General features: G+C 39.9%; 1 protein-coding gene, 2 long non-coding RNA genes and 1 other non-coding gene across 9 annotated transcripts; 2 read left to right on the top strand and 2 right to left on the bottom strand.

The window, feature by feature from the left end:
- Positions 1 to 7,941: 7,941 nt before the first annotated feature.
- LOC140615884 (uncharacterized) lies at positions 7,942 to 10,987 on the bottom strand. Its single transcript, XR_012016396.1, has 2 exons — positions 10,177 to 10,987; positions 7,942 to 9,793 (listed from the first exon to the last, which is right to left on the bottom strand). It is a non-coding gene; the product is annotated as an uncharacterized lncRNA (long non-coding RNA).
- Positions 10,988 to 11,404: 417 nt separating this feature from the next.
- On the top strand, positions 11,405 to 49,674 carry MFAP3L (microfibril associated protein 3 like). Of its 5 annotated transcripts, none has more exons than XM_072795944.1 (3): positions 11,405 to 11,537; positions 31,888 to 32,312; positions 43,936 to 49,674. In XM_072795944.1, the coding sequence occupies exons 2-3, from the start codon at positions 32,018 to 32,020 to the stop codon at positions 44,865 to 44,867; spliced, it is 1,227 nt and encodes a 408-aa protein (XP_072652045.1). In that variant the 5' UTR covers positions 11,405 to 11,537; positions 31,888 to 32,017; the 3' UTR covers positions 44,868 to 49,674. The 5 variants fall into 5 exon arrangements, with proteins under 5 accessions (XP_072652045.1, XP_072652048.1, XP_072652044.1 ...); XM_072795943.1 differs by lacking the exon at positions 11,405 to 11,537 and adding an exon at positions 31,078 to 31,239; XM_072795947.1 differs by lacking the exon at positions 31,888 to 32,312 and having other exon boundaries at positions 11,517 to 11,537.
- Positions 49,675 to 73,820: 24,146 nt separating this feature from the next.
- LOC140616671 (U6 spliceosomal RNA) lies at positions 73,821 to 73,928 on the top strand. Its single transcript, XR_012017077.1, has one exon. It is a non-coding gene; the product is annotated as a U6 spliceosomal RNA (small nuclear RNA).
- Positions 73,929 to 79,473: 5,545 nt separating this feature from the next.
- Positions 79,474 to 142,012, bottom strand: LOC140615883 (uncharacterized). Of its 2 annotated transcripts, none has more exons than XR_012016395.1 (3): positions 141,710 to 142,012; positions 119,809 to 119,906; positions 79,474 to 82,995 (listed from the first exon to the last, which is right to left on the bottom strand). It is a non-coding gene; the product is annotated as an uncharacterized lncRNA (long non-coding RNA). The 2 variants fall into 2 exon arrangements; XR_012016394.1 differs by having other exon boundaries at positions 141,735 to 142,012.
- Between the last annotated feature and the right edge of the window lie 2,167 nt (positions 142,013 to 144,179).

The following is a 144,179-nucleotide window of genomic DNA, read 5'->3' as shown; positions in this document are numbered from 1 at the left end:
TGGCCAGAAGACGCCAGCAGGAAAGGTGGCATGTAGGACTCAGTATGTGGAGGCCCAGCCCCCATCGAATACCAGGCCTTTTGGAAAGGGGTTCATTATATTCCACTCTGGGTTGGAAATATTAAGCATAATTAAATGCGAAGAGCACAAAGATTCATGGAGCTCATGAAATCCACGCTCTCCATCATTCAGTTTTTATCAACAAGATGGCGAGTGTCAGTGTTCTTGTAACCTTCTTAAAACATTGGACACTCCTCCAAAAACCAGAACAAGGTGAAATCAAATTCCAAACATAAATGATATCTTGGTTTTTCCAGCACGCTGCAGTATGTTGTTGATCTGAGACCGGTAATCAACCAAACAGGCCTTCATCAAACAGCTCAAACTGGATCAAAACCTCTCTGTGCAACCCCATCCAGCATGGCTACAGCATGGAGCCCCAGCAACTCTCAAATAATTTGACTGAATCAAAGAACCAAAGTTTTCTTTCACACCACAAAACCGCTATTTATAGGACAAAAGGCAATGGAACCTCTGACGTCAACATCCAATCCCTGTAAGATACAGAATATACAAATCTTTGTTATGTTTAACCCTCATGGTATTTGCATTTCTTAGACATTACAGTTACAGAGATTTAATATTAAGCCAGAATGCAGACATTCCTGTGGGCAAGCAGGGGCTTTTGCATGTCTCTCCCTAGGCTCCATTCACCTGGGAATTTGATTGGTAGCTTCAAAACAGATGGATATGATGCCCAGATGTTTACATAGAGACTTCTCTTTCATCCCTCTCTTTGGAAGTACATTATATACTCAAACAGGTATGTTAAATTTTATGGTTGAAGGAAGGAACTTTCTAGATTGAGTTTTACTATATACTGATTTTAGAACCTAACTCTACATGAGAAGACACCTCCCCAAATACCAACTTTTTTCTAACCAAATAATCATTCTTTTTTTTTAAGGCAAACAACTATTCAAAATGAAGTCATTGCCTATTTTCCATATACCTCTTCTCTTAATATAGACTACTTTATTTGAAGACTATATAAATCACTATTAATCTCCTATGTTATTCAACAGACATTTAGCAAATACCTACTATGTGTCAGATAATACCCTGGATGCAGGGTCTGCAAGAACATGAGACATGGCCTCTATCCTTGGAAGTTTTAACTAGTTTGGGTGGCTAGGTAATGCATGTTAAATGTAGCTTGCACAATAAAACAGTTTTAATATTGTACTAGATAAAAATAAAATCACCACATTTGACGTTTAGGAAAATTCTTTAGACTGATTAAAAATATAAAATTCATTGTATTTTTATTGTTGCTGATATTTATTCTTGCTATAAGCCTGTCACTGAAAATTCATTCATCATGCTTAATGGTTTTATTAATCTTCCACTATAAATAACTCATGGGATAAGAGTCACTTTCCAATTTGCTTTATAGCTGACAAAAAAAAAAGGCAGCCTAGTTCTTTTGTAAATGAACTGTCACTATAAATTATGCAATGTTCCTGCACTGTAGACAAATCTGGCATACATTTATTTTATAATAAATTAAAATATATGCATTAGACTTGATTTCCCCTCTTATTGCAATATTAGTTTCACTGATCCAAAATATTACACCTAATTCATTCTAAAACTCATGAATTATATGGCTAATTTATTGTGATGACATTAAGAGCCAGTCATACTGAAACTCATAAAACATTACTCAATTTACCACATCATCACAGGTGTGCTGGCGAGCCACAGTCACCTTAATATTTAATGTTTAGGACGATACGCTTGACAGTTAATGCAAAGGATAAAAAAATTATCTCACTCTAAAACAATGTGCATTTACAGATATTAAAGATCATTATTAAAGATCATTATTCCATTAAAAAGTTGCATTCAGTTGATAGGTAGATATATGATATGAAGGGAAGATATATATACATAACCTCTTCTTAAATCCCCATTTCTATCACTCCATGGCCCCACCTCTAGACCTTCAAAGAAACTCACAGCTCTAACCACAACTCCAGATAGAGCTGTGGCTCTGAGTCCTACTGGTATTTGAGGAGCTCTGAGGAAATCCCCAGGAGTGATCCCTGGGATGCTAGATACCTTTACTAGGACTGGGTCAGGTGTAACAGTGCCTTAGCACTAAAAACTACCAGGTCATCAGCCCATGCTTGGTGAAGTGGAGATGATCAGAGCACAGGGAATCATTTCGGCCCTAACACCAGGCTTCCATCTGGTGCCACCACAAGGGATTGGGAGATGGGGGCAGGGGTAGTTAAGGGCAGTGGCAAAAGACTACTAACTACATTCTTTCATCACCCTCAACCCTGATGACAGAAGACAGGAGCCAAGAAAGAGCTGGAGCATAGCAGGGACCTACCACACTCCCCATCCAAGCTAAACCTGAGCACCTGTAAGCCTGTTTTGGACCTTGTATTTGGACTTCAGCCTCTTGGCCCCTAAGCACTGCTGAAGAGTGGTCCACTTCTTTTTTTTTTTTTTTAAGATTTTATTTATTTATTCATGAGAGACAAAGAGAAAGAGAGACACAGGCAGAGGAAGAAGCAGGTTCCCCGCAGGGAGCCCAATGCAGGACTCAATCCCAGAACTCCAGGATCACACCTGAACCAGAGGCAGATGCCCACCCACCATGCCACCGAAGTCACCTTGAGAGGCCCTTTCCTAAAGAAGTGAGACCCTGGAGGAGGCAGGTGTATGGGGAGCAGGGTTGGGGGAGATTTAGGGGAAGCTGGGGAAGTTAAACAAGGGAAGCCTAGGAAAGGATCTGATAAAACAGCAGCCTCTCTGAAGCTGCCTGTTAATACTACTTTCTTACTGTAGTTTCTTAACAATTTAAATGCATTCATAAGTAGGTCTCACAAACTAAACACTGGCATCAAAGAGCCAGTGATCCTTGAATTTTGTGACTTATATGTTCCTGACTTGCCTATCATATCACATTTTAAATATTTTAGGTTCAAGAACAACTACTATTTAAAGGAAACCTATGCCAGAGCCAGAATCTTATAAGAAATAAATTGATCTACCCATTTAAGCATGTGGTCTTTGGGAATGGTCCTGGAAGTCAGGCGACAGGAATGGGGTTGGAGAACTATAGCCTGGCTTGTATCCGAGAGGTCTCTCAGATTCTTCCCATAATGTCTTCGGTTCCCCATTTCCCCATTAGTTTTCTCATGAGCCTTCTCTTGATATTATAAAAGGAAGGCAAATAACACCCTCAAGAAAAATAGTGTGAGGGTAAATACAAACAAAAATAAGAGACAGAGACAGATATCCAGATTAAGACCTTTATAAGCAAACCACCCTAGTTCCAAAAAGAGTATCCAGTGACTTTAAAATACTGAACTTTAATCTATAAAATGAGCATAAGGCAGGGTGAGGGAGTGTGATTTTCCTCTGTATGCCTGTTTTGGTGCTCTTTTGTAATACTACCACCTTCAGAAATCCCTTTGGTTCTCCTGCTTTCCTGGTACCCTTAGGAATTGGGGCTCAGTGCCAAATGAATTATAGGCTGGTAAAGGCTAAGGGATGACAGGTAGTTCTGCTCTGAGTGAACTCATTACCTACTGTGTCTCTTATGGGCAATAAGCAATAGTGGACTTTTAATGTAATTAAATGTAATATTCACGTAACAGTAGAAGATTCCTAAAGATGGGCTGGATACTCCCCTTTCAAGCTTGATCCATTTTCAATAATTAGTCCTACAGGCCAAATCACACAGACAGAATTATAAATCACTGAAATCAATCACATCAAGACAGACATGCAGAGTGCTTTTATACTCCACTCTGTTCTCTCCCTGTCATTACTAGCCAATGCCATTATACTTATTAATGATTCTTAGCTGTACCTCTGAGCCACCTCACCCTGCATTCTAGCCTTGTGAGTACCAAATTGTAATTTCAGCTCACTTAAAGGAAATTGGCCCATTTAGTTCATAAATATAATCACAGAATTCCTCACGTTTTAGGGTTGGTTAATTTCAAAATGAAGCCATCTTTAAAATTCCTACAAAAGCAAAAAGAAGACTTGTTGAAATTATTAGCAGAAATGCTATTACATATAATTAATAGCCGAAATTACAAGAGAGAACCCATAAACCACGATGCTGAAAAATGGCCACTAACTATTCCTCAGAAACCTTCTTCAAAATGTTTCATGCTTTTGACCCTACACTCACCCACAATTTATTAGCAGCTTTGCCTTTGTGCCAGTTGACCCAAATCGGGGAGAAACATGCTGGTAACAGATCTGAAACACTTCATCAGAAAGAAAAGCAGAATCCGAGTCATGCAGACTGAGCCCAAAGTCTGAATGACATTTCAGTCCAGCCAAGCGACTCATGGTATTTGTATTTTAAGATGCCTGCCTCTAAGACATTCCAGTGTGTAGTTCTAACACCAATACCCAGCATGTAATTCAACAAATTTATTGGCATCTATTGTATGCCAGAAACTATACTAGATTAGATTGAAATACTAAAGATAAGCTGGGAAGCTTACACAAGCCTGAAAAGCAAGTATGGTTCAAATGGAGAGACCTATTCCCTTAGCCAGATGACCATAGGTTTTGTTTTTTTAAGATTTTATTTATTTATTTATTTATAAATAATAATATTTATATTGTAAATATTTATTTACAGAGAGGCAGAGCCACAGGCAGAGGAAGAAGCAGGCTCCATGCAGGAAGCCTGATGCAGGACTCGATCCCAAGACTCTGGGATCACTCCGAGCCAAAGGCAGACACTCAACCGCTGAGCCACCCAGGCATCCCCAACCAGTTATATCATAACCCCACATGTCCCTAAGTGAAAATAACGATCTGTAAACACACTGAACCATGGTGGAGAATGAACTAAACACTATGGTTCCCGTAATTACATGCAGAAATTGTATTTATTATTTGGGAGAGGGAGCGCAGGGATCACACTGAAGGCTATAGGACATTGCCCTGTGTCTTTCGTGATGGGAAAGAACAGAGTTTCAATCTGTTAGAAAACTTCATTCCTAGGGTTGGCTCAAACCACCACTGTAAGATCAAGAGTACATTTCATTACCCTCTCAGCCCTCTCAATCCTCTCGAATTGTCAGTAGTGACAATTCAGTTGTTGGTGTCCAAAGCATTCACGTTCCCCACTATGAAGCCTCTCGAGGAAGCACCTGGACTTTGGACCACAGCTTTAGGGAAACCTGGCTTAGCAGAGGGGAAGGCCCCAGAAAGGAAACCAGATATCCATATAATGAGGGCCTTCTTAGCCTTCCAGTGTCCTTCAAATCCTACCAAGTGAAAACCAGTTCTTTCTACCTACTGCGGTACCAGCATCTTACTCTCGCCATTCTTTTTTTTTTTTTTTTTTTAAGATTTTATTTATTTATTCATGAGAGACACACACAGAGAGAGGCAGAGACACAGGCAGAGGGAGAAGCAGGCTCCATGCAGGAAGCCTGATGTGGAACTCATCCGGAGACTCCAGGATCATGCTTTGAGCCAAAGGCAGATGCTTAACCGCTGAGCCACCCAGGCATCCCCTATTCTCTCCATTCTTATGCTTCTAGAAGTTCCCTAAGCTCCCCAAAGAGCTTGTACTCCCCTATCACCTGCCTCATCCTCTGCCCTTTGCCCCACCACACCCTGGGGCTTCTTCCTGGCTTCTGCCCTCACAGAAGTCCCTGTGTCTACACAGAGACATTTGGTGGCACATTTCACAAGATAAAAAGAAAAAAATGTAGAATTTCCTTCCCTTCCATCTCAACTCTAGTATATTCACTACTCAAAAGAGAGAGGCACAAAAATCACCAGCTCAGAAGCAGACAATTCAACTTTCTGAGTTTATTTTGGATTTCTCGTTGTACAGATTTAGCCGGTTACTCCAGCTGAGGTCACAGTGATGCTGAGGATGTTCACCTGGGCTTGAGAGCCCCACGGGCCTGAGCAGCATTTTGAAGTTGGTACTGTGACCTCCCTGTCAAGTGTCAGGGACAAAGGATTGTACTTGTGGGGCTCCTGGAGAATATGCTGCCTTCCTTCAGATGTTTGCTTTCCCACTTGTTGCACAGTGATTTGTTTGGATATTTGGGTCACCCAACACTGACCTCCTCCCCCACTATGGTGGGAAGCTGGATGTTGGGCCTTCCCTCCTTCCCAGGGAAATCATAAACTAAAACAAAATTTTAAGCCATGTGCAAAACATACCTTTCCTAGAATCTAAGAGAGAAGCACCTGTGAGGTCAAGTTTTTACAAAGGGGTCCCTCTAGGACTCACCCCATCTGCCCGCCTGGCCTCTCCAGGGCTCTTTTCGCACCTCTTACCAAGGGGGTCCCCTCTTCTAACCTTCCTGCGCAAATGTCCATCTACCATTCAGAAAGCCCCTACACACAGGAAACGAATCCGAGATTCATCCTTTAACCTGCCAGTAATTCCTCCCACAGGTGAATCACTGTGTGCACGGAGGCCCTGGCCAGTGGGAGGCTTGGCTGCAAAGGTCATTAATGTTCCAGACTGGCAAAGGGTCCAGGAGGGCAGGGCTTTGGTGCCGCCTCACAGGGAGTCTAGGAAGGGCATGACCCCTGAAGCTGAAGCTTCTGCCCCACGTGAGCTGCAGGCACGCCATCTGTTCTCTTGATTGCTGCCGCTGGCTAACAGGTTGGACCACACACACACACACACACACACACACACACATACACACACCCCTCCAAAGGACCGACGCAAGGGCTCAGCCTAAACCCTTAATGAGGAAGGGAATATTTTTCTAGTACTGATTCATACTTCTCAAGATGCTTCCCTCTCCTTGGCCAGCAAATCACAAGATTGTGGAGAGATGTATTTTTCTTTCATTCCTCCTTCATGCCCCTTCCTAATTGTGCCCTTTCAGACTTGCAGGAACAAGGAAAAAGCCTAATGCAGAGTCATAGACCTCTTACTGTCCTCTTCCAGGAAGAGGGTAAGGTCAGAACTTCCACTGCCCTCCTCACCTTTTGTCAAAGGAGGCTGAACTGGGGATTAAGGTGCTGGTGAATAACAAGTGGATCAACACGGTCACTGAGTAAGATCCCTGGGTGCTTCAGCACAGAGAAAAACAAGAAGCTACCTTACTATGTGCTCTTCCATTTTCTTCAGACTATAAAATAAGTCAAGGCTATTTAAAAAACACAAAGGATGACACTTTTTGAAACAGACAGATACCCTTTCCACTCATATATATCTGTCTGCCCAAGAAAACCAGTATCTGGGCTACTTGAAGTTCTAGACTAACAGTTACTATTTTTCCTTTTATTCATATGACATAGAACTACATTTCTCAAATATGGTGTGTGAAATCCCTTGAGGACTTGTTAAAATTGCTGCCCCAGAGACCATTCTTTCCCTGAGGTCTGGAATGTGTTCCTCATCTGCTGGGGGGGTTTCTAAAGCAGGTGGTCAGTCCCCTCCACAGGAAGCTCTAGGTGCTCTGGGCAGACAATGGGAGCTGGTAAAACTGTAAAAATTATGTTCATTCCTAAAGGGTTAATCTGCTTTCCAGAGGTGCCAAACTTTCAACAGAAAAAAATAAACAAAATCTATTCTAAGGATTAAATATATAATTAGAGGATTTTAACAGCCCCATGGAAGAAAACACAGTGATAGAGAACAATGGAATTTGTGGATTAATTAGCAATACAATGCTGAGCTTTGTGCAGTTTCAGACTGATAATACATCTGGCTCACAACACACTTCCTGGATTTCTGAAACCAAAGAAAATGCATTGGGTTTAAGGTCAAATCTGAGATTTTGCTTATATTCCTCAAAAAGGCATAACCATTCAGCAGGTTGTATGTGATGCGACTGTTCTGATATTTTTTCTTTGCATTCTATTTACAATACTCAGGAAGGATTTTAAAAATTAATGAGCTTTAAATATTGTATGGGTACAAATGTCAATCATTCATTTATTAGGTAAAATGTTACTGAATACAAAGATACAAAGATATCAAGACAAGCCCTTGCTATCACATTGCATACAATGTAGTGGAGGAGTTAAAAAAAAAAAAAAAGCCAAGGTTAGGTGTCAAAATGAAGACAAAGTACAAGGTATACAGTTGAAATATTCAGGAGGAGGTCATCTTGAGGAAGTCACGGGGACCCAGCCTGAACTGGACCCTGAGGCTTAACAGTTGCCAAGGGGTGAACAAGAGGAAAGAGGAACAGAAAAACTAAAGGAACATGGAGGCATGAATATGCATAGCAAGTAGTACAGATTGGCTAGGAAATGGGACACCAGCAGACACCGGCTGGAGACTAATCTGGAGAGGGAGACAGGGGCCAGTCTATGCTTCAAAGTTGGACTTTATCCTGAAGGCACTAAGAACCCATACTCTAAGGGCTCAGCAAAGACACCAAAATATAATTTGCTTAAAAAGAAAAGTCTGAGGAGGCATGGAGATTGGATTGGAGGAAATACAGAGGGAGAAGACTCATTTGGAAGAGATGATGGGCCTGAGAAGGCAGTGCAGGTGGACGGTCCATTTGCAGAGACGTCTCAGGGCAGGGTGGACAGTACCAGTGACCAGCTGGATGACAAAGGAAAGGCAGATGGGTGGATCGAGGATAGCATCCGCATTTGTGGTGTGCAGAACTGAGAAGGTGGGAGTACCAGTAACCATGTTAGGACATGTAAGTAGAAGAGCAGCTATAGCACATGAATTCTGTTTGTGACATATTGGGCTCCAGTTTCCTGAGGGTCACAGTCATTAAGATACTTGGTAGATTACATATAAGAGTCTGAACTCAGGGAGATTTGGAGAGGAGTATAATATCTGGGGCAAATAAAATATTCAAAAATATTAATAATCAGTAGAGACAAATGGTCAGGCATAGACATGGGCCAATCAGAATAGGTGCCTGATGGACCAGAAAGAATTGCAGCAATTAACAGCTTTCACAGCCTCATGTGCACACATCAACTGAACACCACCTTGCTAGTGACAGTCATCGGATGGGAAGAGCAGAAGGGAAAGCAGAAGGGAAGGTGCCACAGGACAGAACACTTACAATAGGATGGTGCAAAGGAAATGAACCTGGAGAACAAAGATGAGAAGGAACCATCAGAAAGACAAGAAAACTAAGAAAAACTGGGGACCAGGAAGCTTCAGATGGGAAGGAAAGGCGGTATGAACTATTAAAGAAATGTCTTACCCATCTTTTCCTCAGCCAGAAATTTGCAGTGTAGATGTCTATAGGGATCAAGAGCAGTGCTCAGGAAGTACCAAGAGCAATGGGGTCTCAAAGCCAAGGGATGAGGGTGACCCAACACAAGTCAGAGCCTAGGGGGAACACAAGCTCTTCCCAGGGGTGACCTTCCACTAAAGATGGTGTCTCCAATCATGCTGAAGCTGAACCCGGGCTGGATGAGAGGGAGAGGTCGAAATGAAGCCAACTCTTAGTGAGGGTATCTCCCACTCTCATACCAAACGTCACTGGGCAGCTGACCCATCTGTCTAGTTTCTTCCTCCTCAGGCAGAATACGGACATCTATCTACTGACCTGCCTGGGCTCAGTGCAAGGCTCTCTCTGGGTTCTTGGGTCTATTCACCTCAAGCCTGTAAAATCTCTTTCCTGTAATCTTTCTCCAATTCAGTCTTCTCTTCTGTGACAGAGCGTTAAAAGCAAGTTTCCCCCACCTGCCTCAAGCCTGTTTAAGATAGCACGAGAGCATTCTGCTGATCCTCTGAGAATCTGAAGAGAGGTGGACAGGAGTCGCAGTGAATGGTCTGAAAGAAGGAAAAAAAGAAAGGTACGTAGTACCGTGGAATTATTTGAAACTGAGCACAAACATTTAATCTTTGATAAAGAGAGTTAACATTTAGGGTTCTAGTGCAAATGTAAAGAATACTTGAAAAAAGATGTAGGTTTCTCGAAAGAAAGACGGGCTGAGAAGTTCTTAGAGCTAATATGTGTTATTATTGGAGATGCCGTAAAGCCAATGTTAAAATAGTTCCAATTTCAAAATTTTAGGAAAAAATCCGGCTTTTTGGGTCCCTCGCAAGCCAGACCCCATGCCCTCGCCTCCCCTACCAGGGCCTGGGTCGAAGCGACCTGTGCACGTGTGGAAGCTACAGCACCTCCAGGGCCCTGCCTCCACCTGCCTCCTGACCTTCAGTGTCGTGACGGGAGCGCAGCTCCATCCACCTCGGGCAACGACAGGCGGCCGCGTGCGGCATCCCGGCCCCGTCCGGAGCATGCTCAGTCCAGTCCTGACCCACTTTGCAGGTCCCAGCTCGGGGCGGGGGGTCGGAGGTGCTACTTTGCTTGGTTTGCCAAGGACGGGGAGAAGGAGGGGAGAGGCTGGGAGCGGCTCAGAGACGCCTCGCTCCTGGTGAGCCGGCCCTGGCCCGGCGGCGGAACAGGCCCAGCGGGCACCGGAGCCGCCGGGATCGGCAGGTGTTGAGAGTCCACCCTTCCGGGTTTTCCCAGCAACCAACGGAGAAGGGGGCGGTCCTGGAGTAAAAGGGTCGGTCTGGGCGGGGCCACGGGGCGGCCCGAAAGGAGGGGGGAGGAGCCCGGTCCCGGCCCCAAATAGTGTCTCGCAAGTCTTAAAAATAAAAACTAAATAAATGAATAAATAAAAGGTGGGGGGCGGGGGGATGGGGGCGCTGCTTGCATCGTAGGATCGCGCTGCCGAAGTTCTGCAGCTGTTTTTAAATAATAATTTTAGAATAATATATCTTATTATAAAAGCTCCATATCGTCCACTAGAGAACACTTAGAAACTGTAAATAATCAAACCAGAAGAAAATTAAAAATCCCTGGAACCCCACCGCTGAGAAGGCAGCAGAGAAGGTCCTGCCGCGTCCTCCTCCACCTGCTCCTGCGCGGCTCCCGCACGGACAGCGGAGCCCCGGGAAGGCCTCCAGGTGGCCTCGGCGCCGGGGGGAGTCCGCCCCGGGGTGCGACCCTGGGGCACCTGTTCCCGGGCCTCCCTGCGCCTCGGGCGCCGCGGCACCCCGGGAGGGCGCTGGGGCCCCGGGAGCCCCGCCCCCGCCCCCGCCCCGCAGCGTCAGAGCCGGTGCCCCGGGCTCCCGCGGCAGCCGCGTGCGCGAGCGGGGGCGGGACCCAGAGCCCCGGAGCCCGCGCCCGCTGGAGGCGGACCCCGCACCCGCAGCCCGCCCGCCCCGCCCCGCCCCGCCCCTCCCCGTGGCTGCCGCGAAAACCCGGCGGCGACACCCCGGCGGCGACACCCCGGCCGCCCCGCGCCCCCGGCCGCCCGGCCCCCCCCGCGCCCCCTCCGCGCCCCCGCGGGCCGCACTGGGCATGCTCGGCACCGGCCGCTCCGGCTGCCGCAGGTGCAAGCCCCGCAGCGCCCGCCCCCGCCCGCGGAGCTCCCCGGCGCCGGCGGAGGCGACTCGCCCGCGGTAGGAGCTGCCGGGTCGGGCGCGGGGCGGAGCGGCGGCATCCGCACGGGCGGGCCATGGCGAGGGGCGCTCGGCGGCCCCCGGAGCGGCGCGGCGGCGTCAGGTGAGCTGGGGCGCGGAGGCGGCGCGGAGGGGGCCGGGGGCGCGGGGGCCCGGGCGGGGGCGCGGGGGGCGGCGGGGGTGGAACCCGCGCGCGGAGGGCGGCCGGGTGGCTGCGGCCGCTGGGGCCCAGGAACTTTCGGGCGGTGCTGGATGGAGGCTCCGCCAGGTCCCAGTACGGGGGTCCCGGGGGTCCTGCGGGCTGCGGACAGGCTTGTGCCATCATCTTCTACGGCCGAGACCGCGGTGTAGACAGGATGCTGCCGAGTAGCCTCCCAAGCCGCCGGGGCGCCGGGGAACGCCGAGCGGCGGCGGGGGCCTTCGGGGGAAGCCAGGTGGCTCGGATCAGCGTGCCTCAGTTTCCCCGGGGCGGGGGTGGGGGGGTGGGGTCTACCGTCCCGTGGCCCAGAGGCCCTGAGTTCGGATGCTGCGTGCGGAGCCTAAAGAGTGCAGCGTCCTGGTGCTGCAGGCGTGCGGGAGGCTGTGGGTGCAGCAAGCCGCCGCCTCGCGACGGGAGCTCGCGGAGTTTGTCGCATTTGACTCCATAGCAAGTTGACATCGAATTGCTTCATGGCGTGGAATGGGGAAAACGTGCTTCATCGACTTAAAAAAAAAAAAAAAAAAGTAATTGCAAAGCCGATTTATTTTAAGCTCGACTATTAACTTGCCTTCGCCTCCAAAAAACTTGAGTTTGCAACTTGCAAGATTTATAAAGCAAGCTAGCAAAAAAAAAAAAAAAGGAAGAAGAAGAAGAATGTAGGTTCATTATCTGCTCACACTGTAGAAAATAATCTATTATGGTTGAATTGTCATTGTTTTTAGGGAAACTTGCTAGCAGAAAAGTTTGGTTACTGTAGCAATCTTTATTTTGTGTTAGCTTATATGAAGAACTTGGAAATCTAGCATTGGAGAAGCTCAGTGTTTTTTGTAAAGGTTTCTCACTTCTGCTTCTAGATGAAACACATTTGTTTCAGTTGCTACTATGCTGAACATAGTAAAATTGTTCAGGATGAAATACAAGATGGAAGAGGATTTATATTCAAGAGAGAGAACATTAGAACGATGTAGTTCCTAGTGGTATTTTACTTTTACAGAAAAATGCAATTTGTAGATCCTACTGGGGTTTCTGCTCTTGGTTCTTCCTAAACATTTAGTACCATTACCACTCTTAGGATTGTTGGATTTAATGGGAGCGAGGTAAACAGTCCTTGTTCTAGTAGGAACCGGTTCTACCCCTAAGGCTATATCCTCAAGCCTGTTTCCCTAAGTACAACTTAGTAGGTTCAGTTGTTTTATTTATTAAGCTTATTACAAAACTTCTTGTTTGCATTCTTGACAGACCTTAATAGACTTTGGAGATGTGTTGACTTTTCAATGGTTTGTGAATAGCCTTTAATGTTTGTTCTGGCCTGAGATGGTTCCAGCTCTAATTCCAGATACTCAGTGATTTCCCCAGTGGGCTTTATGCTTGCCTGCACATAACCAAGATTTAAGAACAGGAACGCTTGAAATGTCCAGACAACAATAGCAACAGCATGATTAGTGTTTCTACAAATTGGGCCTGAAGTCTTCCATGTTAGCCAAAGGGTTTGGTTGGTGGTGTTCATTGTTCTTAAATGTACTTCTAAGTACATTCATAGAAAAATTTAGAAGTTTGAGAAAAATCCATGTAAATATTTGAGAAATTGCACTTCCCTTTTCTTTAAAAAGGTGTCAAGTTTAAAGTCTGCCTCCAGGTACTGCATACCTGTGCAACTTATCCTGTGTAGCAGGTCTTGGTTCTCAGGCTGCATTCCCAAGTGGCAGGCAGTAATGTCTCCCTTTAGCTTTGGCTTCTTCTTAACCTAAAGGAAGCAGCAAGGCCTAGGAATATGTGCATATAGGTTTAGTAAAGGCCAGTAGGTCCCCTTCTGGATCTAAAAAAAAACCTCATTTTTTTTCAAGGTTAGGAAAAGCGGTGAAAAAAAATTTTTTTTAAGATTTTATTTTTATTTTATTTTATTTATTCATGAGAGACACACAGAGAGAGGCGGAGACATAGGCAGAGGCTCCTCCTGCGGGGAGCCCCATGTAGGACTCTATCCCAGTACCCCAGGATCATGATCTGCGCTAAAGGCAGATGCTCAACCACTGAGCCACCCAGGTGTCTCAAAGCAGTGAAATTTAACAAAGGCATGTTTAAACACTGCTTGCTGCCTCAGGAATTCCACAAGAAAATGGCATCTTCTAAACTAAAATGACCCAAACTGACAGGATTTAAGTTGAAGAGGGGTTTCATCATTGCTAATTAAGAAAAAATAGCAAAGTAGACTGTATTCAAATTAGGAAACAGGTGATCATTTCTTTTTTGCACTTGTTGCGTTCTTTCAACTCAACTGCTAGGCATGTAATTTTTCATTTCATTTCCTTGTTATCCAATTTCTAAACTGTATGTTATTGGCAGTGACATTAGATATTCATAGCAAACCACTGGCCTTTAAAAATAGATCTTCCTGGATTCATGTGGCCATTATGTATTTAACGTGTCATTTGGCTTGCAATTTAAATAGTTGAGTAGTAGAGGCTATTTAATTTTGTTTAATTTCGAACCTTTTGTTCTTCTTCTTCTTTTTTTTTTTTTTTAATGACAACTTCCCAGGTACTAAAATACTAAATACATAGTGTGGCAAAGTCGCTTTTAACCTCCAACGTAGTATAGTCTGATTTGTTAGCTGAGTGTCATGTTTTGGGATTCAGAAATCATTCCAATAACATCACTTGCTAACCTCACCAAGCCTTGGGGGTGCAGCTTTCCAGGGGGATACTTAAAACTGACATTTTGTGATCAATGGCAACTCACATTAAAGTTAGAAATATCCTTAAAAAAGAAAAGAAATATCCTTAGATGTAAATGGTTTAAGTTTGCTATAATGCCTCCCTGGAATGGTTGAAGGATTAAGGGGTTTGGTTAATAATGTGATAAGACCCAGTGAAGAGCTGTTGGAACTAGTATCTAAACTGCACTCAAAACAGAAGCCCTATGAATTTATTGTCTTGCCTTGGCCTTCACATGAGGTCTTCACTCATTAAAATGTCATATTCGTTTTTCTTCCCCACAGTCTTTAATAGTTAGGCCTCAAGGGTTGCAGAAATGAATAAGACTTAGTGACTCAGAATCTACTTGTCCATACTTGAGGACAAATAAACTATAGTGCAAGGTAAGTGCTCCAGGAGAGGCATTTGCATATGGGACTAAGGAGACAAGAGAAATGAGCTCCTTGGGTTGGAGGAGGGGGGAGCATGAAAATAGTGACATGTCCATAGGATCTTAAGGAATGATCCAGGAATTTGGGTAGAAGTCTTCCAAGCAGAGAAGTGAACTTTCCAGGCAGAAGGAACACCATTGTGGTAGTTAGAAGAATAGCCCTCCCCCAAAGATGTCCACTCTGGGACATTGCCAGTGTGATTAAGTTGAAGATTTTGAGACGGAGAGATTATCTGGAATATTCAGTGGGTCCAGTGTAATCACTGGAGTCTGTGTGGGTCAAGAGGAAAGCAGAAGTCCATGTTAGAGTGAAGCCATGTGAAAAAGATTCGACTGGCCATTGCTGGCTTTGAAGATGGAGGGGGGCCACAAATCAAGAATGTGGATAGGCTCTAGAAGCTGATAAAGCAAGGAAGCAGATGCTGTTCTAGAGCTTCCAGAAGGAACACAGCACTGCCAACTCTCCAATTAGCCTAGTAAGATCCATTTTGAACTTTTAACCCACAGAACCGAAAGACAATACATTTGTATGTTTAAGCCACTAAGTTTATGACTTAGTGTCATAGAAAGGAGTGATAGAAAACTAGTACAACTGTTATGCAAAGAAGGACTTGGTATGATGGAATAATGAGCAGAGGCAAGAGAAAGGGTATGAAACTGTCCTTTCATTGTGATGAACTTGATGCCATGCAAAGGAGTTTGGAGTTTATCCTGTTATAGATAAATGATGGGAAACCAGCTAAGCATTTTTAAACAGGAACATGGAATGAACAGACTGCTGCTAGATTTATCTTCCTAAAAAAAGCAGTGTATGGCTAAACCCCAAGTTTCATACAGCTGTTTGACAAAGGGTGTCCAGCCAGAGGTGGTTAGTGACAGAAATCTGGAACCCTCATGGTATATAATTCAATTCTGAATTGATCTGAAATGGCATTCACATATATCTGTGAAATGAATAGCTTAAGAAGCTCTTATTCACAATTTGTGATAGAAGAAGGGCATAAACAATAAAGCAGAAGGGCTAAGTCACATTTTGACTACTTTGTTTCTGCCCATTGTCATCTTAGCAGACAAGCTGCTCTGCTGGCTGTATCCCATGCAGTCATGAACAGAGAGCCATGAAAGCTCAAATCTAATGCAGTTAACTTGAGATGATGTAATGTCACCTGGGCCAGCTCTGACCAGTTGCTCGTAGCTTGTGGGGTGTTGTGGGCTTGTGCAGACTCAGCTGGGAAATGGCCGAAATCAATTAGCAATGTTTGCCATAGGGCCCCGTATTTGCCAGGGTATGGATGACAGCTAGAATACTAGATGACCTAACTTCTGTGTTAAAATTTAAGAAATTCCGTCATTCTTTCCAAACATATTTATTCACTCTCTCTTAAATATAGGGCTTAATTTCTGTCCTATAAAAACTTATAGTGTGGTCAAGTTGACATCTCTGTGTCTGGAAAACCTAACCTAAAGAAATCTATTTTAGTGTTATGAGAGTGGCTCTGCATTGAAACTATACTATATGTCAGAAAAACTTGGTAAGAGAAAAATACACCTTTCAGACAACATGGTAAAGGAAGACCTGAACTGGCAAAATCTGAAATTGGAAACAATAAGACTTGACTAAGAATCATTTTAATAAAAACTAAACTGTCTATGTTGTATACCTCCTGTTTGTATAACTTTATAAGATTTTCCCCAAAATGTCCTTATAAAATGATGGAATAATTATTGTTTACCACTGTAAAGGACTAGCTTGGTGCAAACCATTCCCCTTTCTTGAATATCCTCTGCCTTGGTCTGCCAAGATACTGCCCCTAGTTCTCCCTATGCTTTTTTTTTTTTTTTTTTATGGTCTTTCCCTGAGGGTTTGTCACTCTTTTCTCTGAGTTCTAACCTTGGTCTTCTCATCTTGTGGTCTAGTTTGTTCTTTCTGGATGATTTCTTTTTCCTCATGACTGTGTCACTAGCCCACATGCCAATGTCTCTGAATCTGTATCTTCTGATAAGTGTCTCTCACCCATTCATTAATAAATTCACCAATCCATTTGACAAATATTAATGACCTGAGAGCTTAATGGTGGTGAAAAGTAATTGCAGGGGAAATATGAAGGTATGGGTAAAAATCAGAAAAAGAGTGTCTGGGGCTACCTAGGAGAGTCCTAGAGGGCTTTTGAACCAAGACTTGAAAGCCAAGTAGGCGTTTGCCAGACATGCAAGGTTATGAAAGGCAGCATGGCCAGCTGGAGGCACAGAAGTGTTGTGGGGAACACGGGGAAGTCAGGAAAGAAGAGGGACAAGAGAAGTTCCAGAGATGAGGTGAGAAAGGTGAGTAGGAGTCAGATCATGTCATGTATGTCCTACCAAGGACTTTAGTTTTATACTACTGGCAAAGACATAGAATATGTTTTAAGTCAGATCTTTTAGAGTCAACTGATTTTGGCAACAGTGTGGCTTATGGATTGGAGGCAGGCAAGAAGTAGAGGCAGGTCAGTGAGGAAGGGGTCTAGTAGAGTGGTGCCAAGTCAGAGATGATGAGTACATAAAGCTGGACAGACCGGGGATGTGGTGGCCATGTGGGCAGGGAAGGAGAGAAGGCATCCGAAGCAACTCCCATGCAATCAGATTGTCTGTCAGATACTGTAGAATGTGGAAGGCATACTCTCTCAAGGCTTCTGCTGAGCACAAGACTTTGCAGGACCTGAGATGCTGACTTCCACTGCACGTCCTTCATGAGAGGGACCTAGAGCAGCAGAGAAGTAGGAAAGCCCAAACTCGGAGCTGTGTGTGGAGGAGAAAATCAGAATTTCTTTGGGCATGCATTCTGTAAGAGAGGCATCAAAGAAAGAAGGAAGGAATTGATTCCCTAATGGTTTTTCAGCTTCTGGGCAGAAGTATTTGGGGATGGAGTGAGGCTGAAACGATATTGCTAACAGGGTAGACTTCCCTAATTCTGGATTATAAGGTAATTTAGAGGTTGGGCTGAAATTGGCTCTTTGTAATCTGTGAAAAGAGGAAGTTTGCTGAACAGGTATTCAAATATAATTCAAAATCTTTCCTTTCAATGAGGATTTGAGTTGGCTGATGGTGCCAGAAGTGTGAAGGGAAGGCTTTGCTCCTTAAGGAAATAAATGAGTTGGAGTAAAGTGCTCCAGAATTACTCATTGACAGGTCCCACCCAGTTTAGGATTGGAGGGCCCTGGCTGAGGCTAATTCACTTCATTTTCATTGGCTTATTAGAGCAGTACCTCTCCTAGACAAGATAGGATGCATCTGTCCCGGCGTCTGTACTTTTCTGTACCCTCTTGGAACTAGCAAGAGCTCTATACTATTTGTGAAAGTGGGAACTATTCCAAATTGACTAGTTAATTCCTTTCTTCCCCATGGCCAAGCTCCCCTGTAAGGAAGTAAGGAGATGTGTAGGGATCGGGTTTTCTTAAAGATGCAAAACCCACTTTCCCTGGTCCTCAGCATGGGGAGGTATTTGAGTAAAGACTGCATTAGTATTTGGCCCTAAGCTTCACCCAGGACTTTCTTCTAGGTCATTAGACTCCAGGATGGCCAGGGGATGGTTTAAACATCTAGTAACTGTTTAAGCTTTCTTGCTTCTCAGCTGCTGGTGTTAACTTCGCTTTGTAAATTTCTGCTTCGATTCCGGAAGCCAGGCGCTGGGCTGCGCTGCCCTCACTAATCATGCCTGTGCTTCTACTCTTGGCTCTCCCCACCCACCTTTGTGCTATTCCTGCTGTCGGTCCCAAATTGGAGGGAAGGTTTTTTTCCTTCAGAGCTAGGACAACCCTAGATTACTTGGTCTCTTGAATGAGCCTTGCTCTTGTTAGACTTCCCAAAGGTAACTTGGTTTTCTCCATCTTAAAACATTTTTGAGGAACTTGAAATTAGTTTCTAGAAAACATTTGAGTATTATCAATACCTCGCTTCACTGAGGGCAGAGCATTTCTCCCCGTCTGTTTCCTTCTCACCTTCCTACAGCATCTCATCCCTACCTCCATGTCATGGCTGTCTCCCCTTCTTTCACTGGTGTGTTAGTTTTTATTTCCTAAGTAATGGATCATTCGTCCCAGAATCCTCTCTATCATTTCTCCTAAGCAGCCCTTATTAAATAGAATTTCTGAAGGAGTACCCTAATATCCCAGAGTTCTTGAGATGATGATGCCCATCTCATCCATTGTATGAGACTTGCAAAAACATACTATAACATAGATTTTTATTTTTAATTGGCATGCTGTGTTTATTTCCATCCCTACTTGTCTAAACTAAGCCATTACTCCTGCTGAGAAAACTATCCTGTCTCCTGTATTCATCCTTCAGGATTTGACCAACCCCAGGGAACATTCTATGACCTTTCCAGCTGGCCTTCCTCTGAATTTCTGCGGTATTTTCCTTGTTTAGTGCTTAATTACATATTGCTTTGTATGCAGTTATCACCAAGATTCTAAGCACCATTAGGGTAAAGAACTGGTCTTAAAAATGTTTTTAAGCCCATAGCAATTGGTAGTAAACTGATAATAGTGGCCTCATAAATACTTTTGAGTTCAGCTTAACTGATATAACTGGCTCCTGATTTTTTATCACTTAGCTGCATCTGACTGCACAGGTGAGAAATCACTGAGAACATCTGGCAAGTGTACTCAGAGCCCTTTCCCATCAAAGCTGAGGGAATAGCAAAGCTTCCTTCCAAATTCTGTGTAGTAACCACTGAATCCATATTTTCAACTTTTTTCTGTTTTTGTTTTTTAGTTAAAGTAATTTTCTGTATTGTCGCATTGAAAAACACTTAATTTGGGGGCAAGATTGATCTTAGGATATGCACTAAAGTCAAGTTAGAAGATTATCTGGATTTAAATCTTTTGAAAGATATCGATTTTATGTCCAAAATTTTAAAATATTTTTTTAAATGATAGCCATGTTTTGAAATAATTTTAAATGACAATTATGACAGAGCAGACATTTAGACAATTTGGCCAAGCTGTGGTTTTCACTTGGTGATAACTGCATAGGGAGTGAGAGAAGACGAGGTTCTGTGAGGAGCTTCTGCTCTCAGGTTGACACCTTGGCCTCTGCTGCTTCCACTGTCAGTGTGGACAGAAAGAACCATACAGGCCTGCTTGTGGCCAAGGGTAGTATGAGACTCAAATGGGATACCATCTGTGGGAGTGTTTTATAAACCATAAGTGCTAGGTGAGCATAAGGGACATTGTTACTGAGTTCTTAATAACAAATCGAATAGAGTTTGAATTACAGGATCTCTTCTGATCCGTTTTTCACTGAGATCCAGTTCTTAGTGTCTATGAAAAACGGCATATGTGATTCAGAGAAATATTCATTATGCAATTCTGCTTTGTGATAATAAGCTGGTAAAGGAGGAAGGAGGAAAGGCTTTTGTAACTACCCTTTTCAGTTATTGAGCATATTTTTTCAAATAGATGAAATTTTACTCCACTGAAAGAAGAAACCCTCAGTAATCCAGTTCCTACACTGGGAATTTGAATGGTCTTAGTCAAACAAGCAGAGAGATAAGGAGTAAGGGACGGTTTCAACATTTGATGTATAAATTAAGTAGGCAGTTGCTTTTCATCTCAACAATAAAAAGAATGTATGTTTCAGGCATAGAGAATAGTCCCCAGATTCATTACTCATGTCAGACAGCAGACCCCAGTCCTTTGATAGACCCACTTCCCTAAGCCTCTGCTCCCAGGCTGTGTTAGGAGCAGCTCCACCTCTCAGAGCTCTCTATAAGGAAGAATGTGTTTCTGAAGACTGACTTTTCAAGAAATCTTGGTTCATATTTCAAAGTTAGTTTCGTGGTAAAGAATAGACCTAGTTACCCAGGATTTCTAAGAAATGGGTAGAATTTGCAGGATATGTAGGGCAAATGTAGATGCCGAATAAGTTAGTAATATATCTAAATGAGAGGGCATAGAACTAGTATAAATTCACTCAGCAGATATCTAAGCCCTCACAATGAGCAAAGCATATATCTAGACACAAGGATACTACAGGAACAGTGTCAACCACAGAAGTCCATCTATCCAGTAGCTCACATCTTAGTAAGAACAGGGTAGTTAATGGGATGAAGAAAAAGGCAAGGTAGAGGTGACAAGAAGTGATAGAGGGTGGATAGCACTATTTTTGTAAAATGACTGGATAACCAGAGACAGCCTCACTAATGAGGTGACATTTGAGAAAGGAAATGTAGGGAGTGAGTCTTGCAGGCATCCCAGGGACTTATTTCAGACAGAAGGAATAGTAAGTACAAGGGCTCCATATACTTGGCACATTCCAGGATTAGCAGGGCCCAATGTGGCTGGCAGGGAGCAAGAGGGGGTTAGAGGTCAGAAATGAAGATTGCAAGACTGCTAGGGGCCAACCACTGTAGTGTCCACAGGAAGGCCTTCTCTGGCTTTTTTACCCTTGAACCAAGGACCTCTGGAAATGTACATTGTGATAATTTTAAAGTGTTTGTGTTTTATTTTCATTTTTTTGAAGCTTTCTCATGCATAAATTGTTACTAGTCATTAAAAAGGGGGGAACGCATGGTTCCTAGGATAGTCAATAAATATTTGAGCACCCACCACGTTTTGTCACAGTGGAATTTCATAAAAATTATACCCCCAAATGGTAAGAGCAGACACAAGAACTCTCTGTAGTGAATTACCAAGTGAAATGAAGATTTCAAGGCTGCAGATAGGAACTGTAGTATGCCTCGATCAGCCTCTCAGTGGTACAGCGCCACAGGAATATGAGCTGATTCACCTCAGGAATGTGGTGAGGGTGTCTGGAAGGTCTAAAGGCCTTGGGAGCTTGAGTAAGTTTTCTTTTTCATTATATCGCTTAAGATGTGAGAAACACTCAAGAAGTTGCTTTCCCTATGGAGAACAAGGTACCATGTGCCATATGATGCCCAAAGCTGGTTCCTGGGCTATCACCAAGTCACGAATGGCTGAAGGGCAGTCACAGTTCTCTGTCCTGACTGGATTTCCTGCAATGGGATCTTCATTGTACACAAAAAAACTCCCTGCTCTTTCCCTCTTCTTCTCCACTCACCATTCCATCCCTTGGCCAGCCCCAGTCACACTCCCACTGATCCTGGTCATAGAATGTAGGTCAGAAGAGACCTACCAGCTGGGTGTGCAGCTAAGAAGGATCAGCTGACTCCCAGAAGTCATCTACTGGTAAATGGCAAAACTGAGGAAAGGGTTTGTGGGTTTTAATACTAAAATGATAAACTAGTGCCCTCTTCACAGATCACCCCCACACTCCTGTTCTCGACTTTAACCCTAGGGCATGCCGTATTTCTTATCCTAGGAACCTGATTTCAACCCTTTGCTGTATTATTATCTGATTCCTCTGGCTGCAGAGAGTCCAGTAGCAAATTCCTCTTCGCATTGGCCATCACTTGAAATACTGGATGTATTCCTATTAGACATTACTCTGTGTCTTGGTTGGGTACTATTAATGCTGTCCTTCATACTCAAAATAAGTGAAATAGCTTTATCACAGGCTGTCCAAGCACAAAATATTCAACCACCCTTACATCACGTCAATGGAAAACTGCCCACAAATGCATTGCATCTGGCCAGTTGGGAAGCTGTGTACAATCAAATGGGGAAACTGAGAAAGGCACTTTCACTACAAAGGCCTTAAGAGTTTGCAAAGTATACCGGAATCCACAAGAAAATGTATCTGTTGGCAGTTGCCTTGGGCCGTATATCATATTTAGGAAAGCGTGTTAAGAATATTGCTTCTGATTTATAGAGCAGTATACTCTGCAGGCTGCACAGTGGACATGTATCTGCCTCCACTCTCCAGGCAGAGTGTTGGCCAGCCCGGGTTTGCAGGCAGGCAGCTAGGGGTCAGCACCTCAATAAAACATCTCCCTGATCCCATGGGATCCTCTGGCCATTTTTCCAGGCCAGAGAAGAGTTCTTACTCATTGATGTGTCTAGGCTTCCAGATGCCTGTCAGCCCCTGCCTGACTTCACTCTGGGTATAGGGGCTTATATACTGAACACATCAAGAACTGAGGAAATGGGGCTTGAGATGAAATGAAGATGAGAAATGAAAGTTGGCAGAAGTAGTGCTATAGATTAGCAGGTAATACAAATTAATTGTATTAGAAAGAGAATGTGAATCTCCCTATGCACATACTCCAAGAGAGTAGGGAAAATATTTTGAAAGGACACATTTTTAAAAGGGAGGAGATACTGGAAAAAACATCTTGTGATAGGGACAGGAAGAGAAAGGCATAAACAGAGGTGCTTCTGAACCAGCTTTAGGTTTTACAGGTGTAGAGAATCCAATAAATGATGATGTCAGAGATTCAAGAAAAATGCCAAGACAGCACCTTAACCCTTTCAATCTGCATTGTAATGTGTTTTGGGTATTGAATTGGTAACATAAAGGCACCATCCACCAGTGCATCTATCCTATTTGTATTCATTTTCCAGGTTTGCTTTGTTTCCTGGACTATCAGATTCTGGAGGAAATATCTCTCTCATCAGTTAAGGATTTGCATTAATTGGGCCTAAAACTATTTTAGCCTATTCATTTAAAATGAGAATTTGAAGAAGCTGAATACACACCGAAGAATCAGTAAACTCTTCCAAAAGGTGTATCTATGATAAGAAGATCCCTCAGTGTATGTTTCAGCTACTGGGACAACTCACAAGTTCCCTTATGGAACCTAGAGGTTGTAATGTAATTCAAGCCCAATCTGGGTGTAAGCTTTTCATCCTGGTTCTAAGCCACTAAATTGTGTGGTACTGGGTAATTGCTCATCTTCTCTAATATTCTAGTTATGTGAACAAATATGTATAATAAACCTGTTTTTATCTTGCCTAATGATAATTGTAGAGGAAAACCTTTACTATAATTCTTTTTCTCTTCCTCCTTTTTTACACATTATATTTGGGAGCTTTATTTATTTTTTAAAGATTTTATTTATTTATATCAGTCTTACTTTTAATCAGAAAAACATTCCATGTGGGAAAATTGTGATGAAGATCCAAGCATAGTTTCTTAATATTGTGCACCTACAGTATTACAGTATTACAAAGATGGCATCTCTGGGCCTGAGTTCATTTTCAGGCTTTATAAACAGTGATTTGAAACAGATCCATTTGTCGAAAAAATAACAAAGCATAAAATTTTGTAGAGGCCTTAACATTACTGCAGTTGAAGTAAGATTGAGACCTTTTGTTCTGGCTCCTTCTAAATTGTTTGGGGAGCTTAAAGAGCTCATCTGGTGGCTATTCACAGCAGTTCAACAAGTCAGGGTATATATTTTGTTCTACCCATTAAGTAGCTATAAATTATCCCAATACCATGCAGTTAATAGACAAAGGGTGTGCCAAGAATGCCATGAGGGCTCTTAGTCTCTTTTTCCTTCTAGGGGCTGACTACTTTCATAAGACAGCCCTACTTCTTCCCATGATATGCTCCCATATAGCTCTCAGTTTGTGACAGTTCATAAATTTAAGTGTCTCTGCTGCTGCTCGTCCTCACAAACCTTCCATCAGCCAGGACTTTCAGAGCAAGGAAAGAATGAAGCCAGGAGAGGTGAGTGGAACAGGCAGGAGCCACCATGGGCTCTGCTCAGCCCCATGGGCAGCAGACAGGCCTTCATCCAAGTGTAGCAGCAGCTGGGCAGTGCAGCCCCAGGGAGTTGTTGGTTGAAATTCCTGGCTCATGTGTTCATATGTATTCCACGCACAGTGCCAGCATTTGTCCTTAGGCCCTGCTGCTGCAGAAGTCTGGACTTACTTCTACCAGTTATAGAGTCAGGCACTCATTAAATCCTGTACGTTCTAATTCCTGTACCTCAGTTGGACCTGCCCACGTCTTTGCTTCCCTGTTGCTTTTAGTTCATGCCCCTGTTCTTTCCTTCTTGGATATTGTAGGAAGCTTCTAGCTGCCTCTACATCATCAGCCTCACACTCTGAGAAAGGTCATCGTTCTGCACACAGAACTGGCCATGTCACTTCCGCCTTCCAAAACCTGTGAGTGCACGCCATCCTTGGTATGATGTACCATTCCCTTCACTATTGGGACCAGCCTACCTTTCCTGCCTTCCTCCTCCTCCTTCCTTCTACATACTTCAAAGTGGTGCCTAATCATACACAGCTAACTGTGCCTGGGTTCCCTCCAATCAGCATTTTCTTAAATATGCTCTTCCTCCTTTTGGGTCAGTTCCAGTCCCTTGCTCTATTTGGTAAAATCCTTTATAACTAAAGGGCCACTTCTTATAGAAGTTTCTTCTCAACCCTTCAAGACCACTTGGGTGTCCTCTCCTGTACCCCTAGTGGATCTTTGACCTTTTTCTGATGGGTCAGTTGTCACATTGTCTTCAGTTGTTGCTTTGCTTTTCTCACTCCTCCTACTAGGTTTGTGGGTGACGTGGTTAAGGACTGTGTCCTACTCCTCACCCCTGGCAGTGTGGCCAGAAACATTTCTCTGTTTACTATGTATTGATTCGGGTTGAACTGACCTATCTGTGTGCTTCTAAAAGTGACCTAAAAACAGTATTCTGTCCTTCTTTGATGTGATGATCACATTTGCCATCCAAGTGAGGAATTATCTTTGTGTTACTAGAAGCATCAAGAATCTCTACATGGATAGATTCTGGAGTATTTATAAGGAAGAAACAAAGACAGTATGGATCTTTCTGCAATATGATTGGACATTGAGATTATACTTATTATACTTAGCACTTAAATTACTTGATTCTGGAATATTCTCGTTCTACACGTTCTTGGGGGATATTCAGACACTACCTTACCTACCTAAAAACCCAATGTATGTTGATCTTAAAAGAAGTCATGGGAGTCCAAAATGGGACCATAACTTAAAATGGCCTCAGTTGCCTCCCAGTTTTAAAAAGGTAGTGTTTATGATGTAATGAGTATTTTAGTGTCTCTTGTCATTTCCCATGAAGTTGGGATTTTTTTTCTCCTTGCTGCATGAAGAGAAAGCTATCCAAGAATATGTTCTAAACTAAAAGGCAGCCCTTGTGTCTGTGGCATCATTTATGCACAAATGAAAATAGTGGTGACTCTCAGTAGATGTTGTGACAAAATCTAGTTATATAACTATAAAATTACTCATCATAGTTGATGGGGAAATGCCAGCTTGAGCTGTGCCAAGAAAAAACAACAATGTATATTCATTTAGTTCAAAACACCCTTAAACAAGGGGCCCTTTCCTCCCAAATCCCAAAATACACGGTCAATAGTCATGTTTTATTATGGGTGAAGAAACAAAAATAAAGTAAGATCCAACAAAGCTTCTTACTACTTGTTTTTAAGATAAAGTACAATCATTGGGAAATAGGGAAGAAGCTGGGTAAAGAAAGGACGTTTGGTGTCTGCTAAATATTTTCTCTTTTATTTATAGAAAATACTCTATGAAAGTTTTCCCAAGGGCCATGAGCAAACACATGAAGCTTAACAATTTGTCCATTGTAGCTTTTGTTAAACCCTGGTTTTGGAATCTATGGCCTTTGTTCTTGTATTTTGAAGGACTGCCTTTTAAACTGCTGGATTATGGTACTCCTGGTTTAGTCTTTGGTAGCTAAAATGTCTTTCACAATGTTACAATGTTATTAACTGAACTTTTCACAGTGCTGTCTGTCATATCCAACAAGCTTCGCAAAGTACATTTGTAGAATATTTCCCCAGTACCCAAAATGACATGATGCCTCTATGTTTTTCTGGCAATACACTGTGAATTTACTGTAGTTGCCACTGGATCCCACGTAAGTGAGGCTTCGTACAGCCAGTGCATGAGCATGACTTTGGGTACTCACTATTAAGGAAACTCTACAGAACTATATGCCAGAATTTCTGCCATCAAGGAGCTCTCCTTGTAATTGAGAAGTTTCCTCAACACAAAGCTAAGAAAAAAAAAAAAAAAGCAAAATCATATGCCAGAGAGGAGTGTCACAAGTTTGGTACAAGCTACAGGTGCACTGGGAGATTACAAGGATCGGGCTGGCTGTGAGCTGTGAGCTTTGGGGCTGTAGGAAGGGGAAGGTAGAATTGGGATTGGATGTGGGATAGGCAGTCAATAAACATCTCCTCCAAGTGTCAGCAGACCAGCCAGTGCTTCTTCTACATACCCACCCTGAAGCTCATTGCACCTAGAGAACACATACTGAAATTAGCTGTATCTCTCTCCCTAGTACATTATAAGTGGACATAGCCTGTGGCTTATTGAGCTCTGTAGCCTTCTCACACACCCCAACCTGTCCCAGACCCTTAGCAGTGTGGCCAGCACATAATCAGTACTTAAAAAAAAAAAAAAAAAAAAAACTGAAAGAGCATGGTATGAGATTTGGTGAATTCCTACTAAAAACTTGTAATTCATTAGTGTTGATTAATTAAATGCTTTATTTTCAAAAAGAAATGTTCAGGGATCCGAGTGGGTCAGCGGTTGAGCAACTGCCTTCGGGCCAGGGCGTGATCCTGGAGTTCCAGGATCAAGTCCCACATCAGGCTCCCTGCATGGAGCCTGCTTCTTCCTCTGCCTAAGTCTCTGCCTCTCTCCTTCTGTGTCTCTCATGAATAAATAAATAAATAATATTTTTTAAAATGTTCACAGAGAGTTTTTGAGTAAAAATGCATTGATACAAACAACCTACAAATTACACATTATGATTTCTGTACTTTGATAACTTTTCAAAATGTGAAAGGACGGGAGTATGATGGAGGAGGGAGGAATGAATTTGCTAACTGAAATGCCTGCATTAGAATCAAAATCTCTGCCTCTGTACCTGTGAAAGTCTCTAAGGGAACTAGTTAAAGTTCTGTAACAGTTGCTGTGTTTCTAGTGCAAGGTACCTACTGACATTATTACAATAGAACAGCAGTGTTCCATTCTCTTTAGTCTTGCTAGCACAAGGTGTTTTAAAGTTGAAAACCAACAGCCTTTGTTTGAAAACAGTTCTAGAGTTCTGCATTTTAAAACTCAGTTTGATCTTCCATTGATTGCATTCTTCCTAGTTGTGAAAAAAAAAAAGTTATATTTACTACATATATGTATTAGAACCTACCTTGAACTTTGTCTCGACTGTCATTCTCCCCAAACTATTTAGTCAGGCATCTCCTCTGGTGTAGACATCAGGGAGTCAGAGAAGAGTGACTCCAGATTCTGTCCTGAGGATGCTCAGTGCAGTGTCTCTGCCCAAAGGGGCCTTGTGTGTTTTCAAACTCGAGTCCCCGAGAAAGGACCCAGTACTGAAAATCCCTTGTGATTACTTCTGGTGGCGGGAAGGCAGTTAATATTGTCTTAAGTAAAAACAAAAACAAGGTATGTCTTTTGAATGCTTTGGTAAAAATCAATTTGAGAGGCCTGATTTCAGCAAAGGATGCCTTATACATAGTTGATAATTCTTGTTTTCAAGCTGAACGTTATAGAAGTGCTTTATGTACATTTGATCATGAATCCTTATAATTATCTTGTACTTCCTGAGTTCTTGGCCAAAAACACACAGCCAGTAAGGGTGGTCAGATCCCAGATCCTGGCCCAGTCCACCTACAACTCGAGGCCATGCTCTTAAACAACCATTCTGTATTGAATAGGTCAGTTTTACAACTTCCCTATTAAAAGGAAACCACAAGTTAGCCAAGTAAAGAAAACATTTACAAAGTCATAACAGGGTATGTGTCATGCTGTTGCAGCCTATGCTATCTCCCTTAGACCACGATTCCTGCTGGTGGAAAAATGTGTTGGCCTTCCTGGGGCAGGAAGGCGCTCAAGTCCACGGGGGAGTAATGGAAGCCTGCAGCACCAAGAAAACTCTTTGTCCTTTCCACTGAAAAAGTATATGGTCTGAAGCTAATATATCACCTCTAATTTATTTACCTCTTCAGTTTCATTGTCTACAGAACTGGAATAATTATTTCTGCCTTTGGAGAGAGAATCGTTTGTTCAGTAACTTATTGTCAGGGCCAACTTCACACACTGCAGGTGCCAAGATGAATGAGGCAGACAGAATGGTTAGTGTGGTCCTGGCACAGGATAGACATAAACATAAGTGCAACAGAATAGAGTTCAGAAGTAAACTCAATTGATTTTGACAAAAAGGCAAGGTAATCCACTGGTACTGAAACAACTGGATTATCCATATGGGGGAAAAAGGAGTCTCAATCCTTACCTCACGCCGTATATCTACACACAAAAAAAAATACTGGAGTGGATCAGTGTAAAAATGGGGCCCAAGGCAACTTTTGGTGATGATGGAAACATTCCATATTTTGTTTATTGTGGTAGTTACATAATATATAAATTGTCAATACCCACTAAAATGTATACCTAAAATAGGCACATTTTATTGTTTGTAACTTATACTGCAATAAAGTTGGTTTTAAAAAAGAAATCATATCCCATCACCCCTTTGTTTAAAATTTTCCAGTGAACATTAGGTGGAATCCAAAGTCCTAGGTGATCTGGACCTGTGTACTCCTGTGACCCATCTTACAGTGCTCCATTTGCTTTTGTAATTCTTCTTGGAATGCTCTTCTCTCAGATCTAGATGTGGCTGATTCCCAAAGAGACTCCAGCTTAGGGGCCACCTCCTTAGTGAAGTTCCCACCTCCTCAGGGAAGTCCTCCCTGATTGCCTAACTCACCACTTGAGTACATGTGTCACTAGCTGAAATTCTTATTTACATGGTATTTATTGTCTGTTTTCCTCCATGACAATGTAATATCCACATAACAAGGAAGATCTGTCTTGTCCACTCTTCTGTCTCTAGGCCCTACAATAATGTCTGCCTAGTAGTTGATGTCCAGTAATTATTTAAAAAAATTAATATAAAGTAATGAGTAAGGAATTCAGATTCTATTATGTAGATAGTGCAGAAACACTGAAGGTTGCTAAATACAGAAACGGCATCATAGAATTTGTATTGCAGAATGGTTATAGGGATTGGATTGGGAACTGGGGTAAAATTGAAGGCAGGCAGATTATACAGGAGGCTACCACACCATTCCTGGTAAGGAAAAGTAAGGAGGGTAAACTGAGGTTCAGTCAGAGGACACAAGGGCTGGAACAATCCAAGCAACATTTAAGAGGTGGAATCAGCAACCTATAGTTCTGAGGGGACGAGGGTCATAGTGGAATTGAGGATTATATCTGTGCATACCTGAGTTAATGGTGGTGTCCTGAACTGAAATAAGGGATGCAGGAAATGTAGCACAGTTAGCAGATGAGTTTGGCTTGGGAATATTAATTCTGAGGTACTTGCAAAGCATCCTGCTAAAGTGGTTTGGTGGACAGTTGGACAGTGCGTAATACCAGTCAGCAATTCAGGAAAGAGGACCGAGGACATGGATTTGAGAGTCATTAGGCTGTAGGTGGTAAATAAAGGCATGGGAGTGGCACTTTGGTAAGAGCTGAGGGTAAAAAGAGAAAAGGCCCAATGATGAAACTCTAGGGGTCAAGTACCTCTTAAGGACTGGGAAGAAGAAGAGGAACCAGTGAAGAATGATGAGAGCAGTTAGGAGGAGCAGAGTGTGGAAGCCACGGAAGAACTTTTCTCACAAGTTAAGAGCAGCAGCTGTTGCCAGAGATCTGGCAAGAGAAACACTGAAAACTTGGCAACTCTGAGGGACCGGTGGCTTGAGCAAGAACTGTATCTGTGAAGAGCAGGCAAAATACAGAATGTAGTCTTCTGAGGAGGGAGTGGTGGGGTGGGGGAGAGAGTTAGGATGAGATGCAGGGGATTCTTACCAAAAGGTGGGAAAGCGCGAATTCATGGCAGCCTGCCCTCGGATGAGAAAGCTATCTTTTGAGAAAGATAAGGATGCCACTGGGCTAAGGTGCTTGATTCAAAAGCTTAAGGATCTTGGGGAAAGGAGGATGCTGAACTGACTCAGCATGGATACACAGATTGCCATATGTCACCGAGGGCCTGGCTGGGGTTGGAGATGGTTCCTTTAGATATAGTTGTAGGGTTCTCTCCAGTAGGTGCTCAGCCTTCTGGGCACAAGAGCCAGGATGACAAGTGATCAGCTTGATCACAGGTGTATACTGGAGAGTAGTTGTGGCAGAAAGAGAAGGGCGTTGTGGTCTACATGACTGGGTCTAGACTGAGACAGAAGTGGAGCGTGCAGGTCGGGTGGCAGAGAGGGGGAGGTAGAGATAGAGACTGAGGGAAATAGAAGGCCTAGAAAGTCCAGCGAGAGCAGAGTAAGAGATCTCGAAGAATGGTGGGGTGCAGTTAAAGATGGTAGAACTTCAGAATTACATGGAACTTGGGAATTTAGAATTCCGAGAGATGAGAGGTCCAGGGTGTGGCTGCGTGATTGGTGGATGAAATGGAGGATAGAGATGTAGGTGACAGTTAGATCTTTGGATATAAGAGGCACAGCCACCATAATGTCACCCCATTCACACTGATGTCCCCCTGCCTCCGAGAGTCAGATGGAGACGGAAACAAGAGAATTCCGTAAGTGATCCCAAGTTGGTAGATAACAGTTACGGGGAACAGAGAGAGCTAGATGGTACAAAGCTCAAAGGAGCATGGGCAGTTGCTTCAAAGCAGGGAAGGCATATCTAGAAGCCATAAAGGGAGCAAGGAGAATGCCAGACTGATGTTGGTGGAGCCCTTCCAAATGCTGGTGGCACCCAAGCCATGACCACTGAAGTAAACTGGAAGGAAAGAGGTTAGGAAGGATCCAGGTCAACAGGTCATCTGCAATAGCAACAGGTGATGGGATAGAAGGAGACCTTATAATGCTAACTGAAAGAAGCCTGAATTGGTTTTGGAACTCTCTGAAGTCATGTGATACAAATTTCACATACAAAATATAGATTTGGGTGTTGGTGGTATAGTGGTGAGCATAGCTGCCTTCCAAAATATAGATTTGTTCCTACTAAGAGAGCTCTATGTTTCAGTAGCAAAAATGATAAAATTATATTGTTACGATTTCTGCGAAAAATATAATTTAACATTCAGAACATCTTCTGACTTGTGTGTTTAAAACTTATGAAGGTGTGTATTTTAGCTGGGTTTCTAACGTTTTATAAACAATACTGTTAAAGTAATAAGTGCTAATATTTATGTGTGTGGGTTTTGTTTGTTTTTTTTTAACAGGTTCTTAATCAAGAACCAACTCTATGGATCCAGGACAGGTTTGTCCCATGGTCTGCTCTGAAAGCGTGTTGTCCGATAGAAGATTTCATTGGCAAACCATCTCTGTTGCCTTATAGAGCAAGCAAAGAAGATGGATCGATTGAAGAACCATCTGCCTGTGTGCTTTCTACCTACTGTGCCCTTTGTAGTCCTAGTATCCACTCTAGCCACTGCTAAGACTGTGACTAATAGCACTTTAAATGGCAGTGACGTGGTCTTGGGCTCTGTGCCCGTAATCATTGCCAGAACCGACCATATCATAGTCAAGGAAGGGAACAGTGCCTTGATTAATTGTAGTGTTTATGGCATCCCCGATCCACAATTCAAGTGGTATAATTCCGTTGGCAAGCTGCTGAAAGAAGATGAGGAGAAGGAGAGAGGAGGAGGTAGGCTTTTAAGTTGTGTCAAATGTCATAAAATAGAAACCCAGACTCTGGAACCCGTGCTGAGAATGTTAGTTGTTTTTATGCAAGTCATTTGAAGATCTCATTCTGTCGTCTTTTCTAAGGCAAGAGAGAAATATATATCCTTAAGGATCCAAAGCAATAATTAATTCATAGTTTTCACTCTTCGACTCAGAAGACAAAGGGCAAACATAAAAGTCTCTTAAAAGGCCTCTTGAAATTTTGTAATATAATGCATACAAAATGTTACAGGGATGAATATAAAATGGATCTTCCATTAGTATACGTTCCATTTATAAGGGAGTTTTATTTTGTTTCATGGAGCTGGCTCCAGGAAACAATCTAGCAGTTGTTTATGGTTAAATGTCAGCTTAATTCATTGACCATGGATTTAAGGACCACACTTCTTAAAGGAAGTCTCTCTGCAAGGTTGTCAGCCACCGGCTAGACATTGTTCCATGTGCTCCTGAAGACCTAGCTGAAGTTTCTAGATTGTCCTGTTACAGCTGAGGCCAAGAGGGAGGGAAGATTCAATAGCAAAAATAACATGTGGCAGTAGGGGAATGTTTGGTTTTTAATGAGTGCATTTCTGGCCAAAAAATGTGAATCACCTACCCAAGCCCCAAGCTCACTTCAGGGAAGTCTCCAACCAGAGAGAAGATTGGTTGGTCATTGTGAATCAACACATTTCTTTTTTCTGATGTGAGAGGTACTCGTCTTAAAAGCCAAGCCTAAACCTAACTGACCTAAAGGAGTTACAGTGCTTTCTGAAGCATTTACTGTGCGAAGTTAAGGAGCTGGGGGTGGGGGAGTAGAAAGACTGTTGTTCTAAAGTAGCAGCTTGTGAGGTTCTGTCACTTTTCATTCAGATCCTACTTCCTGTCCCACAGCCCTTCGACCAATGAATAAACCCCAGAGACTTTCTACTCCTAGAAAACCTACATTTTTAGCCTCTTTCCCTCATTTCATCTTTTTTAACCCTGAAAAAGAGTAAAGGCTAATGCCTTATGTCTTGTCCAAGAGCTGAGCAAGTGGAGTTTTCTTGCAATTACATGCTTCTGGCTCACAGCTGTGTTCCTCATAGTTAAGGCCGCTGGCAGTCCAGCTGCCTGGGATGTGGGGTTCCTTGTAGTGCTCTTATTACATTATTTTTGGTTAACCATTCAAGGTTGTGCAATATGGCAAAGCCTCTTCCCTTCAATGAAAATACTGTAGGGATCCCTGGGTGGCGCAGCGGTTTGGCGCCTGCCTTTGGCCCAGGGCGCGATCCTGGAGACCCGGGATCGAATCCCACGTCGGGCTCCCGGTGCATGGAGCCTGCTTCTCCCTCTGCCTGTGTCTCTGCCTCTCTCTCTCTCTCTCTCTCTCTTTGTGTGACTATCATTAAAAAAAAAAAAAAAATACTGTAAATTATGTATCCTATGTGTGCCTGTCAGTTTAACCTAGGAGAGTGGAACTCTTTCCCGACCAAGTACGAGTACGGGGCCATAGAATGTTTAATTGGAAGGGACTTAGAGACAACATCATCCAGATCCCTCTCTTACCCACGTTTTCTCCGAGGTCCTACTGCTAAGTGGCAGTGACTAGAACCTTCACTACTGGCAGTAAGATGGGGCCACTACCACCCCTAGCCCACAGTTGGTTTCCATTCCTCCCGCTCCTTCCTCCCAGACTACAAGTCTAAAGGAAGTGATATCACACTTGTGAAGGGGGCGGTAACCATGGTAACATAGACTCTCAAGTGCCTGTGCTTCATCAGATCTTTCTGTAGCCTGGGCCACTGCAAGGAATAACAAGGTACCTGAAGTCAGGGGAGCATGGACTCCAGACCTGAACCTACCTTTCACACAGACAGTGAAGCCCAGGTCATGCCCAATATGGAGGAGCTGGGGCTGGGGCACTGAACTAGAATTCTAGAGAGGAGGAGGACTGTGGGAGCCACACGGAGCAGGGGCCTGCATGTCAGGCACAACATTTTAAGTGCAGTCCTGAAGTCCCACCTTTTTGCTTCAAAGAGATCACGCATCGCCTCCTTTGAAATGGTCCTTATAACTGTTAACTCAGTCTGGCAAGTACAGCCTGCACCTTGCCATCTCTGTCTGTGTCCTTGGAGGCTGGACTAGATGGAAGCCCCATGGCTCAATTTCCTTTTGTTCTGCGGGTGCTTGGGTGGCCCTAACGTAGCAGCCTATCCCAGGACTCTGGAACCAGGAGTGGCCACTGAGAGCCTTTGGCGCAGACAACTGCTCCATCAGAACCCAGCGCTTGCATCATGTGTGCTGCCAGCAGTCTTGCTAAGTCAGTTAGCTGTTTTTAAATCTCATAAGGAAGATGCACTGCAAATTTTTAAAAAGAACTCATGATACTGGTACTTGATGTTCTATCTCAGCTTTTGTGTTATGATGCATAATAATAGTAATCTCAGAACATACATAACACAGGGTAATACACAAAACACTGTGCCTAACAACCTAGCAAGACATAAGAAGTAGCAGAAATGAGACTCCTGGTCATGAAATAGAATTTTAGTTCTCACATGGCCTATTAGAGGACGCATAAGTCTTTAACTCTTCCTTTCTGATGGGAAAAAAAATGCCCATATTAAAACCATAGACAAAACTTTCAGTTTTTAGGTTGACAGCCTAGAAGTTTAAATGGAGCCATGTTTCATTTATAACTCAGCAAAGAGGTAATTGAATACAGTGTGAGAAATGGTGCTAATACCCCAGAAACATTACCTAGATACAGAAGGCTACTGTTACAACCAAACTAACAACATCAATGTAATTTTCATTCACAATGCCTACCATTGATTAAGCCCCCGGACCAAGTTGCAGATATTATTTCTAATTCTTACCATAAGCATGATGGGTAGATATTACTAGTCGTCATATATACAGATGAGGGACCAGGTGAATAGAGAGTATATTGTACAACCAGTGTGGCCCAGTTAGTGTTTACCCTCCCTCTGTAGTCAGATCAGCATCTGCTCATCCTTTAGGTCTTCTAGGTGAAGAATGTTGAAGAGCATCTAACCCAGACTAAGCAAATGAGAGAAGCCTTCCTGGATGGAAAATGCATGATGACCACCCACATCCCAGTCACAGTGTTAGGTTGTGTACTGCCGTGTGTATACATGGCACATACAGACACACACACCTTATCAGAATCGTCTGTTCACTTTCTCCAGGAGCACAATACTGTTTACTGTGTGATTAACATGGAAAGGAACAATTTCATTGCTTGCTTATGCTGAAAAAGTGAGATCGCTATTATTCATTCCAGTACTGGCAGTCCTAGAAAGAATGGGGCTATTTCCTGTCTCGGACAGGAGCAGCAGCTGCTTTGCTTTGCTTTGCTTCCCTGGTGCTTGTTACTTCAAGTCCACAGGATCAGGAGAGGCTAACGCATAATCTATTTCTGGAGGAGGGTTTTTTTTTTGGCAGGGAGGGGGGTAGTTCACCAAAGGATGTGTTTGGGGTGGTCCATCAACCACATTACAGAAATAACTCAGAATTCGAGTAACATGCATAACCACAAATGGCCACAAACTGCATTGTTTTCAATATTTCTTTTGCGAGAGGTGAGTAGAAATATATAGTTGTCAGAAAGTATTCTGAAAAAAGTACCAGTTATTTCAGGTATGAATTAGCCAGTGTATTTTTGCCATGCCTTCTTGCTCTGACTTTAAGCCATTCAAATGCACATTAGCACCTTTATCAGATGATAAATAACAAGAATTTCAAGAAAGTCAACTGGCACAGGCCTTGGTAAACATGTCTGTCTTGTGAGCAATTACATTTGCAATTCTTCAAGTTTAGATTTGGGACTTTTCTGTGGGTTTGTTCTCCATACTGTTGCAGCATTTTTTCACCAAAAATGATTATGAATGGTCTTTCAAAGTAAACACGCACAGAGTAAACTGGACCGCACAAAGTTCACAATTATCACAACTGCTACTGAAGCTTCGTGGGGTTCATGGTTGTAAATTTTGCATTTTCTTCACATCACTGCATTGTTTTTACCTCCAGTTTTCAAATTTTTTGAATAGACGATGAAATGCTTATTAAGTACTTCTGCAAGGGACAACACACTGTGCCAGCCCAGTTCTCAGACCATAGCTTATGACCTCTCCACTTACTGCCTGCATGAGAAGGTCAGTTCCCACATTCAATGTAAATTATCCTTTGCCTCTAAGATCAGCATTGTGGGGCATTCAGAAGAACCACACAAGAGTCTTTTCTTTGCGTAAGTGCGTCAACTTCCCTGAGCCACAGTTTTCATGTCTGTAAAATAGAGACAATCCTTTTTCGCTAGCATGTGGGACTGAGAGTCTTGAATACACCACTGTGTATGAGATGTTTTGGATAGTTACCTGGAACATACCAAGCTGTCCATAAATGGCAGCTGCTGTTACTGTTACTGGTAATACTGTCCTGTGTCATCACAGTCACAGATTCCAAGTGCTTAAATCCCTATGTCAGAATCCAGTGTGTTTTGAAAAGACAGGAAGTAAGTTTCAGGGTAATTTCTTATTCTCTAGCTCAGTTTCTCAACCTTAAAAGCTTTTAATTGATATAAGAGCTTTTATATCCCTTAAAATTTATTTGAAATTTCAAGACCATGTTGTTCCTGCTCTGACAGCAGGTTTGGAAGCCTCTCCTGCATCAGAGGTTTGCCCCTGCCCCAACATTGCTCTTGGGTACAAAGGGCAACTGATATCCAATATGCTTCTATCTCTGAAAAGGCACTATATGTGGCAATTACTAAGCATAGCTAGCATACACAAGATAAACTTTATATTTGTGTAACTCAGTAGATCTCAGTGGGTCGGTCTGTTTTCCACCAGAGGCCATTTGGCTAAGTCTGGAGATATTTTTCAGTTGTCATAACTTAGGGGAGGAGGGAAAGGCAGGGGGGAATTGTGCTACTGGCATCTGGTGGGCAGAAGGAAGAAATGCTGCTAAGCACCCTATAATGCACAGGATAGACCCCCTACAAAGAATTATTCTGCATAAAATGTCAGGGGTGTCAAAGTTGGGAAACCCTGATCTAACTCAAAGAAGCATTCTTCAGCTAACCAAAGAATCATTCTAAAGTAGATCTTCAGGTCAGTTGTTTGAACCTTCTGTATTTCCCCATAAACGTGGTTTAATTTAATTTATTTTGGTTCACTGAGCCATATCAAGAGCCAAGCTGATAACTACCCACCATTGATTGTTTTTCTTTAATGAGGTGTGCTCCATTTGGGATATGAGTTCAGAGTGCTCTAGTCTTAGCTGTGAAAAGACCCTTCCAGATCCATCTCAGATAAAGATGACAGCTGAGATTCCCCAGATGGAAGTTATTTATATGAACCCAGCGTAGGGTGCTCTTGTCTTGGAAAACCACCTGTAGCTATTCTCAGAAAAGACCATTGCTAGCCTCTGTGGAATTACATGCTTGGCACTTTTTTAAAAATTAGGATCATCTGATCAAATTAGCTAGAGGGTCAGATGTTTCCTTTGCCAGGAAATGAAAAGACAGTAGCTTCTTTTCGGATATTATTTATACCGTTAAGGAGAGTGTAACTGGAGGCTCTGAACAGCATAGCCCTCCACCCCCACCTTCCTGCACCAAAAGCTGAGCTAAGCCCGTATTATCCCAGGCTACCTTTGCTCCACATGATGTAGGAAATAGCTTATTAGAGCTGCCCTAGTACACTCTGAAGAGGTCTCTTGGGAGGACTGGGGCAGAAGGCTGGCGGGGGGTAAGGGAGGGCACAAGAGCACTTGCAGCCTGCAATGTTATGACCAGAGTCTTTGCAGTAGCTTTAAGGAGCTGTCATCTACTGCAGAAGCCCTGGAACAGGTGCAGCTATGCAGTGCTAAATTTGTTTTCAATTATGTTTTGTAAAAAAGGCATGGATCCTTTCTCTTCAGTGGTCTATATTTCACATATTGGAAAAGGAGTGCCATGTTTATAGACACCTACACACACGGGCATTTTTTTCCTATTTAAAAGAATGTCAATTCAATGTGATACTCCTTCAAGTGAACCTCATCCTCCCATTTATGTTTGCATAAACTCTAATTGGAACTCTTACCGCATAAAAATGTTTAAACTTGGTTTCAAGAAAGTAGCCTACTTATTTTGGCCAGTTGAACCCTCCTCCTAAAAGGCATGGGTATGTAAGGCTCAAGAACCTACGTATCTAAATGGGATTGTGAACAGACTTTTAATCTTTTCATACTACTAATTGGAGAGATAGACAAGCCATATATCAGCTTGTTTGCACATTCACAGAAAGATATCTCCAAAGAAAAAGAAATCCTTATCGCCTAATAAGTAATTGAGGGGAAATTCTAAGAACTTAGTATTTGGGCATTAATTGTTAATGTCAAATGCTCCATGATCTTCAGGAAAAGCTGGAGAAATTTAGGGTTGTAGTGGACATGATGTTTGAAGGAAGCTGTAATTACAGTATCTTTTAAGTTGTGCTCTCACTTGTTTTATGGTCCTTTAGGCCCAGGAGGTATCAATGCTGCTCATTTCTCCACAGCAATAATTTGGTTAGAAGTTGTTTGCATGAGCTATAGCTCTGATCTGGTGCCATTCAGTGGCTAGACTCTGAGCCACAGTAATCCTGCAGGTTGACTATAGCCATGTGATGCCGTTGATCTGCTTCTTTCATTACTGGATGATCTACCTAACTGACACCGTCCTACTGACCAGACATTGTGCTTTCTGGAGTGACTTCCCCCTGTGTGTGTGTGTGTGTGTGTGTACCCCCCAGTGAGCACCATGGTACCAGGTCACCCACCCTTCTGTCTTGGGCCTGAGGTTACGGCTTCTCCCAAGAATGTTGACAGGAGAGGAAAGCTCTGGAACTATATCCCTGGAAGAAAAACTATCATGAAAAGGAGAATTTTTTTTGTTACATTCATTGTTGATTTTCTTACATTCATTAATATTTTTCCAGGCAATTTTGGCTTATCTGATTTGAAGAATATCAAGAAATCTAAAAGTGGGTCACAGATTACATTCAGTTTGAATTTTGACAGATGCCTCCATATCAACCTCCCAAAGGTTTTACCAGGCCCACTCCCACCTGCAGTGTGTGAGCATCCTTTCTCCATTCTCTCAGCAATGTCATGTCTAATCGGTGCCTTCCCACTTTTTCTGGCACTCTGAAAAGCGTAAAAAATTATGTTTTTCAAAATTAATCTCTTTGAATTCCATCAGTTTTCCTTTATAGTTTCTGGGATTCTTGAAATGCTTAAAAAGGCCCTCCTATCCACAGTTTATAAAAATGCTTTTATATCCTCTATTAGTTTTATACTTTTAATTTACACTTAGATCTTCAGAATACTTGGAATTTATTTTTACCTATCATATAAGATAGGAGTGTAACTTTATTTTCTTTTTCTTTTTCTTTCCCTGCTTTGAAATGTCTTCCTTATTTTTAAAATTCCCATGCCTACTGGCATCTGCTTCTGGTCTTTCTGATTGTCTTCACTGGTTTAATCAGAGGGAGGAGAAGGCTTTCTCAGGGAATACGATGAGATGTGAGGTGGGGTCTAAACTGGACTAAGAATGTGTGAGGTAAGGGCTTGGAGTGGGGAGGGAGGAGAGCTTTCCAGGCTGAGGAAACATGTGGCAAGGCCCTGTGGCAGCTCTAAGAAATGAAATAAGGCCAGCTTGTCAAGGGAAAAGTAGTCCTGCAGGATGAGAGCTTATCGTTCTCCCACAGGATAAATATGAAGCTCTTGAACATTCTGGCCCTGCATTCCTTCAGCCCCGTTTCTACCCTAGCCCTTCTTGGTGTTATACATGGTTTGTCAGCTGGAGCAGCACAGCTTCCCTCTTTTGCTCATACACTCCCGGCATCCCCTTCCTGCCTGCACCACCCAGCCTGCCCTCATCCTGGCCTAGTACCCCACGCCTCTCTAAGAAGCTGGTGCTCCACCCCACTGCCCTGGGCCAGCACACTTGCCAAGTGATCCACAGTTGTTTGTAGCAGTCTGTGTCCCTCCTTGGGCTGGATGGTTTTCTCAGTTGGGGATCTTGTCTTACTCGCCTTTGTATTTGCATAGTCTAGAGTGGAACTTGGTGCAAATGCAATTTGCTCAATAATATTTGTTGACTAAATGCGTGAACAAAATTTAAAAAGATCACTGCCCTTCTAAAAATGTCAAGTTTTTTTGTGTGTGTGCAGCATAATATACACAGCAGCACAGCTACGAAATAACATCTGTTAGCTTTTTCTTTGCAAAGGAGAGATTGTCACCACACTACTTCTGTTCACACATGGGAGATTTTTCACGTGCCTGGAGTTTCTTGGGGAGACTGTGACAGATTCCTGAGCAAACTCTGGTCTCCAGTAGCGTAGACTCTAGCAGCCCTTCTACCACGTGTGGCAGTACTTTAGCATGAAGCCTTCGGGTGAGGGTCACCAGGACCACAGTGGGACCAGAGGAAGTGGGGGAAGGGGTTTCCCAGGGGAGAGCTATGCTCTGAGCAAGACACAGGATATGAATGAACGAATCACCATCAGGGGTGTTGGAGAAACATTTTACACGTCATCTTTGGTAATATATTCAGAAAGTCATGGTTAAACATCCGCCTCTTTCTTTCCTCCAAAGTCATTGCATGTAGAACTGACTTGGCATCAGCTGCTGACATTTTAGGGTTTTATTTGTGCTGAAGTGATGCAGCTTAATGAAAATTCAACACATAACTTTGACATTCCCACTCAATTAACATGGCCCTGTATACCCACTATATGTATAGCACTGATGGCTTCCAGTGACAGGCATTGTGGGTTATATTTGTTTCTTTAACTAAAGTTAAAGTCAAAGGACCCTTCCAGAATGAGTCTCTAGGCAAGGATTTATAGCCTGAGGTGAATGGCAATGTGCAGCATAGAAAATTTTCTCAAGATGATCCCAGCTGCTAGGTTACATATGGAGATTCTTTGTGAGACTGGGCCCAAAGATGTGGGAGGACCCTCCCAGTGCAATTTGTGCCATCTTCCTTATTTTCAGGGCTGCAAATGGTAATAGAACATGCAGAAATCTTTATTTTTCACTAATCAAAAGTCAAACTGAGATTGAGAGGAAATTATACAGAGTCTTAGTATGTGTGTGTGTGTGTGTGTGTGTGTATTGGCTACCAAAGACTTGCTTTGTGACCCATGACAATTAAAATACAAGTATCACTGAAATTATTCAGTATGAGGAAAAAGCTGTTTGTAGTACCATCGGATGCCTGCCTTAATAGTTTGCTGTTCTTTTCTGCTTTTCTCCTCCTATACCCAGGTTAAGACTACTTTGGAGGTAATTCCTCCTTAACAGGGTGGCCATGGGTTGTTAGGAGGTGACAATTTGACCCTAATTATTCCCCATACCTCATCCTCTCCCATCCTATTCTCTATTATATTTTCTTTTTAAGATTTTCTTTATTTGAGAGAGACAGAGCACAAGCAGGGTGAAGAGCAGAGGGAGCCGCAGACTCCCCGCTGAGCAGGGATTTCCCCCATGTGAGACTTGATCCTGGAACGCCAGGATCACAACCTGAGCCAAAGGCAGACACTTAACTGCCTGAGCCACCAGGTGTCCCTACCTATTTTATTTTCCAACAAAAGAAGAAAGGTAAATTTGAGAAACTACTACAAGTATAGTCTGTAAGTCTTTGGAACCAGATACCTTCCATTTCCATAATCTTCCAATCAACTAGATTTTTTTTCCTGTGCCTATTGGTGTCCACTTTTATGAAACATGTAAATTTTAAGAAAATGAATGGATAATTTCCCTTGCCTCAGATTATTTCCATACTTGGATTGATCTGCAGCTGAAATATCTAAATCCATGTTCAGGGAACAAAAGGGGTAGAAGGCTTGCCCCTGCGCAATCTGAACAAGAGATGTCACAGACTGGGTACTTAGGTTTGTCTGTTAAGAAACATTCACAAGAAACTGAAAATTCACTGGATTTTCCAAACCAGTGTTTTCTACTCCTAGGCAGAATACACTGGCTGACTTGTTAGAAAAGGGTTACTCTGGGACACCAGGAACCACTCTTCACAGATGTTCTTTGAGAAAGCAAAGTAATAGGATGGCATCTACAAGAGGCATCCTGCCAGATCCAGCGTGGCTAGCAAGTAGGAGGAACTGTAGGTCCTTGGAAGATACCTCATTACTTCATGTAGCTTTCTTAAGAAGGTTCCTTGGAGCAGAAGATGCTGGAAAAAAAGAAGGCCTTTTGTTGCCTCATTCCATAGTTCCTTGAGATAGTAGTCATTTAGGTGCTCACAAGTTTAAAAAAAAAAAAAAGTGGGGAGGAGACACATTGCTTGTTGCTTTGGGGAAATATCAGACTTTAAATAGAATGAAAAGTCACTGCCAGAAGGGGAAGAAACAAGAAAAAAATACAAGTCAATAATAGATACTTAAAAGGAAAACTAAATGTTACATTGCCCCATCTCTTAGGAAGGTTCGGTAGTTGGCTTAGGGAACTGGAGTGCTTTTATGGAGAGATATCTGCCTGCCTGCTCCTCAGAACTCCCAAGAGGCCTGATCTGGACCCCTGCTTTCCCTGTAGGACAATGTAGGGTGGTAGTAGGATTTCAGAAAGGCTCAGACACAAGACCTGGAAGCCAAATGTTTTACCATGTTTCCCAGGGGTCTTCTGACCTGTGAGTATACAGACAGACTAAGAATCAATCCCAACTAAAGAGCTTCTCCTGATTTACAACCTCATTGCCAGAGCAACACTAGATCCTTTCCAGGCCAGGGAGGGAAATAAGAATTGCACTTATCAACAAGCATTCTCTATTATGTGAAGCTTCCTTTCAACTTGATGGGTCTATAATTTATTTGCAAGGCTAAAGCAAATTGATGGTAATTCATACCCAGCCTCTTAATGTTCACATTGTTAGCTTGTAACTTTTAAGTACTATAAACAGTTCATTATAAGTTCTCAAAATTAATGACATCTAATGTTTTAATTAACTGAGGTTATACAGAGATAACTCCAACCTCAGATAGGAGAAACCCAGGTAAACAATTATAATTTAACTGCCTTACTCCAGATTTTACATTGATCCTGAAATACTTTCTATTCTGAGAAGCATTAATCTCCCCAGTGAACATGTATTCAACAGAGTCATGCTCCCAGGCAGGTTAGAAAACCAGACACTATGTTTATGTAATTCTTTAATAAGAACACAATATTTTCCAGATAGTTTATTTTTCCTATTTTTCACAAGGCTGCAGAATTATGTAGTATGGTTTATGGCTTTAAGAGTGTAGCCTTTTTAGCTTGAGTTCATCTTTTTGCTCTACTACTTCCAAACTAGTGACCTTGGGAAGGTGGTCTAATCCAACTGTGCCTTAGTTTCTTCATCCTGTAAAACAGAGCTGATATCAGTACCTACCTTGCAGAGTTGTTGTGACGATCAAATAAGTTAGTATGTGTCACTGTCTGGCACACAGTAAATATTCATTGTCATTATCCTTGGTGGTAGTAGTAGCAGTAATAGATGTTTTTAGTAACGTGAGATTTTGTAGACACTTTGATGGGAGCTGTATGTTCTTGGTTGAATTCTCCACTCTTCCTTCCAACAGGAAAATGGCAGATGCACGACAGTGGCCTCCTGAACATCACCAAGGTGTCTTTTTCAGACCGAGGTAAATATACATGTGTTGCTTCTAACGTCCATGGCACTGTGAACAACACGGTGACCCTGAGAGTCATCTTTACCTCTGGAGACATGGGCGTCTACTACATGGTCGTCTGCCTTGTGGCCTTCACCGTTGTCATGATCCTCAATATCACCCGCCTGTGCATGATGAGCAGCCACCTGAAGAAGACTGAGAAAGCCATCAATGAATTCTTTAGGACAGAAGGTGCAGAAAAGCTGCAGAAGGCATTTGAGATTGCCAAGCGGATCCCCATCATCACCTCAGCCAAAACTCTAGAGCTTGCCAAAGTCACCCAGTTCAAAACCATGGAGTTTGCCCGCTATATTGAAGAGCTTGCCAGGAGTGTGCCTCTGCCTCCACTCATCATGAACTGTAGGACTATCATGGAGGAAATCATGGAAGTAGTTGGACTTGAGGAGCAGGGGCAGAATTTTGTGCGGCATACTCCAGAAGGCCAGGAGGCTTCCGACAGGGATGAGGTTTACACGATCCCAAACTCCCTGAAAAGAAGTGACTCACCCACTGCAGACTCGGATGCCTCATCACTGCATGAGCAGCCCCAGCAAATTGCCATCAAGGTGTCTGTTCACCCACAGTCCAAAAAAGATCACATGGGTGACCAGGAAGCTGTACAATTTGAGGTCAAAGATGAAGAGGAGACAGAACCGTCTGCTGAACATTCCCCAGAAACTGCAGAACCTTCTACAGATATAACATCCACAGAGCTAACATCTGAAGAGCCAACACCTGTTGAGGTACTAGATAGAGTTCTGCCACCAGCTCACCTGGAAACTCCAGAGCCAGCAGTGGCACATGACAGAAACACCTGCATTATTTATGAAAGCCATGTCTAATATCAACTATGAAAAGCTATGCATATCACGAAAATCAGGGGCTGCTCCTTGTAGTGCAGATGTAGTTCGCACTTGCCGCTAAGCCTTACCAGGAGACTCTGATCCCTTAGGTAGGAGTGATGCCATTTTCAAAGGGGAAACACCTGAGTGCAGTTTATTATAAGCCTGGAATTTCCCCAGTAGGAAAGGATGTGAGAAACATCAGAGTGCAGAACTGATAATACTGGGCAGAAGGTGTCTGTCCACGTGATACGAATTTTAGAGGCTCTTCTCTGCCAAACATCTTAATGGGTGATGCCCTTTCGGCAAAGAGAATATTACCGTAAGATATTCTGAGCTCAAGAGCCCTCCCTGTCCAATGCACACTGCATTGCAAAAAAAAAAAAAAAAAAAGAAAGAAAAAACAACAACAACAACAACAACTATAGGTCTGCTACAATAGCAAATGCACGTACATGGGTTTGTTGCACTTTCTTCTCAGTTTTTATTCCTGTCACTGTTCCTTTATAATGTAGTAGTTGTTGTTATGAACTAATTGCTCTTCGGTTTAGTCCTTATAGCCACTTTGTCCTTATTTCCCCCTAGAATGTGTACCTCAGAGGCTTTGGTATCAGTCACCAGTACTGGGGCTCATATCCACAAGTCAGTTGTAACGTTCCAGAGTACTTACTAGGCTCGTTATTTTTGTCACTTCTCAGGCTTATGTTCATACATCACTTTTTTTTGTTTGTTTCCAATGAAGCTGCTATTGTGAAACTGAGAAAACCTTTGCCCAGAAATAGCACTTTAATAGCCAAATAAAAATGTGTTTACCTGTCCAATTCTGAGAGGCTTTTGATGAGCCCAACTGAAGTATGGAGGGAGACTGTAAAAGGTTGAATATACCGATATTACCCATAAAAACCGCTCTTTTTATGTTTAAGTAACATCATCCTACAAACAAACTGATTCTTTATGTGGAAAATGTATTGCTTCTGAAGACAGAGGCATTTGATGAATCCCTGTAGGTTGTAGAATATTGGCTTCCCAGAAGGGCTTTGCAGAGCCATATGCCATTGGGTGATTCAAACACTGGATTTGGGTCAGCAAAATAAAGATCTGTGAAGCCGTATAACCAGGTCCACTGTTGTGAACTACAAAGCTAACCATTGGTCTTGAAGGGGAGACCGAGGGGTTAGAAAAATGGCATAGGGAACTGTGTCATCAAGTTTCATGCCAGATTGTGGAATCATCTTTTAGCCTCACAGGAAAGCAGTTAGATGTGAGGCTGAATGATGTTTTGGAAAGAAGACAGAAGTCAGTCTATGCAAAGCCCAACATGTTACCCAACTGTGCCAATGACCAAGGCCTGGCTTTGGGCAGGTCTGGGTGTCGGTTTCCTTATTTGTCAGAGGAGACAGACTAGATGGACTCTGAGCACCATCTAAAGAGTCTGACTCTCTCACAGAGCCAAACTGATATCATCATGCTTTCTCTCTGTCCAGTTACTTAACAGATTTTCACTTTTCTCTCTGGATTCAGCTCACATTTTCTTATGCTGCATTACTTATTCAAAGAGGATCAATTTCAAATAATCCTAGCATTTTAAGCAAGTTGTGGATCTTCTTTCCCAAAACATTATTAAGACCACTTCTATAATTGAAATTTAATTTAATGGTGAGAATTAGTGGTATTTCATTTTCACTTAGAAGCAGGGGGGAGTAAACTTAAAGTGGTTGTAAGGGTCGTGGCTATATCAGGTGTTGGGGTCAGGACATTGGAGGTTACATCTTTTTCATCTGCATGATATGGGGGTTGTACTTGAAGAGTCACAAGATCCCACCAACTCAGACATTTACTGCTTTATGGAAAGTTTATAATCTCCCAAGATGGCCCCACTGCAAGAGACAACATTGGAAGCAAAAATGGATACAGGAGATTGGTTGCTTTTGCTGTCCAAATTTTACCACAAATGTATCTGGCTCTGCAGCCTGAAAGCAGTGGGTTTGCCTTTAAGGGTGGCGTGATAGGCCTCTTTATTCATAGATAACTAGTGTGAGAGGCAATCTAACAAGACATGGAGTTTGGTCAGACATCACTTGGCCAGAATGAACTGCTGGCATCTAGTTAGAAGTGTCTCAGGTGGTTACATAAAGCAAGTAGTAGTATGGCAGTCAGGAGAAACCATGACTTCTATCTGGGCTCTCTGGACAAGGATTTTAGGTATTCAGGTTGCAGAAGAGTTTTATCTCCACTTCTCAGAATATAAACATTTTCCACTCACTATGGAGATCAGCAAATTCCTAGTATGGATCTATATGCCCAAAACAATAACAGAGATTTAAGCTCATTTTACGATATTGTGCGAACTTTTCCCCGTTCTGTTCAATTCTCATTCCACCCAAACCCATGTGCATATTTCTGCATGGAAATTACAGAAGAAGGCATCAGTTCCATCTAGACATTGATTAGGGATTTAAAAAATGTAAAGTCAGATTTTTTTACGAAGCAGGAGCAGAAATGTGTGACCAAAGAATGTTCCAGATTGGTTTTAGCTTCTTAAGACTGGGGAGATTATTATATAGGTTTTCCAAACTTTTCCCCTCTAAGGCATCAAAAAGCTCTTGATATAATAATAGCCAACCTAAAAGGAGGTCAGCTTACAATGGAGATTTCTCCTTCCAGAAATTCTGCGCTCTTCCTATCAATCTTACAGCTTCTTTATGAAATAAGAAAGGCTCTCCTTCTAGAATATAAAATGCAGAAGACCTCGTGACTTTCAGCTGATTTTTCAAAATAAACTCTTCAGCTTCATAGAAATTCATAAAAGTATGGCTGTATGTGTGTGTGCTTGTGTGCACGAATGCACATCAGGCTCCTTTGGGCAGTTTAAAAGCTTAACACTAAATCCCAAGCCATGTCCTGTGGGTCTTATGTAGTCATTCTCAATATCAGTTTCTGGTTTCTGAGTCATATCTACAGCAACTTTTTTTTCTTGAAATTCTGAAAATGATTCAGATATGTGTGCATATTCAATTCACTTAGATGACCTGTAAACTTGGACGGTATTTATTCTAAATGGAAAAAAAAATTTTATACTGAAAATCTATGTAATTTATAATGGTTTTGTTTTATATATTATATTTTCATATCTTTAGGGCACATCTACTGTTATCATCTTTTTGTATATCATACTTTGCAAAAAGAAATACTAATACTTGACTAAAATCTCTAGGAACCAAACATGACCTATAATGGATAGAATTTGCTTTAAAAATATCTGAATGTTCTCACCCGTTCCAAGCATTATTGTGCCATTATATCTGGAATGATTTGTCTCAGATGCTTATGAGCATTCCTCTTTTCAAAAGTAAGGCGAAAAGGCCTGATATCCCACACAACGGATTCTGGAATCTCCTTCCTTCATCTTTTTTATTGTTTGGTTCATTTTTAACTGCAGAAGTCTATGTTAAGTGTCCCTTTGAAGGGCAAAGGTGAGATCAGAAAGCAGTTTGATGAAAAGAGCTATGGCTGAATTGAGCTATGGCTATGTAAATTATTTAACAGACTGATGATATGTTTCAAGTCTAATGCTTAGATTATTTATTGGTGATCTAGGACCTGCTCCGCTCTTCAGCACATGAAGAAAATGTAAGGCACAAAGAGTATTTGCATGTTGTGAGCAGGCACCCTTTCCGTGTAGTGCAGCCAAAACAGATCAGCTTAGCTATTATAGAAACACTCATCCCGGCCACTGGAGACACAGTTTTAGAAAGGCAAATCAGACACCTTTTATTCACAGATTGAAATACAGTGTTGGATCAGTGCTAAACGTCTTTTAATGGCAGCCCCCCATGGTTCTGCAAACAGGGGATTTCCTCTCAGTGTTTTAGGTGGAAAGAAAATGGAGCGTTTAACTTATCTTTCAGATACTCTATTTTGTACTCAGTGCAGTTCCATTACTATTCTGTACCCTTCTTCACAGATCCTTTTGGCATTCCCTTAAAATTGTAATCCCTGTTTCTACCCCTGCTTTTTAAACTCATTTATGGTACTCTTTAAACCTACCAAACCTCATTGTATATTCGCACACATATTTTGAGCACCTGATATCTTCAAGACACTAGTCATTTTTACATTCACCTATTCATTTAAAAATCTCTCAGCAGATAACAAAGGTCATTTTCCTAATGACTTTTTTTTAGAGTTTCTACAGTGATTAATCAGGTTTGGATTAAACAAATCAATGGTGTGGGGGGAAATCAAAACAGAATTGCTTAATATGTTTTCCAAAGGACTGAGTGTGTGTCTGTTATACAAGAAAGTATCATCTGAGGGTGATAATGATCTTTGAGATTTTTTTAGAGATACCATTTTTAAGGGGGCTAATCCTTAGAATACCACAATCAGAAGTGAAGCTCTTAAAGAATGTAAAAATAGAAAACAAATAGTTCTAAGAATATTCTGGCATAAAATCAGTTTATTTAACCAGTAACAGAAGCCTTCTAATGTATCTGTCGGACACCATAGAGCTGCTTACAGTGAGTTAGGGTCAAAGAAGATGCTTGCTTGCACTTATGTTTGGCTTGCTATCTCTCTAGTTTTGAATGTCCTTTGTTAAAATTGGAAAATAAGATGAAAAACGTTATCCGGGCAGAAATGTCAAATTGTTTATTTTGTGAACTACAATTGTTCACTTTTTAAAAATACGTTAAAGATATATACAAATGACTTTTAAGTTGATGTTACAGTAGCAAAACAGAAAACCACGTGCTCCATCCTGTATTTTGATTGTTGCTTTAATAAAGGATTTGCGCAGGTGTGTGGATTATGTGTCCTGTCCCTCCTAAAGGGCACATAACTGTGGCCTGATTTACTCCTTCCAATGGTAGGACACCTGTCACTGATTCTTTTCCCTACCTTTTGCATCCACGACATATCTTGGGAGAAAAGGAAAAAAGAAATAATTTGTATATAAAACTACAATATCTATCGAAATTCAGTAACCTTAACTTCATCCTAACACACCTTATAGCAATGTATTTTTATCTATATCAAGAAATCATTTTTAACATGTAACATCAAGCATTCTGTAGAGAATCCAAAAAGATCAGGAAACTCCCATGCTCAACATGTTTCCACAGAAGGTATGAGTAATAGATCTGCCCAGACACCGCCTAGACAACCAAACCCAGGCCAAATCTAGGAACATGCTAAGTAGTAGGTTCCTTTGGCAATCAGTAAGCTTCTAACGCTAAATCTCTCTCAAGATGAGATGTGGGACATGTGAGCAAAATAAGAAAGGGGACTACCAAATGGGAAAGCAAGATATAAAAGGCAGAAAGTAATTTCCTGTAGACTAAAGTGGCACACAAAATAACAGTTATCCAATAAACTATACATATAACTAGCCATTCCCAAGTTCTCCCAAGCAAACCCCCCAAAAAACAAACAAAAAACAGTCTAAGAGAATTATGCTGGCATTAATGGAAAAATTAACAATTGTGTCATCAAGAAAGAGAAAACAGGAAAGTTTTGTGCTAACCAGGTTATTTTGACTGGCACATATTTACAGACCCAGAACAAAGAGCTGCTCAAATTTTTTTGCAAGTTTTGGAATGTCATCAACCTTAATTAAAGGAGCTATGTAAGGATTAATATGAATCTGAGTGATTTTCAAATAAGCATATAGTCACTGAGTTGGAAAGTAAATGTGAAGTTATCTGATGTACATATATTTTTTTATAGTGTGCCTACAAGTAGCTATTCAGCTCTCCTTGAAAATCTCTGGTAAATAGGGAGTTCATTACCTCATGCAGTAGCATTTTCCACTGCAGCTGGGGTTTCAGTGCCGGTTAAAGTGGTACCACACTTGTCCTTGAGCTTCCTGGAGCTGAAAGTGTGAATGAGTCCTGCCACAATCAAATTGCCTAACACAAAACTAAAGTTACAAATGTATTTGCATAAAAGGATTACAAAAATTGGGGGTGCTCCTGATGCAACTACATTAACACGCTATGGGGTAGACACCCTTTTGAGTGAACGGTTTCTGCCAATGAGTGGTAGAGGCAGAAGTCAGGTGAATGGGGTGCTCCCCCTCACAGCTCCTGACATGTCCTAAGGCTACAAGTTCACTAAACAAAAGGATGGTTCAGCAGCCAGAAAAAAAAGTGAATCAAACAACAGATTCATTGCCTCAGTATGTTAGTATACTTTTGAAGGACTATCAGAACAGACTACTGACAGAAGTATACCTATGTGTTAGGTGGCATATTGAGGTATTTTTAAATAGCAACTGAATTAGAGCTAGCCCCAATTGCATGTATGCTATTAGGTAAAATGAAGATACCAAGAGTAAAATAACTCTGCTAAAATAGTAAATAACAAGCTAAAAACATGAATGAAGATTGATATAACAGTATGAATTTTTCAAAAAACACTTCTTACTACCGGTGGAGTAGGTTTCCTTATACTTATTCATGTTCTAAAGTTCATTATGGAATAGGAGTCCCAGTGAATTATGTAGAAAAATCGCCACACATAGGACCCTAACATTAGGGGACCTTGTGTTCAGTGCCAATGCTGTCCAGCATCTATTTCCTGAAATTCCTCGTGCTTCAAATGAAGCTGCTATGTATTGAGACCCCTGAAGTGATCGGTGCCTCTGGTTTTAAGTCTGACTATCTTATCTGGGGGTGCTACACACTTCTTCCAACCAGGCAAATGGTGAGGTGAACAAAGTTGTCCCCGAACTGTAAGATTCCTAACTCTAACCATCAAGGGAAAAAATAACAAGCATGTGTAAAGAAAGAGGTAAAACTCTCTTCGCTGTACAGAGTGCCTCCACAGTACCTCAGCTGGTCTGCCGAAAGACCGAGTTACTATGCCTGAAGTAAAATGCTTCATTACAGAATAGAGTCTACGAAAAAAATTCATCTACCATGTAGTAGACACTTTATCAGTTTAACATAAAAGAGGTAAATGTTAATGCTGGTTATGTTTGAAATTCTTTTAAAGCTGAAACATTACAAAACTTATGACTTGGCATCTTTTTAGAAGTGTCTTCACCTAAAAAAATTGGAAAAGTGTTAAGATCTTAGAAATTGCAGATGATTTAAACACATTCTATTCGTATGGGGGAAAATGACAACTGATGTAGAGCATCTGTGATCATTAAATGTTTTAATGTGCAGAATATAACGTTCCTAATTTTTTGGTCATCACATTAATTACTGTGATTAATGAGATTTCTGAAACCCTGCCAGGTTGTGAATAAAAATTTAACCCCCCAATTAAAAACATATAAGTACTATTCTTGTAACATTTAACTGTTTTATGTTACCTTCTCTCATTCCACAATGAATTTTAGGTGATTGAGTTTAACATATTGTACTTTCTTTGAGTCCTTTGAAATTGCAAATTGCTGTGTTTCATACAAGCTCACTAACTCTCAGTAACAGGACTATTTTATTAGTCAAACATTTTCCTCCTAATCATTCTGAGTCAATAAGAAATTTACAGTATGATTAAAAAAGCAGAACAGCTGGATGATCTATAAATGCTTCTCTTTATCTAAAGCTAAAAATGGAAGGCCTTCTGCTATACCACAAAAATAAGACATTATTAAGCTATGCTTACAAACAGACTGAACGTTTGTGTCCACCCAAAATTCCTAAATTGAAATCCTAATCCCCAATGTGATGGTGTATGGAGGTGGAGCATTTGGAAGGGGATTAAGGTCATGGAGGATGAAGCCTTCATGAATTGAATTAGTGCCCTTATAAAAAAGACACCACACAGCTTCCTCACCTCTTCAGCCATGTGAGGACACAGCAAAAGAATTCAACTGTCTATGAACTAGGAAGGTTCATGCCCTGATCTTGGACCTCCAGCATCCAGGACATTAAAAGAAAAGTCTTTGTTGTTTAAGCCACCCAGTCTATGGTATTTATGTTGTAGCAGCCCAAACGGACTAAGGATAAATAGTGTAAAACAATGTAGGAACATATAAAACATGCCACTTAGTTCCTCCAAGTCCTCACATACAGATTTGGATTGCCTATTCAAACATTTTCCTTATAGTGTTTCTTTCAACATTTACTTATAAAAATCAATACATATATAGAATTACGAAGCTTCAGATTATTTTTCTTCATTAAACATGTGCATTCACCAGGATAGGAAAATTACAATACAGTCATGACTGTGATGTCTAAAGAGGATGGCTATGCCTTATGACACCAAATTTAGATTCAAGAATTATCGAAACACAAAATTGTCTCCAATTGGTAGCAAAAACGTATTATGTACCCACTATGGCAAGCTAAACCTTGACTACCGTTTGTGACATGTGTGTTTGCTTGTATGTTGCATGCGTAAATTTTATCTTCCTAAATACTGTGAGCCCAGAATATTAAACGCATTTTAATTAGACTTTATTTTGAGATAATTGTAGATTCACTTAGAGTTGTAGGAAATGATATAGAGAGATCCTAGGGCCCCTCAATGGTAACATTTCACAAAACTGTAGTACACATCACAATCAGGGTATCAACATTTAAATAATTCCCAGTGTTACTCAAATTTTCCCAGGTTCACATGTATTCATTTGCATGTGTGTAATTTCTGGATCTGCCACCGCAGCCAAGACATAAGACAGTTCCATCACCATGAGGAGCCCTTATGTTGCTCTCTTACAACCACAACTACCCCATCCCAACACAGAACACATTTATTTTAAATCAGTAAACAATTTGATAACCAAAATGTGTCTGGAACCAATCATAAGTGTATTTTTCCATAAAAATACATTCAAATTTATCAGTTTCTTGATAACTGGTTTCCTGTCCCCTTTGAAGGACTTACACAGTGAAGACAAAGAGGAGGTTTCTGAAACACAAAGGAAGGATAGCCATATATTTGAAATTCTAGAAAACTCTTGAGAAGTTGGGAATTTGAAGTAGCAATAGGTCACAGCGTGTTGGTGGGGGAACTCTTGGACATCTCATAGGCACCCTAACTATTCTTGTAGCCAAAAGACACTGAACATAGAACATAGGCATGATTTCTACATGTCTTGGTAAGTTTCAAGGGAAGACAAGGTAGGGGCTCCTGGGTGACTCAGAGGTTGAGCACCTGCCTTTGGCTCAGATCATGATTCCGGGGTCCTGGGATTGAGTCCTGAATCAGGCTCCCTACAGGAAGCCTGCTTCTCTCTCTGCCTATGTCTCTGCCTCTCTGTGTCTCTCATGAATAAATAAATAAAATCTTAAAAAGAGAGAGAGAGAGAAGAAAAAGTAGTTCCTCCAGTATCTAAAATGTCTAGTCTCACCAACACTCCAGATTTCCTAAAACTAAGGGTAGTAGGTAGAAAATAATGAGTAAAGATTCAAATGACCTCTATGATACTGGTGGTCTTGTTAACCTTGTATTCTTCTCTCTTGGATAAGACAGGACTTGGAATCTAAATGCCCAGCACCTAGGCCATAATGAGAAATTGATTCTGATGTTAGATTAAGCATCAAGGGCCTTAGTAAAACCCTAGCAAGACCAGTTACCATCTTAAGTACTGAAATCAAGACAACTGGCCACAGTGTTGAAGGGAAAGATCCTCTGCCCACCCAACTCAAGGGAACATGCTGGAGGCAGATTCTTACGCTGGGTCACTTGAGTCTTGAAAGGTCCTCACGCAGAACCACTGAAAAAGCAGCATGAAAACTTCGTCCCTTCAGAGTAACATGTTTCTCTTATTACACAAATACCCTAGGCTTATAATCACTTCTAGCCTTTGTCATGAATACAGAGTAGGAATTGATTTAATCCCATGACTCTACCTAACCACTAGTTAAGAGGAGTTTCCCAAGAGAAGCATGAGAAAACTAAAAATAACTTCTATTTGACACTGTACCCCAGGACCAACCATGTCCAGTAAATTTTTTTAATATGGCAAATACATATGCATCAGCTTATACAAATCAGTCATTAAAATCATAAAAAATTATACTCATCTAATGTCTAGTAAAAAAAAAAAAAAAAAAAGCCCCTTCAGTTTTAATCCTTGTTCTCTCTTCAATGACATGAACCTCAGTGCTTAAAGCATTTTTGTTCTAGGCTAATCAGTAGGGTCCTGTTATTAAAAAAAAAAAAAAAGTTATTAAGTCATTTCTAAATTATTCTCAGTGATAGTGGAGGGCAAACTTTCAGCTGAGTAGCAACATGAAAGCATCTTTCAAATACTTGTTTATTTTGAATGTGATACATTAATTTAGGATGCTTTATTTCAATCAATTTCAAGAATGTTCTTTACAATTGCCAGATCAGTAACATTACTACTCTGTATTTTCCACTCAAACCCCAGGATTAGACACAGAATCTGCATACCATACTTTAACCATAATGTTCAATTTTATCCTGTTCTACCTAAATTTTACTCTGTTTTCTCTGCACATGCTTGATTTCACAGTCTTACAAAATTGTTTCTAGTTGTTTATCAACAGTGGGATATAACATTTCCTTTCTTTCTTTTTTCATAGCATTTAGATAAAGCAGTGTAAATCCTAATGAATTTTCTCTGGTCTCCTCTGTAACAATACATACCCTTCCTCCATCTTACAAGTTAGCTTAATAGATGATCCTGTGTTCTAAAAAAAACAAAAAAGAATTTTTCCTAAGCCCATACTAGATTCTTCAGGCTGAGCTCTATACAAACAGGAATCACACCCATATTGCCATATTGCCACAATGCTTCCTACAGAACCTTAAGGATTACTGGTCTTTAGGAAATGTTAACCAAATAAAAACTCATATGTCTTCTAGCTAATTAGGATTTATTAGGTTTGGATTAAATGTCTTCATTATAGGGCCCAGTGAAGGGTAAAAATTCATTTTGAAGAATCTCTTTGAACCTAAAACCATGCTTGTACAGACTCCCCTGTTTTTGGGATGGTTTTTCTGGGTAAATTTTCTTTTTGTGTGAACAGAATATAGCTGTAAATTTCTTCCCATGTTCTCTTCTTTCATGCTTTAACTTAATACTTAAAAGGGCTGTTTAAAAGTCTTTTGTCCACTCTAGTGGTGTCATGGTGAGACAATTTTCTCCAATTAAAAATCTGCAACGAATTCAAGAGAAATGAATTGTGACATTGAAATTACTTCTATGTCATCACGTCTTGTTCTCTGCAAGAACTTTACAGTCACTGGAAGATGGAGCAGAACAAAACCATATCCTTTCTGCGGTGCAGAGAGTGGTGGGGACAGTCAATGCATCCCAGTTATAGGTTAATACATTACCTGTTCAGATTGCCCTGGTTTTGCTTTAGATTTCTGTCACCTCAAAAAAAAAAAAAAACAAAACAAAGTTCTGGTGAAAAAATAGGATTAGAGAATTCAGCTCCTGGAGCTTGTGCTACCTCCTCTGTAAATCTTCACCAAGGCAGACTAGCTCTAATGGAAAAATAATCCCCAAATAGCTGATGAGTTTAAATTTTCCTTTCCTGGGACACCTGGGTGGCTCAGCGGTTGAGCATCTGCCTTCAGCTCAGGGCGTGATCCTGGAGTCCTAGGATGGAGTCCAACATCGGGCTCCTTGCATGGAGCCTGCTTCTCCCTCTGCCTATGTCTCTGCCTCTCTCTCTCTCTCTCTCTCTCTCTCTCTAGGACTCTCATGAATAGATAAATTAATTTTCCTTTCCTAAATGATAAGGTGTTTATCTTCCCGATTTGTCCTCAAGGCACAAACAGGGCAGCACAGACCTCATTGTAGGAGCAAGAAAATTGACTCATTAGGTAAGGGAACTAATTCAAGATTGAGAAGGCAGAGGATATAAACACAACTGGCACAATATACCAACTGATGCATATACTGATTCTGAAATCCCGAGCCTGTACATTCTGGTGTTGCCCGCATGCTTCTCGCTATACACAGCCAGCGTCTGTGTGAAGGGCACCGTTGGATGGCACCACTCATGGGGAGATGAAGGTCTTCCGAAGATCACTGCTGCTTCATTTTCTCACCATGGTCTCCCTACCTCCTCTCTTTTCTCAGAGAAATCCAGTTTCCCCTTATCTTTTTATGCCCCTGCCTCTTGGTCTTTTTATACGGCAAGTTGGACCAGTTATCCAGCTCTGGCCTCAACCCCAGTGGGTAATGAACACCTTTGTTTTCCTCCTGTCTTCAAGTTAGCTGGCTGCTTCACAGGGAGCCTGTTGCTCACATTTACACTGGTGACTGACTCCTGAGTACACTTCGAGAGGTACTGGGCATTTACTCATATTTCCGCCTTAATTATCTCTGGCCCCTCCACCCATTCTTGGTCACCATATGTATCCACTACAACGCAAAAATGTCCAAACATGAATTGCTCTGTGTTGTGGGCTAACTTTTCCTCCATATATTACAGAGGACTTTGAAAGATAAGCTGCATATTTCCCTTAATCCCACCTCTTTTTCCAAACTTAACTGATTAGGCTCCATTTATCTCCACTACCCTGACTCCGCCTTACTGTCCTGACCCCTGAACCTCACAAATTCATTGTCATTCTCCTCTTCTTGAGCCCACCCTCCACTGACCCACACCCTGAACATTGTTACCACCTCCAGGATATTATCATCATCGCTCATCCTTGTTCTCTGGGATGCTGAGCAAACTCGTCTTAGAAGCCCTGAGTTATTAGGCCCAGAACTGTTTCCCTATGTGATTAACTGCTTATGTACCTAGGCACCCCATCTCCCCCATCACACTTGCACATGTATTCATGTGTGTACACACACATGTATGTACATCCCAGCACCCTACTGGCAACCAGAGGCAAACAAGGAAGATAAAGAAGTGCCAACAGGGTTGTGAGCTATTCTGTGCATTCTCAGAAACAGTAAATATAGATCATCAAAAAGATAGATCTCAGAATGGCAGAACCACATCACAATGCAATACACATGTGATCTTGCAATAGTGGGACTGATATCTATAACCATGAAAATCTACCTATCCCCTCTCACATCCTCCCTGATGCCCCATCCAGACAGAAACACAATCATAACCAAATCAGCCAGTTATTTGTCCTGGTCCTAATACTACCCTCCGTCCTGAAGTTTATTTTTTGTCCTAAAGATTTTATTTATTTATTCATGAGAGACACACAGAGAGAAAGAGAGAGGCAGAGAAATAGGCAGAGGGAGAAGTAGGCTCCATGCAAGGAGCCTGATGTGGGACTCGATCCTGGGACTCCAGGATCATGCCCTGGGCTGAAGGCAGGCGTTAAACCACTGAGCCACCCAGCGATCCCCAGTTCTAAAGTTTAATAACATTCTAGAGACATATTCCAAACTTGTTTCAGCTAGAGTCCATTTGTGGCCACTCTTCACACTCCTCTGAGTGGCCTAGTTCCATAATCACTGCTACATGAATCTGAGAAAGTTCTGGGATCACAGAGTGCTCCATTGACCTGGCATCTGGCAGGGTGGCTCAGCTGCTGCCTTCTTATATAACATCAGTCTGCCCAATCTCACTGTAAATCCTCTTTTCTAGCATTTGCAGAGTCATGAGAGGCTGGACCCTTGGTATTATTTAATGACAGAGTAGAAATCCTTTTGAACTCTCTTTGTAAATCGCTTCTCTCTACTTATTTGCTGTGTTTCTCTGAGCCCCACCTGACCTCTTTGTCACCACCTGACAAAAGAACTATTAGATCCAACTATGGATTGAAGGTGGGCCCAGTTACTTTTTACTTTTATGAGAATATTATGCAAATAAAATCTTAATTGTTCATGCTAAATACTCAGGAATTTAATTTTACCAATTATCACAGTCTTACTTTGTAATCTGTCCTTAAACTGAGTCAGACAAATGTTTTTTTAAAATTTTTATTTATTCATGAGAGACACATAGAGAGAGGCAGAGACATAGGCGGAGGATGAAGCAGGCTGCATGCAGGAAGCTGAGTCAGAATAAATCCTACTATGGTACTGTGTTACATTATCTTCTTACCCAATAAGCAATGTTGGAAATGAATGGGGTACATTTACCATACAGTTTCTCTGATCTAATAACCTCTAGGTCTACTATTTTACACTGTGTATTAAATTTAAGCTAGACAGCAGGAAAAAATTAAGGGTGAGAATATGTGGAGAGTAATCCTAAATATTTCTCAGAATTCCCCCAAGCATGGGTACGTGTTGCATTGTTTTTCTGTAGACCAGCAGATTAGAGATTCCAGAAGTTCAATAAAATCTCCCTTATGTTAAATGTTAACTAGGCAGTTATGCATCTCATCACAATACCTACTAGTAAAACACAGTGTACTAACCTTAATAAACAGAAAAGTCTGCCTAGGGAAGAACCAGGTATTTTTTAAAATAAAAGTGTCCTTCATCTTGGTATTGGTGCATGTGACTCTTGACTCATTGAAAAGTGGTGTTTTCCAATAAAACAAAACAACCATCCTTTTGTAAAATTCAAATAATCATCTTTGGATGAAAGACCAAAAAGTACTTATAAATCTGGAGAATAATGCTGAAGCATATATGTTATTAAAGCTCTCTTCCAGATGAAGAACATCTCTGAAATGAAAAGCTAAGTAATCTATCCTGTTTGTAGTTAATACAGTCCTGAATTCATTACTCTTAAAGAATTCTCCCTCTTGTGATCCATTACGGACTGGTTGAACCAAATAGTTTCTCTTTTTTTCCAAAACTTTATTATATTTTAATTGCTCAGATAGTGATAAGAAAAGGATTTAACAGAAAACTGGTCACTTGTTAGTAATTCAACTCTATTTATTGGGTATTCGTAACAATCAAGGAAATACTAGGCCCCAAATGAACACAAAAATGAACAAGATTTGGTTCCTGTCCTCAAGAACTTCACCTTTGTAAAAAGCACATAAGATATATAGTAATATAGATGATTAAAAAGTAATAAATGCCTTAATTAATAGGGAAATGAAGTCCCAGTAAAATCCAAGGGATGACAGGCATAACAGTTTTGACTGGAAGAAATCAGGGCATCTTTATAAAGAAAAAGGCAATTTCAGATAACCTGTGATGGGTAGTTAGGATTTGAATGAATTAAGATAAGAAACTCATGTGTGATGAGAGGTCAAGTCAAAAAAAAGGGCAATAAAGAACCTTGTCTCAGACTAGAACATAAAATGTGAAGAGGACAACGGTAACAAGGATGGTTGAGAGGTCAGCTGAAGCCAGCTCTTTGGACTTTGAATGCCAGCATGTAGAGCTTGGACCTTATCCTTGGGCAATGTGGACTCACTAAGGAGAAAGTAAGCGTGACAGATCTCTGCTTTAGAAAGAAGAATGGAGAGGCATCTGGGTGGCTCTGTCAGTTGAGCCTCAGGCTCTGGATTTTGGCTCAGGTCACTATCTCAGGCTTGTGGGATGGAGCCCTGCATCTGGCGCCACACTCTGAGCAAGTCAGCTGGAAATTCTTTCTCTCCCTTTCTCTCTGCCCTTCCCCCTGCTTGCACACTCTAAGTAAATAAAATCTTAAAAAAACAAAAACAAAAAGAAAGAAAAATGGAGAGAACACAGAGGCTCTCTGCAAAGCAATTCAGAAGGCTTTAGATGAACTAAGTTAAATGGAAAGGATGTATGAAAAAAAAAAAAGGAAAGGATGTATGAGTATTTCTAAGATGGCATTATTGAGGGCTTGGCAACAGATTGTTTCTGGAGTAAGAGAGTAGGAAGAGCCAAAAATAAATTGGAGATTTTAAGTCTGGGTGACTAAGAGAATTACAGTGTCATTAGCAGAAATAGGAAGGAGAACATAAAGAAAATAGAACATTTGGAACAATTATAATTATTAATGTGATTTTTAAAAGTCCTTTTAGTAACTCAAAACTGACATATATGAGCATATAAACATGCAATTTGACAGAAATGTTTTCTTTCAGTACACTTGGAATTATTAAATATCTTCTTGTCCTTGGACTGAGAGAGGAGGCAGTTAGTTAGATATGAGCTGGGGGCAAAAACAGTGATAAATAGGTGACACATTAGAAACCTGGAGAAACAACCTGACTTTATGGTTTCTAAGACCACTCACCATCCTGGTCTTGTGGCTCCCAAGACCCCGGGGGTTAACACGCCAAGAGGCACAGGCACAGAGCAAGTGCTCTCCTCTTCCACCTCTGCCCTAGGGTAACCCCTAGACTGATCATCATGCATTTGTATTATGATTTTAGCTCCCATTCCCCTGGGGGAAGGCTGCAGAGAGTTCTGGTACAAACCTTATAGGGTCAAGAACTTCCCCCTCCTGACCTGTGGAAGGTCCTCATCCCCCGAATGACTGGAAGCAGCCTTCATTAGAGACCACCCCTGTCCATGACCCAATATCCTGCTCACATAAAAAGAAAAAAACCTCTGTAGCCTCAGGCAGTTGACACCCATGGGCCTGCCTGCTCTCTGTTGTTGAGAGTGTACTGTAAACTGCTTTGTGCTTGCTACCTTCCTTCTGTCTGTCTTTAGTTGAGCATAAACCTTTTGTGGGGAATTCAAGAACCAAGACTTCCATTCACACATCACAGGCTCTCCCATGGGTAACAGGACACCTCACATAGTAGGACTTTAAGAGCCCGCTATGCTATGAGAATATGCAATGGCATTTTGTATACTGAAAATAAAATACAAACAACAATGAATTTTCTAGCATTTAAAAATAGAATCTATGATTTGTCTTCCATAGGAAATAAAGACTCATCCTATTTAGTACCTTGACTTATTAATTCCTAGGAAGTCTTAACTGTTGTTCAAAAGTCCCCAAAACAATGAAGAGAAGGGGATTATAAAGACATGTTGAGCAAATAACCAGAAGTGAAATGGCTCAGTTAGGATGCTTTTGGCTGTCATAGGAGAAAACCCACTCCAAACAATTTAAACAGCATTAGGATTATTCTTTTTTAATCTCACATAACAAGAACTCTGGAGAGTTTTCCAGATTGATTAAATCATCAGCATAATTGAGTATTAAGATTTCTCCAGGCTTCAATAGCCCCATTTTTTCTTTAGCCCCTCAACCAGGCTCCCTTATGGAGGCTACAGGTAGCAAAAGCAACCCCAGATATGGTCTGTTCCTACTTGCCACTTGGAAACAGAAAATACAAAAGGGCTATTTCTTCTTATTTCTGTTAGTTCTGTTTTGTTTTAAGGAAGGAAAATCTTTCTCATAAGTGCACTCAGCAGACTTCCTGTCACATCTCATTTCTGGCACTGAGTGAAACATCCATTCCTAAATTGGTCACTGGCTTATAGCAACCATAACACCTCCCCTGTTAATAGGGCCAACCTCTCCCTGAAATCCGCAACTATTAAGAGAGGTAAAGAGCGGTGAGCATAATTGGGGTTCTATTAAAAAGAAAGACAATACAGATGAACGGTAGTTGGGTGACTACCAGTGGTATTTGCCATAATCCCAATGGCAGAAGAGAGAGAGAAAGAGGGGGATGGTGGGGGGGGGGGGGGAACACAGAGAAAGAGAATAATCAACTTGAGAATGGATTGAGAGGGTGGGTTTTTTTTGTTTGTTTGTTTGTTTTTTGTTTTTTTTTTTTACATTTTATATCACTGAATTCAGAAATTGAGAACAATCTGCCCTTATTTTCTATCACTCTTTCAGGGGACTTTCGTAGCCATAGAAACTAGAACTGATTAGAATAAAGTTCTTGGCCTCTCCAGCCACCGCCAACATTTGGAAGGGAATTCAGTCACCAGAGAGCTAGCGCTGATTCTTGAGGGAATGTGAGCGTGAACCCTCCTCCCTCTGCCAAACTGGCACGGGACACTGTGGCCACTCTGCAAATGAACAGTACACAATAAACAAGCCAAGGGAAAGAGCTTTAAGTTCTAAATGCCCTCTTGAGAAAAGAGGGAAGGCAGTTCCTGGGAACAGTGAACAAACGCTGTCAGAAAAGTGGAATCATTGATTTCTATCATGAATGACTAATGATCATTATGGTGTGGTTTAGAATAGAAATACAAGTTCTACACCCAAAGAACTACCAGCCCTATCTCCTGTGATGTTCTCTTTACACTTGCTTGGTAAAAGCAACCAATAAATCAGAATGTCTTGGGTTTATTTAAACCTGTCCATCTCAGATTCATGAAAGTATTTACCCATGAATCCAATTTTTATTTCCATTTGTCATGCCTCCGGGAATGTTCTTACTTGATTAGTGAAAGCTGATACATGTCTAAGGTTTGGGTAAGATAAATAGTGCCAACACAGCTGAGCTTTTGGTATCTTTACATCAATGTACATGGTACCTTTAGCATGTCAATTTGATAGATTTGTGCATTTGCCATCTCCAGACAATATGGAAACCTTGGTAAATTCATGCCCAAGTGTCTAAATCCAACTGACTGGATACCTATCCTTACCAGCACATTAATAGATGATCCAATATCTACTCACTGGATCATATACGAATGCTACCACAGCCAAGTGATCAAGGACACCCTGGCCTGTTTGTTGGCTGTACTGTTCTCCATTCTCCTCTATTCATGTTCTTTCAGATCAATACGAAGAATATATATCAATATATCAAAATCAAATATGATACCACAAAATAATGGTGATGATTATGATGACAATAATCATTCATTTAACAAATATTATTAAATGCCTACTAGTGTATATGCTAGGTACTATTCTGGGTTCCTAAAACAAAGCAGTGAACAAGGAAAAGTCCTTGCTCTTATGATATTTATTTATTTTTGCTAAGGCAAAAAATAATGCAGGGCAAAGAGAAAATGAAGTGTGGTAGGTGGGGACAGGTCCCAGTCCATATGTAGTGGTCTTTATGTGAAGGCCTCAATAATAGGGTAATATTAACAGAACCCTGAGGAAATTGAGAGAGCAGCCAAAGTGGATATCTAAACAAGGAATTTCAAGGTAGAGGGAAGAATGAGTACAAAATGCCTAGAGAGGAGAGTATGCAGTGTGTTCCAGGAGCAGCAAGGATTCAGTGTGAGCTAGTGATGGGGAGCAGCAGGAGGTAAGAAAGGAAGCAGCAAATCTCTCAGGCCCTTGTCAACAATTTTGAGATCTGTGACTTTAATTTGAGATGGGATACCACTGGAGGACTTTGGTCACATCAATGATATGATCTAGGGAATCTGCAAAATGAGGGAGTTCAGTACTAACTCAAAGTCCAAGGATTCAAATGAAATCATGTGGTGCAACAACCCTAAAGTCATGCCTTAGTAGAGCACGGCACCTCCTTTCAGAACTCAAGATTCCTTCATACCACTCTTCTGCAGTACAGAGCCTGTGCTCTCAGCGGAGTCTGGCAGAAAGCAGCTCATTCTGTCCATCTCCACTCTGCCTTTGGCAGTGCACACCAAGTTGGTCTTTTGCCATTCTTTTAGGCAGCTTCATATCTAAGACCCCTTCTTGTGTTTCAAGAATCCTCCACCTCATGAGACAGAGGGTAGCTCTCACTCTAGAAGATTAAAATGCTTAATACTCTACCAGCTTCCCTTGCACCTAGGACATGGCTCTGCAAATAAGACATAGCATATCTAGAGATCCAGTAGGAAGGCAGTGGCCTGTGGAAGCAGGGGCCAGGCACTGTCCATCCTTCCTTCTTCCAGGTCCAACAGTGGCAGAGGTCTTGCCAAACTACTCAAGCTAACCCACGTGACTGTAGCGGTACAAGCTGCAGTGTCCTTACCCAGTCATAGAGGTAGTGCATTGCTCTAGTTATCTATTGTCTTCACAAAAAACCACTCCTACAACTATTTGACTATTTGCACACTTTCCAATTCACAATACAGTACTGCTAACTATAGACACCATGTTGCATATTACATCTCCAGGACTCACATATCTTGTAACTGGGAGTTTGTACCTTTTTTGTCCACCTTCCTCCTTATATCCCCCAACTCTGGTAACCACCAATATGTTCTTTATTTCTATAATAGTTTTTTTTAATGGATTCCATAAATATGCATCTCTGTTTGATTTATTTCACTTAGCATAATGCCCTCAAGTTTCATCCTTGTTGTTACAAATGGCAGGATTTCCCTCTTTATTGTGACTTAATAATATTCTACTCACATTTCTTTTTTTTCCCCTTTATTTTGGGGAGAAAACTTTATATTTTTTTGATGGTTTAAAACAACAGGAATTTATTTTTTCTTTCACAACTCTAGAGGCCAGAAGTCTGAAATCAACTGCAAAACACTCCAGCAGTTTCTACACTTACCATATGACCCAGCAATTCCACCCCATGTATCAAAGCAGAAGAGATGAAAACAAATATCCACACACCAATTTGTACACAAATGTTTAAAAATGCATACAAGCCAGCGTCCATTCTTTCACAGTTCTGGAGGCCAGAAGTACAAAGTCAATTTCATTGGGTCAAAATCAAGGTGTCAGCGGAGCCAGGCTCCTCTGAAACTTTTAGGGTAGAATCTGTTCCTTAAACCTTTCAGCCTCTGGAGGCTACTGGCATTTCTTGGCTTATGACGCATCACTCCAATCTCTGCCTCAATGCCTTCTTTGCCTTCTTCTCCCTCAGTCCCTCTCTTTTTTTTTTTTTTTAAGTTTTTATTTTAATCACCCAGTGCTCATCACAACATGTACCCTCCTTAATCCCCACCACCTGTTTCACCCAACCCCTCACCCACCTCCTCGCTGGTAACCATCAGTTTGTTCTCTGTAGTTGAGTGTATTTCTTGGTTTGCCTCTCTCTCTCACTTTTTTAATCCCCCTTTGCTCATTTGTTTTGTTTCATAAATTCCACATAGGAGTGAAATCATATGGTATTTCTCTTTCTCTGACTTATTTCAATTAGCATTATTCTCTCTAGCTCCATCAAAATTGCAAACGGCAAGATTTCAATCTCTTTTATGGCTGAGCAAATATTCCATTCTATATATATATATACCACATCTTTATCTGTTCATCGACCAATGGACATTTGGGCTGCTTCCATATCTTGGCTATTGTAAATAATGCTGCTAAAAACATAAGAATGCATGTATCCCTTTAAATTAGTGTATATTCTTTGGGTAAAAACCTAGCAATGCAATTGCTGGGCTGTAGCGTCATTCTATTTTTAACTTTTTAAAGGGGGGCTGCTGAGGGAGAGGGATAAAGAATATCCTAAGATGGCTCCACAACCAGCGCAGAGCTCAATGCAGGGCTCAGTTTCACAACCTTGAGATCATGACCTGAGCCAAAATCAAGAGTCAGATGCTTAACCAACTAAGCCACCCAGGTGCCCCTATTTTTTAACTTTTTGAGGAACTTCCACACTGTTTTCCAGAGTGCCTGCACCAGTTTGCATTCCCACCAACAGTGTAAGAGGGTTCCCCTTTCTCCACACCCTTGCCAATACCTGTTGTTTCTTGTGTTATTGATTTTAGCCATTCTGACAAGTGTGAGGTAATGTCTCATTGTAGTTGTGATTTGCATTTCCCTGATGGTAAATGATGATGAGCATCTGTTCATGTGCTTGATGGCCATCTGTAGGTCTTTGCAGAAATGTCTATTCATGTTTTTCTGCCCATTTTTAGTTGGATTACTCATTTTAGGAGTATTGAGTTTTATAAATTCTTTATATTTTTTGGATATTAACCCTTTATTGGATATGCCACTTGCAAATGTCTTCTCCCATTCTATATGTTGCCTTTTAGTTTGGTTGATTGCTTCACTGTGCAGAAGGGTTTTTTCTTTTTTTTTTCTTTTTTTATAAATTTATTTTTTATTGGTGTTCAATTTGCCAACATATAGAATAGCACCCAGTGCTCATCCCGTCAAGTGCCCACCTCAGTGCCTGTCACCCAGTCACCCCCACCCCCCGCCCACCTCCGCTTCCTACACCCCTAGTTCATTTCCTAGAGTTAGGAGTCTTTCATGAGCAGAAGGGTTTTTTAAAGAAGCTTTTTATTTTGATGTAATCCCAAAAGTTTGTTTTTGCGTTTGTTTCCCTCGCTTTGGGAGATATATCTAGAAAGAAGCTGCTACAGCCAAAGTCAAAGAAGTTATGGCCTGTGCTCTCTTCTAGGATTTTTATGGTCTCAGGTCTCACATTTAGGTCTTTAATCTATTCCGAATGTATTTTTATGTATTCCATCCCCTCACTGTCAACCTTTATGTTTTTGGGGTCTAAAATGAGTCTCCTGTAGGTAGCATATAGATGGATCTTGTTTTTTTATCCACCCTGTGGTTTTTAATTAAAGCAGTTAGTCCACTTAGATTCAAAGTAATTATTGATAGAAATGCATTTATTGCCATTTTATTACTTGTTTTGTGATTGTTTCTGAATATTTTATCTGATCCTTTCTTGTCTTTCTCTCTTTCATGGTTTGCTGGTTTTCTTTAGTGGTATATTTGGATTTCGTTCTCTATATTCTTTGCACATTTATTAGTGGTTTTTGCTTTGTGGTTATCATTAGGTTTGTATATAACATCTTCTGCATATCACAGTCTATATTAAGTTGATGGCTGTTTAAGTTTGAACCCATTCTTTACTCCTCTCTCCTCCCCATATTCTAAGTATATGGTGTCATATTTTACATATTTTGTTTTGTGAGTTCTTTGACTGATTTTTCTTACAAAAATAGTCATTTTTACTGCTTTTGAGTTTCCTATCTTCATACTGTGATTTTTGGTCTTTCCTCTCCACTCCAAGAGTCCCCTTGAATATTTCTTTTAGTACTGGTTTAATGGTCATGAACTCCTTTAGTTTTTGTTTGTCTGGGAAATTCTATCTTTCCTTCTATTCTGAATTATAGCGTTGCTGGATAGAGTATTCTTGGTTGCAAATTTTTCCCAGTCGAATTTATCATGTCACTGTTTTCTGGCTTGGAAAGTTTCTGCTGAAAAATATGCTGATAGCCTAATCGTGGGGGGGGGGGGGGGTCCTTTGTATGTAACTGTCTTCTTTTCTATGGTTGCTTTCAATATTTTTCCTTTATCATATACTTTGCCATTTTAATTATAATATGTCTCAGTGTGAATGTGCTTTTTTTTTTTTATTTTCTTGGGAGTTCTCTGTGCCTCCTAATCTAGATATGATTCTTTTTCCAGATTAGAAGTTTTCAGCTATTATTTCTTCAAATATAGTCTCTGTCCCCTTTTCTATTTTTTCTGGGACTCCTATAATATGAATGTTATTATATTTGATGGGGTCACTGAGATCCCTAAGTCTATTCTCATTTTGTGAAATTCTTCTTTCCTCTCTTTTGTGAAGCTCAATTAATTTCCATTACTCTGTCTTCTAGGCCATTAATTCATTCCTCTGCTTCCTCTAGCCTGCTGTTTATTCCATTAAGTGTGTTTCTCATTTCATTTATTGAGCCCTTTATCTCTGCTATGCTATTCCTTATCTCTGTGTTAATGGTCTCACTGATGTCCCCTCCCCTTTTCCCAAGTCCAGAGAGTATCTTTACAATCATTGCTTTAAGCTCTCCATCAAGCATGTTTCCTATATCTGCTTCACTTAGATCTCCAGCCATGGCCTTATCTTGCTCTTTTATTCAGGACAAATTCCTGGGGAAGGGGGCCTACTACACTGGGACTGAGGTAAGTGTGACTGGGAAAGGCAGTTCCACAGGAGCACAGAGGGGCAGGGTTTGGTATAAGCAAGGTAGGTAGTGAGTATTGGTGCTTCACTGGTTTTCACAGGTGGTCCTGTGTTTATTCTGGGTACAGGGCAGGGAAATGGTGCCTGACAGTTACTCTGTTCCCAGAGAGGTCTCTCCATGCATACTGCCTCTCTGGGGACTTGCTCCAAGATAAGCAACTAACCTCCCCACTCTGTGTTCCAGGCATTCTATGGATCACTGTTTGCATGCTGTATATCCACAGGCTGTTTGCCCTTCCTCTGTCCAAAAGCAGCCTCAATGTCCTCCAAGCTTTCTCAGAGCCAGGAATGCTGACCTTTAAAACTTTAGGCTTTGAGCCCACTAGTTGCAAGAGCTCACAAAATTCAGGCCCTCGCATTTTCCAAGCCAATTGCTATGGAGATTCATTTTCCCCTGTGGTTCAGTCTGTCTCTCTCCCTTCTCTGAAACTGTCTCCCTCCCCACCACAGTGGCCACAGTCCATTTCCCTCCCAAATGGTGGTTTACACTTCCTAACTTCTTTGATGTGGCGTTTTCTCTACCTTTAGTTGTGGAGTTGGTTTTGTTCAGGTCAATTTCTGATATTTAGAATGATTTGATAGTTATCTGGTTATATTCATGAGATGAAGCAAGCCTAGGATCCTCCTACTCTGCCACCATTTCCACTCCTACTTCTCACATTCCTTCATCCATTTATATGCTGATAAACAGATTATTTCCATGTCTTGGCTATTAACAATAATGCTGCAATGAACTTGAGGATGTAGATATCTCTTTGAGATAGTAATTCTGTTTCCTGTGGATAAGTACACGGGAATGAAATTGCTGGATCATATGGTAGTTCAATTTTTTAATTTTTGTGGAACCTCCATGCTGTTTTCCATAGTGGCTACACCAACTTACATTCCCACCAATAGTGCACAAGAGTTTCCCTTTCTCCACATCCTTGCCAACACTTGCTATCTCTTGTTTTTGGATGATAGCCACTCTAACAGGTATGAGCTGATATCTCAATGTATTTTTTATTTGCATTTCCCTGGTAATTAGTTTTGTTGAGCATCTTTTCATGTACATGTTGGCCATTTGTATGTCTTCTGTGGAAAAATGTCTAATCAGGTCCTCTGCCCATTTTTAAACTGTATTATTTGGGGTTTTTTTTATTGAGTTGAGTTCTTTTTATATTTTGGATATTAACCCTGTATCAGAGATATGATTTATAAATATTTTCTTCCATTCCACAGGTTGTCTTTTCATTTTATTGATGTTTCCTTTGCAGCACAGAAGCTTTTTAATTTGATGTAGCCCCAATTGTTTACTTTTTATTTTGTTTCCTTTACTTTTGGTGTCAAATCCAAAAAATAATTGCTAAAATTGATAACAAGGAGCTTACTCCTTATGTTTTCTTCTATGAGTTTTCTGGTTTTAGATCTTATGTTCAAGTCATTAATCTATTTCAAGTTGATTTTTGTATATGATGTAGGATAGGGATCCACTTTCATTCTTATGTATATGACTGTCCAGTTTTCCCAGCACTACCTATCCTTTTAACCATTTTATATTCTTGACCCTTTTGTCATAAATTAGTTGATGATATATGCATGGAAAAGACTTGAATTCTCTAAACCTAAAGAATTCCTATTACTGTTATCATCCCTGAAATCAGTTCATGGTTTTTGTAACCATAGAATCTTCGGTCTATGAAAATTACATTCATACATATTTTTTCTTTTTTTTCAGATCTAGCACTTTACCTCAGTTGCTACTTGAGAGGAAGAAATTTCCAGTAGCCTCAAACCTGATACCTCCATCTATCTTCAATATGTCAGTCATAAGTAATAAGCAGTATATCACTAAAGTTATCAAAGGATAATTCTTTTTCATAGTCCTAGATCTTAGGGCATTGAAACTGACCATCAGTTGAAACAATAACAATAACAACAACAGAAGAAGAGGAGGAGGAAGAAGGGGAGGAGAAGGGGGAAAAGAAGAAGAAAACAAACTAAGAGTACATGCTATACATTTTGACTGTTCATGAAATTTAAGTTGAGAATTATCATATACAAAGAGAAACATTTCACAGGGACACTTAGGTTTTTAGATCCCACATATATACAGATTAATTATTTATGAATAGCTTTCCACTTAGAAGGCCCACATTTTGTCTAGAAATATCTTGCCATTCATTACCTTTATGTTTTCCAGCTGTCTTAAAGCTCAGGGAGGCAAATATAACCATCAAACATCATGATATCCCCAGAATACTAGAATTATATAATATTGTCAACCACGATTATGGCCATTAGTATAAAGTGCTAGAAAACATGTGTTTTTTTGTTGTTGTTGTTGTTTGTTTCTTTGTATGTTTGTTTGCTAATGAAGTATAAATGTCAAATATCTGGAGTGGGGAATGTACTGATTCATCAGGTTGAAATCTCAGAGGCTGAGACACATTTCCAATGGTTTCCCACATAACTATTTTAGAGCATAGTATTTCTACAGCTTGGACTTGTGCCTAATCATACAATCAGAATACTTCAACCACCCAGATGTATATGGGCAAAAATAGTAATTCCACACCAAGTTATTATTGGCTTTTGCTTCCTGAATCATGGCTTGAAATCTATTTGTTTTTAGAAGTAATATTGACATAATCAGATTACAATTAATTTGAATATTTTCTTCCAGGCTTGTGCCCCCATTAGCATCTCTCAGAAATCTTTTCATAAATGACAAAGTATTCTTCCTTAAACATCATCAGTTTACTCATAAAACTTGATCCTTTAAGGAAGTCTGACCTCCTGTGTATGTTTCAGTAACAAGATTTTCTTTAAGTATAAAACATTGGTTTTAGATGTAGCTACTATTATTTAAGGTCGACGGCTCTAAAGTTGAAGCCAATCAGCCAGCAAGCTAAGAGATTCTGAAACAGTGAGAATTAAATGTTATACAGAGTATGAGAATCAAAACAGTCAAGTCCACGGTATAATATGGCAATGCCCTTTCTCTAATAGGAAGTATGAAGTACAGGCATCACATAAAAATGTGAAATGTGTGTGTATTAGTTGGAGTGGCCATTTGGGAAGTTTTATTTCATTTGGTTTAAATAACTTCAAGCATTACAGTAACAATTCTAAACCACCTAAAAACCTTTCTAATGGTAGACATAATATAAGTATGTTAATTTGAAATGTAGCTATTAATAACAAACGGTGTTTCATTATTGAGACGGTATGAGTTGGGTGTTACTTTTAAAGATAGCATTTAGAGTTTTCCCAGACTAGCAGGTCAGGTTTAACATGAGTTACTGACCCAGTTAACCCTTTTATAAAGCAGCAATTTGAGGAAATCAGGCCAAATTAAATGTGGGGGTTGGGGGAGGTGAAATATGTAATCTTGATTTTGTCAGTTCCTCCACCTTCTAACTTTCATCTTTTCCTCCTCATTCCTGATGCCTCAGTTTTCACCAGCTTCCTATCTTATACCCCACTTCTACTAGATCTTATGCCCATCCAGCTATTCAACAAACTTCCAAGTAACTTTGAGCCCTATAACTTTTTATTTTATTTTTATTTTTTTTATTTTTATTATTTTATTTTATTTTTTTTCCCTATAACTTTTTAAACAAGATCAAAGAAATATCACTAACAGTAGAATTTCTGGTAGATGGTGACAGGTCAGGATGGAAATAGGATCAGTGGTTGGAAGGACTTTGAAATGGGGTTGAATCCCTCGTCTGCCTCCTCTTAATTTCTAAAGGTCAGAGATGAAGAATGTTAAGAACACCCATCATTAGTGTTTTTGCCTATCACAAACTTTTGCTAGACCAACCCCCATCCTATGCCCTTAAAATAGATATGGCATATATTGGCTTACCCTGACCTATCATTCTTCTGTCAATAAAACTTACACTGACCTACCATTTTTCTGTCTATAAATAACTTAGAACACAATTACTGGAAAAAATGGCAAAGCAAAAGTTCATTCTACATTGACAGATAAAAGCAACATTTTAAATCAGATCAGATTGAAGCACTGACAATATTTAATAAAATGTTTCTAAGCAACAAAGTAGAAGAATCAAAGAGCTTCAACAGAGCTGACATTAATAGAATGAAAAGAGATCCAAAAATAGCCTCATTTTCTTATAAGCAATTCAGTCAGCAAGGTGAAACAAACTCCTTCCCAAAACTCAGTCTACTGAATAATAATATCTTTCCAAAAATTCTGCATTTGGCCTCAGCATGGCATAACCATGTTAGTAGCCAAGTTCTAATATGTATGAAAACCTGAGGAGTAAGTGCTAGAGAACAGCAGTGATGTTGATGCCCTGGCAATGTGATGGACCCTTCTTCAACTCTCGGTTACCAAGATAACCACAAATAAAAAGGAATGCTCAACTTCTCTTTTATATACATTCTAAGCCCATTTAAGGGGAAGTTTTGAAATCCCATGGCTAGTGGCACCTAGCTTCGTCAGCAAGAAAAATTTTTGAAAGAAAAATTCAAATCTCTGTAATAGGCCAGAATGAGTACTTAACAGATTTGAGTCTTGGGAAATATGTGATCTTTCCCCGTCACCATAATACCACAAAACCAAGAACACTTTAATACTTGTAGATCAATTTTCCCACCATTTCGTCTTTGAAATTACAGCTTGGCAATCAGTAAACATTCTCATTAGCTTTTTCAAAAGATGAGTACAGTGTGTGTAAATGTCCTTTTAAAATAATAGTCTATAGAAAAGACCTGTCACATACAAATGTGTATTCTCAGCTCTCTTTCACTCTTCATTAAAAACAACAACATCAACATGTATAATGGGCTCAAGAAAAAATAAAGGAAACCCATATGCAGATTACTGGTCTAATTGACAAAGCAGAACCGGATACTCCGATTTCCCTATTTCTGCTGCCAGCTGGAAGTGGGCATAGAGTCAGGGAGGTAAACTGTATAGATCATTCATTGGAGAAAAAGATGCTTAGTGAAAGAAATATATACATACACATACACGTTCAAGGAACCATAGTTTTGGGGGTTGTTTATTTGATAGTTAACTACTCTGAAAAAACTCACCAAAAATATATATTGTATGTGTCCACTTAAGCTCACCAGAGACGATTTGTAAGATTAGGGTGCATAACATTGGTCCACCAACTTCCCCAGGAACTGCACACCTCCTGCCAAAATGAGCCTGACTTTTCTCCATGTCATGTCTTTCTACACTCCATATACAAATTCTAGTACTGCTTTGCTCTTTGAAACCACCTTCAATTTCAAAATTAACTTCACCTCATCCAGTCTTTTTTCATTAATTTCCTTGGCGGACATCTTTAAGACAGGGGGTTTGATGTTATAGTTTTCATTGTGTTTTTTTTTTAAAGATTTTATTTAGTGCTTGCTTCGGCAGCACATATACTAACATTGGAACGATACAGAGAAGATTAGCATGGCCCCTGCGCAAGGATGACATACAAATTCGTAAAGATTTTATTTATTCATTAATGAGAGACACAGGCAGAGGGAGAAGCAGGCTCCATGCAGGCAACCCGACATGGGACTCGATAACGGGTCTCCAGGATCAGGCCCTGGGCTGAAGGCGGCGCTAAACCACTGAGCCAGGCTGCTCCAGTTTTCATTGTTTTTATTATTCCTAGCACCTTTTAACATATCTCAGTGAAAGTGTAAATTCATCCAAAAGTAAAATGTTTAATTTTTTTTTTGTAGAAAATGATTAGCACAGTGTCCATTTTAAACCATTTCCACAAAACTTGAAATTAAGCTGCCAGCTGCTCCTACCATTTTTCTAAGATAACCATTATATTGTGCCTCCCCTGACTTTTTAAACTATTATGCATTTTATGTTCTATAATAACTACATGAGGGAGTTAGAGATGTGAGACCAAAATTGAGTGCAAGGTTAATGTTCTTCTACTCAGCCTCCATCCCTAATACTCTGCTGATATAGCCATTTTTCATAGTAATAATATAATGGTGTTTTCATTCAGACATATTGCCTGCATTAATGCTGTCTGTCCTGATGTCAGCATGTATATTTAAATTGTACCACACCATGCAGCAAAATATTAGATCAGCCATAGCTCATGGTAGTAAAAAAACAGTGCTGAATTGATGGAAAAATTTAACTGCTTCTAATTATATATTGCGTTTTGAGAGTCAAACTACAAACGATGCTTTGCATTATTCTAGATTAGCCTCAAAATGACCTATGTAGGGAAATCAACTGATTTGACTTAACCTGGAGAGTACCTTGCAGATAAATCCTGAGTGGCAAGGCATGAGTTACCCCCATTGCTTGCTTCTTCTTCAAGAGTCCCGGTTCCTAAATCATTATTGAACAGATTGAGAAGTTGTACTGAACCATGAAATACTCTTTCCAGTTACAAGAGATTTGGGGAAGAGCAAAGAACACTGAACTGAGAAGCAAAAGACTTGTTTTCTTATCTGGCTCAGCCAATAACTAGCTATGTGAACACAATTTAAACCATATTTATGTCCACTTTAGATGCTCTAAGTGGCTCCCAGTTACCATACAGACCAAATTCAAGCTCCCAGTGTGGCCTTCAATTTCAGCCACTGTTCTGCTCCAAATGTCTGCAGGGTGATCTTGTTCAGTGGTAAGGTGTCCAGACTCTGCTGTGAATCCTAAGTCTGCCACTGGCCAGCTGTGTGACCTCGGGCAAATTACTCCATCTCTCTGGGACTCAACTTCCTAATTTGTAAGTGAGAAATCATAAACATAACTGCCTTGTCAGGCTGTGGTGAGGATTGAGTTGAAATTGCCATGTCCTTAGTATAGTACCTGTAGAGAGTAACTACTCTGTGTCTATTAAAGCAAAAGGAGTCTCTTCACAATCACACTTTAAACCCATCTGCTCCTCAATGCTTTCCCAAATGAATGTATACACTTTCAGAATCAATGGACAATTGTTGAGTTGCATTAGCAGCTCAGACATGTTGATGTGTTTGAGGTGTCTGGATGCAATGAGACTGATTTTTCTTTGATGCTTGATCCACTTCAGAGTCATCTTTCATGTTTCGTCTTACATTTCTTTGTTCCTTGTGTATGTGTACACCTGACAGACATTCCCTCTAAAGAATCACTTCTTACCCGTGCCACTTCCAGCAAATTTCCATTCTTCTTTCAATACCACCTCTCCTGTGAAGCCTTCCCTGACTCCACCAGCTGGTAAGGCCCTGTCTTTTCACAGCAGTTTTTAAATGGCCACAAATTCCTGGACATTCCTCTCATTGAGAGTTAGGATCTGTGTTCCTTCTTCTTGTTCCTGGGTGGACTTGTAGCTGCTTCATCTGATAGGGTATGTGGCAGACATGAAACCAGTGCCTTGTGAAGCTGGGTCATAAAAAGTGATACGTCTTCCACCTTGTGTGCTAGAGCACCTGTACGTGGAGCCTGATGCTGCCATGCATGAGGAAACCCAGCTGTATGGAGAGGTCATGTGTACGCACTTTGGTCAGCAGTCGGAGTCATCACACCTTCCCATTTGGGGTCCCAGACATTGTGGAACATAGACAAGCCATCTCCTTCCCATCTCTTCCAAGCGCTTTCCAAATTCCTAACCCATCAAATCTGTGAGAAATGAAAAAAAGGTGGCTTCAAGCCACTAAGTCCTGGGCTAATTTACAAGTTTCCATGATTGCAAAAGACTGTATATATCAGCATTATAGCACTCAATAACATTGCAGAATAATGATTTTTATTTGTCCTACTCTCTGGATTGTGAGCTCCACAAAGACAGGAATTATGCTTTATTCATCTTTTATGTTAGCACCAAATATGGTACCTGGTACATAATAGATGTTCAACATATGTTTGTTGAACAAATTATTTCTTAGAGAATACAGATGTCAAATAATGTTAACCTAAATTATGAGAAATTAAATAAATATATAATTTTAGTTTATAATCACCAGAAGTTTTTGTTCAGTGTCTCAATCTATGAATTCTCAAAAATGCACATAATGGATGGCAGTGCTTATATATCTGTATGTACATTTACCACATGCAAATGTATGGACCCATTTTGTGTGCATTCGTTCACCCTAGAACTCCCTGCCCCACCCACCAGCACCTACATATTTATTGGGCTCTTCACTTAAAGGGATCACTTAATTTGGACTAGCTTAGGAAAAATTCTTCTTTCTTCCTGGCCCTAAATCATGCCTAAGTATAAATCCCTCCTTGAAGTCAACCTTGTTAAATTAATACAGAATATGATGAGAAGCTGGCCTCTGACTTCCAAACCAAGAGGCAGTCAGACTGTAAGATTCTTAACAGATTCTTTCATGAGATATGCACACACCCTTTAACTAGCAGTGGCTTGCATATTGTTCTCTATTTTTACTCAGTTTAAGTAAGCCAAGAAAGTGCGGAGTTTTTGTTTTCATTGCCAGCCTTAGCTGACTATATATAGACACGGTACTATATGCTCACGTAGACATGTAACATATATATGTATATTCACACCAAGTTTTTTCCATCGGGTTAGCAGCCTGATTTGGCTCGACTCTGTAGCTGAGAGCTCCTGGTAATACTTCAGGGAATGCTGTTCACTTGTTCCTCCATGTGCTATGCTGGGGAAATCTGTGCCATCCCTGCTAAATGCCAAGCAGAAGCTGCATTCTGGCTTCATTTACTTTGTTGGGTTTGAGGTAAATCTTTGATTCAGTGTCTGCATGCAAACCAATTTTGCCACTTCTCAAATGTCTGATTCTATAAAATAGAGTTTAAGAAACCATGTGAGTCAACAAGCATGTAAGAGGGCTGAGACTGAAGCAAACATGAAATTGACTCAAAAGTGACATCACAGACTCTGAGATTGGGGTTTATGGGAGGATGCCAGCCTGTGAACCCTGAAAGTGAAAGGTGGGATTTTCTGGGATGGGGCAGTGCCTGAGTGACCATACAGTAAAAAGCATGGGTCAGGAAGAAGGAATGCATTAGCAGAGCAGTCACTGACCCATGGTCCCTGGACTGGAAAGAATCTATATTCAGGGATCTGGTAAGTTACATGAAGAAAAATAAAAGAGGAGTCAAACATTTACTGAGTGCCAGGAATTTTTCTAGGTACTTTACTTGTTGGCCCGTGTGCATTGCTTCACTCTCATGGCAACTCATGTGATCCCTCTGAGTCTGTTTCCTCATCTGAGGCAATGATTCTCACTCCCAAGGCTGTTTTACCCCATACCCACCATCACTTTCAACACTCCCCCTCCTCCCTTCACTAAAATCAGGGCATCTGGTGCAAAGTCACTGTGCTTCCGAATTTCTCATTATCTTTGTTTATGTTTGTTACTGTTTTTCTTTCCTAACATCAGAAGAACTTTTCCAAGCCTCCTTCTGATCTTTGATCCCAATTTTCCTCTCTCTTGTTTCTTCAACTATTACCTCTGAGCCAGCCCTTTCCCCTCAGCCTCTAAATGGTTTTCAATCCAGAGACATCTTCTTGATGGCTATCTCTTCCAGAGACTGTCTTCAATGTCTACTTCAAGAAAGGCTGCAACCTCAAGCCCCTGAGGTTCAAATCCCTTAAACAGGGATCCCTGGGCGGCACAGCGGTTTAGCGCCTGCCTTTGGCCCAGGGTGCGATCCTGGAGACCCGGGATTGAATCCCACGTCGGGCTCCCAGTGCATGGAGCCTGCTTCTCCCTCTGCCTGTCTCTCTCTCTCTCTCTCTCTCTCTCTCTCTATCATAAATAAATAAAAATTTTTTTTTAAAAATCCCTTAAACATGGTTGAAAAACTTTTCCCAGCCCTTCTTCTACTTCTCTCCATTCATACCATATTTTCTAGATCTATCAGATTATTTATTACTATTGCCCCAGACTGAATTTTTCCACATCTGTATCTTTGCATATATGGATATATTCTTTCTTCTTTCTTCTCTGTCCATTGAAATCTTGCTTATGTCTCAGCGTAAATCTCACATTGCACCTCTTCCTGCTTACGCAAAATTGCCACAAAATAAAATTTCTGTCTTCCATGAGTACCAACCTATTTCTATGCAAGAGCAAAAAAGACCCCAAATTTCAGTGAATTAAAATAAAGTTTTCTTACTCTCATTACATATGTATTGTGTATCCTTCCATTCTGAGATCCAGCCTAAAGGATCACCCAATCTGGTTACTCTTTAGCTGAAAGAAAGAACGGAACTGGTAGAAACTCATAACTCTTGCATCTCTTGCTTAGAAGTGACACGTGTTTGGTTCTCTCACATTCCATTGGCCAAAGCAAATCACATGGCCAAGTCCATAGTCTATGGGGGTAAAGATGAATAATCCTCTTTCAGGGAAAGAAGTAAATAATTGCAAATCTGACCTCATGGTATTTTACTTGCATCTTTATGATAGCATGAAGCACTACATCTTGTACCACTTTTATTTAAGGTAAGATGTAAGGGTTTTTTTCTTTTTTTAGTTTAAATTCAATTAGCCAACATAAAGTACATACTTAGTTTCAGATTTAGTGTGCAATGATCTAATAGTTGCATATAACACCCAGTGCTCATTACATCACATGCCCTCCTTAGTGCTCATTACCCAGTACCCCATCTCCCTACCCACCTCTCCTCCAGCAATCCTCAGTTAAGAGGGTTAAGAGTCTCTCTTATAGTTAAGAGTTTCTCATGGTTTTTCTCCCTCTCTAATGACTTCCCATTCAGTTTTTCCTCCCTTACCCTATGATCCTCTGCACTGTTTCTTATATTCTTATATTCCACATATGACTGAAGCCATATAATTGCCTTTCACTTAGCATAATACCCTCCAGTTCCATCCATGTCAATGCAAATGGTATTTGTCCTTTCTGATGGCCGAGTAATATTCCATTATATATATATATAACATCTTCCTTATCCATTCATCTGTCAATGGACATCTCAGCTCTTTCCACAGTTTGGCTAATGTGTTGCTATGAACATTGGGGTGCAGGGGCCCCTTTGGATCACTATATTTGTATCTTTGGGGTAAATAACTAGTAGTGCAATTGCTGGTTCATAGAGTATCTTTATTTTTAACTTCTTAAGGAACTTCCACACCATTTTCCAGAGTGGCTGCACCAGCCTGCATTCCTACTTTCTCTGCATCCTAGCAAACATTTATTGTTTCCTGTCTTGTTAATTTTAGCCATTCTGACTGGTGTAAGGTGGTATCTCATTGTTGTTTTGATTTGTATTTCCCTGATACCAAGTGATGTGCATCATTTTTTCATGTGTCTGTTGGCCATTTGTATGTCAAGAAGTAAGTTTTGGTCATTACTGTATGCCTCATATTTGTCTTATAAATTAATATACTGGAATATTTAGAGACTTTAAAATACTATAATTTGCTTAATGTAGAACACATAATTTGATTTTTCAATAAAACTTCTTTGTATTGGGTAAGTACTACATTCAGTAAGTATTTATTGAGCACTTATTATGCATTATTCTTACTCCTAAAACAAAAACAAAAAGCCCAAAGCAGTCATACAGAGCAAATTTAATTGACTTCCTAGTAGGCTTTTTACCAAGAGAATAGTTGCTGTCAATGTTTCCAAGCAGAATGAGATTTCATACAGGATATCAAGCACCTACGAAATCACAGCCTAGTACAAGTAGTTGGGAAGCCACCACCAGACTTCCGATTTCAAAGATGTACTACCACCATAGGTGAAAATCAGACAGAATCAGAAGGTTGATACTATTGTTGCCTCTTCTGCTAAAACAAATGCCTTCCAAACTCACTGGGCTGAGTCCAACTGTAAACTTCAGGCCTCAGCAGTACAAAATGAATTCTGCTTGCCTTCCAGCTTCCACAAGTGTATCTTGTTGCTGAAATATGTTCACCCCCAGAACCCTAGCTGCAAGGGAGTCAAGATAAATGTTGCCTTTGGCTTTTCAGCTATTTGTGTTTTAGAAAGGTAGAGGCTGGGATGGGAGCATATGCTGAGTGCCTTATATCATAGGCAGCACACATGAGGCTAGCCGAACCCTCTGGCATAGAACTATATCTCCCATCCACACTCTGCTGTTTGGGACAATTGCTTAATATTTCATCATGAACATAGAGACTGACTTCACAGAATTGCTCTATGAAATGTTTGGTCATCTATTAGCACATAAAATAGGTGGTAACTAGTGTCATTTATTAAAATGCAGTTTAAGTTCTGCTAGGTCTGTTTAGGGACTTGAACTAAATTTTGAAGTTAAGATGGGACTCTGAAAATAGCGCTCATCTACCAGCATGAATCAGGGATGATGTGATGGTAGAACACAAGAAGATAAAAGAGGGGACATGAAAAGCGAGAGATTGGGTATTAACTGAAAAGCATGACAAGCTTCATTACTCCTAGAAGACATGATGCTGAGACTTGCCTGGCTGTGTAAGAAAACAGAATTCCATGAAGGAAGGTCTTTGATTTCTCAGACTTCCTCTCTAATTAAGAGATAGAACCTAGGGTGACAACTATAGTTTGCAAGCTAAATAACACAGATGGAAATCAGCTTGTCAGGTCTTTCCTTTGGAATATGCCTCCATAATTAAAATTCACATTAAAATATTTTTAATATTGAAATACTAAGCTAATATTGAAGGAAGTCCTGCATTAAAAAGTACTTCTTCTAATCACACAACTACCTTTATTTTTTCATGTTGTACTTTGGTCTTGTCATGTGCATATTCATTCATTCAACCATTATACTCCTTCTAGGAGTCAGATATTGTTCTGAGTGCTAGGATATAGTCGTGAGCAGGAAGGACACAGCACATGTCCTCATGGAAGTTATATTCCAGTGGGAGGGTGAGATCATGAACAAGTAATAAACAAAATAAGAGTAAGATGTATTGAGGTTCTCTGCAAAAACAAAGGGATGCAGGGGACCACTTTATGTAGGAAGGCCTGAGAAGGCCTCTCTGAGGATAGTTACAATCTCAATGTATATGTGTGATTAGGTATTGGGAGCCCATGCTTCTATACTGAATTAGATAATGTTCTGGATATTGGTTAAGATCTCTTTCTTTCTCCTAAAATACTATTAATATATGTCTTGGTTGTTTATGACTTCAGTATTAACTCCAGTTTTAGGTGATAAGCAAGAGAATATATACTTATGCTTTATTACATTATTACAATATATTCCCTACATTGAATTAATTTGTATTTTATCTACTTAAAATATGGATGTTTTGGGATGCCTGGGTGGCTCAGTGGTCGAGTGTCCGCCTTTGGCTCAGGGTGTGATCCAGGAGTCCCGTAATCAAGTCCCACATCAGGCATCCTGTATGAAGCCTGCTTCTCCCTCTGCCTGTGTCTCTCCCTGTCTCTCTCTGTGTGTGTTTCTCATGAATAAATAAATAAAATCTGTAAAAATACGTATGGATGTTTTGATGTAGCATTCATATGATATAAATAAAAATATATGCAAAATAATGTGAAACTGTGTATCAAAGGATGTTACTGGAAGAGCTTATATCATGCATGCCAAGGACCAGGCACCCCATTAATTGTTCCTCATCTAGTTTTCTGTATTTTATATACATCCTTATTATACTACCTATCATTGTCTTTTATCTATATTCCTTTCTCATTACATAGCACACAAAATGATAATGATTAATATTTGTTGAATTCATGCCTTCCAGCTTCCTTCAGAATGAAAGTAATTGTCACCATTTTTTATCCATTACTCCCTCATACCCAATATCAACAGGGAAACTAAATGTAAGCCCAGGAGCATGCACACAGACATTTCTTAATCTCTAGTCATGTGGAGGCAAGAATGCCGAGAAAAGCAGCTCTGCAGCTTAGAGGAAATCCAGACACTTCACAGTAAACTGAGGTTCATTTGTATTGGGAGTGATTGTGATGAATGTAAAAAAGGAAGTGGGATGATTTTTATAGCTTGTACTAGAAATACAACAGAACTCAAGACATGGGATTGTCAAAGTGAGAATTAGAGAGGTAGGCTTTACTTCAAGTACTCTCTGGAATTTTATGAACTGAACTGTGTTCCACATAAAAAGCCTAGTTGGCAGCCATTGTGTTTCTCAGGCTACTTATTCAGTATTCTACAGATATGTTTTTTGTTTTTTTTTTATCATCATTACTTAAAGAATCTAACTCCCAAAGACATCTCAGTAGTAAGCCTTTTGAGGAGAACAGAAAATTAATCTTATGTACCTATCACTTGTGGTTACTAAATGACTCATGGCAAAAACCCAGCCCAGGGTAGTTCTCAAAATTTCACATGTAACAGGATCACCTGAAGAGCTTATGAAAGCATAGACTAATTGTCCCACCCCCAGAGATTCTGACTTAGATCTTAATTAGGGCCTAAGAACACATTTTTAGCAAATATCATCCCAAGTGATGCTAATGCTCCTTGACTGGGGATCTCATTAGAACCATTGCCCTCACTCATCTCCCATGCTGGTCTCCAGGCAGGATCACGGAGGTCTACATGCCTTCTCATAAACTCTTCCTACCACTCCGATCTAATGGGATGGGATGCCAGGTGATGAGTGTCAACAATGCCCAGGAATGCTGTATCTAAAATAACAAAGGGATGAAGTTATGAAAAAAGGGAAGTGAGGAAAGATATACATTTAGTTGGAAAGAAAAAAAAAACAGACATCCTATACATTCTACAACACCAAAATTTGTACTCTGTCAAGGGTAAGGCATGCCTTCTTTTGAGCTCCTCTACAAGGACTTAAAGCTATCGCATTTACAAAAGTTTTTTCAAATATTCTCAAAAATACACTGTCTTTACCCAAATGTGTTGATAATCCTTCCTTCCCATCCCTTCTATTGTTCCACATAGCTAAAGACAATGCTCAATTGTTTGTGGTCGTAACATAAAGATAAAGATAATCACAGACATACATTTGATTTTCACAACTCAGTGTCAATTGGAGTCACTTCGTGTTTTGAGATTAAAATAAAATTGGCTCACATCTACAGTTCATATAGTCTTGGAAATCCTCTGACCCTCCCAACATCTCCATAGATTTCATGGGGTTATGTTTTTGCCTAGTCACCTCTGGCTACCATTTTCTCTTCAACTTAATTCTAGATCTCACTCATTCCTTACTTCTTGAATTCTACCCTTTATCTACACAGTTTAATCACCTATATAGGAAATACAGCTGTTGAACCCCTATTTCCTCCTATTTTTTTTTTATTCAAAGCTCTTTTGTATTGTGGAGTCTACTGAAGATTTGTGGATAATGGTAGATTTCATAATTTCCTAACATAAACTCAAAACTGAATATTATATATCTATTTTTTTAAGTGTGAAAAACGGCTAACAATATGGGAAAAGAGATAAGGGAAGGTGTAAAGCCACACACAGAGCAATTCCTTTGAATTCTATCAGTGCTTGGAATTGTTTTAACAAATATTTATTGAACAACCACTATGACCAAGGTACTGTGAAAGACACTGCATGTACAATAACTAATAAGACAGAATAGTTTTGGAGATAGACAAATGAGAAGGTTAATTCTGAAGAATGTACTAGGTTCATGTTCCATAAGACAATTTGAGCCCAAAAATAGGGAGGCTTCCTGGAGGTAGAAATCTCCAAGCTGTTATCTGAAGGATGAGTTGGAATGAGCCAGGTGAAGAAGGAAGTATAGACAGAGATGTGACTATAGAGTTACATAAGGACCAGATAATGAAAGTCCTGAAAGATCATGCTAAGGATTTGTTCTTTAACATGTATAGTGAGAATCCTAGTGCCTACTACATAATAAGTTCTCAGTAAATTTTATCCTGTATAATTTATTCTAGGGTCAATAGAAAGTCAATGAAGGATTTTTTTTTTTTTCCAGAGAAGGATTTTAAGTGGTGTATGTGTGTCAGGAAGGGTGTATGGACATAATAAGATTTGCATTTTGCAAGCTCCCTGTGACTACAAGGAGGAAAACAGATTGTAGAGTATTAACATTAGAAGTAGTGAGGTAGTGTAGAAACCTAATGCAGTAATCTTTAAAAATATGACAGTGGAGTGGAAGAGTGGCAACATAGAAAGGGGGAGTGATAAAGTGTTACAGATGGCTATAAGGTGAAAAAAAGAGTAGTGTCAAAGATGACACTGAGTTTCCTAGTGGAGCAAATAAGTGGGTATTGGTGCCATTCCCCAAAATAGGGAACACTAGAGGAAAAGGAGGGCAAGAAGAGAGGGGAAAATGATGCTTTCTATTTTTGCAATGTCCAGCTTCACTGCCTGGGACATGAAGGCAGCTGGGCATAGGCTGAAACTAATGAGAAAATCTGGACCAGAAATATTACTTTTGGAACTTGTCAGCCTTTGGAGAGTAATTCAATCCATGGGATTGGATGAAAGCATCCTGTGAGGTTAAGAAGAGAAGCAGGCCTACGGGAAAACCCTCAGGATGAAGAGAGGAACAAGAGTTGCTGAACAAAATCAAGACTCCAAAAAAGTAGGATACAACCCAGAGAGTGTGTGTTATGGAAGCTGAGGGAGGAGAATATTTCAAGAACAGAGTGTTTCTGATTTTGTTGGAAATTCAAATAAGATTAAGAATTTTAAAAATTCTCTTTGCTATACCACTTTCTTAGTATTATTGAACCTACTATTTGCCTTCTTGGAAAAATCACACCCTTCAAACTCTCTGTTCTTAGCATTTTTTTACTTTTCTTGACTTTATTTGCCTCTTTACATAGCTTGAATCTCATCATCGCACATGATATGTGTGATAAAATGCGATAAAATGGTATTTTAACTTCATTCTTACTGTTTGTCAGTAGTTTTAAATTGATCTATGATAAACAATATAGCCCAATCTTCTATTTATTATCTTTTTCTCCCCCTATTTTCACTTCTATTCAGCATCTATAACATTCTCCATAGTACCTATTTCAAATATTTTCCACTTTCCTCAAAGCACGAATCCCTCCTCAACACTCAGGCTTAGGAAATAGTATCACTTCCTATTTGTCAGGAAGATCCACTGATGAGGACTCTCTTAGAAACTTTCCGTCTTCACACTTTAAAACTTCTCTTACTTTCTTTTTTAATTTTTTTTAATTTTTATTTATTTATGATAGTTACACAGAGAGAGAGAGAGAGAGAGAGAGAGAGGCAGAGAAACAGGCAGAGGGAGAAGCAGGCTCCATGCACCGGGAGCCCGATGTGGGACTCGATCCTGGGTCTCCAGGATCGCGCCCTGGGCCAAAGGCAGGCGCCAAACCGCTGCGCCACCCAGGGATCCCAACTTCTCTTACTTTCTTCAATTACTTCCCTCTTCCTATATATTTAAGATGAAAAGTCCTCCTTTCCAAATCTAACTTACATGTGACCTTAACCACTGCCCACCAGTTATCCCTGACCTATCTCTAATGATTGATATTTTTCCATTACTCTGGTCTTTGCCTTACACACTATAAATAAATTCAAGTCTTCTGTGACAAACCAAGTCTAAGATGGTCCCTATAATGCCCACCTCCTGGTATTCATGACCTTGTGCGTTCCCTGCCCTTGAGTGCAGGTGGTACCTGTGACTTGTTCTCTAACAATTAGAATATGGCAAATGTGACAGGATGTACATAATTACATGTATGTGATTAAAATACATAATGCCTGTCTTCTAAAGACACTCATTTTCTCTTGCTGGCTTTCAGAAAGCAAGTGCATGCTGGGAAGTCTCATGTGGCAAGGAACTAAGAGTGGCCTCCAGCCAACAGCCACCAAAACTGTGGGCCTTGGTCCAATACCCCACAAGGAACTGAGTGCTGCTAAAAGCTATGACAGCCTGGAAGTGGGCTGTCCCCCAGTTAAGCATTAGATGAGACTGCAGCCCCAAACAACACTTTGCAGCTTTGTAAGATCCTCATGGCAGAGGATCAACTTGGCCATGCCTAGACTCCTGATCCACAGAAACTAAAATCATAATGGTTGTGGTTTTAGGCTACAAGTTTGAGGTCATATTGGTACACAGTACTACATAATCTATATTCTCATCTATATCCTAGGAAAGCCCTTCCCTAAAACGTCTGTGCTCTCAAACAATGACCATTATACTCTTTTCCCCTTTATTATAATATTTACTATAATATAAATAATATAAATAGTATATATTAACCACATCTACCTTCTCATCACCCACCCTGTGGCAAATTAAAAATGGTTTCAAATTCTTGGCTACTTCTCCCATTGAGAAGTAGAGTCTATTTCTCAAACTCGTGAATCTGGCTTGAATCCAGCTGGCCTTGTGGCTTGCTTTTTACTATAAGAATATGGTTGAAATAAGGTTAAATTCAGAGTGTGGCTTCAGAGATCTAGGGTTCTGACTTTTATGTACTTGAAATATACCTTCTTACAATCCCACTGCTATGCTGTGAGAAACTCAGTTCTCATGGATAAACTCTCTACCTATATTGGATAACCAGTACTTTTGGCCAACAGCCAGCACTCACTGTCATGTGAGTGAGCCACTTTGGATATTTCTGGCCAATCAAACCTCCCATAACTCCAGCCTCTCAGGCCCCAGTTAACACCAGATGGAGCTGAAGAATTACCCAGCTGAACCAAATCAATTCACAGAAGTGTGAGAAACATTAAAGGATGCTATTATTTTAAGACTATATCTGGAGTTGTTTGTTAATCAGCAACAGGTAAACACAAAGCTTCTCATCTTTACTTCTCCAGTGAAATAGTTCCTTTAAAGATCAACAGTGACCTTAGTCTCAAAGTTCAGTGGCCTTTCCTCAGCCTTTTCCTTTCTTGACAGTTCCAAGGTATGTGACACTAGTGAAATTCTTTCTTTATGCCTTCTTCTCTTTTCATTTCTATGATATAGCCTAGGACTCAATTTCTTCTCCATATGCCCTAAACCTAGATGTTCCCCAAGGTACTAGACTTGAACATTTCTCTCTAAACCCTCTTTCCTGGTAGTTTCATCAAATCCCATTGTTTTAAATATCACCTCTATGCAGATAATGTTCAAATCCTTTAAGAGAAATAATAATTAGAAGCTCAAGGTTTGGAAATGGGCCAGACAGGGCTTTAATCCTGAATCTGCCAATTACTAGCCATGTGACATTGAAGTGAACCACTGAAGTAGTTTATCCTCTCTAAACCTCCATTTTCTCCTGTCTTAAATCTGGATAATAATAGCATCTTGCTCATGGAGATATCACTTGAGCCTGCCACAGAATAAACACTCAGCAAATCAGTGCTTTCCAATATTTTACAGTTTTTCATACCACTGCTTACATAAGCAAAATGATAATGTTTGTATGCACTCTAGGGTAAATGGAGACAGCTGCTCAGGTCAAAGACAATTGGCCCAAGGTCTCTGGCCTCTCCATCTTCCCAACCCCTCCCCACCCGGTAGCCCTTCCCCAGGGGATGATCAATACTTAGGCCCAATATTGGCACACCAATGGGAAGCTTTACAGTAAATAGGAGCAATTATTATCTTCTGTCTGGGCATGATCTCTCTCCAGGCCCTCTCTACTGGATACCTCCCACCACCTCCACCTCAAAAACTAGATGGTGATTCTTAAAGTGAGGTCCCTTGGTCAGCAGCATAGTATCACTTGAGAACCTATTAGAAATGTAAATTTCTAACCCAACCCATACCCACTGATCAGCAACCCTGGGGATGGAACCAGCAACATGTGTTTTAACAAATCCTACAGTGATTCTGCTACAGACTGAAGTTTGAGAACCAAGGACTGGTAGCGATTTCTACTTAGAATAGCCAAAACCGCTTCTCTCTCTCTCAGATTGCAATTTGGCCACCCTCCCAGTGGCCTTGGGCCAAAACCTCAGATTCATTCTTTTTTTTTTTTTTTTTTAAGATTCTATTTATTTATTCATGAGAGACAGAGAGAGAGAGAGAGAGAGAGAGAGGCAGAGACACAGACAGAGGGAGAAGCAGGCTCCATGCAGGAAGTCCGATGTGGGACTTGATCCTGGGACTCCAGGATCACACCATGCTGAGCCAAAGGCAGATGCTCAACCGCTGAGCCACCCAGGCATCCCATCGTTCTTGACTCCTTCATCCTACTTGCCTTCTGTATCTAGTAGGTCACCAATCCTGTCTTTGCCTCTAATAACATTATTCACATCTCTTCTCTCTGTTCCTATCACCATGCCCCACTGAGGTGGAATTGGCCAGTTTCCCCCCAAACCAGATCATTTAAAATCCAATTTGCCTATGACCAATTCCACGAATAGCCAGTTAGGATAAAGCAAATTTAATTTAAAAAATACATTAAGATTAAATTAATATTTAATTCAGTATTAATGAAAATATAACTAAAATATAATTAATGATACTTCTATTTTAACATTTTTAAATCATAGGTAGAAATATTAAGTAAAAATTAATTTTAATTTAAAAACTAATTTCATATGGTCAAATTTGCCCATTCTTTTCCTCATGACTTCCATTGCCATTTCTAAGTTTACTGTGTCCTTGCCCGTCCTGATGTCTGATAAATACTTAATCCTATTTTTCCAGTTTTTCTACATTTTCATTTTCTCACATTTAACTCGAATTATCTGTGGTTTATTTTGGTTTTTGGTGTAAAGTGAAGGTCAAATTACATGCCCACTTACTGCAAAAGGGGAAACGCTCCTCATTTACAAGTTTAAGTTCTTAGCCACTTATATTTTATTCCCCTCCAGGCCAAGCATAAAGATCAAAGAAGATAACCAGGATGCGCAAAGTGCCGTGGTTGCTGTTTCACAAGTGAGTAGTTGTTCCACTTTCTACCTTTGATTGACTTTCCCTGCAGGACCTTCCTTTCTTATTAGTAGCTTAAAATGGGTTTATTTACCTGAAACTAAGGCAAAAATGTCCTTGGACAAATTAGCTTGAAAATCCTTAAATGCCAAAAATTAATGTTAGGACTCCATCTTCCCTTTCTCGGAGGTAGTTTCTTCCCCTGCCCAGGGAAGGAAGTAGGAAGAAGGAGGGAGTGGCATAGAAGTCACAAGGTAAGAGGGAATGCCAGGCCCAGCCCTTCTGCCTTCATAGAATGCATAAAAGAGAAAGCCGGGATTGGGGAGACAAGGGTCAGACAAAAGTGGGAAAACTCCCTTCCAGGCCTATTTCCTGAAGGGGAGCAGTATTGCACAAGAGAGAAGAGCTAAAACCAGAGCAGTGCAGGGTGGTCCAGGCAACAGGCATACCTGCAGCTGGATAAAAATGCAGGGTCAGGGACGCCTGGGTGGCTCAGCGGTTGGGCGGCTGCCTTTGGCTCAGGGTGTGATCCTGGAGTCCCAGGATCGAGTCCCACATCAGGCTCCCTGCATGGAGCCTGCTTCTCTCTCTGCCTGTGTCTCTGCCTCTCTCTCTCTCTGTGTCTTTCATCAATAAATAAATAAAATCTTTTTAAAAAATGCAGGGTCATCTGGTTTGATGAGGAGAGCCTGATTACCACTCTTGAACCGCCTACCACTCCTGTGTAACATGAGGAAAAGTTCTTTCATATGCCAGGACTAAGAGGAAGGCCATGGAATTGAGAACAGTGGGCCTGAGCTGGGAGCTGTCACAGCAAGGGGAAAGGTGCCTGTGAAGAACTTCAGAGGGCTTGCTGGAGATTGTTGCTGAGACTCAGAGTAACCACTTATGCTCTCAGAATCAGCAGGGGAAGGATGAGCAGGGTTGCCAGGACCTGATGGAGCCAAGAGGAAACCAGAAGTTCCTCCCTTTGTCACATGGGCACTGGCAGAAGGCCAGGAAGCAGGTAAATCCCCCATGAATACCAGCAAGGCTCCAGAGGACAACAAGAAGGTCTAGCCTAGAAACCCCTTCCTCTTTGCCAGCATGTCACACTCTTGGGCTCTATATATCCAAGGAGGATAAGAGAAAGAAAGAAGACATCTGAATGACTCATCATTTCCCAAGAGAGTGAGTCACCTGAAAAAGACCACTGAAACCCACAGACACAGAGGGCCTGGCTGTGGCCCCTGCTTCCCCTGACTATCACTACCCAGCAGCATGAGAGTGGGTGAGGAAAATTAGATTATAGAAAACAAAGAATTGTATTTTCTTTGGACATCTGAGTAGTGGGTATATTTAAATTATCAACTCCCACCACGTAATAAAAGTAGAAAATGCATCTAAAAGCTTGTAAAAAGGCAGAAAGGTCTGGAAACTTCCTACTGTAAATAAACTGTCCATTTTCCCCCCCACAAAATAATGCCAACTTGCTTAAATTGGTTTTTAAATTATTAAATAGTTAATAAAAACTAATATAATATGTGGAATACATGGAAAATAGTGATTCAACAAAAACCCACATACCCATGAGCCTTTTTATTATTAGTTTCAGAGGTAGAGTACAGTGATTAATCAGTTGCATATAACACCCAGTGCTCATTACATCAAGTGCCCTCCTCAGTGCTCATCACCCAATTATCCCTCCCCACCTCACCTACCCAGAAACCCTCAGTTTGTTTCCTAGAGTTCAGCATCTCCTATGGTTTGCCTCCCTCTCAATTTTGTTCTTACTTTGCTTTTCCTTCCCTTCCCATATGTTCATCGGTTTCTTAAATTTCACATGAATAAAATTATATAATTATTTTTCTCTGAGTGACTTATTCTGCTTAGCTAATCCCATCTAGTTCTATCCATGTCCTCACAAATGTCAAGATTTCATTCTCTTTGATGGCTGAGTGATATTCGTGTGTGTGTGTGTGTGTGTGTGTGTGTGTGTGTGTGTATGTATGTGTATGTATTTATGTGTATTTCCATAGTTTGTATTTATGTCTATTTCCATGGTTTGGCTATTGTGGACACTGCTGCTATGAACATTGGAGTGCGGGTGCCCCTTCAAATCACTATGTTTGTATGCTTTGGTAAATACCTAGTAGTGCAATTGCTGGATCATAGGGTAATACTATTTTTAACTTTTTGAGGAACCTTCACACTTTTCCAGAGTGACTATACCAGTTTGCATTCCCACAAAAGTGTAAGAGGGTTCCCCTCTCTCCCCATTCTCACCCCTCCTGTTTATAAAAAAGGACACCCCCATAACTCTGATGGCCCTCCCAGCCATCCTTCCCCAGCCCCAATCCCTTGCTCCCCTTACAAGGAACCACTCTTCTGGGTTCTAAATTCATCATTTCTTTGTTTTTCTTAATAGTTTTACTACATATATTTGTTTCCCTAAATAATATATAGTTCAGTTTTGCAGTTTTTTAAAACTTTATATGGATATAGGATTGTATGCATTCTTTGGGGGACTTTCTTTAGTCAGCATTTTGTTCAGATGCTTCCATGAGGTTGTAAGTGTAGAGGAGGAAAAAGTTTTCCTTACCCTCTTAAGGTCCCTTCCTAGGTCTAAAAATTATACTGACAAAGATAGATTGACAGGGGAAATGCATACATTTAGCTAATATAAGTTTTATGTGACATAAGAGCCTTCATAAGAAAAAGAAGACCCAAAGAAACAGACACATATTTTATGCTTGGTTTGATGAAAAGTGGACAGTCATGGAGGAATATGACAGGTTGATGAATATGAGGTCAGAGTAGTAAACTGGGGGAAACAGCAAGGCCTGTATTTGGGGATTCTTCTTGGCAAACCTGTATCTTCAGAGATAAGATGTAACCTTGCTCCAGGGACAGGTAGTCAGGGCACCTCTCAAATAAGGCTTTTACTACCTGTTTAAGGGAATAAAGGGGAGGCAGGAGGAGATCAGAGTGGCCTTCCTGTTTTTGCTGTTTTCTCAAAACCCTTCAGCCTAAAATATTCAATATGTCATTTGAAGGTAGCATGCTCTAAACCTTTTCATAAGTAACTGAAAGTCATTCACTTTCCTTGCTGATTAATCTTTTAGTGCATCTGTACCACAATTTATTCATCTACATTTGGGCTGTTCCCAGTCATTTGATATTATCAACAGTACTGCTCTGAACATTCTTGTACATGTTTTGGAATTCATGATCCAAGAGATTCTTTAAGGTGTATTCCCTAGGCAGGGACAGTATGAAACATATGCAGTCATATAGGGCCCTGCATTCGGGAGGACACTGCACTTGCTTTAAAGCTCTACCATTCCATCTCGAATTCTTAATTTCTGAATAAGGGGTTTTGCATTTTTATTTTGCACCAAGACTCATAAAGATGTAATTGGTCCTATCCGAGAATAGACTTTTTCAGTCATGTTTAGTATACTTTGGGCAGTTGTTAAATATGCAAATGGTTTTCCAAAGATTGTTAAGCACATTTACATTCCCATCAGGAGGGGAGGAAAGTTCACATTTCCTTGCCCACACTGATTGTCCAACATTTTCATTTTTGTCAATGTGATGGATATGAAATGCATTTCATTGTATTATTTTTAATTAGATTTTTCATTTTGAGATCATTATAGATTCACATGCAGTTGTTAGAAACAATATAGAGAAATCGCTAGAGCCCTCCACTCAGGCTTCCCAATGGCAACATCCTGAAAAACTTCAGTGCAATATCACAATCAAGACCTACTGACATGGATTCAATCCACTGATCCTATTCAGATTTCCCCACTCTTATTTGTTCTCATTTGTGTGTATGTGTGTTTATTTAGTTCTGTGTAATTTCACATGTAAATTTGTATATCCACCTCCGTAGAAAAGTTAAAGAACATTTCCATCATCACAAGGATCCTGTGCCACCATATTTAACCATTACCACCTACCTCATACCCCCAACCTTTCCTTTAACTATTCTTACTCCCATCCCTAACTCCTGACAGCTGTCAATCTATTACCCATTTCAACAATTGTTTTTCATTTCGAGAATGTTATATAAATGGAATCATTTCTTAACAAGACACAGCCCTATCCTCTACCCTGTCCTCTCCGTTGGCTGTCTAGCTGCCAAACAGTTCTAATAGGTTTTCATTACATCCAAAAGAAAGTTAATGCCTCAGCCCAGCCCAGCCCCTAGAATTCCAGTCTCTAGTGATGTCATCCTTCCCACCACTACTGTGGTAGGCAGAAGAGTCCCCATGTTCACACCCCAATCTGTGGAGCCTGTGAATATATTACCTTCCATGGCAAATGAGACTTTACAGCTGTGATTTGAGGTATGAGCCCTAAGTAAGGAGATCATCATGGATTATCTGGTAGCTCCAAACTAATTACATGAGCCTTAAAAGCAAAGAACTTTCTCTAGCTAGAGGCAAGCGAGATGAAGCGGAAGGGGAGGTAAGAAAGACAGGAGGTCTAACAAGGACTCAACTTGCCACTGCTGGCTTTGCCCAATTAAAAGGACCACAAACAGGGAATGTGAACAGCCCCTGGAAGCTGGAACTGACCTTTAGCTGACAACAGTCACCCGGGAAACAGGGACCTCAGTCATATAAATACATGGAGCCAAATTCTACCAATGACCTGAATGAGGCTGGAAGCAAATTATTCCCCAGAACCTCCATGTTAGGATCCAGGCCAGCCAGCACCTTGATTTCAGCCCTGTGAGACCCAGAGCTGAAAAGCCATTGAGCACACCTAGACTTTTGACCTAAAAAACTGTGAGATAATAAAATGTAGTTGTTTAAAATAAAATCTGTACTAATTTGTTGCAGCAACAATAGAAAATTAATACACGTGCCTCTTAGTGAGAACTCTGAACTCAGGCAGGTGTGTTCAAACCTATCTTTCTAACTTAGCCGTTCAACCTCTCTGAGTTTTTATTTCCTCATCATTGAAAAGGACTGTAAATTCTTGTTTAGCTTAGCTTACAGGGGTCCTGGGGGGAATTCAATGTAATAACTTACATAAATGCCTCATGTATTTGCAAGATTTACAAGAAATAATGTCCTTACACATACACTTTCCCACAAGACAAGGCCTTTGTCTTGCCTCTTACACTCTGATTTCTTCACATCTGACGGCTGCCCATTCTCCAAGGCCCTGCTGGAATGTCACCTCTTACACAAAGCTGTCATTCACCAACTACAAGTAACATCCTCCTTGAATGAAATCTTGCAGCATACCATCTTTATCTCTCTAGGTCAGGACAAAATTAGAGCTCAGGCCTCTTCTTTCTGTAGAATTTTAGGGCATAACAGAAAGGAAATGCAGAACTTTAAAAGTTCCTATTAGCACTCTTCCGTTCTATCACTGAGCTCTGGGAGGACGGGTGAGAAGCCACCAACTGCCCCAAAGAAAGTACTCTACCAATTCTCTGAGTCCCACTCATTGCCTGTAGGACCAAAACTGTATATTAGGATTGAGAAGTGTTATGACTGAATTGTGTTCCCCCCAAATTCAAATGTTGAAGCCCTAACCTCCAGTACCTCAGAATGCGGCTGTATTTCAAAACAAGGTCTTTAAAGTGATGATTAATTAAAATGAGGCCATTAGGGTTGGCTCTAATCCAATCTGCATGCTGCTCTTGTAAGAAGAGGAAGTATGGACACACAAAGAAGGAGACATCAGGATTCATGCACAGAGGAGACCATGGCCTCACAGGGAGAAGACAGCTCTCTGCAAGAAGAGAGGCCTCAGATGAAAGCAAATCTGCCAACATCTTGATCTTGGACTTCTAGCCTCTAGAACTGTAAAACAGACCTTTCTGTTATTTAAACCATCCAGTCTGTGGTATTTTGTTATGGTGGCCCTAGCAGACTAACACAGGAAGAATAAAGCTGCAATAAACACCTGATAATTGGTAATTGTTCAATCATGGCAAAGTGTACTTGGCTTTGTTTAGAGTTGATTTTACATTTGAGAACTTATGGGTTTTTTTTTTTAATTTTTTGTTTTTTTTAAGATTTTAGTTCTTTATTCATGAGAGATGGAGAAAGAGGCAGAGACACAGGCAGAGGGAGAAGCAGGCTCCATGCAGGGAGCCCAATGAGGGACTCAATCCCAGGTCTCCAAGATCATGCCCTGGGCTGAAGGCAGGCACCAAACCACTGAGCCACCCAGGTGTCCCGAGAACTTATCTTTTTAAATATACTATGTATATTTATGAAAACAGATCTTCAAGGTCCATCATGAAGATTTTAGAGTAAGACTCCAGGATAAAACATGAATCTAACATAACCAACAGGTATTTAAATCACTCCCTTTGCAGAATGGAATTCTAGTCCAAAGTACAAGATAAAGAACTAAGTTAAAGCTGAGATAGTCCACAATTCTCTAAGGAATCCCTTTCTATCATAATCAAAACCCAGAATCAGGTGCTTAACCAAATGAGCCACCCAGATACCCCTGTGCTTTTCTGTTTTATCACAAACTACAAAAGGGGGCAGCCTCATTGCTATCCTTTCTAACACACTGGTACAAACAGACAAATAGGTACAAATGACCTATTAATAGTATCCTTTCCTCTCCAAACCACCCTCTTTCTCTATCTCTTCCCACATTATTGGTATAAAAGAATTAGCCTGAAATGTACAATTTCTAAATTATGCTCAAATCATTAAGAATTTATTCACATACTGTTTCTCTCCTTGGAGAGTCTATAAGCTTCTGGGAACAAGGATTGTGATCTCTTGTTTACTCTTGATCCCCAGTGACAAGCACAGTGCTTGGTACAGAAGAGGTGGGTAATAAATACTTGCTTAATGAATGAAATCCAGTTCCCAAGAAAAATACCACAGAGCTTTAGAGAGGAAAGGAATGCTCTAATAAATCACCTTCCATCCCACTTATTTGTTTCTATAGGCCCAGTCTGAATTCTTTGGACTCTATAAATATCTGAGCATTCTAAATATGCATAGTTTGAGCAGAATCAAATCCAGTTTCTTCCTGGCTTTCTAACAGCAAAGTGAGACCCAAATCAATATTTGTTTCCTCTTCTTTTTCTTCATTTATGACCCATCCTCTGCCTGGGAAGACCTTCTCCTTTTCTCTGCTTTTTCAGATTCTCTGTCTTCATGTATCAGAGAATGATCCTCTTTTTTTCATCAAGCCTAGACCAACTATTGTATTTCACACTGATCTTTCCCTCTAAATTTCTATTGTAATTATTAGCATATATAATTCTCCTTTTGTTGATTTGTGTTGCTCACACACACATCCCACTACAGAATACGCTCAGTAACTCATGTCTGTAACAGTACCTAACACATGCTACTTAATACACAGCAGGAACTCAATACTTGCTTATTAATTGCTTTGTCTAAAGTGAGAGGAAAATATTCACCCATGTACTCACATCTCTCTTACCTTCCTTCTTGATTCTTCCCAAAAGGCAAAAATGCCAAATTCACTGGTCCTACTGCAGAACACTGATGGGACAACATTGACTTTGAAGGGATGACTTTTTAAATTTTTTTTTTTTTTTTTTTATGATAGGCACACAGTGAGAGAGAGAGAGGCAGAGACACAGGCAGAGGGAGAAGCAGGCTCCATGCACCGGGAGCCCGATGTGGGATTCGATCCCGGGTCTCCAGGATCGCGCCCTGGGCCAAAGGCAGGTGCCAAACCGCTGCGCCACCCAGGGATCCCGAAGGGATGACTTTTTAAAATTACTCATTTATTAAATTATTACTTACTGAAAAGCTCAATAAATAATGCTGGCTTATTGAGCAAGCCCAACACTGTTTCTGTCCTTGGGGATGTGGCAATGAATAGACTTGAAACTTCTATTGCAACAGGTGGTGATAATATGTACATCTCAACAAATGGGATCATCTTAGATTCAAGATGCTAAGAATAAAATAGAGTGGAGTAATGGGTCTGGGATGGAGGCGGCTTATTTAGTTTAAGGGATCAGAAAAGGCCTCTTTAAGGAGGTGTCAAGTTAGCTAAGTAAAAAGGAATCAGTCAAAGATCAGATAAAGCAAGGCCAAGGAGACTGGAGCAGAGTCAGGGGTAGGGTGGAGGTAGTCAAGAATAGGAGCAAGAAGTGAACAGCCACTATGAAGAACCATGAGGACCATGATGGCCAGGTTGGCCAGGAGGTTGAGATTTTATTTGAAATGCAGTGGGAAGCCCCAAGAAGACTGCACAGAGGAATGGATGTGAATCGATTTGCATTTTATACCCTGACTCTTGGTGCTGAGAATGACTGTAGTAAAGCAAGAATGGAAGCAGGGCCAAAGTTACAACACTGTCCCAATAATCCAGGCAGAAATTGTGGAGGCCTGCACTAGTATAGTAGCATAAGAACAGTGAGAAGGGTATGAATTTAGAAGACATTTTGGTGGTAAAATCAAGAGGCCTTCTTGATGGACCAGATATTGTAGATGGGAGAAGGAAAAATGAGGAATTTAGGGCAAAACAGATTTTTAGCATAATCAATTGGGTATTATTAACTGATACAGGAAAGACTTGGGGATATGCACATTTAAAATAGGGCTTGGAGGGACACCTAGGTGGCTCAGTGGGTTAAGCCTCTGACTCTTGGTTTCAGCTCAGGTCATGATCTAAGGGTCTTGAGATCAAGCCCCACATCAGGCTCCATGCTAAATGCAGTCTCCTTGAGATTCTCTGCCTCTCCCTCAGCTTTTGTTCTCTTTCTCTCTCTTTCTCTCTCAAATAAATAAATCTTTAAAAAAATAAATAAAATAAGGGTTGGATATGGAGACCCCTGTCTTGGACACATTAATTTTAAGGTTACTTTGAGACATTCAGTTAAGGCCGTGCAGAAGGATCAATGATGCCACCATGTCTTAGAAACCAGCAGCCATTTCTTTCTTTCTGCATGCTACTTGGGCTGGCCGATCATTGCTTCAGTAAGCAGTGGGCGGGGGGGGGGGGGGGGGGCGGGGGGGGCTGTATCACATAGCTAGCCAGAGGTAAAGAGGGCAGAACTTCAATTTTGAGGATTCTGAAAGATTGAAAGCGCCACATCAGCCTCTAGTGTAAGCCACATACTCCATCTTAGGAGCACGGACATCTCATACCAAGGAATGTTACTTTGATTAGGACCAAAACCATATGATCCTAGAGCCTAGGTTTTTATCCCTCTATAACAGCCACTTATTATACAATTTATTGTATGTATTTTTGCACCCCCACCTATATGCAGCATACACAGGAAAAAGCTAGAAAGTACCTGTTGGTCACACAACTTGATCTTGAGGCTTGTTTTAATATTGTCTCACTCTCTGAAGTTACCCAAATCCTTTGTACTGTACTGCCAAACCTCTTTTTCATGGGGTGAAATGATTCATGTTGAAGAGAGTAGGTGGTAGTATCATACTTAGATCAGACTCAAAAAGTATTTTAAAAAGCAAATGTGCTATTTCTTATTTGATGTTATTCTTTTTATGAATGATTCCCTTCAGAACTACACAGGAGGCGGCATCCTCTAGCTAAATACTCTCAAATAATATCCAGTTCCTAAACTCATCCTAGAAAAAAAGCCAGGGCTACTTTCATATAAAATTGCACTGTTTTCATTAATATATATCATAGCTAAAAGCCATCAGAAAATGAGATATTAAATCATGCTTATAGTGGACTATTTGCAAAATAATTTTAAAAGATCTTTATGATTATTTTAATGACCCAGCAATTAGTCTAGGTTGTGGGAAATTACCACCAGCATAATTGCCATTGTCAGATACCCTAATAACCCTTTGTAAAAATATCAACCATTAGGACAAAAAACTGAGAAAAGAAATGTCAAAGCAAGCACACGCAATATTTTCTTGGTTATTGATGGACATTAGGTGTTAGCAGACATTCTCATGGATCCCATCATGTATATCCTTAAATAAGCATCTATGTCAATATTTTTAATATTCATTTTATCTTTCACCAGCCTCTACCAGATGATTTAGTGAACATAGTATCCGGGGGGGGGGGGGGGGGGATTGGCAAAGGCCTTCTTCTCTCTTTCATGAGAAATGGATCAAAACCGAAGCCTTCCCCAAAGGAGGTGCAATGCCTTCCTCAACAAGAATCTCGGTCCTTTCCTCATGTCGGTAGTTGTACAGAAGCTCTGCATTGTATCTCAAGAAACTAGAAGAGTGTTCTATTTAAAAGCCTGAGGAAAATATATTTAGCATGAATCCTGATAGGAGTGAGAAGTCATCTTTCTGATAAGCCCTCCTCATCTGATTCCCCTCCTCCTGACATATCTCAGGACTTCTGAGAACACGAGGCAGCACTTTTCTGTGACCCAGATGTTGATACTCCGACTGGTACCCAGGGGCTTTGCAAAGATTTAAGTTTAAGATATGAATACAAGAAGAAACATCTTGCTCCCTCTCACTTTCCCTCACAGGTCACTGAAGTGCTTCTCTCTGCACCAAGTTAATTTTTTAAAGAGATCATTTCTGCGATCTTGTGTGACTTTTAAACCAAAGCCACTTCAGTGGAAGGAAGACAATTAAGAGCTTCTTTCTCTGTGTCTGTGGTTTTAATATTTACAACTCAGCTGTGCAGGATGAAGGGGTGGATGTAAAACAGAAAGCAAAGTAACGTTCACTGCTACTTATCCTTGGTATTTTACAGATCATCAGGAGGCAGTTCTGTGTGCCATGCCCATCTCTTTTACTCTCCACCCTCTTAACTAAAAATAACTTCCCTAAAAGCCAGCCTTGTCTTGCAGGTATTACACAATGTTGTTTTTAGTGTAATTTACGGGGAAGGATAATTATGCAGTGGCCATCAACTTTGCCTCACGATCATTTATCATAACTGAATATTTGTTGGTGATAATGTGCCACAGGAGACATATGGGGTTTCTGTTTCAATAAAGAAGAAGGATTTATGAAAGTTTGTCTCTGACTTTGATGAAGCAGAGGTCTACATGCCATCATAACAGAAATGCAGGCCACATTTTTTCAAGCTACCCCAGGGGAAAACAAAATGAACATGTAACAGTAACTCTTAAAAAAAAAAAACCTCTGAGCATTTATGCTATAAATATTAATAGTATCTTCTAGTTATATAAACACTTAAGGGTTGCAAAGAGATTTCTTATTCATTGTTTCATTTATTCTCCACAACACTCTTGTAATAAAGGAAGAAATCTTATTTTTTTTCTATTTTCCAGATGTAACAATGGCTCAAGAGCCCAAGGTCATACAGCTGGTAAGTGGCCTGGGCTTGAACCTAGGTCTAGCACTTTCTCACTGTATTGTTAATAATGTGCTGTCCCCCAAATATAAGGCCAAGGTCTTTGTATTGCTTTTTCTAATAATTGTGACAGGCAAATATGGCATAAATATTCTGTAGCCCAGTCATCTTATGTCTAGTGCTGCACATTGCTTAAAAGGCCAGTTCCAGTTGGGGGTTCAGTTTATAAATGTGAACTAGACTGTTTTATTTAATTTGCCTATCTGGAGATCAAAATTGTGATCTTGATTACACTAGCACCATGCTTAAACTAGAATATTTTTTTCCAATTGCTGAAAAAGCTTTATAGGTATCTATCTACACTCTTGCTATGATGTAAACTTTGAAAAACAAAAATATGAACTCTGACCAGAATGGAGACACATGGCACTCCACTGATCATAGCAATTATTAAATATTTGTTAAATATTTGTTATGTTCTGCCCTAATGGTACTACACCCTCCTCTTGTCATTATCCATATTAGCCAAAGAAGTATTTTACAACCATTCTGCCCATTTGATTCATCCAAAGGGGAGGATGTGCTGATTTGGAGTGCTCTTAAAAGGATGGTAATTAATGGAATTGGAACGATTTATGCTAACCCAGATTACATACAGACCAGAGGTTTACCTCCCAGGATGGTGCTTTTGTAGTTTCCTAGTGTTACGCATTTCTTCTCACCAGACAGTGCAACAGGTTATCATGTGCATTCCATTTTTACTTTAAATGTTGGTCTTCAATTCTTCCCTATTTTATATGCAAGAGCTACACGATTTTGGTACTTTTTTTTTCCATACTGGGACTGATCATGAGGGAGGAAATCTATGGATTTGAATGGCAACCTTTCAGTTGCTGTTTTCAACAAACTGAGGGTTGCTGGAGGGGATGGGGGATGGGCAAAATGAGTGAAGAGGAGTGGGAAATACAGACTTCCAGTCACAAAATTAATAAGTCACAGGGATGAAAGGTACAGTATAGCAAATATAGTCAGTGGTATTGTTAATAGCATTGTATGGTGACAGATAGTAGCCACACTTGTGTAAGGATAGCATAACATATAAACTTGAATTACTATGTTACAAACTGTGCTTAAACTAATGTGATGTTGTCACCTACACTTTAAAAAAGGTTATTATCATCATTTTTTTTTTACCTAGAAGAGGTTTCTCTTATGTATCTTTGTTGTTCATATAACCTATTTTAGGCAAATAGATAAAGTGGACAACTCCGTCCAATAACCCTGAAATTAAAAACCTGTAGCAGTTCTCTGAGCAGCAACTGCTTCATCCCTGGGGGTATCAAGCATTGCAAATAGTTACAATGAAGAAAAAGATGCATTAGTTTCTATTCCATTTTTTTTTAAATGTTGATACAAACATGACTCAGTCTTTCATAAACTGAAAATAAACACAAAAATCTCCCAGTGCTTCAAGACCAAAAATCAAAGTTTAAAGTTTCTCAAGACTGTTTTACCAGGTTTTTATCCCCTGACAACCTGATAATACTTGAAAATATTTGGTTTCACTCTTTTCTTCCTTCTTCCTTCCTTCCTTCCTTCCTCCACTCCTCCCTTTCTCTCTCACTCCCTTTCTTCTTGCCTCCCTCGCTCCCTTAATTTTTAAACCCTAGAGTGGACTAGGTGTATTTGTTTATTCTGCCTGTGTTCCATGTTTTCAAAAACTATTATAGATGCAATGATACCACATTCTGGAAATTCTGGGAAACTGGAGAAAATGGTGGGGAAGGGAGCATCTGTGATTCCACTGTTGCTTCCAATAGCTACTAGCACTTTGCTCTATTTATTCTTAAATCTTCTAACAAAAATACTTGTTTTATTTTTTACTTTATTTGTATAATATGTGCATGTATATTCCTTTTTTAAAAATAACATTTCTATTTTTTACATTTACCAATATAAAATTAGTGCTTTAAATAAGGTACTGTTTTTACTCATTCCTTCTAGAAATAGTTCTGATGGTTAGGGAAGGAAATAGAAGCACTGCCCCTTTAAAAATGGTATTAAGCCAGACAAGCTTGGTCAAGTCTAGTGATGCCAAACCATTAGATGAGCCTTCCACGGGGTCAGTGAAAAGACCTTTCTGCACATGGGAAAGTCTTATGTAACTGGAAGAGGAAGGGAGGAAGAATAGCTATTCTCCATCCACCTCTAATAAAACACAAGATTGGTCATAAATGATCATTTATTCAGACTCCCACTGGTAGTATAAATCCCATGACTTTATAATGCATATGTGGGGTACAACTCTCAATTTTAAGAATCCTTAAACTTTTCAATGGATTTAGCATAGAGTCCAACATGGAATAATTCACTTCCCTGACCCAAAATACCTATTATATAACTAAAGTTCTCTGGGTTGCAAATAATAGAACTCACTTCTGCTTAGCTTAAGAAAATTAAAAAAAAAAAAAAAAAAGGTTGGCGGTTATTGGGAAGATATTGGAGAAACCCATGGAACTGAAGGATGAATTAAAGTCCATGGCCTCCTCTATAGAAAGCCATCATCAATGTAACTCAGCTTCATTTCTCCCAGGTCCAAATTTTAAGTCTCTGGATAAAAAATTAAAATGATGCACTTGGGGGCATGCAGGTACCTTGTACCAAAAAGCTTGTGGCAGGGGACAGTGTCATATGGAACTTCAGGGATGCTGGAAGGTCCTCTGAGTGATCTAGACAATGACCCCACGGAATCCGCTTCAGGGAAAGAGCTCCATCATCTCCTAAGCAACACATTTTATACTGAGTTCTTTTTACTAGACCTTTCTCATAGGCTAAATATGAAAATGATTGGGGCACGGGGTCCTGCTTTAAAGAATAGGAAACCAATATTGGGTGCAAATTCTGTGTAGAAAAAGATTAGTATAAGCATTCCAGAGTTCCAGAGGGAGAAATTCCTCTAGTCACTCAAATTCCAATGCCAGCTAAAGTCACATTTGGCCAGTAAAACAGTCATCCTTTTCCTAAAAGCCACTATAGAGAGTAGTGACAGCTTTTAGATCCTGCTCAGCAATCTGACAAGATGACACCTTCAGCTACATTCTCATGGTACAAAGTTTACAAACAGGAGGACTGGCAGCACGGTGTTCAAAGGCAGTCTCATCAATGAAGTCTTCCCCAGGCATCCAGCTAAATGTACTATCTACCTCAAAATCCTGCAGCGGTTGCCCTTGGGGCCTGACAGTACTGTAATGTGGTCTGTGAATCTACATGCTCCCCAATCTGATCACTAAGCCAAGTCAATAACATGTCTCACCCATATATTCTTTACTACTTTTAAATATGTGTCATTGTTATAATCAAGAAAGACATTTTGATTTCACAATAGCTTTATATAAATATAAATACATATTTCCTCAGTCAACAAATAATTCAAGTAGGTATTACATGTGGGGATCTGCCCCAAAAGTTTAATGTTAAAAAGGAGCCACTCAAGATGTCATGTGACAAGGAATAATATATAGAAGATCAGCAAATGACATGTTGCCAGCTAGACACAAATAATAGAGGACCCAAAGAGGGCCATGACAGATGTATTTTTCTTAGCAGCACCTGGCTATGGCTTTAGTAAGGATTAATTTGAAGCAAACTCCAGAACCATTTTTTATAACAACTGCACTTTGTGATAAGTAAAATTACATCACATAAAAGCTAGGTTCAAATTAACTGCTTGTTAAATATACATATTTTTTAACACATAGAATTTAACTTTATTAATTAAAAGTAATTAATTAATAAAGTTATACTCACTAGAAATAAAAAAGAGTGGCTCAGCTCAAAAAAGTTGGGAATCACTTTAGTCTGTTCCATTACTACTGTCACAGACATGAACTTTTAAGTAGTCATTGTCATCATGTACATATTTTCTCCCTTATGTTTGTTGCCTCTCTTTGTCTACTTTGCACGCAGGAAGTGCTCAATAAATATTTTTTTCTGAAAGTTTGTACCTCCCCAAGGCAAAATGAAATTGTTAGGCAGAATCATTGGGGAGATTCAAAGTCTGGCTGGGTTCTTCCTTCCCACGCCTCTGCTTTGGGGTTTAGGCAATCTGGTTGCTGCTCTGAGCCACACCCTTCTCACCACTCATGCCTTCCCCCCTCTTCTACCCCACCCTCTGTGAGTCTGGCTTCCTCCTCCCTCACACAAGAACTTAGTTTTTCCAGTCTAGAACTAATAAAACAGTGGTTTTCCAAATCCAGCTGTGGGAAACATTTAAACCAGTAACTCATCTCTGTTTACAAGAATTTCATCTGTAAGGAAAGAAAAATCTAACAAGCCAGGATCTTTTGTTAACCACTTAATTTCAGATTTAATGAGACATAGAGGAGATTATTAAACTTCCAATGAATTAGAGGTTACAATTGGCCCAAGGTACAATATTTAGCTTTGAAGGTGAATTTCAGTTCTGCTTTCCCTTTGGCTGAATTTGTGGTTTTCTTTATGGTAAGTGATGCTGACTTGAAATTTGATTTTGCTAAGTAATTTTTTTTTTAGTATATCTCTTGATGGCTAGACAATTGTTGAGCCATAAGGCAGGTACAGTTCTAAAGCTTTTTTTTTTCTTTTTTTTTTTTTCAGACAAATGACTGTGCAGAGCAATATTTAGTTGTCACTGTCTGGAGCCTCGGTAGCAGGAGAAAGAGTCTGAGGCAGGGGCACGAGTTTTGCCCACTGAAATACAAGCACCTAGCCTGTACTATTCTGTAGCACACCATGTCCTCAGGTGTCAAGTCAAATCCCCATAAGGGTTGGCTTTAAAATCCAGACAGGCTAAATTCCATGAGTTTGCAAATGTCACAATTACATTTCAGGAACAACTTGAGACCCCAACAGCAACAGGAGCATCTTGTGTCCTGTTTCCTAATTCATAGCCTCATAGTGCTGTTAAAGCCTTCATTTCTGTTTATGCTTTAAAAGAGAAATTATAGTATATATCAGCATGGTGATCACCTGGCCAAAGTGGAATCATGCTATAGACCAGTAAAACTGTACATTCTGATTCCAGACAATGATTTCAATTCATTCTCTACTTTCCTTCCCATCACCCTACACTCTCTGCAGCCCCTCCCTCTCTCTCTCTCTCCCTCCCTCTGTCCCCCTCTCCATCTCTCTCTATCCCCATCTCTATCTCTTCTCTATTCCCAATGCAATTCGCAATAGGATTGCAGGCTTCCTGGACCTCAAGAATCCAAGTAAATAGCTAAGAGTCTCGAAGCACCACTTAGAGTCAATCAGAGTTATTTGTATGCAGAGCAATCATTTCCCACCAAAGAAAAAGAACAAATTCAGGAACTTTCAGAGGGGAAATTAAGGATTTTTGTTTTTGTTTTTATCCTAGGGTTCTGAATAGTATCTAAATCACAACCTTCTTAAGTGCTTGATATTTTAGGTCTAAGATGTCTTGCCTGTCCCACTGAAATATTAAGTCACTAGATCAATGAAAATATAGTTAGGACACATTATAATAAATAATAATGATGGTAGATCAGAGGGTTTTTTGAACTTCAGAAGATGGCGGAGTAGGAGGACCCTGAGCTCACCCTGTTCTACGTTTTCAACTAGATATCATCCATGCCCAAGTCAGTAAACCAGAGAGCAATCCAAAGACTGGCAGAACAAATTCCACAACTAAATATAGAGAAGAAGCTGCAGCTGAAAGGTTAGGAAGGTCAGAAAAGCTGATGGAGGCTGCCTGCAGGAGGGAGGAAGATGAGGCAGAGAACAGAGAGGCAGAGAACAAGCCCTCATACCAGGGAATTCACATGGGGAAAACAAGTACCCATAAGGTTTGGCTTTAAAATCCAGAGGGGCTAAATTCCATGAGTTTGCAAAACCAGTGGGACTTGGACCTGGAGTTTTAAGTCAGCTGACTCAGCACTGGGCGAGTGACAGCTGGGTCTCTGCCCTTAAAGAGAGAATAGCCTGCAGAGGAGCAAGGTAAAAAAAAAAAAAAATGGCAGTTTGCACAATGTAGGCTGGGGGCAGAAAACAGGATACAAATCTGTTCATACTGATTTTGAGATGGGTTGGGAGATGTCTTTGAAAATGAAGGAGCTGGCAGTCTCCATTTTCCTCTCCTGTCTCCAGCATAAACACAGAGCCACCTGTGGCAAGGGGGCTGCAGAGACAATTGTAGCCTCTGCCCAGGGCTCAGGGCAAATTTTGTGAAAGCTACAGGCAAGTCCTACCTGGCCTCAGTGCAGAGCCCAGCCACGTACCCCCAGGTGCCGTCATCCTGCATAGCACCCAGCCACCAGGTGCACAGCCTCTGCACTGCATCCAGGCCCAGCAGTACTTCATGGGGTCTGGCAAAGGCTAGTGACCCAAAGCAAATTTTGCTAACACCACCACTCCAATCCCAAGTTCCTGGAAGGATCCTCCCTCAGAGCTGGCCTGCCTGAGTCCCACTAACACCACAGAGAGCAAGCACAGCCCACAACAAGGTGACAGTCAGTGCATATGACTGCATTAAGAGGAAAAGTGACTCAGATACAACAGGGAATAAGTACCATGAGGTTACTCTCCAGAAGCGCCAGGTTCTATTCAACTGGGCACACTGTACTCTAGGGCACTGCAGGACCTCCTCTTCATGAAGTCACTATATTCAAGAGCAGAAGACAGCCTGGCTTTCTTCATACACAGAAACAGATACAGAGAGGTAGGCAAAATGAAGAGACAGAGGAATTTGTCCCAAATGAAAATGGAACAAGGCAATAGCCAGAGATCTAAGTGACACAGATATAAGTAACATGAATGATAGAGAATTTGAAGCAATGATCATAAGAATACTCACTGGACTTGAGAAAAGAGTGGAAGACATGGGTGACCCTTAATACAGAGATAAGGAATAACATAACAGAGATAAAAGGCTCAGTTAATGAAGTGACAAACACACTTGATGGAATAAATTAAAGGATGGAAGAAGCAGAGGAATAAATCAGTGACCAAGAAGACAGAGTAATGGGAAGTGATCAAGCTGAACAAAAGAGAGAACAAAGAATTACACAAAATGAAAATAGGCTTTAAGAACTCAATGACTCCATCAAACATAATAACATTCATATTATAGAAATCCCAGAAGAAGAGAGAGAGAATGCTGGCAGAGAATATAGTTGAAGGAATAATAGCTGAAGACTTCCTTAATCTGGGAAGGAAACATATATCCAGATCCAGGAGGACAGAGAACTCAACAAAAGCAGGCCAATACCATCAAAAGTGAAAGAGGAAGAGACAGAAAATTTGATAACTAGGAATAAACTGATAACCTGCAAAGAAATTGAATCAGTAATCAAAAAACTCCCGAAAAGGGGCAGCCCGGGTGGCTCAGCGGTTTAGTGCTGCCTTCAGCCCAGGGTGTGATCCTGGAGACCCAGGATCGAGTCCCATGTCGGGCTCCCTGCATGGAGCCTGCTTCTCCCTCTGCCTATGTCTCTGCCTCTGTGTGTGTGTGTGTCTCTCATGAATAAATAAAATCTTAAAAAAAAAAAAACTCCCAAAAAACAGAAGTCCAGGACCAGATGGCTTGTGTCACACTTGAATTTTACCAAACACTTAAAGATGAATTAATACTTATTCTTCTCAAACTATTCCAAAAAATAGGACAGGAAGAAAAATTTCCAAATTCATTCTATGAGGCCAGCATTATCCTAATACCAAAACCAGATAAATACACCACTAAAGAGAACTACAGAACAATATCCCTGAAAGACATGGATGCAAAAAATGTGCAATAAAACACTAGCAAATCAAATCCAACAATATATTTTAAAAAATCATTCACCATGATCAAGTGGGATTTGTTCCTGAATGCCAAGTATGCATCAATATTCACAAATAAATGTCATATATTATATCAGTAAGACAACAGATAGGGATATCTGGGTGGCTCAGTGGTTGAACATCTACCTTTGGCTCAGGGCATGATCCTGGAATCCCAAATTGAGTCCCCCATCAGGTTCCCTACAGGGAGCCTGTTTCTTCCTCTGCCTATGTCTCTGCCTCTCTCTCTCTTTCTCTCTCTCTCTCTCTCTCTCTCTGTGTCTCATGAATAAATAAAATAAATCTTAAAAAAAAAAGACAAAGGGTAAGAACCATATGATCATTGCAATACACACAGAAAAAGCATTTGACAAAGAACACCATCTATTCATGATAAACAAAAAAAACCCTCAACAAAGTAGGTTTAGAGGGAACATACCTCAATATAATATAGGCCATAGATGAAAAACCCACAGCTAACATTTTCAATGAGAAAAAACAGAGTTTTTCCTTTAGGGTCAGGAACAAGACAAGGATGTCCACTCTCACCACTTTTATTCAACATAGTATTAGAAGTTCTAGCTGCAAAAATCAGAAATAAAAAAAATAGAGGGATTCCTGGGTGGTTCAGTGGTTGAGTGTCTGCCTTTGGCTCAGGGTGTGATCCTGATCCGGGGATCAGATCCCACGTTGGGCTCCCTGTGAGGGGCCTGCTTCTCTCTCTGCCTGTGTCTCTGCCTCTCTCTCTCTGTATCTCTCACGAATAAATAACAATTATTTAAAAAAAGAAATAGAAAATATCCAAATAGTAAGGAAGAAGTAAAACATCCACTACGTGCAGATGACATGATAGGATATGTAGAAAACCCAAAAGGCTCCACCAAAAAACTGCGAGAACTGACAAATTCAGTAAAATGCAGAATACAAAATCAATATACAGAAATCTATTGTATTTCTAACAGCAATAATGAAGCATTAGAAAGAGAAATTAAGGAACAATCCCATTTACAATTGCACACAAAATAAGATATGTGGGAATAAACCTAACGAAAGAAGTGAAAGACCTGTACTCTGAAAACCATAAAACACTAATAGAAGAAATCGAAGATGACACAAGAAAATGGAAAGACATTCCATCCTCATGGATTGGAAGAACAAATACTGTTAAAATGTCTATTACCCAAAGCACTCTATACATTTAATGCAATCTCTATCAAAATACCACAACATCTTTCACAGAACTGGAACAAATAATCCTAAAACTCGTATGAAATCACAAAAGATCCTGAATAGGCAAAACAACCTTAAAAAAGAAACACAAACCTGGAAGCATCACAATCCAGGCTTTAAATTATATTACAAAGCTGTGGTAGTAAAAACAGTATGGTACTGGCACAAAGATAAACACACAGATCAATAGGACAGAATAGAAATCAGAAATAAACCCACAACTATCTGGTCAATTAATTTTTGACAAAGCAAGAAAGAATATCAATGGGATAAGAACAGTCTCTTCAACAAATGGTGTTGGGAAAACTGGCCAGCAATATGCAAAAGAATGAAAGTGGACCATTTTTTTACACCATACATAAAAGTAAATTCAAAATAGATGAAAGAGCTAAATGTGAGACAGGAAACCATAAAACTCCTAGAAGAGAACACAAGCAGTAACCTCTTTGACATGGGCCATAGCAACTTTTTTCTAGATATGTCTCAAGAGGCAAGAGAAACAAAAGCAGAAATAAACTATTTGGGCTAAATCAAAATAAAAAGCTTCTGAACAGCAAAGAAAACAACCAACAAAACTAAAAGGCAACCTATGGAATGGGAGAAGATAATTGCAAATGACATATCTGGTAAGTGTTGGTATCCAAAACATTTAAAGCACTTATAAAACTGAACACCCAAAAAACAAATAATCCAATTAAAAAATGGGCAGAAGACATGAACAGACATTTCTCCAAAGAAGCCATACAGATGGCCAACAGATGCATGAAAAGATGTTCATCATTACTTACCATCAGGGAAATGTAAATCAAAACTACAAGATATCTGGGATCCCTGGGTGGCGCAGGGGTTTAGTGCCTGCCTTTGGCCCAGGGCGCAATCCTGGAGACCCAGGATCGAATCACACGTCGGGCTCCCGATGCATGGAGCCTGCTTCTCCCTCTGCCTATGTCTCTGCCTCTCTCTCCCTCTCTCTCTCTGTGTGACTATCATAAATAAGTAAAAATTTAAAGAAAAAAAAAGCTACAAGATATCACCTCACACTTGTCAGAATGGCTAAAATCAGCAACACAAGAAACAGCAGGTATTGGAGAGGATGTGAAGAAAAAGAAATCTTCAAGCAATGTTGATGGGAATTCAAACCGGTGTAACCACTCCGGAAAACAGTATGGAGGTTCCTCAAAAAGTTAAAAATAGAAGTACCCTAGGATGCCCCAAACTACTGGGAATTTACCCAGAGAATACAAAAACACAAATTCAAAGGGAAACATACACCCTTATGTTTATAGAAGCATCATTTAAAATAGGAAAGATATGGAAGCAGCCCAAGTATCCATCGATTGACAAATGTATAAAAAAGAAATCTAGGGGCACTTGGGTGGCTCAGTTTGGTAAGTGTCTGACTCTCAGTTTTGGCTCAGGTCATGAACTTGGAGTCATGGGATGGAGCCCCACATCAGGCTCTGTGCTCAGTGGGGAGTCTGCTTGAGAATTCTTTCTCTCCTTCTCCCTCTCCCTCTCCTCCTCCCTCTGCCTCTCTCTCACACGTGCATGCAATCTCTCTCAAATAAATAAGGAAATCTTTAAAAACAAAGTCTATATGTGTATATGTGTGTGTGTGTATATATATATATATATACACACACATATATATATATATGAATATTATTCAGCCAAAACAAGAATGAAATCTTGCCATTTGCAATGACATGAATGGAACTAGAGAGTATTACACTAAGCAAAATAAGTCAGAGAGAAAAAGATAAATACCACGATTTCACTCATATGTGGAATTTAGGAAAAAAACAAATGAGCAAAGGAAAAAGGAGGGAGAGAGAGAAGCCAAGAGACAGAACCTTAGAAAACACACTGATGGATCCCACAGGGGGGTGGCTGGGGGATAGGTAATATAGCTGATGGGGATTGAGGAGTGAACGAACTGTCATGATGAGCACAGGGTGATATATGGAATTGTTGAATTACTATATTGTACAACTGAAACTAATATAACACTGTACGTTAACTAATTGGAATTAAAATAACATTTTCATAATAATAATGGTAGTTAAATTCCCCTGTTTATTCTTAGTACAGGGCAGTGTGCCCTATAACTCTATTCCTTGATCTGACACACATCTGCTGTTTCCCATGCCGCATGTAGAGCAAACACCAATTCACTCCATCCTGTAACATGGTTATGGGGGCTTGGAGAGGGGAGAAGAGAAGGGGAGAAACATGTGCAGAAAGAGAGAAAAGAGCAGAGAAGCAGTGAAATGTATGTTTACAGATACAGCCTGGACTTCAGGAAGAAGACAGACACTGCCTAACCATGCTCTCCCTACCACAGTCTCTAAAGTACCCAGACACACAAGCAGCTTCCATGGTCTTCATATTGTGTCACTTCAATTGGCTCCCAAATTTGTACCTGTTCATCCAGGAAGGAAGACAACCCCACTAAAGGCTAAAGGAGATCAATGAATGTACTTCCAAAGAACATGTAAAAACATACTTTCATCCAGGCCCTCTTAATACTGTCTGTCTGAGCTCTGGAACATAATTTATTCTGAGACTTTAAAAGCTGACACAAGTTCCATTCAAAGCCATGGTGGGAGGAGAGGGGGGAGCACAGGATACAGAGGGTCTCACCAGACAGATATCTAGCTAACTCATACACCCTGGAGATGCATTTGCATTATAATAAATGTGAGCTTTAGGATCCAAACTCATTCTTTTGATTAATAAGTCCTCTGTTTATTAGCTTAAGCAGTATGTGATGGACCAGCAATATAACAAAGTCAATGGGGAAGCGTTTCTGTACCCATTGGTTGATTTCTATTCTACTCAGGTAACAAACTGACCAAATTGGTCATCACCGCTGTCTACCTCATTACCATACCATTTACCATTAAATATGCCCAAATAGGAAGAAGTGTGTCCTTGTATTTGCTGTTAAATGTAATCAGAGACTATCTTTATGACCATTCGGGATCATTATCATCAGTATAATGATTATTTTAGAGAACTATATTCATACATACGTGTAGTACAGATACGCAGAGATTCAAATACAGAAATGTAGTAGAGCAAGAAGAGAGGGTGAAGACTTTACAGAAGCTGTAATAAATGTTGAGGGACAGAAAGGCACATAACAGGGAAATTGAGCAGAATCGCAGGAGGGGCAGTGGAGCCTCCAGTCTCCCGGAGTCACTAATAGAGAGGAAGGGTCAGACCCGCGGCTCCGGACAGAGGGGGCTGCGCCCTGCCGCCTTCAGGAACCGCGCCCCAGGAGTGCGATTCCAAGCACAGGCCCCAGATCCCAGGGCGCCGGGGACACAGCCCCGGATCCTGCACTCCCCCCGGGACAGGTGGATGTGGGGAGGGCACAGGACAGCAAGGCCTCTTCTGCCGTGGGGCACCTGTGCAGATCAGCGCCCCCACGCCGGCCCAGGAGCATCAGGCCAGTGTGGACTGGGAGACTGTGGTAGTTACTGTGGGAGCTGACTCTAGGGCTGGAGAGCTGGCCGCTGCCAGTGGTATTATTCCTCCTGGTGTTACCGTGAGTCTGGGAGGGGTGGGGCCCTAGGGGACAGGGGCCTCATAGGGTCCACAGCTCCCACTGAGCCCAACACCCGGCAGGGTGGGGGGCAGCTCCCCCAGGTGCACACACCTGAGAGTCAGCACAACAGGCCCCTCCCCCAGAAGACCAGCTGGAAGGACAGGGGAAGAGTAAGTTCTTGACCAAGCAGTGCTGGAAAGCTCCAGGGGAAGTCGAGGGATTAACAGTATATAGAACTAGAGGGTGCCCCTCCTATTTTTTATCTTCCTTTTTCCAGTACAACTCGTTTTTATATCAGACTGTAAATTTCCAATTTTTTTCTCTTTTCCCACCTTAACTAAAATATTTTACCACTTCTTCATTTTTAAGATTCTTCCTTTTTGACTTTCATATTTCTACAATCACAGGTCCTAGATAGATTTTCCACTTCTAGATTCCTTTAAACATACTCAACTTTATTTGGGGAGATATACAAGATAGGTTTTTTTGGTTTTGTGTTTTTCATTTTCTCTGTCTCACTTTGTTCTACAATGGCAGAAGTTAACACCTTCTAAAATATGACCAGCATGCACCCAAAACCAAGTGGTATACTGTGCTGGTTCATTCTGTGAGATTCCTCATTCCCATTCTGCCCCTCTCTTTTACCTCGTTTATGTTTTGGTGGCCAATGTTGGGACCCTCTACAAGTACTTCTGCTTTATATAAATTTGGGACTGAGCATCTTCTAACATGCAGAACTTAATATACTCAGAAACAAGAGGATCACCCTCTTGAACCCATCAGGTAGACTACATTCTCCCTCTACTACAACTTCTCCCAGTCCCGACCCCATGTTTTTTTCCTCTCCTTTTTTTTTTTTTTTTTCCAATTCTTCATTAAGATTCTTGGTCTTTTGTTTTTTACTACTTTGTTTTAAAATTTGTTTTTCACTTTACTGGTCCTTTTGTTTTATTTTGTTCTGATCTTTCTTTTCAATTTCTGGTCTCTGACCTGGGCAGAATCATCTAGGATGAAATTTACTTAGGTCGTGGTTGAACTCTTGACTCAGCCCACTCATACAGCCACTCTGCATTGAGCAAAATGACTAGAAGGAAGAACCCACCACAAAAGAAAGAATCAGAAACAGTACTCTCTGCCACAGAGTTACAGAATTTGGATTACAATTCGATGTCAGAAAGCCAATTCAAAAGCACAGTTATAAAGCTACTGGTGGCTCTGGGAAAAAGCATAAAGGATTCAAGAAAATTCATTATTGCAGAATTTAGATCTAATCAGGCCGAAATTAAAAATAAATTAAATAAGATGCAATCCAAACTGGAGGTCCTAATGACAAGGGTTACTGAGGTAAAAGAAAGAATGACTGACATAGAAGACAAGTTGATAGCAAGGAAGGAAGCTGAGGAAAAAAGAGAAAAACAGAAAAACAATTAAAAGATGATGGGGAGAGGTTAAGGGAAATAAATGACAGCCTCTGAAGGAAAAATCTATGTATAAGTGGGGTTCCAGAGAGTGGTTAGAGGGACAGAGGGACAGAAAACATATTTGAACAAATCATAGCTGAGAACTTCCCTAATTTGGGGAGGGAAACAGGCATTCAGATCCAGGAAATAGAGAGGTCTCCCCCTAAAATCATTAAAAACCAACACCTCAACATTTAATAGTGAAACTTGATAATTCCAAAGATAAAGAGAAAATCCTTAAAGCAGTGAGAGACAAAAGATTCTTAACTTATATGGAGAGAAATATTAGATTAACAGCAGAACTCTCCACAGAGACCTGGCAGGCCAGAAAGGGCTGGCAGGATATATTCAGGGTCCTAAATGAGAAGAATATGCAGCCAAGAATACTTTACCCAGCAAGGCTCTCATTCAGAATAGAAGGAGAAATAAAGAGCTTCCAAGATAGGCAGAAACTGAAAGACTATGTGACCACCAAACCAGCTATGCAAGAAATATTAAGGGGGCCCTGAAAAGAAAGAGGAAGCCCAAAGAAATAATCCACAAAAACAGGGATTGAATAGGTATGATGATGACACTAAATTCATATCTTTCAATAGTAACTCTGAACGTAAACGGGCTAAATGATCCCATCAAAAATTGCAGGGTTTCAGACTGGATAAAAAAGCAAGACCCATCTATTTGCTGTCTACAGGAAACTCATTTTAGACCTAAGGACACCTCCAGCCTGAAAATGAAAGGTTGGAGAACCATTCACCATTCAAATTGTCCTCAAAAGAAAGCAGGGGTAGCAATGCTCATATCAGATAAGTTAAAGTTTATCCCAAAGACTGCAGTAAGAGATGAAGAGGGATAATATATCATACTTAAAGGGCCTATTCAACAAGAGGACCTAACAATCATGAATATTTATGCCCCTAATGTGGGAGCTTCCAAGTATATCAATCAATTAAAAACCAAAGTAAAGACATACTTAGATAATAATACACTAATAGTAGGAGAATTCAACACGGCACTTTCTGCAAATGACAGATATTCTAAGCACAATATCACCAAAGAAACAAGAGCTTTAAATGATACACTGGATCAGATGGATTTCACAGACATATACATAACTTTGCATCTGAACAACGGAATGCACATTCTTCTCTTTAAAAAAAATTTTTTTTAATTTTATCCATGAGAGACACAGAAAGAGACAAAAAGAGGCAGAGACACAGGCAGAGAGAGAAGCAGGCTCCATGCAGGGAACCTGATGTGGTACTCGATACCAGGTCTCCAGGATCACACCCTGGGCCAGGGAGTGCTAAACTGCTGAGCTACCCAGGCTGCCCAATACTCATTCTTCTCAAGTGCATATGGAACTTTTTCCAGAAGAGACCACATATGGGTCACAAATCAGGTCTCAACTGAAACCAAAAGACAGAGATTGTCCCCTGCATATTTTCAGACCATATGCTTTGAAACTTGAACTGAATCACAGGAAGAAATTTGAAAGAAACCCAAACACGTGGAGTTTAAAGAGTATCCTGCTAAAAGATGAATGGGTCAACCAGGAAATTAGAGAAGAATTAAAAAGATTCATGGAAACTAATGAAAATGAAGATACAACCATTCAAATCTTTGGGATAAAACAAAAGCAGTCCTAAGAGGGGAAATACATCGCAATCCACGCATCCCTCAAAAAATTGGAAAAAAACTCAAATACACAAGCTAACCTCACACCTAAAGGACCTGGAGAAAAAACAGCAAATAACCTACACCAAGCAGAAAAAGAGAGTTAATAAAGATTTGAGCAGAACTCAATGAAATAAGGACCAGAAGAACTGTAGAACAGATCAACAGAACCAGGAGTTGGTTCTTAGAAAGAATTAATAAGATAAACCATTAGCCAGCCTTATTAAAAACAAAAGAGAAAATACTCAAATTAATAAAATCATGGGGATCCCTGGGTGGCGCAGCGGTTTAGCGCCTGCCTTTGGCCCAGGGCACGATCCTGGAGACCTGGGATCGAATCCCACGTCGGGCTCCCAGTGCATGGAGCCTGCTTCTCCCTCTGCCTATGTCTCTGCCTCTCTCTCTCTGTGTGTGACTATCATAAATAAATTTTAAAAAAATTAAAAAAAATAAACTTGGAATTTAAAAAATAAATAAATAAAATAAAATAAAATCATGAATGAAAAAGGAGAGATCACAACCAATACCAAGAAAATACAAATGATTTTAAAAACATTATGAACGGCTGTATGCCAATAAATTAGGCAATCTAGAAGAAATGGATGCATTTTTGGAACCATAAACTACCAAAACTGGAACAGGAAGAAATAGAAAACCTGAACAGGCCAATAACCAGGGAGGAAATTGAAGCAGTCATCAAAAACCTCCCAAGACACAAATGTACAGGGCCAGTTGGCTTCCCAGGGGAATTCTACCAAACGTTTGAAGAAGAAACCATACCTATTCTACTAAAGCTGTTCCAAAAGATAGAAAGAGACAGATACTTCCAAACTCTTTTTATGAGGCCAGCATCACCTTAATTCCAAAACCAGACAAAGACCCCACTGAAAAGGAGAATTATAGACCAATCTCCATGATGAACACAGATGCAAAAATTCTCAACAACATACTAGCCAATAAGATCCAACAGTACATTAAGATTATTAACCATGACCAAGTGGGATTTATCCCTGGGATGCAAGGCTATTTCAACACTTGTAAAACAATCATGTGATAGATCATATCAACAAGAGGAAAAACAAGAACTCTATGATCCTCTCAATAGAGGCAGAGAAAGCATTTGACAAAATACAGCATCCATTCCTGAGCAAAACTCTTCAGAGTGTAGGAATAGAGGGAACATTCCTCAGCATCTTAAAAGCCATCTATGAAAAGTCCACAGAAGATATCATTCTCAATGGGGAAACACTGGGAGCCTTCCCCCTAAGATCAGGAACACAACAGGGATGTCCACTCTTACCACTGCTATTCAACATAGTGCTAGAAGCAATCAGACAACAAAAAGAAATAAAAGGCATTCAAATTGACAAACAAGAAGTCAGACTCTCCCTCTTAGCAGATGACATGACACTGTACATAGAAACCCCAAAAGACTCCACCCCAAGATTGCTAGAACTCATACAGCAATTCAGCAGTGTGGCAGGATACAAAATCAATGCCCAGAAATCAGTGGCATTTCTATACACTAACAATGAGACTTAAGAATGAGAAACTAAGGAGTCAATCCCATTTACAATTTCACCCAAAAGCATAAAATAACTTAGGAATAAACCTAACCAAAGAGGTAAAGGATCTATACCCTAAAAACTACAGAACACTTCTGAAAGAAATTGAGGAAGACACAAAGAGATGGAAAAATATTCCATGCTCATGAATTGGGAGAATTAATATTGTGAAAATATCAATGTTACCCAGGGCAATTTATACATTTAATGCAATCCCTATCAAAATACCATGGACTTTCTTCAGAGAGTTGGAACAAATCATCTTAAGATTTGTGTGGAATCAGAAAAGATCTTGAATAGCCAGGGGAATATTGAAAAAGAAAACCAGAGCCAGGGGCATCACAATGCCAGATTTTAGGTTGTACTACAGAGCTGTGATCATCAAGACAGTAAGGTACTGGCACAAAAACAGACACATAGATCAATGGAACAGAATAGAGAACCCTAAATGGGCCCTCAACTCTATGGTGAACTAATATTCGATAAAGCAGGAAAGACTATCCAGTGGAAAAAGGACAGTCTCTTCAATAAATGGTGCTGGGGAAATTGGACAGCCACGTGCAGAAGAATGAAGCTAGACCATTCTCTTACACCATACACAAAGATAAACTCAAAATGGATGAAAGATCTAAATGTGAAACAAGGTTCCATCAAAATCCTAGAGGAGAACACAGGCAACACCCTTTTTGAACTCGGCCACAGCAAGTTCTTGCAAGATACATCTATGAAGGCAAGGGAAACAAAAGTAAAAATGAACTATTGGGACTTCATCAAGATAAAAAGCTTCTGCACAGCAAAAGAAACAGTCAACAAAACTAAAAGACAACCTACAGAATAGGAGAAGATATTTGCAAATGACCTATCAGATAAAGGGCTAGTATCCAAGATTTATAAAGAACTTCTTAAACTCAACAGCAAAGAAACAAACAATCCAATCGTGAAATGGGCAGAAGACATCAACAGAAATTTCACAGAGGAAACAGACATGGCCAACAAGCACATGAGAAAATCCTCTGCATCACTCACCATCAGGGAAATACAAATCAAACTACAATGAGATACCACCTCATACCAGTGAGAATGGGGAAAATTAACAAGACGGGAAACAACAAATGTTGGAGAGGATGTGGAGAAAGGGGAACCCTCTGGCACTGTTGGTAGGAATGTGAACTGGTGGAGCCACTCTGGAAAATGTGTGGAGGTTCCTCAGAGATTTAAAAATAGAACTACTCTACAACCCAGCAATTGTACTGCTGGGGATTTACTCCAAAGATACAGATGCAGTGAAATCCCGGGACACCTACACCCCAAATTTATAGCAGCAATGTCCACAATAGCCAAACTGTGGAAGGAGCCTTGGTGTCCATCGAAAGATTAATGGATAAAGAAGATGTGGTCTATGTATACAATGGAATATTATTCAGCCATTAGAAACAACAAATATCCACCATTTGCTTTGACGCGGATGGTACTGGAGGGTATTATGCTGAGTGAAGTAAGTCAATCAGACAAGGACAAACATGATTTTCATTCATTCGAGGAATATAAGAAATAGTGAAAGGGATTATAGGGGAAAGAAGAGAAAACGAGTGGGAAATATCAGAGAGGGTGACAGACCATGAGAGACACCTAACCCTGGGAAACGAACAAGGGGTAGTGGAAGGGGACGTGGGTGGGCAGTTGGGGTCACTGGGTGATGGGCACTGAGGGGGGCACTTGACAGGATGAGCACTGGGTGTTATATTATATGTTGGCAAATCAAACTCCAATTAAAAATATACCAAAAAAATAAATGAATAATAAATTTAAAAATAATTTTTAAAATGTTGAAAATTAGCTAATTTACATAAAGAAACAATTCTATATAGAATATCAGTGGACTCTGAAAAGGAGAAAAATTGACTTAAATAATATAAAAACTACCTAGTACATTAATGCTTGAAATCCTATTCTTATACATAATCCATATTATAAAGGTTTAAAAATTATCTCCAGTTAAAATATAAATATCTTTAGATGAGGATATGCATTGAATCCTAGAGTCATTAACTATATAAGTAGATATGTATGTACATTTATATTGTAAAAGAAACATGATATGTTGTAACCTGTTCTTTTTCCTTCTTCTTCCTCACTTTCTTACATATGACTTTTCATCTCTTCAACCAGAAGATTCCATCTGCCTTGGGGAGAATTAGAATTGTTTCTATAAAAATACAAAGAGAAAGAAAGTTTTTACTCTCAGAACAGGATTTTGAAACCCACAGAAACAATAGTCTTAAAAGTCTAAAAGTAGAAGAGAGAAAATAAATTTCTAAAGCCTGAAATAATATCTTCATAATATCTCACAAGATATAAAACCTGCAGGACTGATCATAAATTTATACTAAGCCATCAGCAGGAAGAACTTAAGATGTGCCATAAAGAACATTTCAGCCAGAGAGAAAAGCTTGCACGTATAATTGTTTTACAATTATAAGTTTATGTTGCAGTAGTTGTGAGAATGAATGGGTTGAATTGCCTGTAGCACTTAGCACAATTCCTGGCATGTGATATACTCACGTTTATAGTAAATACGACTGTGCTTGTCACACCACCTAGTAAATATTACCTCTCTGCCTGTCTGCTCCCCTCCCAGAAGACTACACATGGATTAAGGGCAGGGATTCCATTTTTCTCATTGTTGCATCCTTGGCTCCTGGCACAGACTTCATGCTCAATAAATACCTGTTGAGTGAATGAACCTCACTGCTTCCCCTAGACTCAGAACATGCATTATAAGAGGTGAAAAGTTGCTTGCTTTTTGTCATCCACCTATATGACACCATTACTGCAAGCATCAATCTGTGGTTGTTTGTGGAAAAGACCAATCTAAATTAAGCATCTGAATTTTAAGTTGGATAAAGATGAGATTTTTTTTTTACCCTCAGGGTGATGAAATAATCATATGGGTTACCAAAGTAAGTGGAGGCTTCTCTATCCTTAGTGAGTAATTTGAGGTGTGAATAACCTCTGTCCTGGATGATTTAGACATTCCTTTGCCTAAAGATAGAGCTTGGGCCAGAACATCTCTGGAAGTGCCTTTAGCTCATGATATTATCCTATCATTCTATTAACCACTTAATATTTTCCTGTAATTTGCTTTTAACAATGCTTAATAGCATTGCAGTTTCTTTTATATGATGCAGTGATGTGACATTAATCTAATACCATATAACCTCTGCTTGCTCCACCAATGTCAGCAACTCTGAAGAATTATTCAAGGACACCTTCTTTCCTTTTCTTCAACTAAACAAAGAACATCCTTAAGGACTTTAAACCAATAGGTGTCAACTCCTCAATACTTACTAAAAAACTACTGGGGATGCCTGGGTGGTTCAGCGGTTTAGTGCCCACTTTCTGCCCAGGGCATGATCCTGGAGTCCCCGGATCGAGTCCCACATCGGACTCCCTGGATGGAGCCTGCTTCTCCCTCTGCCTGTCTCTGCTTGTCTCTGTGTGTGTGTCCCTCATGAATAAATAAATAAAATCTTAAAAAAAAAAAAAAAACTACCTGTAGTAAATTTCAGATATTTCATTCAATAGGTCTTAAATCCCAACCAAACTATATTCCCTTCACTGTGATAAACTAAACCAATTGCTGGATCAAGAATCTGAGTGTCATCACATTCCAAATGTCTGAAAATGCCCAAACCTCATTGTAAGGCTTTGTTCATCATTCCTCAGTTGTACAGCCTGATGTCACCAAACCTATAAAGACAGACTAGAGAAGAGATCATGGTCAGAGGATCAGGGTGACTCAGCTCCTTTCTCTTCCACCTCCCAACCTCATATTATATTTAAAAAAAAATAGAACTGATTATTTACAAGGAACTTACTGAGACAATAAGTAGTGCAGCTTCACAAAACAGCTAATTTATCCCTAAGCAGAATTAAAATCTGTATGAAGCCTTGAAGCCTGAGCCAAAGTTAGCTCTTTCACTACCAACTTACACACTGCTCAACTTTGTGTCTGCTGGACTTGTCTTCTTTACATTTTAAAAATCAAGTGAATAGTGGAGTTAAGTGTCTGCTTTTGGCTCAGGTCATGATCCCAGGGTCCTGGGATAGAGCCCCACACTGGGATCCCTGTTCAAAAGGGAGTCTGCTTCCTCCCTCTCCCTCTGCCCCTCCTCCCAGCACATGTGTTTTCTCCCTCTCTCAAATAAATAAATAAATAACATCTTGAATGGGATGGGATTGAATGGGATTAAATCTTGAATGGTGAATGGGATTTAGTGATAGCAATAGTAACTAGCATGTGTTGGATAGCTAAAATGCCACTAACCAGGCAGTGCCATGTACATCAGGTCCACATGGATGGCAATCCTGGAGCATGCAATCACATCACACAATCATACAATTCAATCCAATTAATAACCACATAGGGTACTATTATCATTCCCATCTACAGATGACAAAACTAGTTCATCAAGTTAGTAGGATTGACCAGAGTCACACAAATAACAAAGAAAGAACTGGGTTTAAAGCTCAGTTCAGGTCAGATACCAAATGGCATGATATTGTTAGGTACTCTGCTCTATACTGTGGGATTCAAAAATAAGCAAGTGGAGTTGGTCTTTAAGGATTCTGAAATGCAATTAGAGAAAATAAGACAGATTCATGTAAAATTAAGTAGCAATAAAATAATGGTTTACATCAAAAGAGAAAATTTGTCACAAGCAGTACATGATTAATTGCTAAATGGACTACAGACAATAATTGGTACAATCATTTATAGGAAAGTGGAATCTATAAATATTTACAAGCTTTGGTAAACATAATCCATGTATTGGGAGTTTCTAAACAAGTCTCTAAAACTAGAGGCAGGACAAAGGCAGTTATCTAAGAGAAAAATATGTCCTTGTTTCTATAGCAAAAGAACATTGGGGAAGAAAAGCCAGAGGACAGTTAGTTGTGGAAAAGGAAGAAGATAAAGGGCCCATGACAAAAACTTCAGAACTCTGTGAGAATGACTGGATATGATTCGTTTTTCTTTTGAAAGTTTTTATTTCAGATTTAGCTCATAGCCTTGGGAGCTCAGTATTTAAAATGTGTGAGATACTTTATTTAAAGTGAAAATGTGGTATATTTTGGGGGTTTTATTTTATAATTTAATATAAAATTACCTGAGGGGGCACTTGATGGGATGAGCACTGGGTGTTATTCTATATGTTGGCAAATTGAACACCAATAAAAAATAAATTTATAAAAAAATAAAAAATAAAAAAAACTTAAAAATAATAATAATATAAAATTACCTGAAAGAGCTGTGGTTTTTAAAAAGGAATCTTGAAGAATTTTAAGTTTAAAACTGATAAATAGGAGCTACACTGGGAAAAATCTAAATTAAATAATAACTTCCAATGTAAATCTAATGTTTATCAGTGAGACAATTAAAGCATCATGTTCTTCCAAGTTTCAATATGTGGGCAAAGGAGATGCTGATTAATAATAGCTACAGTTTTCTCTTTTAAATCTGCACCACAGATAGTAGCCATGTGCATTTTCAACTAAGGTCAAATACATTTGGGTTTATAAAAAGCCTAGAAACAGAATGCCAAATTTGTACTTGCACTCTCTTTCTTATGCCAGAATGGTGCTTCTTCCTTCGAATAGCTACCTTGGTGGTTTGTTAAGTAAAAGATTTTATAGCCAAAACTATGACAACAGAAAAAGTACGCCCCTACACAGTTACATATAGCTAAAGAAGGACTAATTATTTTATAGACCTTAGTATACAATCATTTTCACATGCATTTAATCCTCAAAACTACCTCTGGGGTAAATATCATTAGCCCTAATTTGTAGATGAGAAATTAGCTGATAAAAGATAAATGATTTAGGGACACTGGGTGGCTCAGCAGTTGAGCATCTGCTTTCAGCTCAGGTCATGATCTCGGAGACCCAGAATCGAGTCCCACATCGGGCTCCTTGCATGGAGCCTGTTTCTCCCTCTGCCTGTGTCTCTGCCTCTCTCTGTGGCTCTCATGAATAAATGAATAATTTTTTTTTAAATATAAATGATTTATCTAGTAAATTGCAGAATCATACTTAAATTCATGTATCCCAATTCTAACTTAAAGAGCTCGCAAGAAACCATTAAGGGTGATATCTCCTATTAGAAATATACATGCCCTTTCTTCATATCTGGCTGCCTGCTGTAAGAAACTGGATTAATCCTTCTAAGCCAATATTCAAGGCATAAAGGGTTCAAAAATGTGACTACATTCTGATGCAAAGAGTCCAAAACAATGAAATTGGGGGAGACTACTGGCTTTAGATTCAGATAGGCAGCTACACTTGACTTCCACCTTTTGTTAGCAACTAAGACCTTCAGGAAGTTGTTAAACTTCTCTGGATTTTTATTTCCTCTTTTGTAAATATGGGTAACAGGACCTAGGTCATAGGGTAGTTGTGATTATTAAAGAAGATATTGTATACCAAGAAATTAGTTAATGCCTACAATTTTTTTAAAAGATTTTATTTATTTATTCATGAGAGACCCAGAAAAAGAGGCAAAGACATAGGCAGAGGGAGAAGCAGGCTCCCTGCAGGGAGCCCGATATGGGACTCAATCCCAGGATCCCAGAATCATGACCTGACCCAAAGGCAGACACTCGACCACTGAGCCCCCCAGGCATCCAATGCCTAGAATTTAATATGTACCCAGTAAATGGTAAGTCTGCTGCCATCATCCTTTCAAAAAAATATATCATGTATTACATGATGGGAATATGGAAGGAGAGAATGTGATTATGTCCTCATAAATAATATATTTTAGTATTAGCTGCCTCTATCACTTTTATCACAAGCTCATTATGAAAAAATTTCTGAGCAGCAACCACAATACATAAAGATATATATTAATTTGTAAATTATATACATATACTATACTAAAAATTATGCACTTTATAAAATATACACAATAAATAACTTCCAAAGAACAAGAGAATAAACAATTAAGGTCCCACTAGATTAGGGTGCCTGAGTGGCTCAGTAGGTTAAGCATCCAACTTTGGTTTTGGCTTGGGTCATGATATCAGGGTCCTGAGATTGAGCCCCATGTTAGGCTCTGTGCACAGTGAGGAGTCTGCATGAGATTCTCTTTCTCCCTCTCCCACTCTCCCTCCCCGCCCAAGCTCACACACACTCCCTCTCTCTCTCCTTCTCAAATAAATAAATCATTAAAAAAATCCCACTAGATTATCTCATACACTCTTTGGCATATACACAGTTCATTTTAGAAACCATTATTTTAGACCCAGAGTCAGCAAACTTTTCTGTAAAGGGCCAGATAGTAAATATTTAAGGTTTTACAGGCCATGCAAAATCTCTGTTGCATTAAAAAAAAAATTAGACAATGCTTCAAAAATGTAAAACAATCCTTAGCTACAGCGCCATATAAAAGCAAGATTTGGACTATAGTTTGCCCATCCTGTTTTAGACCACAGACTCTTCTAGAATAGATCATTCCAGACAATTAACTAGTAATTAAACAAGTACCATGGTAATTAACAGGAATGAAATCAATAGTCAAATGCAATGGATAGTAAAGGATAAGAGGTCAACTTTGGCTAAGATGGTCAGAGAATACCATGTTTAAGCGGAGATCTGAATAATAGGAAGGAGTCAGCTACACAGGAGCAGAAGAAAACCTTCTCTGCAATGGGAAGAGCCTGTAAGTACAAGGTACTGTGGTGGAAAGGGCTTGCTTATTCAAGGACTAAAAGGAAGTCTGTGCCTAGAATGTGCGAGCAAGAAAAAACCAAAGTCTGAGTTGTGGTTTGGGAGTCTGGCAGGAGCCTGCTTTGGAGACTTTTGAAAATGATTTCTATAAAGTAAAGCATTTGAAGCAGAAATGAAGTTAGAAAGGATAAAATCAGCAGATTATATGTCTTGGGAATATAGACAAAGTGAAATAATAACCAGAAAGTCATGGGTCAAGGATTGGCTCCTGAGGCAAAATGAAAAGTTAAGGAGAAGTAGACTGCTTTGATTATGTCCTCAAGCTATTTAAGACAATTATTAAACTTGTAAATTCTTTATTGCTATTCAGCCTTGAAATAAAGTCATCACTGAGGCATATGCTGTTGTTTCATTAACCAAACCAGGTTTAGAACAAAATTCTTATATCCCCATGTACTTGTTTTTAAGTTTATTCTTTTCAAATTAAAATTGCTTCAAAATGCCTTCCTTGGAAGGCTACATAAGAAATAAATAACACTGTCATCTCCAGGGAGGGAAACTAGTAGCACAGAGTTAGGAGAGAGACAATACACCACCCATATCACTGTAGCCCAGACTTTTGAACCACGTGGCTCTAGTACCTATTCAAAAAGCAAGTCAATAAAATTAAATTCAAATTTAGATTTTTTAGCTGCATTAATTGTGTGCAGAAAATTCAAACAGTTCTCTAAAAATTCATTTGACTGGACCAACATGGCAATTTGCCATTCCGATATTTTCAAAACATGATTGAGGTGATAACTTTGCAAAATGTGTGTTTACATGTGACAACAATATGAAATCTAGAAAATGTATACATTAATGAAAAAATGTACTCTAACAGAGAATGGAAGTACAGGTAGCATTTTTAAAAGTCATATTATACTTTGGAAAACAATTTGGCAGTACCTCAAAAAGTTAGAGTGACCATATGACCAAGGAATTCTACTCCTAGGTATATACTCAAGAGAAATGAAAATATACATCCACATAAAACTTGTACACAAATGTTTATAGTAACATACTCATAGTAGCCAAAAACTGAAAGCAACCCAATTATCCCTCAACTGATGAAGAGATGAATAAAATGCAGCATATTCATGCAGTGAACTATTATTAGGCAATGCAATGAAATAAAGTACTGAGAAATGCTAAGTGAAAAAATCTAGTGACAACAGACCACATATTGAATGGTTTCATTTCTATAAAATGTTCAAATTCATAGAAACAGGAAGGAGACTAGTGGTGGCCTTGGGCTGATTGGAGGAAGGCAGATGGGGAATGACAGCTAGTGGGTATTAAGTTTCTTTTAGGATGGGATAAAAATTAAATTGTAGTGATAGTTGCACAAACCTCTGAATATACTAAAAACCACTGACTTTTACACCTTATCATTGAATTTTTTTAAATTGCAGACTTAAAAAGGGGCTACTTAAACACCATATTGTAACTTAAGTTAGATTAACTGCCACTTAAAATCAAAGACTAACAATGTCAATGTATGACAGGATTTGTAAAAATGGAAACCAACAGGACATCTTTTGTTACAAAAAATTTAGTTTGGATTTCTTACTTATTAAGCTGAAAGTATGACCTCTATGGAGTTAGTTATTTTGGAACACATCAGGTTGCCTGCAGTGATCTTCTCCCCTAACTGCCCTTGATTGCACAAGGTAGTGGGCTAGAGGTGAAAACATTACAAGACTATAAATAGTCTTGAAATCAATAAGAATGGCTTCTAGGAAGCACTTTGACACACACAGATACTCAAACTGTGTGTGCCATGACTACAATTCTCTTCTGCCCATAGACACAAGTTACAGGTCATGGAACTGCAGAAAATCTACAAATAGTTATCTACTTGGGAATAGTAGGGAGTTTTGGCAGCATTCATATTTATAGTTTATTTCCTATAAATTGCCCTCCACTTCTCACAAATTGTTTTACTGACACAGATGACCAATTTCCTTTGTGTTGTAAAATATTCCTGCTTTTTTACTTTATATTATCTTGTTTTGCCAATTTTATAAGCCCCTAAAATTAAGATAATTGGTAATAACAGCATATACTGACCACAGTGACTTGCATTCTTGCCACAAAAAAATAATTCCAAATGAGTTATCACATATGGTCAAATTCAAATTCCCTATGAGAAAATTCAGCAGCTAGCTACTCTACTCTTTAAAACTAAATTCTTGGGCAGCCTGGATGGCTCAGTGGCTTAGTGCCACTTTCAGCCCAGGGCATGATCCTGGAGACCCAAGATCGAGTCCCATGTCGGGCTGCCTGCATGGAGCCTGCTTCTCCCTCTGTCTGTGTCTCTGCCCCTCTCTCTCTCTCTATCTCTCTCTCTGTCTCTAATAAATAAATAAAATCTTTAAAAGAAAAAGAATTTGTTCAAAATGTTTTGCAAGCTTTTCAGGGGCATAATTGCAAAGTAAAACAAATGTATTTGTTCAGTTCATATTAAAAGGTAGAGAAGTGTGAAATAGGAAGGAACACGTACAAATGTTGGGTAGAAATAATATACTTACTAACATCATAAACCATTAAAAAGCAAATAATGATTCACAGCAACTCTCACAAAAACATAATTTCTATCTTTAGTCCGAGCCTCTTTCTTGTATTCCAGTCCCATTTTGTACCCATCTATTCAACTGTCCATGTGATATTTGACATGATGTGTAACAGACACCCCAACCTTCACGTGTCAAAAGCACAGCTGTTGGTCTTTGCATCCAAACCAGCTCCTCTTGAAGTCTTTCCCACCTTATTTGAGGACAACTCAATTCTTCTAGTGGCTTAAGCCAAAAAGCCTGGTGGCATTCTTAACTCTACTCCTTCCTTCACACCCTACATTCAATCTGTAAAAAATATTTACAGAATTTGACTACAGAATTTTCACCACATCTACTGTCACCTTCCTAATTCATGCCGCTATCAAATCTTACCTGAATGTCTGCAATAGCCTCCTATGATGTTCACTCTTACTAATAGGGCTACCATTAGTCTATGCAGTACTTTTGTGTAGATTAGAAAAAAATGTCCATCTCCAAGACACATATTTCCATTTGACAGAACACTGTAGAAATAAATATATAAAGCTATCATGTGTACAATATTATGGCCCTCCCTTAGATGTGGTACACTTGTGCTGTACTCAACCTACATAATTGTATAAGATTCCTTGGTTCTTGGCATATCACACTTTCATTTATTTGTCTTGTTCATTGTATGTTCCTCCAATAAAATTCAATATTTGTAAGGACAGGGATTTTTGTGTCTTGTTCATTGTTGTATCCCCATCACCTAAACAATGCCTAGTACATAATAAGTAATCAATGAAGGTTGATTTTAAAATGTCCAAAGAACAACACAATCACATCCCCACAATGCCTGGGAATGAGTTATCAGCAAGATAACCTAAATATTCTTCTGAAATCACTTGATAAGATGCATATCTTCAAATACTCTTTATGTGGAAAGGCTATTTGAAAGTAGAATTTCTTTGAATTGTTAGTTCCATTGTAATGAACACAGCATCATTCTTTACACTTTTAGTAATTTGTAAGCCCCAACTCTTGAAAGTAAGGTATAATGGAAGGAGAACTGAATTGGGAACTGGACAGAAGGGCCTCTGTTTTAGTCAGGGTTCTCCAAAGAAACTGAACCAACTGAATGCATGTAGATAGATTTATTTTAAGAAATTGCCTCATGTTATTGTGGGAGTTGGCAGGTCAGAAATTTGCAGAGAGGGCTGGAAGTCTGGAGACCCAGGAAAGAGTTGGCATTGCAGCTTCAGTCTGAAAGCAGTCTGGAGGCAGAATTCCCATATCCTCATGAAACCTTAGTCTTTTCTCTTAAGGGCTTCAACTGATTAAATGAGGCCCACCTACTTTACTCAAGGTATCAAGGTAATCTGCTTTACTCAAAGTATACTCACTACTCACTTAAATGTTAATATCACTTTAAAAATACCATCATAGCAGGGTGCCTGGGTGGCTCAGTTGGTTATGCTTCTGCCTTTGGCTGTGGTCATGATCCCAGGTTCCTGGGATAGAGCCCCATATCAGGCTCCCTGCTGGGCAGGGAGCCTGCCTCTCCCTCACCCTCTACCTGATGCTCCCTCTGCTTATGGCTCGCTCTCTTCCCCTTTCTCTTTCTATATATGTCAAATAAATAAACAAAATCTTTTTTAAAAAAAAATACCATCATAACAACATCTAGACTGGGATTTGACCAAATATTGGGATACTGTGACCTAGCCAAGTTGACCCACAAAATTTACCATTACAGCCTTCAAATCCAGCATGAGAACAAGCATGGAGGCCTCAAAGAATTTGTGGTATTGGATAGAAATTCAATTGTTTCATATGGAGAATGGGAAAAGAGTAGGATGGACAGATGAGGCCTTTGCCACCTCTTCTCTGGCCTTGAAAAAATCATCATACCTAAATATGACCCTTAACAAAACTGTAATAAAAGTTTGAATGTTAAGAAAAAAAAACTATAACAAACATATTTATTTACAACTGCTAATAGAAGGAACTGATCTTAGAGCCTAGAGGCCCAACCCAACCTCTAAATCCCTACAGAGTTTTCAGGCTAGTTCGATCTCTGTCTAAGGGATACCCACCCAAATTCCCACATATCGGGGGTACATGGGTACCACAGGCAGTTGGGCCAAATTCCTACATATCAGTCTAGGTACAATTCTGTAAGAACTTCAAAAATAAAAATGTTCTCAACTGCCTATTTTTGGTTTATCTTCCCCAGAATGATTGACAGTAGGAGCAATCAACCTTTCCAAATAAAATACCACATTTTACCCTCAAAAGTATAAAATAAGATGGATCAAATAAGATAAAAACAAGTGTCCACAGGATATTTCTGAATACCTGAGTGATTCATTTTTTTTAAGATTTTGTTTATTTATTCATGAGAGGCAAAGACATAGGCAGAGGGAGAAAAAGGCTCCCCTCAGGGACCCTGACATGGGACTCAATCCTGGGATCCTGATCTGAGCCAAAGGCAAAGGCTCAATCACTGAGCCACCCAGGTGCCCCCGTGAATGATTCATTCTTAAGTAAGACCAACATGGGACACTGACAACTTGGATCTCCCTGCACTGTACTTTTCCAGTCTTTCCTCCAAAGTGGCTTGAAGAGATTAAAGCAGCCTATTTCTGCAGCCATGACCTAGCTGCAGATCTTACTTCCTATATACAAATGTTTATTTTTAAATTTTTTAAAAAATTTATATTAAATTCATGTAGTAAAACACCCAGTGCTCATCTCATCATGTGCTGTCCTCAACACCCTGTCACCCAGTTACTCTATCCCCCCACCCTTCCCTTCTACAACCCTCTGTTTATATACAAATGTTTAGAAAAATAATTCACCAGATATCCAGATTGGTAGGTGGGAAGAATGTCTTGAACTCTACAGGAGCCTATTCCTGTTAACATAATGGAAGCTATAGAGCATAATGCTTTAGAATGTGAGCTTTGGCATGTTATTAAACCTTTCTGTGTCTCTAGTTTGTCAATAGTAAGGGATTGTAAAGGAGTTATCATGAGTGTTAAGTCAATTAACATACAGAAAAGGCTTAGAAGAGTATCTGGCACATAGGATCTGGCTCAATAAATTTTCATGATAAGTATTATATAATCACATAGAGTATATAATATCTTGTTCTGTAACACTTTCACTTGGAATATCTATCTCATCAATTTCAGCCATTCAGAAGAATAATATTAAGTCCTTATTACTTCTATTATTCTGCATAACTAAAAGTGACTATTGGAATGGCCTCTTTGAACAATGGGGGATCTCCCAAAAATAAATTCCAATCTCTATCCCCAGAAGGCAAAATAAACACACACACACACACACACGCACAACATACTCTCTCAAACTGCTGGTAACCCTTCCAATGACATTTTCCAAATTCAAACACATTTTTAAAAACCAGATCTCATTGAACACCTTGTTAAAGAATTTTGGACTTCAGTTTAACAGCGATGAGCAGCCAGTGCAGAATTTTAAATGGAATGTGATGTGATTGAGCTTGTGTTTTTAGAAGTTCATTCTGGCAGCAGTGTGGAGGACAGATGAGAGTGGCTGTTGAGAAAGAGGTCTGAGTGCAAGGCTAATTTAATTATCCAGGCAAAATATAAAAATGACAAAACCAAAGGCAAAACCAAACTGTGCCGAATGATCTTCAGTGGTCATCACACCTCCAAAATACTACATTCAGTAATTACCTGCCTTTTAGTTTATTCTATTAATGTGTGACTTGTATAGTATCAAAAAGTTGTATTTCTTGCATGAGCATAAACACCTGGTTTCCACATGTCACACAGAAACATATAAGCAAACATCATCTATTAATTTACCTTGTTTTATGATCATGAATTGCTTTGACTTTCCATAATAATGATTACCCTAGAATACAATTCAGCATTGAAAACTGAAAATTATTATATCATGGCAGCTTCCTTTACTCCAAAACTCCCAGGACCTGGGCCTGAGGCTCTGGGAATCAGGTACACCTCCAAAGGCCCAGCAGAGAGAGGGATTAGGGAGGCAAAGACCCCTGTCAGAAAGAACCATTATTGCTGGCACCCCATTTTTATCTTCTAAGGTCACCAGAGATTAGCCTGACAGCTGCCCTTATATTACAGAACACAATGCAATTGCCAAGTCTTTCTTTTGTCCTCCTTTCCCTAAAGCAAGTACAAAATCAAGGAATTATCTCTTCAGAAATATGCTACATAAACATTATTTCTTTTTGAGGTTATTTAAATGCTTTTTAATGAATAATTTCATTAGCTAAAATCTTATTTCTATAGAATAAATAAAGGAAGTGAGGAGAACAGAAGCTTACCCAAACTCATTCAGTTAACCAGTATCCCAGTTGACCTTATACCCAACATTACAGCTAGTACAACTAATTAGTAGATGTTCAGTGAGACCTTGAATTTCAATCCAGGACTCCACCAGATATTGTCTTCATAAACAAAAGATAAACAAATGCTGCCTTTTGGAAGATAGGCAAGTAAAAGAAAAAAGAAAATAAGTGTTAAAATTAAATAATCTGAGATGTGAGAAATAAGGAAAATAAGCAAAAATTTTAACCATCAAAGCCAGAAAAACATTATAGTTTTATGCTCACTGTAAGCAAATAATGTTCTCCCTGATGTTTCATAAAACATAAAAGTCCATATACAATATTTTTCTAGTTTCAAGAAATTTTGCATATCAATTATTTATAAAGCAATGTCTTCTACAGCAAGCCTGCCCCTCTTTACCTTATTTTTTCCAAGATCATATCTCCAAGTTTTTCTTTTTATCTTTCATGCTAAAAGAAAGTAATAACTCTTGTGCCAGATGTCCCAAGATATAAACTCTCAAATAAACAAACACAAACTCTGCAACACTGCACAATATAAAACACTTTTCCAGAAACAAAATATTAATCTTATCTGGCACATCCTAATATATTTGGGGCCATAAATTCTGCTTTACTCATCCATTAGATTTTCTTCATGAGTCTCTTTTTTAAAATAGACACATAGTAGTTTAAATAAATAAATCAGGTCTCCACAACCACAATTTCAAATATCATCTGTCTCTTTTTTTTTTCATCTGTCTCTTTAGAAAGAATGCACTGACAAAGACTGATCTAGTTCCCTTCTTAGATTTCTTTTTTTTATATTTTCCAACTGTCACCATCCTTCAACACAACCAACAATCAAATAAAACAAATAAATACATGTTTCAAGGGCATTTACCCAGGAAGAGTTTTGTTCTCAGAAGGACAGAGTGTTTCACAGATCCAGCATTTCCCAGGGGCTGATTAGAAATGAGCTTACAAGACACATATACAAGCACACTCACTCACATGTTCCCATAAACTGAAACAATAAAGAAAAAGGTCAAAACTTTTCTCTTCCACTAGGAAAAGATGGTGTGTTATTTCTCTCTCTCTCTCTCTCTCTCTCTCTCTCTCTCTCTTCCTCTCTCTCTCATGAGTAAATAAAATCTTTAAAATAAATAAATGTTTGTTTTATTTTTAGTCACACTATTTTGTTTATTTGAAAATATGAAATAACTTTAAAGGAGGGTATACTTTGTGTACACCAGAAGAAAATAGGCTTTAAAAGGCTAAAAATCATAGAGCAGGGGACTGCAGTAGGAGTTTTTTTGTTGTTTTGTAAACTGAAATCATAACTCTAAAGCAGGAATTTCAAATGGCAAAACAGGGGAACTGTCATAAAACCCACTAGGGGAGGGACGCCTGGGAGGCTCAGCAGTTAAGCGTCTGCCTTTGGCTCAGGGTGTGATCCTGGAGACCTGGGATCAAGTCCCACATCGGGCTCCCTGTTCGGAGCCTGCTTCTCCCTCTGCCTATGTCTCTGCCTCTGCCTCTCTCTCTCTCTCTCTCTCTCTCGATCTCTCTCTGACTCTGTGTCTCTCATGAATAAATAAATACAATCTTAAAAAAAAAAAACCCACTAGGGGGGATGATGTGAGATCAAGCAGAATCTCCTCACATCACCCACTAACTACTCCTCATATAGCAAGGGCCAGCTACACTCAAACATAGGACTTTGTGCACCCCTGACTCAGTGGTTTACATCCTCCATCCTTACTGATGTTTCTTTGAGGTACTTCCCTAGCAAAGACAATTAGACACCCTTATAAAGTTATATTTTCCCTCTTCTCTTTATTAAAAACTAATTTTAAGGATAGAGCAATCTAGGACACCTGACTTTTTTATACTTATCCTTCAGAGCACACAGCATAGTGCAGGTCACATACCAGAGCCTCAAAATTATTTATCAATTCATTTTCTCATCTCCTATTTGTCAACTGCCTGTAGGCCTGTGTATGTGATATATCATATAACATACATATCAATTATACACACATATATAAATATGTATATATTATATGTATGTACATATATATAAATATATCTTATATTTGGTAACTGCTTATTTTTATCAGCATAAGATTCTTTTTCATCAGAGCTAAAATTCTCCTTTAGCTTCTAACATTGGTCATGGCCGTTATCCCAACAGATTTCATACCTTGATTTTTTTTCATCATAGAGCAAGATTAATTCAGGACCACAGTCATAGCTACACCTTCCAAGACAAAGGACAATGCTCAGACCATTGTTTCTCTAGGGTGGCAGGATGTTTCTGGACATTGACCCCCTCCCCAATGTTTCTTTTTTGCATCCTTTCAGAAACAAAACATTGTGAAGGAAAACTTCCCAACCTCTAAAATTCCTGGGAGGAGTTGAGGTGGAAGAGCTCTGACCCACCTTAGGATGGGTAGTTGTGGAGAACCACCCTCTCTATGCTGACAATTGATGCTTCCTTCTCAATGCTTCTCCTATTGAGGTTCCCTCTCCATAGAAGCACAAATGTTCCCCAGCCTTCTCCCTGGAGAACTAAGCCCAAGAGGAAAGCAATCCAAAATTTAAAGACTAGATTGATGCCTGAAAAAGAGATTTAAACAGGGACATTTTTATCTTTCAGCTGTTGGATATGAAAAACAAATATACATTCCACTCTCTCTAAGAACAGGTGAATGCATTTCATAAGCAAATGGTCAGCTGGGTGGCTTTAGGTCGAGTTTCCCACCACCCCTTCTTGTCCCTCCTCTTCTTTCTATCAGTATATTCCTATCCCTAATTATTCTCTACAATTCACACTTTCTATCAGGATTTTTTGAGAAACCCACAGTGTGCTCTGTGCTTGCTGCTGTATAACTATGAAAGACTTTTACCAATGATATGGTCCCAGAATCGCTTCCATTCTAGATGCAAAGCAAAAAGTAGTAAGAAACATGTACAGAATCTGCGTAATAATGATTCAAAAGAGTCTGGGAGTGTTGGTTGGAAGGCATTATGGGCAATAGAGATCTAAGCTGAACTTGAAAGGGTCAATGGTATTTGTGTACAAGAAGGGCTCAAAGGCATGAGCAAGATGAGTGGGAAGGTCAGGGAATAGACTTGTCTGATTCCAGCGGAGGTTTCAGCATCAACATTCATGTGTGTGTGTGTCCAATTTGTAATGCCTGCATATTCTTCTTCTTCACTCTTCTCACTCAAGGGTAGGTGAATGGAAGCACACATGCAGAATGATTCATAACTTGTCAAGGAGGAGTTGGCATAATTCAATATAGGAAGATATCCCAAACCAGTACTCTCACTGCCCCAGAGAAAACCACAGACACTCCTCAAAGTGAAAGATAAATGGAACCAGAAGTGGATGTCACTCTACCTACAAAGCAACAAGAGGAAAATCTCAAGATGCTATTATTTCTTCTTGTCTCCTCTTTCCCCTACCTTCACTGGAGATGTTTGCTGTTTCGGCTCTTGGTTTCTGCTTTTGTATACCATCTATTCCTATAGCATTTCAATGAATATGCATAAACTCTGAATCATAAGACTAAAATGAGCACCATTCTAAGAACCCTGAATGTGTCTTGGAGATTTACAGCTAGGATATGTAGGCTGGCTGAAAGTGAGAAGTGAGGACTGGGGTTCTTTTGTGATCCTGTTTAATATCTACAGCTTCTCACCCTAATAATGGATTAATGGGCTTCTCTGGGCTCCATGACTCACCAGTACTTACATACAGATAGGTGGAGTTTTTTTATTTGTAAGGGATTTTTTAAGGTGGTGAGGGGTTGAATCTGGAAACTCTAGACAATAAGGAACTATAAGCGATGCAGTTTTATGAAGGAGAAAGCAGTCGCCCCTTAAATATTTTATTCTAAAATTTGGCTGACAGCAGCAACACATTGATTTTAGCCACTTTGTTTTGCTAGTAAATGATGGCAGGATCAGCTGTGGCTTATGCCTTCTTCACTGTAATCAGTTCTATGCTGAGAGAGGAGGAATTATGCTTGACAGGTAATTAAGAAAACTGACAGGAAATAGCATTTGGCCTCTTTGAAGGTGAACTACAGTTTGTAAAAGATAATCTAAATCTAATTTACCAAAATCCCAGATGGCAAAGCTATGAGCAGTATCGCTTCTGTGTTAGGTTTATATTAAATTAATCTTTCCTTACCATTTACTGTTTTTAAAATTTTAACTTTAACATGGAAAGGAAGGACTAAAACTTTGCACAGGCTGAATTTGGAACACAGCAATTTTTGGGTCACTGCTGAATATAAGATGTAGACATATTGATTGGGAATGTAGACTGCCCAGGATTGGAAGTGAGACTGGATTGACCAATGTCAAAAGAATGAGTGTTCACTCATGATGCTGAAGAATGATGATGAAAGCAACATATACTAGGATTTCAGCAGTAAGGAATAAAATTGTTTTAGAAACTTATCTTCTTGTCAAGTAAGGGGAAAAGAAACAAACCATTGATCCTATCTGCAAACCCCTACGGGAAGTTGCTTATACCTTTACTACTGTTGGGTGGAAGAAAGGTACCTCATTTTCCAATGTGTGAAGAGATACTTCTCAAAAGTTTGTCTCCATATAAGTGCTGGGACAATATTGCTTAGATCTTCTGGAAAGGTATCAATTCCAAATATTTTAATTGGTTCCAGGCTAGCAGTAGAAGGGGTTGTCCAGTAAGCATGCTCATTGATAACCAGTCTCCCCACTCTCCCCAGGCACAATCTAGATCTCCCTTTTGTTATGAATTGCTTTCCTTCATAAAAATGGATTTTTTGCCTCATGCAATGTCCAGGAGCAACTCCTAGATTTAGGTTCTTGGAAGCTAAGGACAGAGATCAGCTCTGTACTGCCTTCATTTGCTTGCATCTGCAAAGGTAGGAGAGGAGAATTACCATCATTATTCCTAAGACCTTTGGGTGCTTATTCCTAACAAATAAGGAAGAAAAGAAAACCTAACATCTCAAACTTTTTCTCTGTCCATTCCACGAATTTTATGCTAAACCCAATGACTCAACATTATGCTCCTAACCTTGGAGAAATTACCTGTTGTACTCAAGAGGATAGCTACAAATTATAAAAGGCAAGCTTTACAAAACCCAAATTTTTCTTCCTTATGAAGTTTTGTGGGAGAGCCAGAGGCCAGCAGGATTTTGGAGGTGGCTTTCCAGGTTTTTATACATCACTCTTTGCTAACAGTAGGTAAAGTAGCAGTTCTCCATTTTAATGATCTGATAATGGGAGCCATCCATTTGTCACCTTTCCTGTTGTTCTGTTAAGAAGATAAAGGAGTGGGACACCTGAGTGGCTCAGCGGTTTAGCACCTGCCTTCAGCCCAGGGCGACCCTGGAGTCCCAGGATTGGGCTCCCTGCATGGAGCCTGCTTCTCCCTCTGCCTCTGCCCCTGCCTGCCTCTCTCTTTCTCTGTGTCTCTCATGAATAAATAAATAAAATATTTAATGAAAAAAAAAGAAGAAGATAAAAGAGTACAGGATGCGAAGACCAAGCCGATCACACAATCAGCTGTAAGGGACCACCTCTCCAAATCCCTTACATCCTCATAAAAAAGCAAGTAGATCTGCAGGAAAAAAGGAAAGCATTTCCTCTCCATCCTCTCTACCTCATGGAAAGTCTACACCACATACTCTGTACTTCTGATGGCCATGCCCAGACTTTACTTATAAATAGGTGGCATATAAGATTGCCTTATCCCAGAATATGATACCAAATTACCAAATGTGATTACACCATTAAAGCTTCCTTTGAGTAGAGAACTCTTTTCTGAGTTCTCCATTAAAATTTAGAGCCCCCCTAGGATAGGTGATATCTTAAATTATTATCAGCTATTACCTTAAATATCAACAGCAGGGAAAAACAACCTAAAGTAAGAGACTATGACAAAGTGAAAGTACCTTGGAGGAAAGTGAAGGAGCCTGGAGGAGACAAAAGGCTCTAACAAAGGGCATGAGAGACAGATTCTGCCCATTTGGTGAGGAGTAGTAACTCAGCTGGATAACTATAAAATGGTGACAATGTTAACAGCACCCATCTTACAGAATCTTTGTGAAGAAGGAATGGGATAATGCACATTTTAAGCACTTTGAATTGTGACATGCTATATCTATATTGGTTTATTTGTGTTTAATTCTAAGACTGGCCCTTGCTCTGTACTTAGAATTATCTTACCTATCTTTGATTGCCAGTCTTTAACTCTGGAGGAAAGATGCTGTGTAAGTCTAAGTATTTACAGTTTACACAGTCAAATGAATAATTATAGGACATAATTCTTTAGGCCAAATTTTACTCTGTTATCAACTTGGGATATATTATAAAACATTTAACTACTTCTCATCTAAAAATTTTATTTTTCTCATTAAATGGCTGGGGAAATGGTGGACTGTTTTATTTGGAATATTTTCATCAACTAGCAGAAAACAGAATTCAACTGAGATCTTAAAAAATGAAGAATCTTCAATAAAGCACTACTTTTAGAGGTACAGAGAGTTAAGAGAACCAACAAGATATGTTGAGGCACCTAGAGACTAGTACCAGCAGGAAGCCATTATATTGGCTGAGAGGGCAAACTGAGCTGGAGGCAAGCAGAAGCTATAGTCATGGAGAGGGGGACACCAGGGTGGCTCAGCAGTTGGGTGCCTCCCTTTGGCTCAGGTCATGATCCTGGGATCCTGAATGGAGTCCCACATGAGGCTCCCTGCAAGGAGTCTGCTTCTCCCTCTATGTCTCTGCCTCTCTCAGTGTGTCTTTTATGAATAAATAAATAAATAAATCTTTAAAAAAAAAAGTTGTGGAAAAGTATAAGCCACTGCCAAAGATATGCAGCTAAAGCAAAGCAATGAAGCTTCCAGGGTAATAAATTCCTTGACCCCGTACTTTGATCTCCTATTGGCATTCCCCCATTGGTTGAATCTGTTCAGAAACCAGAAGCAGAGGAGACCAGGTGATGCAGTTCCCAGGAATCAGCCTCCAGGGTATGGAGCAGAGCAATAAAGGGGAAAGAATGGATGTCAGATTGAGACAAATGGAGAATAACTAGTACAGGGCCACCTCCAATTTGGGAATCAAGAGTCTCAGAAGTTAGCATTTGGCCTCACATCACAGAATAAAAGGTAGAAATTCAAAAGACTAGTCAAAATTGGAACAATCCAACATCATGTGCCTCCTAACATGCTCAAAAGGAAGGAGGGAGGGAGGGAGGAAGGGAAGGAGGGAGGGAAGAAGGAAGGAAGGAAGGAAAGAAGGAAGGAAGGCAGGCACGCACAGCATCACATCTCTGATAATCCCACCAAAAATCAAAACGTAAATATGACCATACAAACTCAGCCTAAGGGGCATTCTATAAAATATTCTTCAAAAATTTTAAGGTCGTGAAAGATGAAGAATGACAGAGAAAGTGGTCCGCATTCAAGGAGACAAAAGAGACATGAAAACTACATTCAATGTGCTTTTCTGGATTGGATCCTAGATCAGAAAACTCTAAAGGACATTAGTCAGAAAACTAGCAAAATTTTAGTAAGATCCATAGATTAGGTAAGTATAGTATCATTGTTAATTTTTTTTATTTTGATAATTATACGGATTATATAAAAATGTCCTTTTCTTATTTGAGGGAAATGCAACACTAAAGTATTTCATGTCAAAGGACATGATGTCTCAAACTTACTCTTAAAGTTTCCCAAAAGCGTGTGTGTGTGCGTGTGTGTGTGTGTGTGTGTGTGTGTAGAGAGAGAGAGAGACAGAGACAGAGAGACAGAAGGTGAGAGAATGATCAAGCAGGGAAGTAGGAGAGCATGTAAACAATTTGATAGGTTTTGGTAAAAGGAATTCTTGTTCTACTCTGTTAACTTTTCTATAAGTGCGAAGTTAAATTTTAAAAGAAAGAGAGAGAGAGAGAGCGCACCAATGATTGAGGATGATGCTGACATTTACATTGAGGGAATGGCTAGTTCCCCACAGTTTCACCAGAGTCTCATTAAATGCATAATACTAAGACTGTTTCTGGGCACCAATGACTTCTTTCATTATAGAACTCCAACAGGGAATTTCTATTCCTTTCATTAGGATTTGTACTGTTTTTATTTTTAATGGTCTGGTCTCAATGTTTCAATATTGGAAGCTGCCAGTAATTCTTCTTGGAAGGATACATTTTCACTTTAAAATTGGAAGAAACCAAGTAAAGCAAAAAGCCATGCTGTGTCTTTGTTGAAGGGCTTGGCATGAAATCGCAGAATTTTCTGCCACCTATGTAAGGAAGTGAGTGAGTGATGAGCCTAATACTTATGCCAGCCTTGAAATTGGATTATTTTCCTCCTCCAAAATAGAACTGCTAATATAACATTGGCTTTCTGGGAGAATGGTAGCAATTTGCTTATTTCCCCACAGCCTCATCCTATCCCCTGAGTAGTTGTTTGAAAAGATTATGATTACATATACAGCACACACATGCATCTTTCTGGATATCTTAGAGAAAACCAATAACTGCACTAGTTTTTAGGGTGGGAAAGGCACAACTAAACCTATACAACTTCAAGGAAAGTTAAAATATGATTCCAGCTTTTACAGAATTCTAATATTAAGTAGGATGTTTGGTTTGTTTGGGTAGTGATTGTTTTTTATTTGGGAAGTTTGAAAATGGGGAAATGTCCATGTTTTTCAGCATGTTATCTATTTTAGCCTAAATAACATTACCACAAGACTAAAAAAAAAAAAAAAAGAAGAAGAAATTCTATGATGTCACAACATAGGATTGATAAAAAGGAAACAGTGGGACCAAGCATCTGTAGGATTGCTTCTAAGATTTATACTGCCAGGTCAGTATCATTAGCTTAAGTGTCATTTTTTATGGTACCAGAATTTCAATGTGTCATTAAGTCAACAAGCATGTATTAAGCACCTACTGTGTGCCAGGCACCATGGGTAAGCAAAGTCAGATAAGATTGATTCTGCCCTAATGTTGCTTTCAAAATCCATGATCTCCTTTTGCCAACAAAATTGATGGCTAATGTAAATACAATGTTATACTTTGGCAGATTTAAGTTAATATAAATATAAATACTATAAATAGGGGCAGCCCAGGTAGCTCAGCGGTTTAGCGCCACCTTCAGCCTAGCATGTGGTCCTGGAGACCTGGGATGGAGTCCCAGGTCCGGCTCCCTGCGTGGAGCCTGCTTCTCCCTCTGCCTGTGTCTCTGCCTCTCTCTCCTTCTGTGTCTCTCATGAATAAATAAATAAAATCTTTTTGAAGAATACTATAAATATAGTACTTATTCCAAGAACTATACTTACGGGAAAAATGTGCAAAGATACCTACTGGGCAAGAGGCTGTACATGAAGGTTAAGGTCAGGGAGTAGGGCACATTCAGAGCCCACAGAGCTGAAATCTCTGAATCAACAATGTTCTTCCCATGTGTAATTCATTCATATAGTGACTTATTTTGCAAAGAAATATTATCTTGTTAAGCTGCCATAAAGTGTCAAAAACACATTTTTTTACTAATACATCTGGTTCAGCATTGCAACTGAACAGCAGAAGAACAAGAATAAATTCAACATATGTTCTACTTGTTAACATAACTGCCTCATACTACCTTTGAGTTTATTGAAAGTAATATACTACAAGATTCCAATTGTGACTTCAAAAGAATCCCAGGCATCTTTGTGACAACAGCCCTACACCATTGAAATAAGTTCTAAGGTTCCCAAGGTGAGCACTTAAAGGAAAGCACTGATTTGGATAGATGAATAAATTCTGATGTAATTTAAAAAAAATAACAGCCTCTTAACTTTGTAATATTCCTTTATACTTGAGTTTGAAGGCCTACAGCAATATAAAACACAATTAAAATTATTTTTTAAAGACTATATTAATTTATTCATGAGAGACACAGAGAGTGAAGCAGAGGGAGACGCAGGCTCCATGCAGGGAGCCAGGATCACGCCCTGGGCCGAAGGCGGCGCTAAACGGCTGAGCCACCGGGACTGCCCAATATTTAATTAATAATTAAATATTATTAATTTGTTGCTATTCTTACAGCAATTTTATTTACTAAATTATTAATAAATTAAATATTATTTTCCACTAAAAGATATCACATATCAACATGGGGAAATGCTTGTGATAGAATGTTGTATGGTAGCAAGTCTCCAAGATGGCCCATCTCTGTTTTCCACCTCCTGGTATTCAAATCCTTGCTCAGTTGTCTCCCACAGTGTACTAGGGTTAGCCTGTATGACCTGGAGAATACAGCAGAAATGATTTGTCACTCTCCAGATTAGGTTATAAAAGACTGCAGCTTCTGTCTTGCTGTTTCTCTATCTCTTTCTCACCATGAGAGGCTAGCTTCCATGCCTTGCCAGTAGCTCAATGGAGAGGCCTACCTGGCGAGAGACTAAAGCCTCCTTGTCAATAGCCATATGAATGTGGTTGGGACCCAGTGGGTTCTCCAGCCCTGTAATGACTACACCCCCAGCTGACACCAGACCATGCAATCTCATAAGAGATTCTGATCCAAAACCACTCAGCTGAGATTCTTGTGAGATAGTATTTATCATTTTATGCAGCTAAATTTCAGGGTAATTTGATACACACAACAGATAGTTAATACTGCTAAAGGAAAACCAAAAATATATTATAGGAAATTTGCCAAAATGTTAATAGTAATTATCAGTGACTGATTAGTTATGAGTAATTTTTTTATTAGGTTTTCTGTATCTTTTCTGATTTTCTGTATTATTATATATCACTTAAAAAAACAAAAAGGGAAATATTTTTTTGTTTTAACACAAAGTGTAATTTAAAATGAATTTTCTTTCATTTTATTACCATGTGTGTGCCACAGTGTTTTGCAGTGATGATGATTAGCACAGATACAGAAAGAGGTATTGCAATTCTAAACAGTATAATATGGCCAAGCATTTGAATCAAATACTAATTTGAGATTACCAACCCAGATGATTCCGGCCAGTAAAGGAACATACTACCACACCAATTAGTGCCCAGAAAAAGCCTTTTTACTTGTGACAGAATTTCATATTACAGAAAAGTTGTAGAAATAGTACAAAATTTTCTGTATACCATCATTCCTATATACTGACATGATCTAATTATGAACATGTTATCTCATTTGCTTTAATCATTATTGACAGATGATAATGTATATATCTCTTCTTCATAGCACTTATCACTGTTGTAATTTTACATTTATTTGTATAATTGTTTGATTAATTTTTATCATTCCAAATGGAAAGTAATTTCTATAACTTTTTTGTTTGCCATTTATCCTGGTACTTAAAACTGGCTCATAACAAATGCTCAATATTTTGAATGAGCAATGAATGAAGAAATGAATGGAATAGAACGGAAGATGAAGAGAGAGTACATTAAAACTGTAAGAAAGTTATATGTGTTTTATTTGTGCCCATCAGCTGGGCAATCACTAAGATTGAATGCTGACATAAAATCCAAAAGGTGTTTGTTGGAGGGTCATAAGAAACAGAGCAGAGAACTGGAAGCATAAGAAACAGAGAGAGTTGGGCTCAGAAATAGAATTTAAAGCAAGAGATTAAGTAAAGTTTCTCCTTGGAACAGGTTATTAAGTTCTGTGTCTTGGTCAGATGGGCCAGATTATGCTGCACTAACTCCCCCAATGCACAGGGTCTTAAACAAGAAAGTTTTATTTCTAATTCACAATACATGGTCAATACATGATCAATGATTCTTGGTAATCAGTTGAAAACTCTTTATTACCTCCTTCCA

This window comes from Canis lupus, chromosome 24, assembly GCF_048164855.1.
Source record: "Canis lupus baileyi chromosome 24, mCanLup2.hap1, whole genome shotgun sequence".
Lineage (NCBI taxonomy): Eukaryota > Metazoa > Chordata > Mammalia > Carnivora > Canidae > Canis > Canis lupus.
Note: the sequence above shows the minus strand (reverse complement) of the source record. Positions and strands in the feature narration are given on the sequence as shown.

Excerpts from the sequence above, each read along its gene's own strand:
- MFAP3L (XM_072795944.1), top strand. The coding sequence starts at position 32,018 with ATGGATCGATTGAAGAACCATCTGCCTGTGTGCTTTCTACCTACTGTG. Across the intron at positions 32,313-43,935 it reads GGAGAAGGAGAGAGGAGGAG|GAAAATGGCAGATGCACGAC; the intron begins GTAGGCTTTTAA and ends TCCTTCCAACAG.